Below are 144,179 nucleotides of genomic sequence, written 5' to 3'. Positions count from 1 at the left end.
CAGGAGTGCTCGAATGGGCGCCGTGCAGGGACTCTCTTTACAAGGGGAACTGAGCATGTTTTGCTGAACGTGTTTTGTTTTGCATTAGGCTTATAATTCTAGGGCTAATGTTTGGTTTGGAAGCTCAAAGCCCTGCTCGAGCCCAGCTCTAGAGCAGGCAGTGGTGTAATAGCCATTTAATTCCCCTGCACTGTAATCTGATGGTGGGATGTGCTCCCAGGCTGCTTTTAGGTCTGACTGGGGAATGAAATCAATCACAGAGTGCACGTTACAAGGAAAGCGCTGTTGGTGTCAATTACCTAAACTCTGTGAACGTAACTCTTCTAATTTCCTGTTAAATCAGTAATGTTACCAATCTCAGTCTATTATTTTAATTAGGACTGTGACTGCAGTTGCTAGGAGCCGAGCGAGCGCAGACAAATGCGAATGTGTAATTAGTCCCACAAACGAGTGGCAAGTTGAATGTGTCAACATCATGGATAGTTACAACATGGGGTGCAGCAGGAGGCCAAGTGATTTGGGCCAGATTCTGATCTCACTGGCCTTAGTGCCAGCCCAGGAGGCTCTGCTGAGGTCAGTGCTACCCTGGACCTGAGCTGGGCTGAGGGAATCTGGATCTGGCCCCCTGGTCATCACAGCTTCTTGGATCTTCACCCTGGGTTATTTTTAAAATGTCTGATGTCCCATCTTGTTTGATTAATTTATTTTTTTTTCTTGCTATAACGCCTCCTCAGAGCCAGTTACCCTGTAGTGAACGCTGCAGTCAGGTTAGCTGAACGTGGGTGTTCCCAGCGCCAGTCGGCACCAGATTCCAGCCTTCCCCAGGGACCGGCGCTCCTAGGGTGGATATGGAAATGCTTGGCTCCCTCCTCTCCCTTCCTAGCTGTGAAAGAAACCTCTCAGCTTCTGTCACATCTGACTGCCTCATGCATCCCAAAAACAGCCGCGCATTGACAAGGGAGACAGGCGTACCGACAGCAGAGCAGCGTTAGCTACCAACCTCGCCGAAAAATACAGAATCCCTGCCTAAATATAGAGCTGAACGGGGAGGGAAAACAGTGGGGCATTGCAGATCCATCAAAATTAAGAATGAAAACCTGAAGCTGCTGCTCATTGACGACCCCCGGCTGCTCACAGCGAGCGCCGTGTGCCCAGAGGTCCAGCCTGCTGCTGGTATCCAACGTGGAATGGCACAGGAGAGGGAACACTGCTTTTATTAGCACTTGGCCATCAGTCAGCGGTCCACGCTCCACAAATAAACGAACGGGCTGGGTGCATGTCATCCCAGTTCACGTGTTACAGAAATAACACTGGACTGGAACCAGAGTTAACACAGCTGAGGTTTGGGATGCGGCTGATTGGAGAAAGGGCAGATGGCAGAGCCTGGTTGGGCTATATCTGCTCTTGGAGGCAAACCTGATTTACAGCTCAATCCATCTTCTACACTCTAATTTCCCTGCTTTAGTAGGTCACTCTCCTGCTTCACATGGTACTTCTTTTGGAACAAATTGACTAGGAAAAAGTCAAGGGCTTAGTGTATATTGGATGGACTGATTCAGTCACCTTTCCAGGACAGAAACAGTATAGAAATAGTATGAAAAGAGCAAGTACCTTGAGGGTTTTGTGTGAAGGTTATTCCCAGGGGACCTGCGGACCATGCAGTGATACTGTGGCAACATGACCATTGCACTGCATGTCCTCATCTGGGGCTGGCTGTGGCTTCATGCTCTCACTCATGGGTTGCTTGGGCTGGGTCGGGTTTTTTCTCCTCTCTTGTGACATTTAAACAGAGGCCTGGCACTGTTATTGGATGCATTAAGCTTTGAGCCCAGTTCCTCAGTGATGGAGCCTCTGCCACTGCCCTGCAACAGCCACTGTGACGTTGCAGGAGGTGCCTGACCCGAGCCGTTGTTTGCTTCCCGCTTAGTTTCCTTTAGTCCCGCAGGAAACCGCTTTAACCAAAACCACATTGCATGTGTGTTATATAACAATAACCCGTTGTTACTGTCACCAGTGGGTTTTCAGGCCCTATCCCAACACACGTGTGCCCTTGTAGCAGAAAAGCCCATCTGGCTGAGCTAGGATCATGGGAAGGAGCCGAGGCTCACCAGTCCCGCTGGTCAGGTCCATCCCAGAGAGAGCCCTGGACTGGGTGGCTGTCACTTCAGGCCTCTGAGTTGCTGCAAGTCAGTATACTCATCCAAAGAGCCCAGGGGCTGGTAGAGCTCTCTGTTGCCTCCACACACCTTGAGATGCCTGTTTTGTGCAGAAAATTTGTGGAGAATCACCATCCCCATACCCTTCTGGCCTGAAAGCAGAATGGGCACTGCAGGAGCCACAGCTGGTGGGATGCTGCAGCTCCCCACGTGCTCTGTTGATCCTTCACTCCAGCTTTCTGCAGGAAAGGAGGTGTAAACTACCTGTACTGTCCTTGCTCCAGGCTGGCCGGGCAGCCCTCTGAGGTGAACCCTCTGATTAAAGTCTGTGTGATGTCATGGATGTGCAAAGATACCCTTAGCTGCAAGATGGTGCAACTGGCTTGTAATGTGCATGTTAATAAGGCTATTAAGGTTTACAAATATTCTGCTCTTCCTTACAGTTTATAATTTAATTAATTGCCAATTAATTGTCTTATTTTCCCCCCATGATTGATGTCAGTGAATGGGATTAGGCAGCATCAGATGACAGAGGAAGGAGGAATGAATGCAGCATTCTATGATGGTATGAGAGGAGATGTTTTTATGGACAAATCCTTTCTGACATGGATGAATACCTCAATGAGATATCACAGAGTATCAGCTCAATGCATATTGTAATGGGATCATTAGTGAAGGTACCAGCTGTGTGAGGTTTGTATTCACAAACCACGAGTAAGTAACGGGGAAATATTGGCTCCTTGGAAATGTTTGCCCAGCATAAATCTTTCCTTTTTTGAGAGAGCTGGTGCTCAGTTTACATAAACTGGGAAACAATTCTCTAAGACTTTTGGGACTGAAGTAGCTTCACCCCTTCCTTTGGTGAAGGAACAGAATTTAAACGCAGCCCTATTCAGCAGTATTTTTCCAGGGAGCAAAAGTAACAAGGAGGGTCTTCCATCAGTGTATGTGAGCCAGGCAATGGCTCCATTCCTAAAACAAGAGGCATCGTTATTTCTTAAGCAGGGAAGGTGGGATGGCTGAGCAGATGCTGTATCTTCTTTTCTCCCAGGATTCTGAGTCTCTCACCAGGCTTGTTCACACTCTGCCCACCCCCAAGTGCCTGTTTGATGGACAGGTCTGTGCATCACGGGCATCCAGATGTGCTGGGAATATCATTCCCTCAAGATGCTGTTGTGGCTGTGGACAGGAGCAACTTGTAGCCACGTTGGCCGAGCAGGTCACTGAGCTCAGGTCAGCTCTCAAACCTGAGGTATGAACTCAGAGATGCTGCAGGAGGAACTTCAGAGCTTTTGCCTTCCCTGAGTCATTCTGGGTGACCAAAGGCAGCCAGCTCTGCGTGGGAATGGTTTGCTGTTAGCTCCCAGAGCCTGCAGTGGTGCCAAGCAAGGGGATCTGGGGTAAACAAAAACTCAGTCTTCTGCGACTTTTGACTGGACTTTGATCGCATTTCAATGGAATAACCCTGGAGTGATTCCAGTAGCTTTGGTGTGAGCAGGATCAGACTGTGAAACTGGGCTGCACAGCAAACAGCCTGAGTGTTCCTGCTGGTGTGGTTGAACCCCTGCTTAAATTGTCACGAACTAATGGGCCATTTCTGAGGCTGTGATGGGAACGTGGAGCCAGCCAAACCCCATCTGTCTCTTTTAATTCATTCCTTCCATTTTGAGGACTTAGTCTTTAGAAACAGCTATCGGTGATTACATAAAAGAGATTAGCCAACATTTCTGCATAAATCAAGGCCAGTGCAAGATGTTTCCTAAGTGTGTTGCGAAACCCAGGGCTGGTGGAGGACAAGTTCCTCCTGCAGCAAGTCTCCCCACACCCAGCACGGCCGGTGGTGCAGGGGCTCGGTGGGATCAAGGGCAAAACCTTCCTGCTTCTCAAAATGGCCTTTCAGACAAAAAAAACCTTTCGAAGAAAAGATGTGCGTGGTGGGGCATGGTCTGCCCCACGGCTGTCTGGTGTGGGTTTTTTCACAAAAGCAAATTTTCTATCCAAGATATGTGATGGAAACAATGAAAGAAAGGAAAGGGCTGGAGAACCTCGTTGTAAACCAGATCTCCATGTGTGAATTCAAATCAATCTCGCTGCTGAAGGAAGAGCCAAACCAGAATGTGTTACATTCACTCTTTTAGCACAGTTGCTAAGAAAATATCTTGATGTGAACACTGTTGGATGACTCAACAACTCTTTTTTGTTGTTGTCGTTTCTTTTTTCATTTTGAGGCAATTTCATCATTTTTCCTCTCTTTGTTGCTCTGTTAACATGCAGGGCGAGGTTGTCCCAAGGTCAGGGAGTTGGAATTTCCCTTCCAGTATTGTCTTACTTCTCCTCTCCTTTTTTTCTTGCTTTTTCTGCTGCAGGTCAGAGCAGATCTATAAGGAGGTTGTTGGGGGGAAGGCTCAGCCCTTCTCACCCATTCGATCTGCTCTGGGTAGTGCCAGTTTCCTGATGGGAGAGCACCTGACTCGGCACTGTCCTTCCACCCCATCATCAATATGTCTGCATCCCAGCTTCCCTCATGAGCTTTTAAGCCAGAAATACCAAAAGCAGCCTCAAGTTTTTAATTTCTTCATTTTTGAGGAACTGAACTTGAAGCAGTGCAGCTGAGTTTCAATAGGGCCAAACACCAGTAGCTCCCATTAGCAGCTGAGCACTGATTGCTGCTTAAAATCAGGCATGGAGTGTCTTTAATGGTATTTATTGTTTAGAGAATTGTGCTTTGAACCTGAGCAAGACCTAGGAGAAATCAAAGAAAGGGGGATTCACACTTTTATTTTCAGGTGGGAAACTGAAACAACGTGAAATTTAAGTTCTGCCATTTAAATGTATGTTGGCTCCTCATGATGAAACCAGCTCCTCAAAGGCATTTAGTAATATTTTTTTAAAAAGCATAAAGGTGCTTATTTCCTATTGAAATGTGCAGGAAACATATGCCCAGGAATAAATCTGAAAACGAAGGTGGTTATCTTTCTTCATCCTTTGATCTCTAACATCTTTCAAAATCTGGCCTCCAAGTGATGTGCCCAAGGATGCACGAAATCAAGCACTGAATCTTTATCTCCTGCACTTGTGCGTCTCTGCACTACAATTCACAATGCAAATACATTCCTCCTTGGGTCTAGTCCTGGCTAAGGAAGTCAGAAAGACTAATCCCAGAAATAAGGGTTGTGGACAGGCATTCACAATTGCCCTGCACAGGCACTCTCCTCATTTCCTCCCATCCAGGTTGCAGCTGCGTTTGGCCCGTGATTCTCCCCAGATGTGTGATGAACTGAAAGATCTATCCCAGTACTTGACCTACAGGGAGGACCAGGGAGCCAGTCAATTCTAAACCAACAGCCACAGAGAATCTGAGACCTTTTCATGCTGGAAATACTGCAGTGAGGAAGGAGAGTGCCTGCAGACACCACCCGCCTCTGTAGTGAAGGGAAATCTGAAGTTTCCCCTCTGCTTTTTCGTGCACAACAGCATCTGTACGCCTCATTTCCATCTTCACAGCTCCTGTAATTTACATAATGAACATTTGCAAAGCCTGAGATCTGGGTTCACTTTGTACCACATTTACTGTAGATGACCTTCAACGTGCCATCAGAAAAGTTTCCCAGGCAATTTTCCCAAAGGATATGAATGCGAAACCTAAGATCGTCAGGAAAGGAGAAAAAGGAAATAAAAGTAGATTTCTGAGATATCTGTCATTCAAAGATATATTTTCTCTTCTACAGCAGAACAAAAATATTTGACTTTAAAAAAGAAAGGAGTTTTGGCTTTAACAACTTGCTTCTTTAAAGCAAGTGTTTGTATCAGGTCCCTCAAGAAAGTGACTTTAATTAGGTTTGCCTTCCTAGATCTGCAGAAAGAATTTCCTTGATAAAAATGCATTTGAAAAAATGTTAAGTAGAGGGGAGGAAAAAAACCCAGAGAGGCAATTTTATTTGCATTCCTGCATAAGCAATGGCTGTAAAATGAGTTTATCCACCTTGGTCCCCTAATCAGGTAATTAATCTGAAAAAAAGTCTGGTGACAGATAACTGGCAATCTAGCAGAGATTCAGGATTGAGGAGGAATCCTGACCTCAAGGGATGGGAATAGGACATAAGAATGAGAACAAGCAGCTGAAGCCACTTATGGCTCCTCTGAAAGTGTCAGCTGCAGCTCTGATTGTGCCTCCTGGTAGCGCTCCAGCAACCACAAGGTGATAAAGCAGGAACTGACCCATTTTTGCCTATCCTCAATGAACTGTCCTCTTCAGCCCTCTTTCAGGTGTCAGCAGAGCTCATCTGACAGAGTCCTCAGAAGCTGCATCTCCAATATTATATTGGAATTTATGTTATACTTACGTGGGCAGAAGGAGGCAAACTCCTATAGGTGTTGCTTGGGTTCTGGATAACCACAACTCAGGGATCATCTCTCATCTGAGGGGGTGCCTGTGAGTTTGCTTTTTGTTTGCTGTTTGGGCTATCACGCTGCTTACTGCTCACGGCAGCAGTGGAGGATGCTTTGAAAGAAGAGATGTTTTATAATTGATTCAGGACTCCTGTCTGTACAGAAAATGCATGGAAAGCTGAAATACAGAGACTTATTCTGGAGATGAAGAAAGGTGCTCATGTCAGCTGTCAAAAGACTCTTCAGACAGAATGAATCACAAACCCACCATGCTGGAAATGCTAAAGTAGATAAACGTGACACTGTTCCTGTTGCTGTAGGCCAGGCATGTATGAAGTGTTGCTTTACATAATAAGCTTGAGAAGGCAAGCAAGCTTTTCAGATTCCTTTGTGCTTTGAAAATAGTGCCCTGTGTGCCTCTTAGGGCAGGTAGGTGTGTTTGCACACTGTCAGGTAATTACAGTGTGACTGGTATTAGCTTGTATCTTCCTACCTCTCCTGTTGCCAGTGGTTTATCCATATATCCTGTGTGATTGGTGCTACTGTTATAAGGCCAACATATAGGTGAAAACTGGAATCTGGATGAATCTCCACCAGCTTGTTTCTTTTAGTGTGGTCTGGCTCTTCGACTCCAGTCATGATCTTGGCCTGCAGACAGATAATTGTATAATTCAGTATTTGGAAGACAGGCTGCATGTTGCAAACTTTCCACCTTGGGACCAAAAGGGAAAGGGGGGGCGGGTTGAAGGGAGAAGAGGAATGCTGCTGTCCAAGGGGCCCTGGGAAGGACCTCCTGTCCTCAGTGGCTGCTGTGTCTGGCACAGCAAACAGGACTGTAAGAGGAGCGTGTGCGTGTTGGATGAGGTGTCCAGTATAACATTACCCTGAGCCAAACAGGGGATCTCTGCAGCTCCCCTAACCCATTGTCCTAAAATGACACGAATATACTAAAGTCACAGCTCAAGGCTGCTGGACTTTCCTTTTGGACTGGGGGTGGGGCTTTTGCTTTTAGCCATAAAAAGAGGCCCTGCTTTTTTTAAGCACATGCTGGAGTTGTGAACAAATGGTTAATGTAGCTGCAAGGCAGCCAGAGAAGCTGTTCCCTGGGCTTAGGAATGTTTCCTCCTTTCAGCCTGCCTTTTTTCTTTCTTTCTTATTTTTTTTTTATGGTGCCATATAGTGTTTAATAATTCAATACATACATAATCCAAAATAAACACACTAATTAACCTTTGTTTTGAGAAATTTAATTAGTTAATGCTTAGTCTCTGTTCAGATTCCAAACAGTTTGGAGTGGGAAAGGTGCCATGGGGAAAGCATGGCAAAATATGTTTAATGCCGAGCACCTTCAATTATTTAAACAGTAACGTGGGCTGGACCAATTAAAAAAAAGAAGTTGTTATACAGGCATGTACACGCTGAAATATCTTCATGCAGTGTTCCCAAACTTCAGCCTTGCTGCAGAATATGTGGTAAAATATATCTACACATAAAGCAACTGTATGGAGGAGGGAGTCTGGTGGCTGTGTGGTGATTCAGCTGCTTCCTGAACCCCAGAACCTCCCTGGTTGCTGAGCCCCAGGCTCAGGGTGCAGGAGGGGGGAGGGAGGTACTAAAGCTGTTGTGGTGGTGACTGCCTGCCCTGCCTGGGGGAAGCTGGAGGGCAAATCCTGCCCTGTGTCCCAAATAGATGATGAATTTTTGGAAAGGTCAAATACTGTGCTCTGACTCACCAGTACAAGTCATCTATAGCCCAAATGCCTTCAAAGTATGTTATTGTAGGATAATAATTTTAGCCAAATACTCAAGCTTTAATATTCTTCCCAGCTGAACTGTAAATAAAATTATTTCCTAAGAGCACTTATTTGAGCTTGATTATTAAATACATTGCCAAAATCTGGTCGGTTAATATACTGTCTGCTACTTGAGCTGAAGTATCTGAAAGACAAAGAACGAAGTAAACGAAAAGGAAATCAACATTTTGCTAAATTGCATGTTTTTAAAAATCCTATAATTGAGGCTGCTACTTCATTTCCATTTGTAAAACAGATTGAGTTCCCCTTCCATCTACTAATGGATCTGGTTTATCTCTGATACTAATTGCAGCATTTGCATGGTTTGCACAGGCTGCCGGTGACAGGACTTTGGATAGGGAAAGTCAAACTGCTCCTGCTGAGTTCTGGGCTGTCACTGAGGAGTGATACCTGGCACTGAGCTCTGCTGAACTTCAAGACCTTGTTCTTTCTCCTATGGCTCCAAAGTCTGGGTCAATCAACCAAGATAAACTTGTTAATTCGTTGTCAGGATTATGTGCCTCAGGTCTCACTTGAGAAGCAGTGGGAAGGCTCAGGTGATAATAAAGCAACACCAGACAGTCTGGATGTTTAATTAAACTTGCCCGTGCTCTCTCTGACCTAGTGACTGGGCTGGAAATGTCACCAGAACAAAGGTTGCTCATCAGGTTTGCACATGGGCTTTCCTGCTGCACAGGGAAGTGGGGAGATGTGGGACTTTGCAGCTCATTTCTCATTCTTTCAGGTTATCCTTGGGAAGGAAATTGTGCTCCAAAGGTCTGGGCAAAAAGAAAACAAGTTTGAGTTTCTTTAGATGAATGAGCCTTTTCTCGGAACCTGCTCTATCTAATCTGTTTGCACACACCTGAATTAAGCAATTCTGGGCACTGGGTCTGGTGAAAACATGCTTGGCTCTTAGCAGCTGCTCAGGAGCTCAAGTATACACTTTTTATTGCTGGGGGTGAGGAGGAAAAGCAGATTTTCAGAGGATTATACCCAGAAATGTAAGGTGGAGACCTCTGTTTTCCCCTACCCCATGGTTTCTGCAGCCTGGACACTTTTCCTGGTATCCCTGTACACAGATCCATGATAAAAGCCTCCATGATGTGTTCCAGCCTCTAACATCAACATCCACACCCAGCAGAAGCGACCCGAGGATTCACCCTTCGCTTTCCCCCATTTCATTTCACATTTACAAACAGAGGCTTTTACATTTTTTTTTTTATTTTTTTAAGTCACCCTTGAAAGCCATCAGGTTCCCAGGGAGCTCAGCATGGCAGAGGGAGCCCTGGCTACAGAGTGGCCTTTGTGGAGCAGGTCCGTGGGCTCTGTGCCACCGGCGCCGCGGGGGAGAGGTTGTAATAATGACACCAGTGCCGACCAGATGTCTTGGAGAGGATTTGGTTTCAAGACGCACGGCTGCTAGTCCAGGAGAACGTGTAGGGGGGTTCTGCTCTAATATACATAATTTGTTTAAAAAGTTTGCAGGTGTTAGAATTTTTATTGAAGGCAGGGAGCTGAGAAATCACATCCAGTTGGTGAGGTAATGCTTGCTCTACCCGGGGAGCGCGAGCAATCTGCATTAAATAAAGGGCAGCTGTGTTGCCAGCAGAATTTTATATATATGAAAACTAATATGAGCCATACCAAGCCAGACCTCTGCTCCTGCAAATCCTGAGAGAGAATGAGAAAATCCCCTGATTGCTCCCAGGTTTCCTCCAAAAGCTGGTGGGGACTTGCACCTCCAGTGTTGGAGTCCCTGTCCTGGCTGGCACTGCTCCATGGTCTGCACCCCGACAGCTGTGGGGATGAGCTGGGCGGGATCAGGGGTGCTGCTGTGATGGAGCCATCCCTGCAGCTCATCACAGGCTTTAGAGGAGAGAGAACAGCTGCTTCCTCTGTCATCGCCCAACTAATGCCTGTGACGTGCGGCCCCACAGGGCCCAGGTAGAGCGGGGTCCTCACTTCTGCTCCAGCTGCAGGGCTTTGCTCTCCTAAGCCAGAGAAAAAGAAGGACAGCACACACCAGCAGTGGTTCCCATGGAGCTATTCAAGGGTTTTGGTTTTCTGTTTCCTCTTCTTCTGGGCTCAGTTGTGCTATATGTTGAAGCCCCAGCAGAGGTTTGAGGGTTTGTTTTTTTTTTATAGACAGGTTGTAATGTCAGGATATGAGGTTGAAAGGGCAGGTCTGAGTCAAATCTCAGATGAATTCTGAGCATTTCCTTTCTACGTGGATGAGATCCAAGAATTTATCTCAGTTCAATAAACCCCACTTATTTCTGATGCTCATTCAAACAGACTTTGAATCCCTTGCTCCCATAGACCAGGACTGGTCATTTGGGTTCTGCACAGCTCTTTCCAGAGAGCTCAGGACATGTGGAGTCAGCAGGGGAGATATTTGGGGTGACAGCTGAAGTGGGCTTCTTAATTTTTATGTATATTATAGATATTAGAGATTATATATATATAATGCCTGTCAGGATATAGCCTGTAAGACTCAGGTAGCATCCTTTCAAGTGCTGCCTGCACCCAGTGCCTGGGGAAGAAGGACCTAGCAGACAGGAGTCCTGCTCTAGGGGTGGGGGCACAGGCTTTGTCCTTAGCACAGCACCTCCAGGAATATTGCCCCCACACAGATGTTACATAAACAGGACTAAAATTAGAGCAAATGATACTTCACAGGCGGAACATCATCCCCAGGGGCTCTCAGGGTTTCTACCAGCTGGGACTAAGGCACAGCCGTGGTGTGGGGCTCTGATGCTGGAGCCCCACACATCCCACCACGCTGCCCCCAATCTCCTCTGCATCCCTGGGCCTGGGCTGAGCGAGTCCCACAGGATCTTTTGGCTGCCTGAAGTAAATTTTCTCTTATTTCCCTCCAGGCTCTCTCTTTTCCCCTGCTGCTGAATTTCACTCAGCATAATGATTTCGAGGGCACCATTTTCAATTTCCTCTACGGAGCCAAAATTAATACTGAGTTTATGCCACAGTGTAGCAGCACTTTAAGCATCCACCAACAGTGTGCATATTTCACTATAATGTAATGGCTCCTAAACCCAAATACTGCTTAAACCACCACTGTACTCCACTGCAAATATCAGTGATGCTTTCCTGAACCATGGTGCCAGCAATGATGAGTCTGTTGGTGCTGCTGATGTGCCCGTTAACATCCCCTCAGGATTTTATTACCACCAGGAGCATAAGCATGTGCAGGTGCTGAGGTTGTGGTCAGATGCTGCTGTGGGGTAGGGAGAGGTCCTGATCCTCACCTTTCTCTTTCTCTTTTCAGCCCTGTCTGCATAGAGAAGCCCCTCTCCTCTTCCTTCCATCACTTCTCTCTCATCACAGCTCTAGGCAAGGGTTAGATCCAAGCAAGAAAGTTCGGGTCTATTTTCCTTGGTCCCTAAGCCTTGTGGGCAAATCATTGAGATGAAGGTTTTTAGTTGAGTTATGACTTCATTTTATACCCTTCTGTTCACACCTCACCCCTTACAAGAGGCGTGGCCACAGAGGTTTTTTTTAAGTAATACATATAGGTGGGAGGACAGAGGGAAATTGTCAAAAAAACGGGTTATAAGTGATTGCCAGGCTATGGATCGACCACGTCCACTGCCTTGGGCTGGTGATTTTGACTCTATTTAGAGAAGAGTGGGGGGGGGGTTATAAGAACCCGCGTGTGCAAAAGTACACAAGCCATTAATTATGGCGACCGCCCCGCGATACGATCTCACAAGAGCTAATGGAGCATGAGAAACCTGTGGAAAATGTTAGTGAGGGCTGTCAGGATGTTTGTCTTACGAGCTGCTCTGGATGATCTCATCTCTCCCCAATGTTTCGGAGGGTGAGGGGTGTGCTGGGTCAGCAGGAGCCGCGGGAAGAAGGCCGATGGGGTGGGGGCACGGGGTCTGCACAGGCAGAGAGAGGGACACTTGCTGCGTTCTGCTGCTGGAGATGAAAAATAGCCATGGAAAGGGTATGGCTTGAGGGCGTTTGGAAAGCATCTTTTCTTTCTGCTCCTCTGAAACAGCCTAAATAAAATGTCACTTGGCGTTGCGTAACCGGGCCTGATGCAGGGCCTGGGGAGCAGCTCAGAGGGGGCAGCACTGGAGCCCCTGGTGAGGGGCCGCAGGGGCAGGAGGGATGCAGCCAGGCTGGGGAGTGATGTGTTGCTGTGTGCAGGGCAAGAACCCTTTCTCAGGGGAATTCCTTCTGCTCCCACGCCTTCTCCCCACTGTGGCTCACAGAGACCATGCCCAGAGGACCAAGTGATGACAAAGAGGCCAAAAATGGTGGCGTGGCAATGTCAGAGCCAGAGGTCAGCTCGCTGTCCTGATTTATAAGAGATCTTTCCTGCTGCATCCCAGGGCTGCCTTGGCTTTTCATTCATGCAGGCGATGACGAAGGGCCATGCTTAAGCAGCATGACCGTGCTGGCACGGGCAGCTTTTAGGAGCAGGAAACCGCTCCCTTTATCCTCGCTTGATCTTTCGGAGTGAAATATGTGCAGTGCCCTTGTCAGCAGTAAGAGCCTCCTAAGGAAAGAAAGAAAGGTTAGCAAGCAGAAACAGATGTTTACCTTTAACTTCTCGCTTTGTGTGGACTGGGGAGGCGGGGGGAGGGAGATTTGCAGTGCAGGAGAAAATGCTCTCTGAAAGCCTGAGAAAGTCATGTCGGATCAAATCTGCCTTTCCCTTGATTTTGCTGTGGTTTTTATTTGGCCCAGCATTCTTTCTTTCTTATTATTATTATTTAAACACTCCATTCTCTTAAGGGAAAGATAATTGCTTTTTCTTTCATCTGCCTGAGCCTCTCAATATGATTAAGATATAGAAACCAAATGCCTGGACATGAGGATGATCTAATAGGCACCGACCAGCCCGAGTCACTGTGGCCCAGTTTAAAAACATGGCACTTTTCCAGGATCTATTTGTTTCTCTTAATACGGTGATTTGTTTTTCTATATTGCTCTCTATAATTATCACTGTGTTGTGTATTCACTGGCTCTAAGCTCAGTGTAATATAAATCTGGAATTAGTCTATTGAAGTCAGTGTCAGATACATTTCCTTTAACATCTAAACTAGGTCTTAGAGTCATTTATCCTACTGTAGCTCCAAACTAACTCCACTGAAATAAATACAGCTTCTCCCTCAGCAGTGTTTTCCAAAAAGCCCTCACCACAGTCCCTACCTACACTTTACACCCTTGTGCTAAACCTTAGGCTGGGGGTTAGAAAAAAATTTCCACTAGAGGAGGTGGTTCAGATTAGGTATTAGAAACATTTTTTCACTATAACAGTGGTCATATATTGGAATAAATTGTCCAGGGAGGTGGTGCAGTCACTGTCTCTGGAACTGTTCAAGAGACGTCTGGATGTGGCACTTGGGATATGGTTTAGGGGTGATTAGGGTGGTCTGGGTTAATGGTTGGACTCAACAATCTTAAAAGTCTATTCCAACCTTGATGATTCTGTGATTTTGTGAAGACTGTGCCTTCACATCAAACCTTTCTTTAACCCCCCACTGAAATCTGACTGTGTTTTCCTCGCTGGAGGACAAAGGACAGCTGGGTCGGAGCCAGAGCCTCCCCCTGCACCGCTGGCAATACAGGTTGCTGTTCCTTCATCACTGTAGTTCAGCCTCCCTCCAAAGCATTTTTGGGTAATCATGGGCTCAGGCTGCTGTTAAATGTGGTGCTTGAACCTTTTGTCTTTCCCTGGGCTGCCAGGGCTGGAAACGGCTTTTACAGGTCTAGGTAAAACTTTGGCTGCTTTGTCGCCACAGATAACATGTCCCCAGTTAGGGCTGAATTGGGGTCCAATATTTATCCTTCCCAAGATTTTTTTCAGTAGTCCAGGGGGAGAGTGGTGAGGCCCTGGCATGGGCTGCCCAGAGAAGCTGTGGCTGCCCCATCCCTGGAGGTGTCCAAGGCCACATTGGACGGAGTTTTGAGCAACCTGGTCTAGTGGAAGGTGTCCCTGCCCATGGCAAGGGGGGTTGGATCTAGATGATCTTAAAGGTGCTTTGATGATCTTATAGTTCTTTTACAACCTAAATGATTCTATATACGTGGAAATTATCAGTGAAAACACTCTCAGAGTTGCTGTCCTGCACACAGTGACCACGGGGCTGACCTCCTTGAGTAGGCGGACAACTGGTCCCTGGTATCCCCTAGAAATAGTCAAGTGCTCTTCTATGAATTCTGATAGACATTGCTTTAAAATAAAAAAATGTAGCTTTTCAATCTCTTCCAATTTTAGATTCAGGTAATCTGGAGAAATCCTGATATATCTGAGAGTTTGGGGTTTTTTCCTCTCTCAGATGAAGGCTGGGGACATCAATAGGTGCCCAAAACACGCCTCATGCTTCCCAGTGTTTTCCCTAATTTTTTTTTCTCCAGTCACTGCACAATAAATGCACTTCACAGCCCTGTGCTGCTGCTTGATAACACAGCTGGAGAGAAGCTATTTTCTGATTTTCAGATATTGTGGTTTATCTCTAATGCTGGTTTTCACTGGCAGTTTAAGAAGTTCTTAGAAAACTCCTCAACTTCCCCCTTAGCGCTGAGATGGTAAGAGACAGATAAAACTTGTCGTTTAATAATAACCACCAAAAAATGTAGAGGTTTTTTAGATGTAAACTCAGGGGCTATTATTTGTTTTTTTAGAGATGGCACATGGCTCACCCCTACCCTGAGGAGAAACAGAAATTATTAAACATCCTTTCTACTGGACTTAAACACAAACAAATAAGCAATCCCAAACAACCAAACCACCCAACCAAACAAATAAAAGCAGAACAAAACAAACTGACTCAAAAGCCAAAGAATGTAGTTTTTACTGAAAAATTGAAACTTGAAGATTTGGGGTCAAAACCTTTCAACTCAAGGCTTAAAGTTCTGATTGGGAGATTTTCTTGCTGGGCAGTTTTGTTGGCCAAGACAAAGGTCCTGTGTCACCCAGGGATGCTCTTTCAAATGGGAATTAAGATGTTCCCAATCATGGTGATGAGGTTGGGTTTGGGGGCTCTCCCCATGAGGAAAAAGGAAGAAATTTTTTTAGGAAAAGAATTGCTATTTCCAGCGGACAGCAGGCCTGTCTCTAAAGATTTCTGTTACAAACCTACCTTCTTTCCAGGAAACATTGTTCCTCCTGGCTACAGGCATCACTTCAGAGAACAGAGACCTCCTGGTCCTTCCCTAAGCATCCCTCAAACCAGCAATATGTAACCAGCTCCTGCTCCCTGTTAAAATTCAAACCACAGCCTTCCTCACCACTCCTTTTAAACCTGTCAGGAGTCACAACTGGTGTCATGCAATCCTTGTAACCAGTGCAAAAGCTGCACCCTGGCTTCTAAAAACAGAAGAAGGAAGAGCACGGCTAAGAATGGGCATAAACACACCAAAATGCCCGTGTGCTGCTTTCCCTGCTGCTGGTCTGACAGCGTTTCCACTGCTCCTCCCCTTGGAAAGCAAAATAAACACGGGCAGCAGTGAGTAATAATGTGTAATAAGTAGGGATGAGAAATACATGTATCAGTAGTCAAATGACATGGGCAGTGTGTCACCCCTGTCCCCATACCACGTTTGATGGCAGCTAAGTGTTGTTATGGGTAAGGAGAAGGTGCTGGAAAGTGCTGAGCAGCTGGAGTGCATTCCTGTAGAGCAGCTGGAGGGGATCCCTAAAGGGATTCATAGAATCTGTGGAGGGATTCATAGAATCATTAGGGTTGGAAAAGACTTCTAAGATCATCAAGTCCAACCATCAGCGCATCACCAACACCTTTTTCACCACTAAAACATGTCCTCAAGTGCTATATCCACTTTTTTACTTCCAGGGATGGTTACACCACAGCTTCCCCAGGCAGTCTGTTCCAATGCTTGTCAACTCTTTCTGTGAAGAAATTTTTCCTAATATCTAATCTAAATCACTCTGAATTTTGTCACATATGGGCTCTGGCATTTCAATGCTGGGCTCATCAAATCCCAGTGGACTTGGGATGAGCACTCGTGTGCTTGCCAGCATTGTCTGCCAGGCAGTGTGCTCATGTGCCCCCCCCCAGGAATGGCCAAAGCTGGAAAATCTGGTAGCTCTCAGGCAGATACCTTGTATAAATGGAGATTTCTTCCATATGCAGTCCAAGTATAGGCTACCTGGGCATGTTCCTGGGTGAGCACAGCCAGCAGCAGCTGTGCCTGCACACACAGCCCACCCTGGCCAGCACAAGGCCATGCACTGATACTGCCTTGAGTCCTGAGCACACATGTGAGCCATTCCAATTGCTTTCATCTGGTACGGCCAAAAACGTGGCCACGGGTAAGCAGAGACCTGTTGTTGTTTGTCTAAGGTACAAAGGGGGCTAAGACACTTCTCTCGGGCTGCTTCCATTTCCCTGTGATTAATATATTCAGGTCTGTAGTTGTTTGTTTTTATAAACTCCACAAACAAAAACTTGATGTTTTGGTACCAAGCTCAAATATGGGAACAATTTGGTTCCCAGCGCCAGCATTTCTGATGCAAGAACTGAAAGGCGTCCAGAAATGCCGTGTTTTCACTGAATAGTCTTTGGTCCCAAGATATAGCATTTTTAAAGCATTACAGAAGCAAAAACAATCCCAGTGCCTTGAAAGCTTTTTACACTGACTCTGCTTCATGGAAACACTGACTCAGGGCCAAATGGCTGATTGTGTCGTGTGATGTAAGAAGGAGTTAGAAAGCTTAGCAGGGCATTAGAATAATGCAGTGTGTGTGTGTGTCTGCGTGCAGTGAAGGGGGGACATGGCATTTATTAGAAAGCTTTAAATCTTTTGCAGCTCTGTGTTAGTCACTTGCAAAACAGTCACAGACCCAGTTGAAAGCAATGGGAATGCGATGTCTGACAGGCTCTAAGCTGCTGAGCTGAGTTCCTGGTCGAGATCTTTTCAGTTCATTTAAAGGCTGCAAAATCTTCCTTGCTGGGGTGGGGGAGAAGCAAACACTGCTGCTGTGCAGCCAAGGGAGAAAAGGACTTTGTTATACTTCTGGAAGGGGAATGAAGGATGTAGCAATGTTCAGGGGTGCCAAATTCTGTCTTGGTTTCTGCTGTCACACTGAACTAAGGGTGGAGATTTGGGGATGGTGCAAATCTTCCCAGATGCAGAGGCTGGCAAAGGGAGGGATGCGATGCAAGGGGAGTTCCAGCTCTGCCCCTTCCCTGCTCCATGCTGGTGGGAAAGATTTTATCGTTTGCTTTATCTTGTTGTCCTGCCAGGGAGAGAAGCCATTCATTGCAAACATGAACTCTGAGATGAGTAAAAATCAGAGATGACCCAAGTGCCTGGAGGCATAAAACCAGCTACTGAATTGTTCAGCTTGTTTAATGAAGTGGAGCAGCACAAAGACACAGTTCACATATAGATTTATATATACAACACTGGCACTCAAACAATTTATGGAGCACACTGCAAATTTAAGATTGCGAAGCCTGGCTGCTGTCAGCTGTTAGAAGGAGATTTGGAATGGAAAGTCCTATCAGAAAAGCTGCCCTTGCTGTAGTGCTGTGATGGCAAAACATGAAGGATCTGGGGATATGCCAACTCACAGCTGCTGTGGGAGGTCAGTGGAGCTGCTGCTTAAACCTCAGGTCTGGCTACAGTGAAGTGGCACTTGCTGTTGTCATCTTGCCCTTGAGTAGTGACTCCCTGCAGAGCCACAGGTAAGTCACTGTCCCTGCTGCACCTGCAGCACCAACAGAGCTACAAGGCAGGTCTGCTGCAGTTCACTCCTATTTTCTAAATATTTGCATTCTACACACACGCATATAGCCATGCCACAGCCATCCATGCCATCTCTTCCTTTGCAGCCACCTCAGTTCCCAGCAGCACGGTTGTGAGTGGGCAGTCAGCTGCCCTCGCTGCCCTGGGTGTCTTCACCGTCCTCTCTGCCCTCACTGCCCTCTCTGCCCTCACCCTCCTCCCACTCTGCCCCTGGCACAGCCCCACGGTCTCCCCTGCCCGCTGGGCATCTGTGCTCATCCCCACACCGTATGTGCTGCCAGCCTGTTCCCGGCGTGGAGGGTGAGTAAGGCTGTCTCATCGCACTGCTCCCACCTCCAGTGAGTCATCGGCCAGGAGGAGATGCAAGCGCTGAACTACATTCTATGCCTGTATCTGAAACACCGGGTTTGAATGATGGTGCAGGTCATTAGATCCCTAATTTCCTCTTTAATGGATTTTCTAATGCATTTGATGAATAAAGAGATGCTCAATAGTAAATAGAAATACCATTTGCAATCTTGGACGTGAAATAGGGCCGTAATGTTGCCATTATTTATGTTTACCCAAGCCCTGTGGACCTCAGTGAGGTGGAACAGTGTGAATGCTGAAAGGACCGGGGCTGGAAGTGCATGGCAGTGTCAGGCCGGGCCACTGCCAAAGGAACAACTTGAGTGTGCCGGTGATTTTTGGAACATGAATGATCCCATTGACTCCTGATAGCCTGCGGATACGACCTGGGCTGAATGGGCCTTGTGTTTCCAGGGAAAGATGGCCCAGAAGGACCTGAGAGTGACTCCAAGCAAACGTTTCTAAATGTCACTTTGTATGCGCATTGTCTGTCCCAGACCATGAGCTGGGACATCGGGAGGGGTCCTGGGTGCCAGCCTGGGGCTGTGCTGGCGAGGAGGTGATGTGAGCAGGGTCCTGCCTGCAGCCTGACCAGCTCTGTGGGCTAGACTGAGCTTCTCGAGGGGCTCATGCTCACTGCACGGGGGCTGCCATCCCTCCACAGCCTCCTGCCCGGGTGGGAGCTCTCTGCCCTGCTGGGTACAGCAACTTGAGCCTCTTGTTTCAGAAGTACCACGTTGGTGCACAGTAATGTGATTATACATTCACATCCACTTGTGTAAAGCTGGCAGCATCCTCAGCGAATATTTTCATACCTCCAGTTTCTAAATGGCATCTCTGCTAACAGTCATGTATCATCATTACCAGCAAGGCTTTGGAGGATGCATGAGCAAAGTGTGATATTACTTAAACCTCTCCAAGTACTGTCTGATAATTAATCAGGCGTGGGTTGGTTATGTTTTCACCTTACTCGGTGGAGAATAATGCAATGTAACGAGGCAGGATTTTAGTTAAAATTCTCTGGTGAGCTGATCCCCCCAGGGCAAGACAGCTGTCTCCCTGTGTATATATGAGGACACCATGGACCAGAAGGCTTGTCCAATCTTTTCCTTCCTGCTGAAGCATCAGCATCAGATAGTGCTGGGTCAGTGCCAGAGGTGAGAACCCAGCCTAGAGGAAGCAAGAGTCTCATCCAAAACTGGAGACCACCAGCCCTTGCTGGCCCAGATATCATTTGATTTTTGGGGTCTCATAGTGCAGCTGTTTTTGCTACAGTGTTCTCTCCAGCAGTGCCATTATGTATTAATAAGGGACAGAGCTGGCAGCAGGAAAGGGCAGCAGAAGTACACATTTGTCTTGCTGTCCAGTAAGCCACATAACAAATAGTGATGCCAAGTGTAATCCTGCTTCAGTTAAAACTGTTGCTTTGGTTTGTCATCATTCATTGTTTGCAGTAAAGCTGCTTAATGACAGGATGTGGGAAATGAAAAGTTTTTTATGTCCTCATAGACTTTTTAAAACAAAAATTCCTGAGCGATGAAGGGGAAGAAGGTGCTTGCACAGGAACCCTGGCCAGGGTGAACCTTCCCCAGCCAGGCTCAGGAGATGGAGGTTTTGCTCTCAGCTTCAAAAATAACCTGCTGTGTAAATCCAGGCAGTATCCAAGCAGTCCCTCTGCTTGCTCTGCTTACATTACACATCTGGCGCAGATGCTCCTGCCCGGCGCCTTGCAGAACAGGATCTGCATTTTATGGGAAGAAATGAAAAGATAAATCCCATGGACCTGTGTGGGGCCACTTCTTTGCAAAATGCCTCATGGCCAATTAAGTTAACAAATGTTAGATTTTGAACCTAAATATAGGGGAATGGAGGCAATTATCCACATGGACCATGAGCAAGTGGATGAAATCTGAGGTGGACAAGTGCTTGAAGAGGAGATTTCATTAGGCAAGTGAGGAGAGACACAACCCCAACTCTGCCAAAAAACTGAGGTGCATGGGGTGCCTTTTTCATTTTTAGGTGCATTTAAATAATGATCTTAATTTTCATACAGGCCACAGTGGGGTTCCACCCCTTCTCGTGCTATTCACATCTAGTTGATGGAGCAGAATTACCAGCGTGTGTGTGATTCTTTGCTCCCAGTGGGAACTCTTCTTCGTGGGTGCACTTACATCAGGTAAGCAAATAGCAAACCGGGTGGGTTTGGTGGGAGATGCATTTCTTCGGGGCTTTAGACTTGTTTCTGGCAGGTACAGCCCTCAAAGAACCACCAAAGGCTGGGATGTGGCCAAGGAGTCTGCCTAACTGCTAGCCCATCCCCTGCTTGAGTCTGCCTCTAGAAATATTCTCTCTCCTCTTCTGTATATATTTATTAAGCTCTGTCCTGAACTATGTGAAATCAGTGTGGAATTTGCCTGAGGTTTCTCTCTGCTGGCCCAGGGCTTCTCAGCAGTGTACGCAAAATTAAAGGAGGTGCTGGGGTTGGGATGAAACCACTCCTGCTTATTGGAGAGGGAGAAAGAAAGGAGACAGGGAGCTGTGCTTTCTGCCCTCGGTGCTGCAGGAGGGTTGGGTGGGCTTCCTGCATACTTGGGATTTTCCATGTTTTACAATCTTAGATAAGTGTCACCTTTGTTTTTTAGGATTATTTGAGATATTCTTACAATAATCTATTACCAGCAGATCACTAATATGCTCATCACCACTCTCTAGGTCCAAAAGTTGGTTTTTCTGTGGCTTTTTTTTTTTTTTGTGCATCCCTTGAAAATTTCTATTTCCAACCAGCCTACTGTTATCTCACTTTTGCTATTTTAAGTTCTGTGGCACAAAAAGGCTGACTCACAGAAAGCCGTGTTGTAGGAAATATTGGCTCAGCTGAGGAAATAATTCTCAGTTCATTCTTCCACTGTGAGATTTGGGGTTTTTTTCTGTCCCTTTTTTTTTCTCTGTGTGTGTGTTTTTCGGTCTCATGTTATGGCACACATCTAGCACCGTGAAAGATGGAGAGCTGTTTCTACACTGCTCTACCCAGTCAAATCTCTCTTTCTCTATATACCCTGAAATGTTTTATGTACCTGCTCGGAATGTTACAAAGGATGCTTGCACAGCTCACAAAATTTGGTCTCATTTTGGAAATGTTTTGTGGAAATATGCTGCTTAATCTGCTGCAGCCAGTCACAGTTACTGTCGTGGCGGTGCATGTCGGAGGGGGTGAAGATTACAGCAAGCTTGGGGAAGTTTGATACGTTATCAGAGGTCCTCAAGAATAAAACTGAAAGAAGTGGATGTTCAAAGAAATGTAGAAAATCAACAAAAAAAAAAGGGGGAAATACGGGAGGCCCCGGGGAAGTCATCCTTCTGGCTGGACTTGTGCTGCTCCTTCTGAGTACCTGCAGTCACCCTCTCACTAAGGGATTGTGTGGAATAAATCCTGGGCGTGCTTTAATTGAGTGCTAAGCACATAAGCAATGTGCAGTGAAAGACAAGGCTGGAGATCCAGGATGAAATCCTTGCCCAGCGGGGTGGGGAAACAAAAACAACCCAATAACTGCAAAACCTCTATTGACTTCAAGGGCTTTAATCACCGGAGCAAGTTGTCTAATAACACACTGCAGGGTGTGCTTTGGCACTGCCATCTACTTCGTTCATTTTATGCTTGATATGCCAGAAAACAACGTTTAACATCTTGTATAAATGGATATAGCATATCTGTCTGCAGGAAATCAGCTGATGCAAATAATATAAGAAACAAAACCAGGGTCTTTCGAGTGTACCTACTTATGTTTTTTTCTACACCTTTTTGACACCATCATTAGCAAAACCTAATTAGAAGGTGGTTTTCAACAACTGCTGTCCTCAAGACATAAAGTATACCCCTCAAATAAATAATATTATCATCATCTTTTAAAATACTCCATAAACACTAATTTACCCTCCCAATTTACTTGTGAGATAGATAATTATGTGTTAACAATAATATAATCACCATTAGTAGCTGTGTTAGTCCTCTCTTTTTATAGATGGAAGCTCATGCCCTGATAATAAACAGCTTGCTGAAGGCCACATGAGGAGTCTTTCAGGACTCTGATTATGGAGCAAATCAGTCCTGGCTCTGTCCTCCCCTCACATAAAAAACGAAACAATGTCAGTGTCATGAAAAAGAAAGCAAGATTTAACATGGGCAAGAAAGAGAAATCTTCTTCAGGTTGGCTGGATTCTTGAACTGACAGGAAATATTAAATTAGTATGTGACAGAAATCAAGGTAAATAATAAATATTATACCTTTTGTACTTGTGCCTTTATTTACTCTGCAGTAATTATACCGAGTAATGTAGATTATATTATGAATCACTATGACGCTTACAAGACTGAATTTTTTTGCAACCACATCCTGGCTCTGTGAGATAATCTGTTTGATCTCCTACGAGGGCCAGATATGTCTTGCTTGAAACTTCAGAGGTGTGTGAGAGCAGCTGGTACACACCCTTTTTCGTAACCATGTTAAAATAAAACAGGTTTGGATTTGCTCAGCCACTGTAGGATGTAACATCTGAGTTACAACCCCGCTGTGAAGGGGGCTTTGCCATAACCACAGAGCTAACAGGGACCCCTTCAGTATTTCTGTTTGAGAAGTAACGTTTTCTTTCCATCTTAATGTGGATATTATCATATGCAATTAAAAAAAAAAAGAAAAAAAAAAGAAAAAAATTAAAACAATCATTAGTGATTAAAGCCAAAACATAAATGTGTTCCTATGCCTCCAACAACCCCAGTTCATGCTAAAGCTACAGCGCTGCACCTGTGATAACTAACCTGCTGAGGTCAGTCAGTGCCACTTTCCAGTCAGGTCTGTGTCAGCATCTTTCTGTGTTGTTCGCTCATTTTTCTCCCCTTCTTGTGTGAAATATCCACCAATCCTCCTGGGGCTGGATTCTGGGTAGCAAGGGATGATATTCAGCTTTTATTTCGTTCTCCCTCTTGTGCCAGGACCCACTGTGGCAGCCAGGGGAGGGACAGTGGCATCCTTTGCCCTCAGTATCAGTCCTCTGTGGGTAGAGAGGCCCTGGGACAGCAGCAACAAACCCACTGGTTTTCTTCTCCAAAAAAAAAGAGGACAATGTGCCCAGGTGGGAGCAGCTGCTTCCCTGCAGGAAGCCAACGAGCAGGAGCCCTCACTTGAAGGGGCTCAACCAGCAGGCATCTCTTCTCTGTTTCTTCCACTTTTCCTTTAAAAATCCTTTCCTCTGGCACTGATCCGGAAGCTCTCCATGGTACAACACATTCACACACACATTTGTGTTCCTCTTAAAAAGCCTTCAGGGAATGCTGGGCCTCTAGGTGGGAGGTCAGCAGTAATAACATAGTAAGGCCAGTGGCTCGGTTTGGTAAGTATCCCCACCCCCTCTGTTTTTGGGGGCCTGCTGGTAGCTTTTAAAATCAGAAATGTGAAATTGGCCCTGTGCAGAAGGGCCGAGGCGAGCAGCCCATGCCCTGCTGGAGCTCTGTACACCAGGGAGACGCTGACAGGTTCTTGTGCCTCAACACCAATGTAGGGCAAAACGTGCTCTGAGCAGCATAACTTGTGTCCTGAAACTTCTGAAAGAGCCACTTCATGGCTTTGGATCACACAGTCCATCAACTGCCTATGAATGAGGGACTATTCACCTGGTCATGCTGTGCCTCTGCTCTTGCTGTTTATTCTGGGAAGCAGAAGCCTCTGAGATCGATCTGGTAAGTGTATCAATGAGATGATTGTTTTGAGATTGACTCCTCCCTGCCTTATGGAGTTCTACAACTTTATCTCTGTGTGTATACTTTAAAGCATCTGATAAAAACTAGTGCTACAGGTATGCTAATGACTAATGTTAGACATTTTTTACCATATATGTCCACTCTTCAGTTACTGATGAATTTGTACACTAAGGTATGGGCAGAAAATGCTCCATACTCAGAAAGAAGCCCTCTTCCAGCATGTCATCTTCTGCAGTCATTGTCAGCAGACTCAAAAAGAATAAAACTAGTGCTTTCAAATTGGTGAAACCTCCATTTCCTTTCTCAGCACAATACAAAGACAAATAGTTTATAGGTGTGGGTTGGTTTTGGTTTGGTGTTTGGGTTTTTTTTTTTTAAGTTGATATCTGCCTCATATTAAGGGAAAAAATAGTCTTAGAGTATGAAGGCCACCAGCCCTAATGTTCAGTGCTTCCTGCTTGCAGCCACAGGGAAGTCACGGTGGAATTGTTAGGGTGTGTGTGTACCTGTTCATTAGGATTAAAGTGCTCTTGTGGTTTATGTTAATCCACTTTGGGATGCAAACTGAGGAAAGCATCTTTGCGGGGAACTGGACCATCCATTTCGGGGAGCCTGATTCCAGCACCCAAGTCCCTCCTCCACCCTGTCAAGCCTGGGAGCTCCCCTGTGGGAGCCTGATGGTTCTTCTATTTAAGCCAACAGGGTTTAAGTCCCGCTTGTTTAAATATCAGGTTTAACTGGGGCTTGCCTGCATATCAAAGGCACTATGGTAATTTTTACAAGGGAAAGTGTTGAGGGAAAGTGTTTGCCTAGTGCTGTCCAGGCTCCTCCCCGCTGTCCCTGTTGCTCAACACGGTGCTGAGTCACTGCCCTTTCTCACCCAGTAAGCGCCTGCACTTTCTTGGTGCTGTGTTTGTGTAGGATGGGGTCATGCATGCCCAACCTGGGGAAGTCCTCTGCATAAACAAGAGCTAAAAATGAACAAAGAGCCTTCCTGCCTCGCTGGTATTTATTTACGCACTGCCGTGCGTGGCAAGTTCCATTCTGGCACCTGGATTACGTGTGGACTGGGCTTGAACTTTCCTGGAGTCAGTCATACACTTCCTGCTGATGTACTGGTGCCTCACTGGACCTTCAGTCTCGCCTCGATCTACAGAAGATTTATGGAAGGATATTATATAGATTTAACACAATACCATGGGTTTTATTATTTGCTGGAAAATGTTAATAAACCCCAAGTATTACAGATGCATTTTAATCCCTGAAGTGATTTTTGAGTAGAATGCATGAATTATTAATTGTTGTTATTGTTATTATCGCAGTGCATACCTACCTCACAGGGCATTGTGAGGATTAATTAATTCTTGTAAAGATGTAAAAGGCCATATAGGTGTCAAGGGTTATGACTAAAGTGCTTTGAAAATGGAAACCATTCTGTGAGTGCCAAGTATTATTATTTATGGAGTCCAAGCAATGTGCTTGGTGCTGTGCAAACACTGGGCCAGTTATTGCAAATATTTGCTTATATGTGCTTGGTAGGCTGAGCACTCCCTGTTACAAGTAATTTCAGCTATTTTAAGGATGTGTCTTAAAAATATGGCTGTGAGAAGACTTGCCAGTCTCTGGGATGCCATGGGCCATGAACAGCTGGGCCACTGAAGTGCTTTGGAGGCATGTTTTTATTCAAACACAGGTATGAACCAAGACCTCAGAACCGCTCCAGTTACACATCCAAAAGTCAGAGCTTTCCCACATCTTTCCCATTACTCTGGGAAAGGAAACATAACAACAGTCATTGTTTTAGAGTGCCTCTCCCAGCTAAAGGCAAAGCCGACTGCCCAAGCTCAGCTTGCTCACCAAACAATCTGCTGTAAACCACAACCTGCTCAACTGCCCTGTGTTACCCAACATCCGTTCTTGGAAACCTCTGAGAGTGAAAATCTCCCTCCCAGACGCTCTGGAAGTGGCCTCTGGTAGCTCTGAGCCCAGCTACGTATTTGGTCAACAAGAACTACAAAGTCTAAAGCTCATCGTGAAGAGCAAAAGGCCTTTGTGCAGTCCTGTGGGGTACTTGCCTTCGTGAAGAAAGGGAAACCAGAACAAAACGGATGGGGTACAATTACCAAAGCATCAATCTGCCAGAGTGCACTTTGTAGATCCTGCAGAGCAGAACGTTTCCTCGGGTAATTGCCCAGCCGAGCACGTCAGCAGGTTAAAAACAAGAGCCTGGCACCCTGGAGCCGTGACTGAACATTTGGAGGACGCCAGACCACGGAAACCTCCAGCCAGATGACTTCAGTTCAGCACGTTGTCGCTGCTCGGCAGATGGATGGGAAGTCGGTGTTTGTAGTTCCTGAGGGCCAAACAACGCACACTCCGGGGATTTTCCCTCCCCCGTTTCTCACACAAGCTTTCTGAACGTTACACCTCTCATTCCCGTTTCATGGACTTTTCTCACAGCTCCTCCCATATCCTTCTTTAGGCCCCTGGTGTCCCCCACTCCCCTAGAAGAGCTCCTTTTCCTTTTGCTTTAGGCTACGTGTGTATTCCCATTCCCCTTCATCCACTCACTGTTTTTGCTTATCTTTTTTCAGTAAATCAGAGCATCAAGGAGGTTAAACTCCTTTAGAAGCATGGTCAGATTTGAGATAATAATGCAGAAACTAGAGTGCTAAGATTTTCTTTGCACTTTTTTCCGCCCCATTTAAATTTCCCAGCTTTCAGCAAAGTGGTCAAATTTTGGAATTGGACTGGTTGCTGTCTTCAAAAATTATCACCTCTTACATACCTAAAACAGATAACCTACACACCATTACTGAGAAGAGAAAGTTGCCCACTTGGGCCATCGAAACCATTGCAGAAATAAATATTGGACATCAAGGGATTTGCAATTACAAATATGCTTCCTGACTTCCTAGAGAGATTTTGGTTTTCTCATATAACTCTGGCCTCTTCAAACAAATGGTTTGAAGGCCCAGGGTTTTCTCAGAATTGTATGATTTTGCAATGCAAAAAAATCTGTTTTCTCAGAGTATTTTAATATTTTTCTTCATAAAAGAAGGAAAAATGCATGGGCTTGACCCTGAGGGAAATGAGCACTGTGAGGTGATCCTACACCCAGACACCCACCCATCCAAGGCTTTGTGGAGTGGTTGGGTCCCATCTGTTTTTGAGAGGATGCTCAGGTAGGTAAAATCTGCCTATGGTATGTCCCAGGCATTAGGCTGAAAGAAAAATCCACTCTTAACTCCAGAACTGCTGCCTTATGACCATAATTCTCCAGCAATGCTGAGCAATATCCATTAAAAAAAAAAAAAAAGGAAAAGCAGCACTGAATTCGTGGCCCATCTCTTTATCCTCTTTTGCCAGCAGTGAAATCAAACTCTGCAGAACTGTGGTGATGTGGAGGCCCTGTTTGAGCAGCGCCAGACCTGGGATAGGGCCCATGGCAAGCCTTTGGAATGAGCAGGGATAACACTGGATGTTTCTATCAGATCCGTGCATGGTTTGTGGTCATTGTGACTCTGCACGGTACCAATGACCGGACATGAGAGTGCTGGACCATCGCCCAAGAGTGTGAAATGCTGCTGCAAAACCGTTTTAAGATGGAAAGGGCTGCCTGGTCACGAATATGGTTTTGATTAACAAAGCTCGCTTTCAAAAACTAACAATGCAGATGGCAAACAGCATTTCAATTCTAAAAACGAGCAGAACCCAGGTAGGACACTACACTGCTGCAGTGGAGGATTATTTTCATTAAATGAAATTAGAGGGCAAAGGCGGTAGCGGGGCTGGATCCCGGTGCCAGGTGCCATCGCCAACCGCGACGGGCTGAGAGAGGAGAGAAGGAAAAAACCACCATGTTACATCCTGCATTTACATAAGCGCTGTTGGCAGCGCAGTTTAATGGCTTTCCTAGAAAAGCTCCACGGCCCGGGGCCTGCCATGCCCGGGCGGCCTCCCCTTCCCCTCCCATCCCATTCCCCGCAGCCGCTTCCCCGGGAGCAGCAGCAGCGGCAGCGGCGGCGGCGGCGGCGGCGGCGGGCGGGCGGGCGGGACGCAGGGAAAGGGATCCGGGAGCGGGTCCCCCGCCCCGACCCCCGCGCTGCCAGGGCGGCGGGGTTGTGTGGCCGGGCCGGCCCGCTCCTCCTCGCCTTGGCCTCGCCTCCCGGCTCCACTCCTTCCCTTCCTCCCTTCCTTCCTTCCCTCCCTTCCTCCCCTTTCCCTTCCCTTCCCGTCCCTTCCCCGGCGCCCATTTCGGCGCGGCCGGGCACCCGGAGTGTCTGCGGGCCGCCGGCTGCTCCGCGCCGCTTGGCTCCTTCCCCCAGTAACAGCTCCCACATTCCGCCCCGATCCCTCCTCAATCTCAATCACACACACACACATATTACTTTTTTTTTTTTTCTCCCCTCCTTCCTCGGGACTTAATCTCCAGCCCCCCCTCGCCCTCCCCACCCTCCCCTCCCCCGGCCCCTGGCTCGGATATAATTGAATATCACAGCGCTACGCGCTGGGTATTTTTTTTCCTTCCTTCTCCTGTGTGTGTGTGTGGTGGTTTTGTTGTTTTTGGGTTTGTTTTTTTTTTTCCCCCCTCTCCTGGTATTTTTTTTCTCCTCCTCCTCTCGGTGTGGACACCTTAAAAATACATATATATAGATATTTATATATATATATATTATCGACACCTATACGCGTGTACACACACACACACACACACACACGCAGGGATGTGCGCGTATAATATACACGCGGCGGTATAAAACACACGGGAGGAGGAGAGACAATCCAGGGTGAATTCCTCGTGCCTCCATTCCCTGGGAAAGGGGGGAGCAGCCGCTCGCAAGGTAAGGACCGGGGGGCTCCGAGCCCCGGGGGCGGGTGGGGGCCGGGGATGGGGATGGGGGGGCGGCCGCCCTGTTTGTGCCGGTGGAGGCGGGAGGGGGATGGGACCAGAACGCCCCTGTGACCCCCCGTCTTTGATTAATATGTGCATATATACACGTATATGTGTGTATAATATCTATATATTTACCCCCCTCCCCTCCCCCACTCCGCGCCGCTGGCTTCCCCTCCCCCACCCGCCTTCATTTTTTTTTTTTTTTTTTTTTTTTTTTTTTTAAAGAAAAAAGGGTTTAACGGAGCGGGGGATGGGGTGGATGGGGGGGACACCGGACTCGGCAGCGAACGGCACACGGGAGCCATGGCGAGAGGCCTATTTTTAGCCTGATTTGTGTGGAAGAGCGGCTTCCCCTCCCCCCCTTCCCGCATATTTACTTATGGGGGGGAGGGGAAAGGGGGGAGGGGAGGCCCTGCCCCTCCCCCACTGCTCGGAGTTCTCCCCCATCCCGACCCGGCTATTCCTTGGAAGGGGATACACACCCCTCCCCCAACTCCCCCCCGGGCCATTCCCGGTGTTTCTTCCCCCGCCGCGAGCCAAGTTATTGATCAGTTTTCCTGCGAAGTTCGGGGCGGAACATGCAATAACCCGCGGTCGCAGCGAGCGGGCCCAGTTTGGGGCATAAAATAAGCTTTTTTCCCCACTTCACAGCGTCTTTCTGTTCCCGGGTTTATCCATGTCTGAAACCCTGGTGTAAATTGTGTGTTGCATCAATTAGACGGGCTCACACGTTGATGCAATGTGTACATTTTCTTAGTGGAGGATATAAGCCCTGTAATATGTGGCTTATTATTGTTGTACCTTCGAAAGGGTTAAAATCTGTCGTGTTGTTCCAGGTGAATTTAATCTTTCATCACCGAATTTCCTTTTAAGGCAGCTTGACAGAATAAAAGTCTCCCCTCGCTTGTCTTTATCCCCAGAACAGCAAAACTTTGTGCTTTATGGCAGGGGCTGGTTGCTGCAGATGACACGTGAGTCTGGAGGAAAGTTTGGTTTGTAGGTCGCTGTGTAGGAAAGTGAAGTTTGCTGGTGAAGTTTTTACTACTCTCCAGTGTGCTCAACTTCCTCGTTTTCCTGTCTGTGTAAATCAAATTCCTAACTGATTTATGGGGGGAGGGGATCACAAAACATACTCCTTATTGTTAAGGCATGGGAGGCATGATCAGGAGAACCAGGTCTTTGTTGCGTAAAAAAAAAAAAAAGGAGTATTCTATTCTGGGCTTGTCTGACTTGCTTTGCTGTCCTGTGGTACAAAAATAAATGTCTGAGCATGTTGAATGTATTAACTGAGGTTCTTTGGTGTTGGTGGTCTCTACCCTTTGGGTGTTGGGAGTTGTGCCCCTTTGGCAGAGCGGGCACCGTTTTGCAAAACTGAACTTTAGGGTTTGAGTTGTGCCTGAGCTTTTGGGCAGTTTTGGGCCCTCTTCTTGCTCTGAGCAGCCTGAAAGCTGACGTGTGTGAGGCTCATTCTGGGTTTTGGGCCTTTCTTTGGACACGTGTTAGTGGGGTTTTTGGAATATATTTCAAATGAGGACTGAACCTCCAAACTCTTGTGTATGCCCCTGTATTTAAGCAAGTGGGCATATGGTTGGGCATGTGAAAGGCTTTTTTTCCCCTTATTCATAGAAGAAAGGGGTCCACGCTGGTGATGGTGCTTAGGGCACAGGTGGTGCCCAGTACATGATCATGACAAGCTTTCTGTGGTTTCTTGTAGTGATTTTTTCTTTTTTTCCTCTTTGCTTTTGGCTGAGGTCTAATGGAACAGCAGCATACTGTAGTATTTGCCTAAGATCAACTCAGCTTGTACACTGTTGTTGCCTTAAGTTTTCTTAAGGGAAGGTGAATTTGTCCTCTGGTGCTGTGTCTTGGGAACTTGGTGGCCTGCCTCCTAAACTATTGTTTGGAACACCTGGAAAACACTTGGTTCTCACTCCGTGAGGAAAAGGGTAGGAAATATAATTTATATGTATGAAAAGAGTTGGGGTTTGGCTTTTGAGCTTTATGTTTATTTTTTAAGATTGTTCAAGAGTTTATTTATTTATTTTTGTTTTTTTGAATATGTGCAGCCATACGCGTGAAGAACGCAATAATTACAGGAGATTGTGTTGCTCAAGCTTTTTCCCCCTCTTCAAACAGGTAGTTAAGATTTTTTTTCCTGCGAATTTTTTTTTAATATGAATGCTTCTTTCAGTTTTACTCTATATATGGTAATTATTGATGTTTGTGTAATGCTTTGAAGTTGTAAGGCGGGTATAAGCGCTAAGTACCCAACAGCAATACTTCATAGTCATTTTCCCATCATGAAAGAGTTTGATGCTAAAAAGTGCTACAGCCTTAAGCATAAAGAGGCTCTGGATAGATTAGGGGAAATGGTCAAAATTGCTGATTAATGTTGTTTTCAGATAATAGTTTTTAGTTAGGAAGAACAGATCTGAATGATGTAAAGCAAACTGAGTTATTTTACCTAACTTGATTTTGGTCTGGAATGTAATTGAACGTGGACTTCACATTTCAGTTGGAATGTGTTTGCTGTTATAAGTTTTGTAGTGGCAGTAAAGACCCACATCCTACAAGGATGTAATCGTGCAGAAGTCAGGAAGTCCTGTAAAAAACACAACTTTGTGAACATCAGTGGTCTCGTTCGGCTGAATAAGCTCTGCAGCTGTCTGTGAAGTTGCTCCCAGAAGTTTGGTGTGTTTTGTATTAGTGGTGGGCAGTAGGATGTGAATCTTTCATTATACTGATGCTGTTTTGGTATCACAGAGCTGTTAAGGGTTTTCGAGAAGGCTGAAGTAGTGATATGTGTGACACCTTTCCATTACTAATCCTGTTCTACTGCACATTGGGAGTCCCAAGCAGTAGCCAACCCCCTCCAGTTTTGGCTTGCTTTGCCTGTCTCTTCCATCCCCCCAGTCCCACAGCCACTGGGGATTGTGGTGCCTGTGTGAATTCTGACACCTTACTGGCGAGGACACTGTGCTGGCAAATTGAGAAGAGGCAGACACAAACCTCCTGCCAGCCGTTCCCCTTCTGAACGGGGATAGGGAGGTCATGAAGTGGTCTGGTCCCTGCTTTGGAGAGGAGGGCAAGGGCAGGGTGTGCTGCTGTGTCCATACTGCAGTATGGTGATACTGAAATGTATCGTGCCAAAGTGTGACTCATTCACAGTCTAATTCGTGTTGTTTATATGGAGTGGTGTGATACCGTTCTGTGTGCTGACCATCCTCCCTGTGCGTGCACACAGAGTTTAGGGTGTAATAATGGCTGTATTTAATGCCCTAAACATCAGCTCATGCAAGTAGCTGCAGGTTGGGAGAGAAGTGAAAGTGTGTGTGCGTGCACACTGTAATTATGCATGTTTGGCTCCTACGAAAAGTAACTGCTGTGAGAATATACTCATTGCGTGCTCATTTTTAAATACAAATTTAAGTGTTTGTGTTAGGTGGAGAGGTGTCAGTAGTTTCCCATTAGGAACTATGATTGACAGCTCTTTTCAGTATTTGAGTTTCACTGCGACATTAATGTAGTAGCTTCAAATTAACAGGTGATGAAGAAACCATTTTTATGTTCCTGCTATTGCTTGGGCTAACCCATTCCCAAATATGTGCAGTTTTCTAAGTGCTGCAGTAGGAAATTAGATGGTCTTAATTTCTGTAAAGTAACTTAGTAACAAGAGTGACTTTACTAGAAAAAGGTTCATCCAGTGATCCTGAGCAGAGTAGATGGAGACTGCTTTATTCGTCTCATAATTGGTTTCCTCCGAGATAAAGTATGACAATGAAATGAGGAATAAGAAATATCTTTTGATATGAAATTGTAGGGGAATATATTGGCTTTCTTTTAATTTTGCAAAATTGAATTAGCTAACTGGAGGTAAGAAGTAGTGAAGATGAGGCAGCATAGCTGTCACTTTGGGAGGGTTGATTGCTTGAGTGAAAAGGTTCAGAAGTCTGATCTGGAAGTCACACTGCCAGTTTGTATGAAAACTGTGAACAACTTCTCCTCCTTAGGGTTTCATCTTGTGGTGTCAAATCCAGAAAGGGAAGGCCCTTTTCTTCTGTCTTGTAATGAAAACAAGGCTGAACTTGTTGATACAAAATGCCCTGGAGTCTCAATGGCCTTGTTTGAGCTCACATTGAATTTTCCTTTGGTTCTGAAGGATCTATAGAGTCATAACTCAGCTTACACTCTGAAACCCTGATCTTTAATACTTTACCACGTAGCTTGCTGTGACATCCTTTGGACTTTCCTTTTTACATGGTTAAGGAGCCTTAAAAAAAAAATCATTCCTTGATAAGAAATAGGCGGTCATTCCAAGCTGGAGGTTACTTAACGGCAGGGATAAATGCACACACTGTTAGGTGTGAAGGATTTTGTTGTCTTGGCTAGCCAAGGAGTGAAATGCTGGTGCTGCACCTCACCCTTGCTCGCTTTCTTTCTTGGATGGGCTGATTGCAGGGAAGACTTCTGAGTATATTTCCTTACCTGTAGAAATAGTTATCCAAAGGTTTGGGGAATTGGTGTAGCTCTCTGAAAAACCTACTGAAAGAAGCTCCAAAGCGATGAGGAGGAATGTTATGGAATTGTCTTGGCCAATGTATGTGACCTCATTCAAAGAGTCCCTTTTTGGTCTTTGTATGTACGTGTATGTGGCCTTACTCAGTGCTACGAGGAGATACTGAGGTCCTTCTCAATATGTCAGTTTGAACACCAGAAGCAACATCTCTGGGTGTGCTATCAGACTAACACATCATTTTTTCAGGATGAGTAATGCAAGCAGGTTGGGTGTCAACCTGGTTACGTGGTTCAGTGCCTGCCCGTGGCCCTTCATGGTGCTCTGTGTGCCGTGCTGGGCTCCAGGAGCTGAGCGTTCCAGAGTGCAGTGGGAGTGGGGATCAGTCCCCTGGATTTGTGCTGCAGTTCTGTTTGGTGCAAACATGACTCCTCTGAAGAGTATAAACTGGCATCTGCATCTGTAAAGTAAGATATTAATAGTCTTATTTTCTAAGATGCTGAGTCCCCACAGTTGCATGTGAAGTTGACAGTCTCTGTGTGTGCTTAGCATTTCTAAAAATCAACTCTTGTGTGTGGTTTGCTGGCTTTTGCAAACTCCCGTGAGGGTGTAGTTTCTGTTCCTGGGAGCAGTATTAGTAAAAGGCTATGTTGTGTACTCTGACTTGTGTTTATTGTTGTAATTCTGAAGTCTCCACGTTGCAAAGGAGCAATCTTGTTTACTAGTAATGTCTAGCAGTAAAAAATCAGAATCATCCAGAGAAAAAACAGTTGTGTGGTTTTTCTGTTTTTCTTTTATGATCTGAGGCTCAGTTCAATCTCTGTTCAATGTCAGTGTACTACAGACACACTCTCTACAACCGTGTGCCATATGCAGACACTCTGAGTGTCATTACAGATTGCTGGAGGTGCATTACTGCAAGTTTTAGGTGGTGTGGTGTTAGTAGTATGCCTTCCCTTCCCGCAGTTTTGCCAGCCTGGCAAGGCAGACAAACAGCAGGAGCACCCTGCAGCTAATGCTGGTGCTCCTTTTAACCCGTTGTGGGTTTGGGGAATGATTCAGTCACTTCCCCAGCTGCACGCAGAGCTCCCTCCGAACCCCACTGACGTCAGGCCGATGGTAGATTTTTATGAATTGGGACTGTGAAAGTGCCTGTGGAAACTTTCCTGCTCTGTACACAGCTACGTGCCTGCTGGTGGAGACCAGAGAGCGCACAGAAAAGATCTCTCTGCAACCTATTCCTGGAGCATTTTTCCAAGGTTACAAATTAAGGGTCAAATATTTACTGTTTGTGAAAATGTAGTGCTAAATATTGTGTCCAGTACCAAAACCACAGAAATTGTCAAGGTCTAGTGCCCTAAATAGAACCAGTCCTAAAAGTTGCATCCATTTGACATTAACAATGTTAAAAGTTCAGGCTCTTCACATGGGTGGCCTATCGCCGGCAAACTGAGCAGGGAATTCGCTGCATGGTGAGCACACACGAGGTGGATTTCAGTCCCCTGATGGTTCCCTAAAAGTACCAGGCAAAGAAGAAGCAGTTTGATTTCCTGGAAGAAGTTGCCCAGGCTGACCGAGGAGAGGAATAATAAGTTTCATAGCTCTTTTGTGGTTTTTGGACAGACTGATTCACGCTCGATTGTCAGCAAGACTTCTGAAAATACGTTTTTGCTTTGTAAAAATAGTAATAAAATGATTCAATTATTTTTCATTTATTATTGATGTTGGCGTAACTTAGAGTCCTCTTGGACAAATGAGCATTTTTGCCATTAATTTGAGCACTTGGGAGAGTGTTAAATGTGGCTGAAAATCTTGCCTTAAAAATACCAATTGATCTTAACAGACATGAGTGAGTCTGTTGCCCCTCCCCCCTGCTTCCTGGTCTCTCCAGCTCAAAGAAATCATGAGGACTTTTCCCCTTTTAGGTTATATTTAAATTTGTGGGGAAAGAAATAGTTTTGATATTGCATAGACCTATGGGGGAAACAACAAGAGATCTGGGTCAAAAAAGTAGGACGTGCAAGATTTAGAAGCTGTTGAAGTGTATTTATTTGTCCTATATTAGGTTAAAGGAAGTATTGGTGCTCTCAGTTTGGCAACGTGTCCTTCAGTCTGCGGTGTGCTGTAAAGGGAAGACAACTGTTAAACAGTGAATCACCACTAATTTTTGTATGGATGTCCACATTCTTCTCTAGTGCAGAAATTTTTGCCTGGATATTAACACAAACATGCATTCCTAAATAAATACTCTTGGAGATAAATTTTAATTAGGAAGTGCTTTGTAAAAATACAGATTTTTGCCATGATGATATTTGTGAATCTGTAACATACTTACTTAGGGGTTATGTTTGTTCAGATATAATACTTTTTAGTGTACTTTGAAAGCAACGTTAGCACAGATGTGGATGGAGGAAAATGAGGGACCAGTGTTGCCAAAACCATCTATTAATGTTGACATCAAATAAATTGTGCTAAAAATGGCTAATGCAGTGGATCTGGGGTTTAGAGAAGTAGGGTCCATACTCGTTGAACAACATGCTGGTTCAGACCCGGGACCTGATTTTTCACTTTATTTCAAATGCACAACTAAATTTCACGATCTGGTGTCTTGTTTAGATTGTAAGTATCTAGCACTGGGACGGATGAAAAAAAGTCAGGAATAAGAAACTTCAGTATGTTGAATTGCAATAAAACTTGAACAAAAATACAATGAAACAGCCTAGTAGGCAGTTTTGGTGAGCTTGATCTGATAGCAGGAATGGATATCTAAATGTAGCCCATTAATAGAAACCAACTTTTTTTTTTTTTTAACAGCTTTTGCCATTATAGTAAATGTTTGTCACAATTATTTGAATTGTGAGAAAATTACTTTGCATTACTGTGACTGTCTTCCAGGGCAGATTGTGGAGGGCCTTGGATTACATTAGAAATATCAATGTGTTTATCTTACTGTTGGCAAAGTCCATGTTAGTTGGGTCTTCTGCTGTCTACACTTGCAAGGTTATTTTGATATGGATTAGTTATTCCTAGTTCATCAAGGCCCTTTGTAAGATTGTTCCTTACAGTGCATTTCATGCACAGTAAATACATTAGTAATTAAGTTCTAAGAGTCTGTTCCATTAAAACAAAACACCCCCTTGATCGTTGGGTCATCCTGTTAAGGTGCCTGGGCACCACAGCACTCCCAGGGGTCTTATTATTCCAGTAGAATTTTTGGGCATTGCTTTTGCCTTAGAAATTAACTTAGAAATTGCTCTCTGTGTGGTTCTGGGGGCTGGCTGTGAAAGCACCAGACTCAATATTCCTGTCAGTCTCTTGTTGTCCCAGTGCCTGGGACATAGCTTCGGTCTCATGTTGGAGAGATGGTGGCTGCTTGTATGTACTGGGACACTTTGGACTTTTAGAGACCCTGTGTGTATTGAGAGAACTGGTAAGAAGAATTTAAAAAAATATATATGAAGGCTAAAGGGATGGAAACTTTCAGAGGTAGCCAGGGAAAACACTTTTGATGTGTTTTGACTCGCTTTTTGATGCTATGGATGATTTCACACATGAGGCTCGGAGGGTATGTGAAATGCAGTGACAGACTCCAGCTAAGAGTACGTCCCCTACGTAGGCTGAGGTTCTCTGTTGTGCCAGCAGCAAGGCTTGTGTATGTTGGACATTGCTACAGAGCTCCAGAAAGCTCCACTGATGGTGTTAGAATATGTAAAATCTAATTTGCCTGCCCAGTGTGCCTCCTACTTTCCCAGCCGTGGTTTGTAACTACCTGCTTGCGGAACGGAGTTTTTTCAAGGTGAAAGGAAAGAAATGTGCTGGTTTTAAAAACACACATTCAGAGATCAGGTTAGTCAGATTTCATTTACATTAATGTTCCCGTAAATGCTGTAAATTTGGAACTGCAGTGTACTTCCATGTGCCTCTTGCTGCCTAGTTTTATTTGTTAATCTGGTGCTGTTGGGCCTACTGCTGTTCTATGTGATTAAAATAACCCCCAAACTTCCCCCTTCATAATAAAAGACAAGTGGTGCAAGATTGTACTGCTTTTTTTCTTTCTGACACTTACCCTTCCAAGGGTCAGAGTGGCTGTGCCTGCTCCTCTTCTTGGCTCTGCTTCCTTGTCCATGATGTAGCGTGAATATGGCAAATTAATGTTGTGTACTGGGGTGTTTTGTGTCCATCCTGACAGTTTCTATCACTTAATTTTTACCCCATGCTGAGGCTTTATTTGAGTTTTCTAATCTTTCCCCAGTTGTTTTTTTTCCTGGACTTTCTCTCTCCTCTTTGTCATTTTGGACTTTTCTTTTGTGTTCTCCCCATCTGTTCTTGTCAGTCCTTTAAATTGGTGCCTTTTTGTTTCTGTTCTCTGGGTTTTCTCTGCTTTCTTCCCATTTCTCCTAGCGTTAATTAACTTTATGTGTAGGGCTTGATCCCAGGTAGGTAGCCCTCTTGAACCAGAGGGGTTGGAAGAGTTTGGATGGTGCTGCTGAGGAAGTCTCATTTTGCGGGTTGGCAGCGAGCGGAGGTGAGCGAGGGCTCTGCCTGTGGGCAGATGGGTGGCTGGGACAGGCACACAGGAAACAGAGAGGACAAATTTTGGCAGTGCTTTATTTGATAAAAATAATCTTGGCTTTAGGCATAAAGCATTGATCCAACTCTTGATGAAGTCAGAGGGAGGCTTTGGAGGGAGTTGGTGTGAGCGTTTAGTGCGAACGTGAAAAGCTGAGGAAGCCTGAGCGAAAACCTCAGCGCAAGGTGAGGTTGGCTGGGGGCTTTTCAAAATAAGGGGTTTTGTGCAATAAGCTTTTCACTGACGCTGTGACTTCAAATTAGCAAAAACAAAGTCAGTCATCCCGAAATCAGTGGCGGCCTTATCTTATTGTTTTTGTTGTGGGTAGTGTTGACAAGTCACATGCCCCATTGTTCTGGGTGAACAAACACCGCTTTAAGGCTGCGAGCTGCGACGTGCGCACAGGCGACGTGCGCACAGGCGCCTCCGTCCTGCCCAGCACGGATGACTGTGTACGGATGACTGTGTGCAAGTGTGACTTTGGAGTGGAGAGGTTGTCTTTAGACAACCTTATTTCTTATACGAAATAACCTCTTGCTTGGTATCTAAGCAGCATTTTTATTTGGTGTCTTGTCGTCCCGAACCTAAGAAAATAAGCGCAAGTGTTAAAGAGTTATTAACTCTCTCTTGCCTTGTTGTCCAGAGAAACCTATGGATAGCAGGCTTGTGTTCTGGCTCGGAAGCACGGATGTGCTTGGGACAGAGAGAGCGCAAGATGTTCTTTCTCAAAAGTCAGGAAAAGATTTTTGCTTGGAAGTCTTTCAGGTGTAGGTCCTTTACCTCAAAGCTGTTGACACTCGAGACGATAATAGTGAACCTCATCTCTACTGAGGTCACAGTTTTGTGGATCACCTCTAAATTACTCTTGCCATGTATAAATCCCTGTAATCAGGATATGTGTAGTGTAAGTAAGATGGATGCAATAGAGGCTGGCTGCAGGAGCAGACTTGGCACGTGGAGGCTGTGGATGTAGTCATCCAGCCGTATCTGGGGGAGAATTCCATTGAAATTGCTGTGAGTTTCGCTTAAGGAAGAGCAGAAAGATTATTCTTCCCTGCCTACAGTGATTTCTATTATGTTGTTTTGTTTAGTACATCTTAATAATGCCAGTGTAGTAGCTCATTGTCTGATCCAGTATTTTTGATTTGTAGAATAAGTTGGGTTGTTTTTTTTTCTCTTTTTGTCAGCTCGTAGTCTTGCTTTTTCCTCTTAGGAAACCCGTGCTTGCGGTGTGTTTTATACCTAAACAAGAGCATTCACCAAAATGGTCCTGAATTGTTAGAGTTCCATAGCAGGTATTATCAAGATGCTTTCATATGTAATGTCACGAAAGGTGGTAGAAACTTTCAGGCTGGTAGAAACTGCCGTAGCTTGATAGAGGCAATTATGGAATTACTTTCTGGTTATAAAGTATTTCTCTGCATTTCCAGAGGCCTCTCTAGCTTTGTGGTGGATTCCCAAGGACACACCTCCAGTCCCCACACCCAAAATTTTGCTTTTCTGAGTTGACCTAATATACGTGTATGTAACAGATAACTATGTTTACTTTAGTTTGCATCACTGAAGATTTTCTGTCCTCATAATGATTAGGACAGAAAGCTGGTGTCAGGATTATCTGCTATTTCTGCCACTGTGTGACCTTAGCAAATGGATTAACAAATTTACCCATGCACCAGTGATTTAATTCTTAACAGGAGCATTTTCAGACCTGTTCAGTGCCCTGAGACCTTCTGGTGAAAGGCTGCATGGCAGTGTAAAGTGGCTCTTGTTTCATTTTTCGTCCTCTGCTTCCTTGGAGTTTTCAGTTTAGGCAAGTGCTCCGTTCCTTGTTTTTGTGTGCGTCTTTTAGTTTTGTCTTATGTTAGACAAAACATGGTTCTTTGCACTGGAAATATTTTCCGATAGTGCCAGTACATGTTGAAATCAAGCTACTTGGTTCATGAAGTGGAGCGTATTTGTGTCCTTAATAACGTGGGAATGCCACCTTATATGAAGTTTTAAGACGCCTGTGCTTTTTCTGCACCCTGGCAGCTCTTTGGGGATGAGGAAAGGCTGAATTTTCATGGTGGAACCACTTGAGGAATGGGTTTTGGAGCATAGCTACCCAAGCAGCCACTAAACTCAGCAGTGGGGCTGGGAAGGGAGGTGGTGGGACCCTTAAGCTGACCCTGTTCTTGATGGAGCAGAGATGCAAAAAAGCTTCTGTTGTCTCCTCTGCTGTGCTGATAAAGAGGCTTAGTGCTCCTAAAAACATCATCTCTGTAAGAATGTGTTAAAGCCAACAGCTATTTTGGGAGCGGGATGTGTGTATTAAAATCCAGATAGTTTTGCTGAACCAGTTTGCAGCATGACCTCACAAACTGCTGCGTTTTTACTGTAAAGGTGTTCGTAAACTTTAGCTTAACCAGAGGTGTGAACGGTGAGGGTGGGCCGTGAACTTCTTATCTCAGCTTTGTTATCAGGCAGAATCTTCCCAGGCTGCAGTGGGGTGGCTGATAGCTCAGCCCAGTCTGACACCAGCCAGCAGGATCGCATGACTCAAACCGTCTGGGCTGCTTGGGTTTGTCCGTGTATAAAATAAAAATAAATGGTGACACGGTCTTTTTCACGTGCTCACAATTTCATTTTGGCAAGTCTTTCTTTATAACTTCCTAAATGATTCTTGTTTATAAGTTTATAGTTATATTGCTTAAATGCACAAGCTAGTATAAAAATCTTTTTTTATGCCCTTTACTGGGAGCCAGTGGTGTTTTCCTTGTCTGAGGGCGTTGATTTCAGGTGAGTGTCAGTATTGGTGTCTCCTAAAACACACTTCAGTCTTGGCTGTCACAGCTGTGCTTGTGACACTGATGAGCACATATTCCCTCTTGTTGTTTGGCTGTTTTTCACCTGCTGGAAAATGAAATTTTTGGGAGTGTTTTAATTTTTGACAATCTCTTCAGTTTGGGAATAGTACTTTGGGTTTTCCTATTGTAAATTGTAATTTTGTGTGGTGACTTTTCTTATTTTCACCATATTCTACTCTGAGAAGTATCCTCTGGTTAATTTGAAAAGAAAGTCCTGCCAGCGCTTTAATAAATCCCTTAAACTTTACAAAAATGTATTTACTCTTGCTGGCAGCACGGCTTGAAGTTAAAAGTGGGAATTTACAGTATGTTCACATTTTTGTTTGGAATGACTCCAGAAGAAAAGTGTTTAATTCCTCTTTAGTGTAATATATATCTATATATCAGCAGATATAGCTGTTGGTGTAGTCAAGCCCTAATTGTTTATAAATTATCACTTTTAAGTGTGATCCTTGTGTATATTTAGAAGAGCTGATTGAAGCCCTTTCTTAGTTGAACCATTTTCTTGTGTTCTGAGGCAGTTTATGTGTTCTTTGTAAGAAATGTATTATCACACCATGGAAGTCAATTCAGGTTCTCTGGAAATGATCCAACCTTCAGGAAACAAAAATATTAGTGCGCATGTTGAGGGAAAGGGTTTCCCTTTATTTCAGAATTTGCTTGTCATGTGTAGCAAATAAGCCATTTTCAGATGCATTAAGGCTCTGTGAAACTAATTTTCAGGGCTGACAGTTTTCTAGTCCCGGGTTAAACAAAAAGATTTAAATTTAATGTTTCCAATTTTTTTGTTTTGTTTTAAATAGCAAGGGATATGTACATTTGCTCAGTTATAATTTGAGTGCCGTGCATGTTTCAGGAGAACAGAAAAATGAACTGCTTGAAATTATGATGATGATGGGATAGCATTTTTTAGCCAGTCATTTGTCTCAGTGTCTAAAATGTTTTGTTGCCAGTTTAAATGTTGGAATTTACGGAAGTAGCCTTTGCTTGGAAGCCTTAAATATTTGCAATGTGTTGTTTATTTGGTTTATGAAGTCTTGTGCTGTTTGAACGCTGGTTTTTGTTTTAACTATGAGTTTTGGCAAAGCACATTCTAACCTATGTCAGTCATAAACAAACCAGAGGCCACTAATGTTTTAGTCCTGCGGCTGTATCAAAGTGTATGAGGTTAAAATTAAAGCTGGGTGGGCACGTGCATCTTGGACCTGTGCTCCACTGAGACCTTCAAGATGCTCATGTAAAAATTCTGTGCCTTCTGTCGTTAAAGCAGTGACTATCTCAAGTTTTTATGACTTTAATCTTTTAATTGAGGAGGGGTTTGCAGGTTTCTAGGCCTGGTTTGTGACTGAAGACCAGCACTGCACATACAAACCTGTCTCGAGTTGGGTGCCCGCTCTCCAGAGCGAGTGGAGGTTCAGTGATTTTTGCAGGATTTAGTGTGCTTCCCTGGGGAGGGCAGGGATTTGGCAACAGGCTGCCCTTCAGTAGCTGTGTGCTCTTCGAAGTTACGCAAGCTGGGCCATTTAGCAGTCGGTTTCTGAAGGCTGCAGACAGGCTACAGAAGGGTGGAGATGAGGTGCAGCCAAGAGGAGCCCCACGATCAAGGACTCTTCCCTCAAGGCTGCTCAAAGGCTTGTACTGAGGCACCCGGGGAAGTGGGCGCTGGGTCAGGGTGTCACCCCAAAGGACAGTCCAGATGGCCTCTGTCTGGGGTCAACAGGAGAAGAGGCTGGAGCCTTCCCCCAAACAGAAGGGGTAACTATGCTGTGCTTGAGCACAGCCCTTCTCCAGGAAAGTGCCACCCTCCTGTGCCCAGTTGGGACCTGCCCTTTGTTCCCTCCTCTCCTCTGATTTAGCTACCAAACCGATGGTATTTTTCCTGCACCTGTCCAGGGCACTTCTCTCGGTGTTGCTTCTGAAACAAATGCCGTCTTTGCCCCCTCGTCATTGCAGTCATAGAGCTGCAGTTTAGAAATTATTTTTTTTTTTAATATTTGCACGTATTTCAGTCTATTTTTCTCAGGCTTTTAACATCTTAGTGACTCAAAACCTGAACTGGCTTTGTTTGGAACTGTTTCTTCCTCAGGCAGAAGTCAGACCCAAAGTGTATTTTTCTGAAGTTTCTGAAGCAAAAGCTCTGTGGTAGCATTTCTGAGTTGTTGAGATTAGCTCTGAATTTCCAGATAATGTAATTTTCTTTTTTAAAAGAGCTCCCCTCCCCCCTCCCCGGCAAACCCTAAAGTATTCTTTGTGTGAATATACTATATGATCTCTAATTATATGATCACATACCATTCCACAAATAGTGCAATACAATAGCATAGAATTATTCCTAGGATCTTGTAGAGGTCTATTCACCAGACTACCTTAAACCCTGAGCTTGCAATTTGTTTTGTGTAAATCGACTCCTTCGCCTCCCAGAAGCCCTGTTTACTGTAGCTCTGCCTTAAAGCCCAGGTTCAGAGCTTGTTATGGAATCAGGGTTTGGGATGTCAGCCTTGAAAGTTGCCATTTAGCTGCTCTTACACAGCATATGCATATTAAGTAGGGTAGCAGAATAACAGTGAAATTGCTCACCTAGGTCTGCAGATGAATTACCATAATTAACTGCTTCTTCCCATGAATTGCACCTAACGAGGGCTGTGCTGTTGGCTGAAAATAAATTGCATAATGCATTGCTGTTGACTAAATTATTTACATACCTCAGAGAGGAGATGGTATGAAAAGGCTGCAGAATAAGTGCTGGACCATTATGAAAAAGAAATGGGGGGGAGGGAATCACAGCTAGAACATGGTGTAGCCTGCCTTCTCCCGGGTCACTGAGGAGCTCTGTGTCCTGTTTGCAATACAGTGTGTGCCTCCATGGTTACATATTTATCACATTGCATTGCATAATGTATGTGTGGAGAAAGCAGAGTTAGATCTGTGCACACAGCCTTGGGCCTGCTCTTAAGAAGAATGTGTCTATGTGCTTATAAATTGCTAAAAATGACTTTTCTTCCCCCCTCCCCCGTGTAACTGGTCCCAAAATATACAAAGTCAAAAGCAGAATGTGGCTTAATAAAATCAATTATAAACCAAGCTGAACAATTTTTGAAATGCTTGCTGTTCTATGTTTATTTGTGAAGCGTCTTTTGTGTGCCTGTTGTGAGGTGGTTCAGCATTTGTGGGCTATATTCACGGCCTGTTTTTCTTAGCTTCCTGTTTAGCCAAGAAGTGTTTTAAAAGAGCTGTATTTTCATCTGCTGTCCTATTTTTGTGTTGTGGAATCCTCTGCAGCCCTATTTGTTGATACTTATTAGAAAAGATGGTTTTGCTGTATAGAGATTACTTAGACTAATTTACCAGAGGAGTCAGACAATAAATATATGTGTGAGCTGCTCCGCACACGAGCAGTGGCAACACCAAATAACTGCAATAATAAATGTGAGCTCAAACAGAGGTGGCGATTTGTGTTAAGAATTTTCCAAAGTGAGGCTTGTCAAAGCTTGTGTTTTCCACGGGCTAAAGCTGGTCTGGAATCGTAGATCTTGACTGCTGCTTTTCTGGGGGTTTACTTTCTTCTGGGGACTTTGTTTTGGGCCTAATCTTGTCAGTCGTTGACAAAACTTGAAGATAGTTTTTGTTCCTGCGTGTGGGGGTGTCCATCCCTGTGCCCCCATCACAGAGGTGGTGGTGGTGGTGGTGGTTTGGGATGGACAAGGAAGCTGCAAGTGAGGTCATGGCCCTCACAGAAACTCACTTGTTTACGTGATCACTTCTGGTTATGATCCCAGTGGAAATGTGGTTGCAGAGGGGAAAAGCTTTGTGAAAACAACTAAGCTTGGGAAATTGGATCACATTTGTTTTTTTATAAGTAGGCCAAAACATTTCGTGATAAGGCTGGTATTGAGTAGGCTCCCTTCTCTTGCCAGACTAGCTGGAATAGCTCAGCTGTTGCGATAACAGCAACAAGAAAAATGAGTCAGTTGTTTTCTTTACCTGTTAAAAATTTTTCTTGAAAAGCTTTATTTCCTGTTTGACAACATGTGCTTGAAGTTTGGCAAAGTCGTGACCTTTGTGTCAGCAAGGGATATTTTTGGGTTTGTTTTGGGTTTCTTTTGTTGCCTTTTTTTTTTTTTATGTTGGTGGGGATATTTTGTAGAACATAAATCTGACATTTTGCATTTCTAATATAATAGGCTGTTCAGGCGAGTGAACCACTTACTGTGGAGAGGTTGTATGTAATATTATTAATAAGCCTTAAGTGACAAAATAGTATTATTTGGTATGCAAGCAAAAGGGTGAAGATAGCAGAATAATCTTTGAAACAAAATGCATTAATGTTCATCCAACATTTGTGACATACCTAACAAATTATGACAAAACATTTTTAATGAATGTTTTTCTCCAGAATTTCAGAGTATTTTCACTTCGTTGCACAATGTACTTTGTAGTGATGGGTGACTAACAGTGGTGTAAATACATCCTCTGCAAAAAAGTGCCACAGAGGGAAAAATTTGGGTCTGTATGTGTTGTTTGTTTTTTTTTCTTTTTAAATATTATTTTGTCTGCCTTATTTATGTTTTTAGAGAGGGACCTAAATTTAATTTACAGTAACAAATTGGAGTTTTCCATGTAAAAGTTGTGAGATTGCAGTGTTTGTGGCTGGTACAGTCCTTCACATACATGGCGAACCCTGAAGGCACTGCTGAAGGACAGAGCCTTTCCTGCTGTCCTTCTCCTGTTGGTGTTTGTCACTGAACTTCCGAGCTGTTATTTTGGAGAGAGGGATGATCAGAAAGGACAGCAGAGACCTTGGAAATGCTCTGCCAGAATCTGAAATCTGAACTGGGGTGTTGTGAATGCGTATTTCCTTTTTGAGGACTGGAAGAAGAGTCCAGGGCCTTAAGAGCATAGAGGAGGGGGAGCAGTGGCAGTAATTGTGTTTCTTGCTCTTCTCTTTTGAGCACCGATTACCTGAAGGCATAAGTTCAGTGCGCTGCTTTAGCTTGGTAGGAACCTCACCAGCTTCCTAGTCCTGTCTGTTAGCAATGAACTGTGTGAGGATCACGAGTGTTACAGGATACTGCCACTTGACATGGCACACTGCGTGTTGCCTGTGGGACAGGGATCCATCATTCTGGGCACACCACGGGGCTTAGTTGTGTTTGTGTGTGGTTAGAACTGCAGTGACAAAATGCTGCAGTAGGGAATGGATGCTCAGAGATGAAAGTGGGCATGGTGTTGTAACGTCCAGGAAGAGGAAATGGTCACTTTAGTACCTGTGGCACCGCTGTCTTCAAATTCGTTTGGCTTTTTGGTTTGTTGGGTGAAGTTTTTTTGTGTGTTACAGAAAGGTTGCAGAGGGAATAAATGAAAAAAATTAGTGCAAAGCCTTGGGGCAGTGAGAACCTGTTATGAAGTATGAGTAGAAAGGGCAGGACTTTACCCTTAGGGTATAACTATGGATATGGAACAATTGTAAATTTGCAGGTGAGAAAATATTCTACTTTGCATCAGGCTTTCCAAGTCCCAATTGAGCACGGATAGAATTTGTCTTGGCTAACATCTGTTCCTTTCTGAAGTAATTGGCTTTAGAGGAAGGCATGAAACTTTAATATGATTTCTATTTAGCTCAATCTATCTCTTTCTTTGTATTTTCAAAACATATTTTATTTTATTAGATTCAAAAATACAGGTTACCTATACAAGCTGCTGGCTCCTTACATAAGTAATCATATGATAAATACAATTAGATTGGACTTCAGCAATATTGAAGCCACTTCCACAGGAAGTTGGCTGACTGCCCAGGCATCTGACGTCATTGTAGGAACCACACACTCGGTCTTGGACAAATGTCTTTGGCACAGTCCTGTGAAAGTCACTGGGGTTGGGATCTGGGTGGAAATAAGCTCTGAAGTCTCAGTGTTTTATGCCTGATGCCATCTCCCTCCCATCAGATACTCAGAGGCTGGCAGGAAGGTATCTGTACTGTCCGCAGGCGCGGGGAGGAGGAGCTCCAATCCTCCTCGGCCATTAAACGTTCCTTCATATACAGCGACGAGTTTCCACTCAGCCTTCCAGACTCCTGCGATGTGGTGTAATAATGTGGGATGAGGACTCAGTTGTGGCCAACGTAATCCTTGGTAAACAGAGACGAGGAATGATGTCTCATTAAAAAATGTAGTGTGGCAATAGGAAAATCATGTTTATTACCAGTTCTAGAGTTGTATAAATAGAGATGGGAGACATCTGCTGAGCGTTGCTGCAGAAGAAATACTGAAATCACATTTACTCAAGTTAATAAATCCCAGAGCTAGGAAGGAAAGTGGTAGAGCAAGGGGTAGAAGCAAGGCAAATGAAATGAGCAGTGGCAATGGAATGATGGGAGAGTTTTTGAATATATTTTCGTGAGAAGGTAGCTGTATATAGTTGAATATAACAATATTCAGTGTTGTAGGCTTTTATCTCCTCATACTTGTTGAAAGGGCAGGACAGACTAAACATGACTGTGGAACTCCTTGCATCAGGCCATTAATTACACTTTTATTTAGGTAATGAGTGTGTATTGGACTGGTGGAAGTGAGAACTGCATCAGTAGAGCAAGTGTTGTCCCAGCAGTGGGGAGCTGCCTGTGCTCTAGGGACAGTTATAGGGGGATTCCTAAATCATAGAAGGTTTTTGTCTCCTTTTATTGTTAATGCTTATTGTAGAGTGAGAGTTGGGTTTTCTGGTGGCCTTTTATTTTGACTTTTTTTTTTTTTTAGCAGTGAATGCATCTCAATAAAATTCTGAAAAAGAGAAAAAAACCACTGTTTTTGTGTAATGCAGTTCTAAGCTACTAAGGAACAGAGTTGTAGTCTAGATTTAATTTCAAAAGTAAAAGTAATTTACTGCCTGTTACACATGAGCAAAGAAAATCCCAATATGTTGAAGAATGTTTTGAAACTACTTTCACTGGAAAATGTAGACAGAAATCTCTCAAAATTGGTCACTGGCTACCTAAACAAGGTAATTGTGTCCCCTGTGTGACCAAGTTCTTCCAGGATCACTGGTTTTACCTATTGGAGCAAGAAGAAAATAGAAGATGAGAGTGCCACATAGTGTAGTTCCACAAACAGATGGTGGTATTTCTCTTTTTAATAACAAAGGGGGTCGAAATAAGGAGAAATGTAGAAATTACATCAGGCATTTTTCAGGGTGGTTTGACAGAGCTCTGATCACTGTTTTATTTTGTTTTGGGGTTTTCTTGTTGCTTGTTTTTTGGTTAGGTGGACCTAACATTTTCTTTGGCGGTTTCACATGTCTTGTCCTCAGTCTATACTGCTCAATGTTTATCTGCCACATTTGTCTCTGGAAATTTGCAAGTGATTCTGTTGACTAGCGCTTCTCTTTCATCTCTTGAATTTATATTCAGGATTTTTTGTTTGTTTAGCAAAAAACCATAAAATAATGCTGTGCTGTTTTCCACTCCCCTTTATTGCCTGAGCAAAATTGGTTCTGATGGTAGCAATGTTACCTCAACAGCTGTCCCTTCCCCCTCTTGTGTTGGCTTTCCTCAATAAAAACACATTGTTCATCCATTTCCAGTTAACAACCGGCTCCCTGAACCCATTCAGCTTTATCCAAGTGTGACACCAACCCACATTCTCTGTGGAGCATCCACCAATTTATACATTCTGACCCTATTGTTAGTATGATGATTTTCTCTAAGGTTATTTTTAGAAATTTTTATAATAAAAATCAATTGGGAACAGCTCAGGAGGAGCAGGGCAATACTTTTTTTGATCCCTGAATCATTCTAGTTTGAACCTTTTTTTTTTTCCAAAGATACATTTTTTTGCAATGTGTATTTTGAGGTAGAAAAATTGTAACATTTTGAATGTTGTCCAGACAGACCCAAAAACTCAGTGACTTTCTAACTGCAGGCTGGATGGATATGCTTTCATGTTCTGTGGACACCCGTGTGTGTAAATGAAATAGTTGCATTTTGTTTAATTTGAATGGTGGAAATTATTGTAGTATTTAGTGAACCAGTAGGATTATTGTAGTAGGGTGGCATAGGAAGACTGAGGGACTTCATTATTTATGGGGCAATTTTTATTTTGTGGTTCATTATATTGACTCAAAAATTAATTCATTGTGAGATTCCTATAAAATTGCGCTCAATGAAATGTTTTTTTTTTTTTTACCTTTTATAGGCAAACCCCAACTCCTATGATAGGCATGAAAATAATTGAAATAAATTATATGCAAATAATTATTTAAATGCAATTGAAATGCCTGGACCCCCATCAGTCTCTCTAAGTGAAGTCCTTGTAATGGTGTTTTTCAGCTGCATTTGCCTGTGTCCTGCTCTCAAGTTGTTCCATGTGAAGTTTAATGGGAACTTGGGTCAACTCTTTGCATTAGAAACGTGACCTGGATTGTCTTTCTGGTAATGCCATGGTGAGGATTTTAGGAACACCTAGACAATACTGTTCTCGTTGCTGCCTGGATTTAAGGCCTCAGAGGGTTTAAGTCTGTAATTCTGCTGGGGTCAGAAAGGTGATGGACTCCTTGTCCGTGTCAGGCTGCCTCTCCACTCCCTGTGCTCAGTGAGGAGGACGCCAAAATCAGTGTTGAGGTGGGGTTTGAGTTACACACTGAACTCTCACTGGGGTTTTGATACACAGAGAAGTAAGGAAAGCTCTTTAGGATCCTTGTTGAGGCGAGATATTAAGCTATAACAGGATCTGTGCCTTTCTCGGGGGTCTCCAGGTCCAGTTTCCTTGCAACGCTATGTTTTCAGAAGCTCAAAATAATGCCTTGTTCTCTACTGATATTAATCATCTTGCATGCATTGAAATGTGGATCTGACGGTGACCCAGAACAATTCAAAATCAGACTTCACGTCTTACGAAAATAAGTGGCTCCCAGAGGAGAAAGGACTTCTGTTTTCACTTATCGCTTGTGATGCTGAACTGTACTTCATAGCTTGAGACGTCCCATCTTGCACTGACTTCCTTCGTGTCCCAGTTCATGCTGACAATGAGATTGGCTTTGATCCCAGCCTTTACTGGGAGAAAATCTTGTAATGGTTTAGGTGGCCTGGGGACAGATCTGATAAGAGACGATTTCTGATGTTTCATCAGTGGGTCAGGCAGGAATTGACAGAAATACAACTGGTGTACATTTGAAGCATGGAGAGGGAAGGTATCATGGAAGGGAAGACAGCTCATGGGAAGAATTGAATTGGCTTTGGGAACAGCCCTGGAGCGGGAAACTATTGAAGTAAAGGCTGTGAAGATTGATCTTTTGGGGGTTATAGCTGGAGGGTATGTGAAACATTTTGCTTTCATTAAAATAAATTGTATTTGAGTGTTTTCTTACTGATACCTTATCTCTGCACCACAATTGAAGGAAGTTACTTTTTGTCCTCTTGGATTGCAGTGGGTGTGTCTGTTTTTAGCCAGTTTTGGGGGTTTTTAGTTGGAAGGAATGGTCTAGGATGGTTACTTAAGTAACAGGTTTCAAATTGGGAATGGAAAGTTAGATTTTTAGCGCTGTGTGCGTTCACAGTGAACTCATCTGAGAACAACATTTAATGATTTCATTGAAAACTGTCGAGAGCTACAGGAATATTTGCTTAAATTAATTCACCTCATTAATTTCTAGATGACACTGGGTAGCATGGGTGTACTGGCTACCCTGTAGTTCCACCTTGAGGCATGGACAAGTGGATTTTTGAAGTGCGATCTTCTCTGTCAGAGTCTGTGTGTAAGACTGGTTGCCCATTTGTCAGAATTTTAGACAGTTCGTGAGACCAAGTTGCTCTTGTAGAGGGGCCTGTTTCTGAAATATGTTCTGGAGACAGTAAGTTGTGGTGGCAATTTTTGTTTGTATTTTGAGGGCTTTCTTGTTGTCCTCATCCTTGTTGAGCTGGACAAAATGGTTACACTTTAAGGCAAAAAATGTAATCGTTTTTGATAGCAAATGCATTGCATTATTCAACAGCAGCCTCCAACAGTTAAATGTAGTATTGACAGTTGCAGTACCACCCTTCAATATATTGAAGATTAAAATACGCGTGTGTGTTTGTGGGAGAGCATTTCTGGTGCTTTGTATTTGATATATCGTTGCCTATTTGTCATTATCTGTCTAGTTTCAGACCTACCCACATCACACCTGTGATTCTGCAGAGAACATGTGGTCAGAGTTATACTTCTGTGCAAAGGCAAGCGGTTTTTGGTGCTCTTCCCTTAAAAAGTGTGAAACAAGCTGCATGGAAGTTGGAGCAGATTCAGAGCCTGCAGTTTGATCTTGTGTTATCCTGGTTACCTGCTATGGCAGTTTGGCCTCCCCTTCATTAGAGCGTTCCTCTATTTTATTCTTTCATTTAGGAAATTTGGGGTTTGATGACGCTAGTGAAAGCAAAATTTCAGGAGACCATGCTGACTGGCTGCAGTTATTTGAGGAAAACTCAGAATGAAATTTACCTTCTTTTCTCAGCAAACAAGAACACAAGAATTAATACAGATAAAGACCAGATTCCTCCTCCTTTATTGTCATCTTGTTAATTGTAACTTTCAGTTATGGCCTGGGGGGGAGAGGGTGTGTCAGTTTACCCAATGAATTAAGAGGAGTAGCGGGTAGAGAATGTGGTAATGAGGAGAGACAATGAATCTTTGAGTAGTTCAGTCCAGCACATTAAGTGATGTGTTTGTATGGAGGGGATTGAATTAGTTTTCCTTGCTTGTGACTTTTTTTTTTTTTTTGGAGTGTCTTGTGCAGCACTTTGTGGTTGGATTTGGGGCAGGATGTGTTCGTGATCAGTGATGACTTTCCGTTGCACTTTATTGGGCTGTGTGTTCCTGGAAATTATGATCTTTGAGTGGCACTGGGGGATTCTGGCATTTTTTTGTTGTCCCAAGTGACATCTGTAGACAGCTGTATGGTTTCAGAGGGCAAGGCAGGTATTTAAGAACCCCAAATCTCTACATGACACTTGAGGCTTCCAACAACAGTTGCCCTTAGTACATGGACAAATGGAAAATGGCAATCCTATCTGGATTCTCTGTCCTGTTTTCAGTCTGATATGGAGACTTAGAAAAGTTACCTAAACTACCTAAAAACCCAAACAAGACTAGCCTTAGGTCAGAGCTCCCATGTTCACGCTAATAGGTGTGTTATTTCATATTTGTGCTTTTTGACTGTCTTGTTTCCAGGAAATCAGCAAGGGCATGATGTGACGGACACACTGCCTTTGGAGGAGCCGTAGTGTCTGATCAAAGCTGGCGTGTGCCAGATCACAGCTGCTCCTTCTGGCCTTTTTTTTGTGCAAATTCAACTTGGTAACATAGTTTTGTACCAGTTTCTCTCTTGTGTGGCGATTTGTTTTGGTGTTCCACGTTCTGCTGAAAGAGCCCTTGACCTGTTTCGACTGGAGTCCTTGGTGTGGTTGCAGAGAGAGGGGGGAAAAGATTCACATTTGTGGCAAAAAAAGCCCCAAACCCTTGCAGTACAAGGAACAGTATTTGCCATTGTAAAAATTTCAGATTACTGCAGTGCAAAATATGAGGAGAAACGGTCTCTGGTAACCAGTTCTGCAATAAGACTTATTTCTCCAGTATCTTTCTCTAGCCTTTCAGTCTTCAGACATGGAAGGAAAAAGCATGTTGAAGTTTGTCCTTGCAGTACCACCACGGTAGTCCAATCTACTGCTGTGGGTTTGTGTTGTTCATGAGGGTGCTGGGTGAGGTGTGTTTTATGGCCACAACCATGGGTGTTGTACACTAGGTACAGCTCCTCTGTGTTCTTACCATGCTGGTACTCCATGGTCCCAGGCTCTAAAACTCCAGGCTCCTGAGAATTTATCTGGTGTCCTCTGAAACTTCCAACAGCTGAAACAACTTCCATCAAACTTGAGGATAAGTGAGAGGGAGTTTGCTTAATAAAGAAATAAATTCCACAATGTCTTCTGGATGTGAACTTCTCACATAGGAGTGTGCAGTTAAGGTAATTTTAAAGAAATGAAAGTTATTTTATTTGAGTGGCAGACTCTTACATCTCCATATGATTTCCTCATTGGATCCCCTGTTGGCAATTCACAATCTGTCCTTCAGGCTTGCACGTACTGGGCGAGTGTTCACTGCATTTTCTCCTCCTAACTACTGCAGGTGCTTATTTGCTCCTCTCTGGCCTGTGGCACTTACAGGTTTGCCTCTGGAGTGAGGAAATGAGGAGTCATTAAACTAGAGGAAACTCGAAAATAGCTTGCTTCAGGCACCTTATTTCGAGGTTGTTTAGTGTTATACTTTTTTTGAATAGCAGAACAAAGCCACAACAGTTCAAATGTTTTAAAAGCCTTTTCTTCACTGCTGTGACTTGTTTATTCCTTTTTGTAATTTTTTTTTGCTCCCCTCATGTTATATTATGCAATTTTTGGGCTGCTACCTTACCACAGCTACTGCTTTAGTGAAGATGAAAATAGTAACCTGAGTAATACCTTATGCCAGGGATGGCACTGACACGTTCACAGGGAGCAGTTTGTTACCAGTGGTGTCTGCAGGGCTGTTCTTGCTGCTGATGGCATGGCTGGGAAGCAAACTCTGTCCGGTTAAGGAGCAGGGAGAGCCAAACACCCTGTGCCTGGTGAGCAGCTCTTGGCATCATGGGAGCTTGAGGTGATTCCCACATGGTGATGTTTGGTGATGTTGGAGGTGAGGAGCAATTGATTGTGAGGGGGAATCTGACTGCTTGGGGCTTGAAGGCTTGGCCTGGGAGGGAGAAAAAACGTGTCGCCACCTTAGGGGGGAAAAAAAAGCCAGGAGGTATCGGGCATTTGGGGTGGCAAAATCTGAGAACAAAGGAAATGGCAGCAAAGGCTTGGGAGAAAAAATGGCTGGAAAGTGTCAAGGCAGTAGACAGAGGTGGCAGAGGGTGAGTAGCTGGCAGAGGAGAAGCTTGTTTCAAAATGACTGGGACCATTTGGTTTGTGTTAACACGTTCGACTTCACAGTTTGGGAGGAGTGCAAATAAACTAGGTCATCTCATGCAAGCCTTGTTAAAAGAAACGTGAAAAAATGTCTAAGTGTAGTAAAAGAAACTATGGGAGACATCAAAGATAAAATTGTTTGAATGGTTTTATAATTTTTAGAATGATTATTTTTATTGGATGTGTAATATTAACTTAGTGAGGCAGCATAGATTTTATTTTCCCTACTGCTATAGTTAATGATTATCTTGCTTCTTTTGGAGGCTGAAAAATAACAGTGGTCGAGTGTGGCTGGGGCTTTGGAAATATCTGTAACTCAATAGGCAGTGGTTCTGTAAACAGATGCAAAACGTCTTGGAGAAGGACATAAAATTATTTAACCATCAAGCAGTGAAACTATAGAACCTTTCAGTGTGTTCACCCAAGTTCTTACAGGTTCTCCCTCAAAGGAAATAAAACCACTGCTAGAGAATCTCATTAACTTATGTCTCAGTCAGCTTCAAATATGTACCAAAATGCATTTCCTGACTGAAAAATATGAATTTATTAGGACACTACTGCTGTGCTGTGGGTATCATGGGGAAGTTAACTCATCTAGTGAATTAATGGAGGCATGTGTGTGTTGAACTTCCTTACACAGCCATTCCCTTTTGCTGCCTACGGCAGGAACTGATCACTTTTTTCCTGCTGTTGCAGAATAAGGAATTGGACCAGAGGCAGATTAGGCTCTAACAACAGTTCTGTTAGAGCTGCTACCCGACTGCAGGGGAACCAGATCTGTGGCTTCCCTGCAGGTTTGTGGTTTGTCACAGCCACCTCGTCATCCTCAGTAAAGTTCAGCCCTTGAGAGGAAATCTAATTCATTTTTCACAGTAGTGATATCAGGTGTGGAGGCTGAATAACCAGAGCAGCCGGGAAAGGATTTGGTAATCCTCAGTATCCCTTGCTGTCCTTTCCCTTCTGGTGCCATGGGTGATAGGGAACATCTCTCTTCTCCTGGCAGCAGAGATTAGTAGTGCTGACAACTTTCTTTGTACACTGGACTCAGCATCGAATGTCCTTGAGGTAGAACAATTCCAGAAGCCTGTCCTGCTAATGAGAAAACAAACTGATTTCTTTTTAAGTCTTTGCTGGAAACTTAGTGAAGTGTCTGCTCAGGTTCACGAGTTGGGTCATCCCCACAGTCAGAATCAGCAGTGGAAAAGTTTCATTAAACAGTCGAGTAGTCTCCAGTTTGTGTGTCAGGAACTCATTAACAGCTGAGGGAGGTGTTGGGAGAGGTTTGTAAATTGGGGAGCACTGTGGTGAAGGTAATCAGGGAGCGATCATTGTCACTCTAACGCAAAGGCTAAAGGCATCAAATGAAACTAAAAAGTGATATCCACAATAAACAACAGTTAGGTATTTTTTTCCTAGAATATTCCTACAGAATTCTTTGGCTCAGAACACGGTAATGCTAAAAGTTTATGTGAATTCAGAAAGCCATTGTATATTCATGGAATAAAAAAATCACCTGGAGCTATTGAGCACAGTTTTTGAGCTAACATGGAAAAGGAGACTTCTGAAAAGGGTTTGAAAGGAGACTTGTGCATTTGGGAGCAGCTCTCATAATGAGCACTGTGTGAGAAAGCATGCTGATGCTCATCAGAAAATACATCAAGTGCATCATTAGCCATTTGGAGGGAGCTGAAGTTGGCTCTTTGGTACCAAATCAGTGATAAGCAAAGTGCAAAGGCCCTTCTTGTCTACTTAGAGAAGCCTGGTAAGTGTGATGTGTTCGAAGGTGAAGCTGGGTAGGGAGTACAAAGAAATGTGGCAAGACAAAAGCCAATCATCTCTTCAGAAGGATTTTAAGTGGATATGAGTGGGGCAAGCTTGCTTTTTCCAGGACCAGCACAAGGTCAGACGGGAGGTAATGAAAAACTTCAGTTGGATGGATGGATGGAATAGGCCATGTTTTACAAGTGCTAGGCAGAAAAAATTGCAAAATTTAGATATAACCTAATTAAATCTATAGTCTATAGAAAGATAGAGGCATATAGACTGTAAAAAAATATGGTTTTTATTGAGCAGCACTTTGCATCTTGTATATGTATGTACTTGAGTGTTTTGAAGATGTACAGTCACAGTCTCTAAGCCTACAGAAACACTTAAAAAATAAGAATACCTTTGTTTTTTATTGCTGTTTACTCAAAGTATAAGGAGCCCTGGAATGTACACTGAGACTTGCAGAGTAAAATGGTCTTGCTTTTCTTTGTGATTATTTAAGGAGTAGATGCACTGATTGCAGAGGCTTAGTTAAAGGATTCTTTGAAGAGCAGTGGAAATGGAATGATGGTGTATGTCAACATTCCAGCTAATATTCAAACTGTATGCTTTAATTAATCCTTTTTTCTTCCAAAGTGATCATTACATGAGATTGTGGTTACTCTAATGCAAAGACTAAAGGCACCACATGAAAATAGAAAGTGATGTCCAAAATAAACAGGTTTTTTTTTCCTAGAATATTCCTGGAATCTGCCAAGTATTGCTCAGATATGTCATATGGCCTTTTTTTTTAACCTTAATTTGTGAATGTTTATGACATTTTTTTTTGTTTTCTTACTGTGGGCAGAAGTTTTTACTAAGAAGATATTTAGCTAAAGAGAGGAACTTTGCAGGTATTTCAAAATTCTATGAGCACTATAAACATCATCCTGCCAAATTAAATCTACTTTAACCCTCAGAATGTGGTTAAAGAAATTCCTTTTAACAACTATGAACTTGATTCTTTTTATCTCCATAAATGTTCAATTAGAAGCCTTGTGCTCATAAAATTAAAATATGCCACTTAGTTCAGCCTCCTTGAGTGGTTGAATGTTACATCTCTGAATATTAGCGAAGTGGGATGGGTTGGAGACAGTGCTGCTGTACAAGCTTGGGGAGACAGTCATGTTAAAGTTTCTTGCCTCTTTTTCTTCTCCCCCATATGCTCACAGTTTAACCTCCAGCTTTCCTCTCTGTGCAGCTGCTGTTCTTTTTCCTGGAAAAAGATAACTTCCAGGGAACATTAGTTACAGTGTGGGTGCACGTGCTTAGCAACCCCGGTGTCTAGGGGAAATGAAACTGGGCTCTGTATGCCCCTAGCATGGTTTGTTTCAAAAATGTGCTTCTGTATAAAATATTTAAAAGTGTTTGTGCGAATATACATACATATCAAATATAGTGTTTATATGAACATGCCTCTTGGATAGATTTGCTTTGGTTTAGGTTAGAAATAGCAATTATGCGCTCACAAATTGCCTATTACATATGCCCAGTATACAGTTTTTTCCAGTAAATTTGTAACAGTTTGCTCAGTTCCAAGCCCTTGTGAGCATGCGCTGCCTCTCCAACTCGTTCTGGCTTTTGCGTGCGGAAACAAATTAATTTGGCTTTGCGTGTTAAGTGCTGTATTAATGAAAACTCAAATAGTCACATATATTTATGGGACTTTGCAGTTGCCTGACTTTTAAGATGCTTGATAATGAATTAGAATTAAATACAAACTCAAGGAGCTCCTTTGGCAAATAAGCAAAGATGCTCATTGCACTCATCATGCGGCGCTTTTTCATGCACATAGTATTTACTTTAGCAGCATGCACTGTAGAATGTGCCCCTTAAAGTGCCAATTGTGGCTTAATTATAGACACAGGAATCACAATTTTAAGTTGTTTTGCTGAAGGCTCTGCACTGGCTCTCTCTGAAGACTAAGTGCACATTTTGGGAACAAAAAAATCCACAACCAGCAGTACCTGCTGGATATGGAGGCGGGCTACTTTATTTTGTAAAAGAACAGCCAAAACCATGTTATTAAAGTTTCAAAGTCGTCAAATATTCCAAAGGCAGTGAATAGACAGAATTAACCATTATAGGACCAAGACATTTAGCAAATACACACCACCACTGACTGGTGCTCAACCCGCAGGCTCTTGTGAACAGAACGGTTCTCTGGCCATGGGTCCCAGCCTGGGGTTATGCAAGGGCTCTTCCCTCCCTGGAGCAACACTCTGTGCTTGTCCTTGTGGAATTGCAGTGGGTTCCTGGTCCCTCTGGATGGCAGCTCTGCCTCCAAGGAGCTGCCTGCAAGGGGCTGCTGGTTGCCCCTAAGCTGGGTGTTACCTACATGCTTGATGAGAGTGTTCCCTAAGTCACTGATAGAGACACTGGATAGGTCAGGTCCCAGGAGAGATGGTTGCAGTATCCCGTATGTTACTGGCCTCAAGTTCACAGAATCAGAGTGAACAAAATCACGGAGTTAAAGAATGGATTGGGTTGGAAGGGACCTCAAAGATCACTTCATTCCAGGGACACCTTTCACTAGACCAGGTTGCTCAGAGCCCTGTCCAACCTGGCCTTGAACGCTTCCAGGGATGAAGCAGCCACAGCTTCTCTGAGCAACCTGCTCTGATGTCTGACCACCCTCACAGTAAAGAATTTTTTCCTCATATCTAATCTAAACTGGCTTTCTGTCAGTTTAAAGCTGTTTGTCCTGTACAAAATTCCTCTCTAGCTTTCTTGTAAGCTCCCTTTAGGTACTGGAAGGTGCTTTAAGGTCTCCGTGAAGCCTTTTCTTCTTCAGGCTGAAAAACCCCAGCTCTCTCAGCCTGTCTTCGTAGCTGAGGTGTCCAGCCCTCTGAGCATCTTTGTGGCCTCCTCTCAGTAGCTGAAGAACCCATTAACCGCTGCCTGTGGAGCCCAAGCATCCAACCATGTTTCCACCCATCTGGTGGTGTTTCATCCAGCTGGCAGCGTCCCAGGTTGGATATGTGGATATGGCGTCAGGCAGTGTCAAACCTTGCTAAGGTTGGGGTAATAGCCTCTGCTGCTCTCCCTTTTTGTTTAAAGGTAGCAGAAAATCTGCCTTTCTGCAACCATTGAGGACCCCTCAGTCTCCACGTGCTTTCCGACGTGACAGTGGCCTTGCCGTGACCTTGGCTCTCTGCACCCTTGGACATGGCCCATCTGGTCCCGTGGGTCAGGTTGTATCAAATAATCCCTGATATGAGCCTCAGCCTTATCTCCCATCTGCTGTCACTAAATCATCCACCTCCTTCAGCAATGGGCCTGCTTTTCCCCTGTTTAGCCTTTTACTATTATTTGCAGCGTTAAACGTCAGACTGTTTTCTAAGCGTTTTAACGAAATGTTGATTTGGAAAGTTATGATTTATCAGTGAAATGCAATGCAGTGTGTGTGCTACACCCCAATTATGTGTGCATTAAGTGTTCCCATAAGAAGTCTAAACTGAATTTTGCAAATTTTTATTTAATTATAGACTTACATTTCAGGATGTATTAGGCCACCCACTGCATGTGAGGGCGTTCTAGATTGCTCCCAAAGAGCTACTGGTTGCTTCAGGAAAACTTAGTTCTTGTCATCAACCTGATGAAGTTTACAGGAAATTTTCCTACAAAAATGACAGCAACAGCTCTACTCTGACTTCTCTGTCTTACCTGATAATTTAATTTTAAAAACATGAAGTCTAGTATTTGAAATAACTTCTTGTTAGTGACAATATAAATATTTTTCATTTTTATTCAATGTTTAAAGCAGGTGCTGTGACTGTTTGTTTGTGTATGAGTGTGTGCACTTGTACACTGCGTAGAAAAATACTCAGCATTTATGTCTGCTGCATTCATTTAGTGTTCTCAAAAAACTCCTCGTATGTCTAGCCAAAACAGCATTTTACTGTAAACCTAATGCAGTGTGCTCATTTGTATGGGTTGCTGCAACTGGAATTTTTCAAATGCATAATGTGGTGGTCATGATAATGTGTTTACAGAGTGTAAAATTTGAGCTTGAATTATGATTGCTAAAATAATTGATCATCAGGATTTGTGCTTTGCATAAGAAGAGTTCAAGACAGCTGAATATTAAATAAACAGCATGTTGGATGAACAGCATTTGTCTTTACTCACAACTCATCAAAGAAACAAAAACTAAGAGGAGAGCATGTATTCTTATTGCCAATTACTGTCCAAGGAGGATAATGATACAATCTTTATGACCTGCTAGAACTGTATGCTTAAAATAAATTTCCCATTACATTCCTCTCAGTGTTAAAATACAGTCTTTCTACCAGCAGATAAGTTGTGCTAAAAATAAAACCAGAAAGGTCTCTCATACGTGGTTTCTGGTTATTAAATAATGTGCAGTCTCTACATTCCCTTCCCAGCAGGCTCTTCTGGTTTCTCCAAAGGCTTTGGGAGCTCCTGCAGGAACTCAAGGAGCTGGTAGATGCAGGGGGTAAATGAACAAAACTGAAGCCCTCTCCTTAGAACTTCTCACCTGTTTTGGATCATATTGCAAATGAGTAGAAATGTGTAGAATTTCTGTTTGCTTTAAAGCAATGTTTACACTGTATCTCTGACATCTACAGTAGAGCACTCAGACATCAAATGTGATCTTCCTTTTGTGGGAATTTTATGTTCTGTGAGTAAAATTGTTAGAGAAATGGTTAGGATTTAGAGGTACAGATTTAATTTATAGGAGTCAATAGTGCATTCAGTATGTTTGATCAACCTGTAATCTGGGAATGTAATCTTTTAGAGAAGCAGCCGAAGGGCTCTGTAGCGTGGGTGGGCCAGGGAGACGGATGGAATAAACAGCTCTGGTCGGAGTGGAAAAGCACAGAGAGCCTCATGCCTTGTTTTGATGTGGTGCGTTTTCTGCTCCGAATAAAGAAATAATGCTGTCTCGGGGCCGGAGCCATCGACAGTGCAGTCGGTGGAAATCTTTTAGAAATGATGCATTAGTCTCACAGAGATGTTTACACCCCCGTGCCTTTGTTTTCCTGGAACACTGTGGTCTGGAAGTGTGGGAGCGATGCAGCTGCTGCAGAGCCAACAGGTTGCAAGGCTTTGGATGTGGCAGCAAAGACAGGGAATGTGTCTATCATGGCATAGGCAGGAGGAATACAGGACATACACACCCTCCACCTCCCCCTCCTTTTTTTTTTATTCCCTTTGGCAGTTCTACCATCTCTAGTACATCTCTGTTTGTATGCTAAAATGATCAAATCGGTAATGATCACTTTCTTGGGGTTTTTCTTGTTTCTTTTCCGTAAGGAGTCCTTCAGGGCTTCTAAAGATCTCATTTCTGTTCTTGTGATAGCAGGTGCCTTTGATAATCTGTTTTTCTCTAGTCTTGATTATTCTTTTTCTGTGTTGTTTGTTTCTTCCTTTTGGCAATTACATCCTCAATTTTGGATTATTTTAGATTTCTATTACTAAAATCAAAACATAGTCAGTAACCATCTTTCTGCATTTGCTGATTTATTTTTTTGGGCTGTGAGCCCCCTGCCCCTTTGGCATCCTAGTTGTCTGCATATGGTAATTTATATTGTCTCTTAGCTGCAAGATATTTTTTGTTCAGCAGATTATTCGTGTTTGTTTGCAGTCGATCATTTTTGTTTAATACCATTTTCTATTCCATGGCACAGCAGTGTCCTAGGAGAAAAGGATTTTCTCCCAGTGCTCTAATGAGTTGTTTTCTTAGCTCTCCCAAATGGTGTCCCATTCTTAGAAACAGTCCAGTAAGTGTCCTTGTGGTGTGGATGTACATCAGGGTTTGGCAGATTCATTCTGCCTTGTTTGGAAATTTCTCAGGCACTGAACTGAATAAAACTAAATCCGACAGCAAGTTGATGGAGCCAGAGTGGCAATTAGATGCTAGTCCCAGCCTGCTGGATCCTTCTGTGCACACTCTGCTCAGGGACTCCAGTGGCTGGGCTCAGATGCTTTACAGAAGGAATGACTCGGCAGAACACGAATCCCCAGTGTCTCCAGGAATGATCTGAAATGAGATTTCTGGTGCTATGATCTAAAGATTTTTTTTTTTTTTACAATTTCTCTAAGTGAAATCCGTCCAAAACTAGCAAAAAGGGTTGTATTTGCTGACCAAAGGGTGCTCCCCTCCTCCTTTGGCATCTCCAAGCAGTGATACTCAAATGTAAAGGGAATTTTCAGAAAGCTCTTTAAAAATTAATAAGACTAGGGGGTGAAAAAGCCCAGAGATAAAGCTATAGAAATCACATTCCTTTAATAAAAGTTTTTCTTGAAATGAGAATAACCTGAATACCGGCTAGAAACCAATTTTTGTCATATATTCTTTTTACCACATTCTCTCTTTGAAGATATGGGAGGTTTAGAAATTCTTGATTTATAACCTGTTTTGCTTGCTATATGAAGATCTGTTTGATTTATGTCAGTGTTTGCTACTATACAATTTAACATATTTTTAAAAAAAATAAATTTATTGATTTCTGCACCTTAGATTCTTATTTGTTGTATTGATCTTTCAGGGCCTTGAATGCTTTTGAAGTGTGTAAGACAGTGAAATATAAATTCAGAAGGGGTTTTCTGAGGTTTCTTTTTTTATAATGTGTATATTTTATATTATTATTGATTCCTCATTTGCCACTGTACAAATGGGAACAACTTTATTATTCTCCTGATGTTGTTGTAGTTAAAATCAGCCCTCTTGTTCCAGTCACTGGTGTTTCTTACTGATGTTCCAGAAGGGATAGAGAGGAGGAACTGCAAAAAAAACTTAGTTGTCCATGAGCTGAGATTTTCTAATCTCCAAAGTGAACTTCTGGGGAACCCTTGCCTGCAGAAGAAAGAGCAAGTGTGGCACTGCTGTGTGTGAATTACGGAAGTGAAGTGCAAAAAGCTTAGTTTTGATTACATAGTGAATACAAAAATAATGGCAGGCACAGTAAGATATGTGACTTTCTGTGGCAACTGCCCTCTTATTCTCTCCCTGTTTCTCAGGGTAGTTACTTGAAGATTGCTATATTCTGGATACACTTTTGTAGTTTATTTAAGTGTTTGCTGGTTTACAATTAAGTGATAAAGGTAAACTTAAAAACCCCTCACAAACAAACAAACAGAAAACCACCAAAGCAACCCAGAACAGAGTAGTTAAATTTTCTTATTTGTTTGTTTGGTGCTTGCTGTTTTACCTCTGAAGGAGCACCAACAATCTCAGGATGTATGTCCTGCTAGGGTTTTCCTTGGATCTGTTGCCTGCCTTTGCTGCCCTATTCAAAATCTTTTTCTTTTGAAAGTATTGAACTGCTCTTTGAATATCAAGGCTGATTTTAGATGTTTCTTTAAGGAGGTCTTTCAAGCTTTAATTTACACCTTTGACTACTTAATACCAGAAGAAATGTCTGCAAGGCCCAGGGTGGATCAAAGTGAAGGCGATTTAATCAACAGGCAGAAGCCCTCGTTTGAAGTAATTGATTGTAATTTTGTTTTGGATTTAGAGAAATCAAACTTTGTCGAGAAAATAACTGTGCTGCAATCTATTAAAATGTTTGATTTGCTACTAGGATTGAGTTGTTGTAGTAAAAATGGTATTTATTTTGCTAATTAGGCTGATTTACTGCTTTGCTCCGCTTTTGTTAAAGTGCATAACCTTCATTTATACAGATTATTTAAATTTTTATGACTTTTTATGAAGTTGCAAGTTGATGAATAGCATGTTCCTTATTTATTGTGTCAAGCTGCATTTAGATGAATGCATGTATCTATTGCACAAAATCTTCACTTGCTTTTCCTCTTGCAGTGTACTGGATAAAGAGGGGCTATTTATGTAGATTATGCATTTAAAACTAGGAAAAACTACTATTTTAAAAGAAGTGAAACAAACTGATTTTGTTCTTCAGCATTTTGGAATTAGTAGGGGTTTGTCGTCTTACAGATGGCAGATAAATTTCTTATCCTTGAATGTCCAGACTACATACAAGGCAGTGAAGTTAGTTGAATGCAAACTAGTTGGGGTATTAAAATTAATTTATATGCCACTGTGAAAGCTGACCACTTAATGGTTTTAAAACATGCTCTTTGTGAACACTGTCTGATTTCCAGCAGTTCCATCGGTGGTTTAGCTTTCTTCAAAATTTAATGTACTGCTTGAATATTTCATTTATCTGAAACTATTCTAGTGGTTTAAGTCAGATTTTGGTATAGTTTGCCAAGATTTTAAATTTAATTACAAGTTAAAATTTAAGCTCAGTCTCGACACAAGGTATATCCATAGAAAACACCCTGGCCCTGAGGTGCTGCTCCTGCTGCTGGGACTCAGCTGTGCCCGGCTTGGGGGTCAAGGCAGTGCCATCCCAGGCAGTGCAGAGCACATGGAGCAGTGTTTTCCTGAGTGCACTGGCTCTGTGTGTGGGTTTAGTTGGTTTGAAACACCAGGTTCAACTTCTTACTTGTCAGAGATGCAAGAGAGATGTTTGTGAATTAGTTTTGCTGCTTGGCTCTGGCCACCCGTTACTCTGTGGAAAGTGGAAGTAGCCGGGTGTGATTTCCTGTAACTTGGTGTTGCATCCCTGAGTTTTGAAGGCTTTCCTATGCTTCAAGGATCTCCTGTGTGGCTCAGTGCAGCCTTTCCTTTACAGAAATGTGTACCAGAGCACCCACACCACCTCCATCTGACTCAGCTGTTGAGGGGCATCAGTGAGACCCCTGGATTTCTCTTTTTCATATCTCACTGATATCAACCAATGTCTTTTTATCTCAACCTTAAAATTATATTATTCAAGACAAACTGTGTAATTGTAAAAGCTTTGGTTTTATTGAGGAAATAATAATGCACATACCAAAGATGCTGCAGTGGGTTCTGTTGCCAGAACACTGACAAATTTCAGTTAAAGAGTAACAAAAGACTTTTTTTTATTATTTTTTTTTAATAGAAATTTTTTGCAAAGGTTAAAAAAAAACAAAATAAACACTTTTAAAAAGAACAAACAAATGCTTCTGTGGTATTCCCTCTTCTTTTCTGCTGCCCTCATGCCATGACTGCCTGGTGAGGCAGTGGCACTGGACTGGAGATGCAGCCTGTGCTGGAACTGGAGATCCTGCTGCCAGTTCTCTTCAGGCACTGTCATTTAGTTTTGGTTTATTCTAATTGGTTAAAAGAATAAGCAGTGTGGTTTAAAATTTACTATGTGGTATCTGTAGGGGTTTGTATTTCAATCTTTGATAATTGTAATCATATTTAATATTGATATCATGGAAGTGTCTGTGTTCCTTACCAGAATTTTTAAGTTTTCCATGCCTCAGGTCTGGCTTTTTGGGTCCTTCTGGCCATGAGTAACTCAGCTACTCATCTTGGGCAGTGCCCATAGCTTTTCTTTGCAAGAGGGTGTTGGAGATGCTCCTGTATGTGTCCAGGCTGTGAACAATCACAAGTCCATCTGAATCCTGATAATTTCACTCAGATTATAGGGTAATAGCAAGGCCAGCGGTCTATTGGGAGGCTGAGGAAATGTCTGTCCTTTAAACTTGATTTTATATCATCGTTAATTCATAGTTACCAGTGAGAAATGATTAATCTAAAAGAGAAAAATAACCCCCCAGGAGGGTTTGGGTGGAGTGCCTCAGATAGGACTGCTGAAATGACCTCACCAGGTCAAGTCTTCTGGTGACTAAGGATGAGCAGACTATTTGGATCCTCAGTACTATCTTTTTGGTTTGTTAATCAAAAGAAATGCAAATGTTGGCTTTAATGTTTTTGCAAGTACACCTCTCTCTCTAAAATGTGCCACGTGAGAGGTTTTTACGTGGAGAGTTCCACGTGAAATCACATTGCCCCCTTGGCAGTGTCCTTACGTACTAGCAAAAGTGAAAAGCTGTTTCATTGCACCACATTGCTGGAATCCAGGGCTATATCCTTACCTTACCCTTTATGGCTCTCCCAGCATGTGCTGGGACAGTGGAATTTCACGCAGTGATGGGAGGCTTCATAGATCCCTGTCACTCATGTGTTACTAACACTTCACACTATTGTTACTTCTCTGGCATGAAACATTTGCACTTCCCTGTGGCTGAATACCTTCACCCACACTCATCTTTGCCCTGTGAGCCCATGGGTGGTCTCTGGCTGGTCCATGGAGCCAGTATCTTCAAAATTTGGTAAGAGTGCTTGGCAAGTGTCGTTTTGAGGACTGGCAATTGTCCAAGTCACTTAAGAATTTTGTAGTAAAGTCGTTACACGCTGAAGTAATAAAAATTAACTTCATGTGTAGACTAAAATAAATGAACGTAGCTTCAAATCCATTTTTATGGCTTTATAGAAGGATATTATTAGGAACAACAAGATAAAACTAGTAAAATTTTCTGAATCGTTGCATTAACAAATTATTTAGGTAAAAATGCCCCAAGGAAATTATCTTAACTTGATAAAAGAACAAATAGTGCTAATTGCTCTTAAACTTAGAGTGTTTAGTCTGCAAATGTTGCTAGCAAAACTGAATCCTTTTTGTTTTTGTGGGAGAGGGCCAGTCAGTGTGTCTGTGGTGAGCACACCCAACCTGCTACAACAGTCCAGAAGGGTCAAATGAGACTTCTCTAAAAGGATGTCTAAAGCAGTGAAGTAGCAATATTCCTAGGAAAATATGGCAAGTGGATTTATTTCGGGGTAAAGCTGGCGTGAAAAAAAAAAAAGTTAAATGGGTTAGAAGTGCTGGTGAGACATTTTTGTAATTCCAAGATTTTGCTTGTTCCTAAGGCAGTGATAAGAACGATAAGGCACAAGAAAAAGTCTGATAAATGATTGCAGCTGTAGAGTGTCATACAACAAAATATATATATATATATTGAACCTTGTTTTTATCTGATCTGGTAAACAGTCTCTTCTGAAGCACAGCAGCTTGTAAACTTGGGTTGTTATTACTTGTGGCTGATGGAAGATGCATCGTTATTGAGCTGCCAAGTTCTGTGCATTTTTTACACTGTGGTGTATAGGTTCTGTGTATCTGTTAGTGCTAAATACATCGTATTGTTCCATTTTAACATTTTTAAACATTCTGCCGCTGACTTGGAAAAGTGTGGTAAAAAAGCATTGTCAAAAAAACAGGGAAGAAAAGTCCTTGACTAGGTGTGACTAAGATAATACCTACAATGTTCTGTTTGGAGATGAACCAGACCCTGATATTTGATGTCTCTGACACTGAGGGGAAATACTTTTGCCAGATGGAGTATTTTTGACAAATGTGTTTGATACTCCTCACCCCAGCATTCACCAGTTGTTTCCTTGGTTAACCAGTGTGTGTTAGCATGACCACAAAAGAAAACAGCAAAAATCTACAGGCCTTCATTTTGTTCTCCATTGGTGAAAATAGCTAAATATCTGTAGGTTCAAACTGAAAACAGAGGTGTAGCCTTTTTTAATTTTATTTTTAAAATTCATAAACATTCATCACTTTTATTTGTAGAAGTGAAAGCTGGGCTAGTTTTGTGGATGCTTATTGAAGCTGTATCAGAGCAGCAGAAACCATTCATGGAGCAAGTAATTTCAGTGATGCTAGCTATCTGACATATCTTAAAATTAAGCTGTGGCTAAATTTTCTATCTTTCACAAGTTGAAAAATTAAGGAAGTTTTCCTTCTCCAAGACCAAGACCAGAGGACTTGAGTTTGTTACTTTATCCAATCAGTCTAGTAGATCACATTGATAAATGTGAGTTGACTTAAAAAAAAAAGAAAAGCCCCAAACTCACCGGTTTCATGAACCCTGACAGCAGTTACAAAGAATTCTGCAGGCGGCTGCAGAGGCAGGATTCTGTAAATGAAATTCCCAAATGGTGAAATCCTATCCCCAGCCTATTCTAGTTTGAACGAGATTTGCAGGATGCACAGCTCAGCCAGTTTCACATTCCTGGTGTGAAACAATCAAGATAAGAATCAAAAAGTAAAGAAAGGGAAAAGCCCTGTTAGATCAAACGCTATACACTAATCTTTCTCCTTAGGCAGAATTACTCCTTCCAGAGTCCTTACTACTCTTGCTTAAAATAACAGAGGCCCATGGCACAGGCTGTTTCTCATGATCAGTCTTCAGCTGCATGATTTTGTTTTGGGCAAGTTTTTCCTGGTTATTTAAAATGTGTTTCCAGCTACCCAATCTTCACTGGATAAACCTAAATCTTTTCTTGCCCTTGACATTTGCTCCTGTGAAATCGCCATGTCTCTTCTGCTCAGAGATGTTACATACCTGTACCTGAGACTGATCCCTTAACTAACATCAGCGGTATTTTTTCCACCTTTTTAACTGTTTGCAAAGGGGTGTAATAGGTTATCTAATCACACTTCCACTTATTTGTAGGGTAAACACCTTCTGTGTGTTGCTCTGTACGTGTAATACATTAATTCAAAGGGGGTATAAGTTGAGCTATACAGCTGCAATGACCACAGGAAATTCAATAGAAAATATTTCCAGTGAAACAAAAACACTGACTTGGCTCATTTTGGCAACAAATTGCGTTTGCTTAGAGTTTTTTGCCCTCTTTTTTAGTAGGGAGAAACCTCTTCAGTAGGAAGACACAACACAATTGAAGTGTTAATTAATGTAGTGAACAGTATTTTTTAGAAAAAGCTTTTTTTTTTTTAATTTCAGAATGAACCACCTAGGTCTGTTGGGGGGTACATAGTTTATTAGCTCCACTCTGTACATGTAGCTAAGCCCTCTTTACTGCTTAGGACAGACTTGAATAAGGGCACTGTTAGGTTTTTACCAATTGATCATAGCCTAGTGACGATCTTTGTGAGACCTCTCTACTGTGGTTTCATTTCCTGATGCTCATCAGATCTTTTGAATATGCTGTCACTGATGAAACAAATATGTTTTCCTTGGTTATGCTTAAGTCCTGCTGTTAACCATCCCCCCCAGCCCCTCCCCCCAAACCAAAAAAAAACCCCACAAAAAACCACAAGCAAAGAACAAGCAGGATTATTATATTAGTTTAATGCTACTGTTGATTAATGACTTTAGTCCATTTATTTAATAAATGTTTTTCTCCTTGACCATAGTGCTAAAGTAAATATTTTGCTATGTTTCTGTGTACTGTAAGCTCCTTATTCTTTGGACCAGGTTTCAGTGTGTCCTACTCCATGTACAAGTCTAATATTGATGCAACTATTTTGCTATTCAGTCAGTGTGACAGATAAACAGCTCTAGTATGTAAATGGTTTGAAAAGACAACAGAATAATAGATACATATTTTATACAGTTAATGTCTCTTGTTTCTGGTGTGACTCATACCTTGCACCTCATTCCATGTTTGCTGTGAGCTTTTTGTGCTGGGATGCCCACTGCCATCCAAGGCACCAGGCATCCCTTGGAAACAGATGTATTTTGATGATGGAGCTGTAAGGCAGTGCTGTTCCTGCATTTCTTCCCTTGCAGGACTGTGTTCCCTCTTCCTCTCTTGAGCCAGTTCTGTCCTCTTCTGACCCTGCAGTGGGATGCTTCAGGAGATGAGTGGCAGAGAGCTACTATTTTTTTTTTTTTTAGAGGAAAGGAAATGTTGAGGGCACCCAACTGGCAGAGGGTAGATGGGGGGTACCGAGGTCTCCCCTTGCAATAGCAATTAGGTCTTGTCTAGGAGTGACTTGAGCATAAAACTAAACCAAAGCCTTCAGGTGAGCCACACCTCTGAGCTCTTATGGACACTAGCCAGCTGATTTGGGAACAAGTGTGCTGACCCTCTGCTTTCCATGTTTTCAACCCCTGCTGCAGGGATGTCCTACCTGCTTGTGAGGCAGGAAAGCTTTTCATGGTAATGAGAGGCACAGGCTTTTTTCCTACACCCTCATCTGCAATTTGTTACAGCTCGGTAGCTGCTGTGTAAGATTAAGTTGTCCTTTTAGCAGAGATGGCTGGGTGTGCATGAACAAGGGCAGCCCTCATGGGTAGGTTTTAACTCCTTGTGAGTCAGAGCCCTCACATAAGGATGCAAATTACCCTGTTGGAGAAATGAGAAGAGCAGAGGCAGGAGGTTTGTAGGAATGATGATGTTGTCCTATTGGTGATAGTGGAGATTTGGAAAAAAGGGAAAATATCCTTGTGTTGCTTGGTCTTGGACAACTTGTCTGCTGCTTAGTCATGGGGTTTTACCTATACAGAAGTAAGATAATCTGATGGTTATTTCTGTGAAACGATCACCAAGGCACAGTGTTTCTATAGAAAGGTGTTGCTACTGCATAAGTACATTGTGCTTCAGATGTCACTTGGTTTTCAGAAGTTCCTGGGGAAATGAGAGGGGACTGTAAGCAGAAGTGCAGCAGCTTTTGATAGCCAGTATTTTTGGGGAAAAAAAAAAAAAAAGAAATTATTTCTCGATGCGTTCTATGTATCGTTTCAGGGCAATCAGTGTTACCTTTTTTGACAGAGTGAGAGGCTTATGTTTTTCTCTGGCTTTGCACAAAGTAATAATAGTAATAATAATTTTAGGAAGAATCTGGAACACATTATAAACACCTTATTTTAGTGGAGCTGCATTGCAGGAACATCTGGAGTACATGAGCCCAAGCTCCACCACAGGCTTTACTTCTGACCCCTGGTATGACTAAAAGTTTTCAGAAAAATGTTTTCATACCTGTGGATTTTTAAGTGCTTTTGAGTATTAAAAGTAACTCATAATTTTGAGGGCGATTTTAAAAGAATTCTTGGATCCTAACTCTTCAGCCTGTGCTATTGCTTTCACATGCCCAATATCACAAGTAAGGTGGATTTTTTTTTTTTTTTTAGAACATTTTTGGAATACGTTTTGTTTTTTAAACCCGATACTTTGCTGCGAGGACAAATATCCTGCGAGGCACTCCTGCAGCGGGCAGACAGAAGGTAACTAGCCTTCCTACCGTGTTCCCAGAGAGGGAGAGAGCCACAACTTCAACACCACTGGGTGTACTCGATGTTCAGGGTCAGTGGCCACAGCGGGACGACTTGAGCCTGTTGACGTCAAACCCGTCTGCAAACACCCGAGTCTTGCAGCAGAACCCAAGTCCTGCTGCATTGTTTCAATGTCCTCAGCAGTCCTTAGCTTGGCTTGACAAAAATGTAGATGGAGCTTTTACACTGAAAGAATTGACTTCTGGGTGCCCAAAAAAGTAAGGGTGGTAGCTCTACTGATACTGAGGGAAACACAGCCAGGGCTTGAATGATGGTTACATTAATTTGGGTTGAAAATAACATGATATTGTCACATCCTCTTCTTATTTTGGGAGATTTCTTTATTTAAACATTTTGAGCCCAGTTCCAAATGTGATGTCTCCGTAAAACATGTATTCCACCTCCCCTAATAATTTAAGCTCTTGTGCTTTTGTCCCATTGTAATGATTCTTGATGCTTGCCATAATCTACCTATGTTCCTCTGCAAGGCCATCATGAATCCCAAAGCAGAGGAATATATTGCTCTGAAAACACAGTATCTGTTTAAAGGCACAGACGGGGCAGGCACTGTTAGAAGCAGCAGGGAAAGGGAAGAAGGTGATTTTCCCAGGGAAGCAGTTTGAGCTTTATTCCATATCCCCGCATTGGAGACCAACCTAAAAGTCCCGGCAACCTTGGAACTATCAGTTCCCTACAAACATATTTCTGTGTTGACAAAAGGAGGTGCTGCCTCTGTTCAGCTGTGAAGGCTCATCTGAGTTAACAGGCTCTGCGTGGGGAAGGGAAGGGTTGTCACCCAGCAGCACGGCTGAGTTGATTTAGCAACCTGGAGCAGGCTGGATTAGTGTTGTGGGAAACATGGCTCTTCTGACTGACCTCGAGGGAAGGGAATGGGGAAAAAAAAATCTGATTTTTTTCTTTTTTTTTTTAAAGTGGTATATTTTGTCTCTGTCTTGGTTCAATTTTTAGGTGTGTATTTGAAATCTGTAATAAACGTAGAGAAAGAGTGGCCCCTAAATGCTACACATTAGATTTCTTTTTTTCTTTTAAGAGAGAGAAAAATTTTTTTCTCTTTCCAATTTGAGGTGAGTCTGCTGAGAGCACGCAGGTTGACAGGCTGTTTTCTCTGATTAATCTTGCAGTGATGAATTTAAATTTAAAACTCAGTTCTAGAATAAAATCACAAAAAAAATGATTTGTCAGTATGCTGCTGTTATTATCAATATGTCACTAGTCAATCATCATGTCCGCTATTTTCAGAAAGAAAACCCCACAAATTGGAAACTACCTGGAATTTTCACGGGTGGTCTGCCATCCTGCAGGTAGCAGTCTGTGAAGGTGGGGTTTTGTGACTGCTCCAGAGGCCAGAATCCCTTCTTGTAACACTCAGTGCTTTGAGTAATAACTGTTTATACCCTTTCCTGGTCTAGACTGGGTTTAACTTCATTCTCTAGGATCCTTTAACTTACAGTTTATGTGAATTGGATTACTTACTAATGAATTTCATTTAAATGCCTTGCAAGCGAAATGGTGCTGCAGCACAGCTCGCCCTCCTCCATCCCGGTGGTACCAGCTGATTGGTATTGACAAGATTACTGGGCTGCGTTATGGGTTTTTAATGGAGCTGGCTAAGTTAGTTTCCTATCCAGCAGTTCCGCTTCTTTCCCTTTCAGTGGGCTGTGAGCTGTTTTCTGTGGTTGCCTCAATTTTTTGACTGTTACAGAAACTGGTGTTTGAACTTGTGTATAGCTGCTACATTATTCCTTTCCTCTGCTCTGATTTGTCCTGTGTTTCTCACTGCACAGTGAATCCTGTTTCTATGCACTTCTGAAGAGTGATTCCTATGTACGGATGATCTTTTCTCCAGAACAGTGCTGTCTACTTACCCAGTTCTTATTCTTTATCCCCTCAGATACCTTGCTTTGTTTTGATTGTTGGCTTACATACGTCCTCAGACAGACAGGTGGTTGTTCTTTGAAAGAATACTTCTGACGTGTGGAAAGCTGGGCAACTTTAATGTGATATGAATGTACAAGTTAAACATTTCACCTTTGAAACATTCAGAAAGTCAGCTTACGTCGGGTTTTTCTATATTTCTGATTTAATAAAGGTAAAAGACGGAAAAAAGATCTGGAAATAAAAGTTTCTCAATTGACAGAGAAAAGCTGTTTCAGACAGCGTTTAGGAATATGGGTGGATATGTCTCTGGGCAGGTCTTGGATACTTTCAGTGCTCACTGATGAGGCTTCTTGTAAAATACCCTTTGTGATGCCCCTCTCCATCGGAGCACACTCCCGGTGCTGTGCCACTCCCTGCTCCCAGAGTGAACTATTGGAGCAGTCTGTGGGCGTTATTTTGTCACTAGGATCCCTATTGCTACCTCCTACTTGCAAGTAATGACAGTTTTTCACAATGTCTTGTGTGTGGTGCTGATTCCTCCCCCCCACAATTATATGTATTTGTTTCTCCTGAATTTTCCAACTTGGTATTTGTCTCGGTTCAGCTTCACTGTTAGATCTGAAAAGCAGATGTTATTGTAGACATGCTAAATTGCTTAAAAAAATTGCCATACCTTGCTGTGGAACTGTGATTAAAAGAAGTAGCTTTGGTTTTCTCTTGTTTATGTTCCAGGCATGGCAGTGGTATAATCACCGCTAGTGTTGTGTGTGCCTGTTAACCAAATGAAAGGAAGGATTCAATGGAGTGATTAGTTTTCAATTTAGGCTTTTAAAATTATTGTCTGATGCTTTTTACAGCCTAGTTACTGAGGGGAATATCCAGGATTTAGTTATTTTTAATTCTATTTTCATTGGGGCGCTTTTTCCAGATACTGAATCCAGATAAAAGCTGGATACTTGAGGATAGTTTAGAAGAAAAGATACCGTGTCCTTAGAAGGCTTTTGTAATTCACAAAGCACAACATCTAGTGACTAAATTTGTTGTTAGGGCTCAAATAGCACCAAAATCTCAGAAAGTAGTATAAACAGTGTGATCCTAAGAGGATTAGAAGAGAAACACAAGTGCACAAGTTCACAGGGGGAACAGGAACAATTCAAAGCTCGCGCAAAAATTGCGGGTTTAGCCGTGGCACAAACCCCATGTAATGGCTGGAGAGGAGAAAGTAGCTTGAATGGTGGCCTTTCTGGAAGAAAATGGATAAACATTTTTGCAATAGCTTGTAGAGAAATCCTTGCTTTGAACTGATTATGTTCGGAAGCAGGTAAGGAATAACATCAGTGTACATCTGAGCTACGTGTTTATAACCGTGTTTGTCACTGTGTGGTTCCAGGGTTGTTTTTATCTGTGGTTTCCTTTGTACCACACGATTATTACTTGGTTGATAGCAGCAGACCAGCCTGTGCTATCAGCATGGATTGTTATTTGCCTCTTTGGTGTGCTAGTTTTTGGCCCTGCAGGTGGGAACTGCCTGTCTCGAGCAACCTGTTTGCCTCAACCTCTGTGTGCAAGCTCTGGCCTCGAGTTTATGGCCTCAGGATGCCCTTTAGGAGGAGATGATGTGTGGTGTTGTACTGAGTGTTTGGGCACAGTGTCACAGAGGGACGTGGGCATTAAGTGTGCCATGCCATTCTGTGCAGAAAGAGCTGGGGTGGGCAAGGCTGGTGAGTGCTGGCTGTGAGCAGGTCACTGCACACATGGCAAAATCTTCTTTCTTTTTAAGTTGAGGGGAGCAGTCTTCAGGCCACGTTGAGTGTGTTAGTCATCAGGCAGCAATGAACTGTTCCTAGCCTCTCCAAGATGGAAGGATCCGAACTCACAAGCTACTGTGCATTCCCCAGGTGTGCTTTATCAACTTCAAGGGCATCTGGTGGATTATTTTTAAGTGTCACATAGTGTAGCAGTTACTGCGCTTGGGCACCTGTTTAAATCACCATAACAGGTCAGAATATAAAGGCAAGAGATAGTCTAAAATCAATAAATTATAACTGTCACCTGCACTGTTTCAAGGTGCATGCCAAAATCCAATAGGATAAATTTGGAAAGAAAAAAAGCTGCTGATGAGGCATTTGTACTCAGCACTCGATTCTGGAGAAGGACATCGCAGAGTTTTCTAGATGTTTACGTGTCATTTCAAGCGCCCTTATTTAAAACTGGAGCTTACAACCAATTAACATTGAGTGAGGAATGAAGTGAAGTCAGTGAGCCCTTTCTTTTCTCATTCTCTGCTCTCTTGAGTCTTTGCTTCCAGCTTCTTTCCGTGTCACTGCCCTGTTAGATATAAAGCGAAGGACAAGAAGCCTCTTCCACAGATCAGGCGGAAAGGTTTCCCTCTCTGGCTCTGATGATAAGTACTGCACTCAAGACTGCACAAGGGCAAAGAGGTGTTGGAAGGAGACAGTTTGGGCAGCATGTACCAAAGAAGGCCTTTTTTCATTGACGAAAATGGTTTATGTTTGTGCAATCATCCTTTCTTTTATTTACATTTACCATGTCCCTTCCCAAATGAAATAACCCAAACCAAGCATCTCACTCGGAACAGGGCAGCAGGGCCCTCCTCTGCCTTTCTCTGCACACAGCTTTTATAATGATTGAGACTGTTTTTCAAAATAATATTGGTTGATTAGTTGGCATTCTGTTCAGTTTTTAAGGAAAATTCTTTTTATAAGCAAGTAATGTTTTAATGGGGTCTGCGGAGCGAGGTGTTAAAGCTTTCTCTTCTCTGCTGGTCTGCAGCTCTGGCTGTGGAAAAAGCAGACTTTCTGAGTGGCCTTGCATAGGATACTGTGCCACTTGAGGAATAGAGTTTTCCTCAGCCTATTTACATAATTTCTGCCGCCCCAGTACAACTAAGCAAGGAAATAAGAGCATGTTTGCAAATTCTTTCAATTCCCAGCATTCCTCAGCATCCTCTGCAGTGCCTCTTGCTTGCACTGTGAAGGTGACGTTTCTGCCTGCTGTGTGGGATCTTCTAAGAATAAAGTAAGCCCAAATGCTGCAGGTAGTTTTTTTTTTTTGACTGGGTCCAAGAATGGCTTTATAATAATTTATTTCCTTCTTGTTGAGCTTGAAAATTGTACCTGAGAACCTCGTGTTGATCATGAGCCCCAAATCCCATAGTTATTCTTGAGTCACAGTAAAAGTTTTTTAGCACAGGTTACAGACGCTTTGTAAAGAGTTTAATCTAAAAATAGTCTGATAATACTTTATTAGTCACCCATGTCCATCTGTCACCCTTCCTGCTCTTTGAGTGGGCGATTAGATTATGTCCTAAAGAAAAGTCGTCTGGCAAGTATTTGTGTGAAGGGCAGTCGCTCAGGAATATTAGTGTGAATAGAAATCATTTGTCATTGCTGAATATAAAAATGGATGTTGCAGTGGATGGACATCAGAATCTGTTTGCTTATACTGAACTATTTCATTCTTAGATGCATAAAATTATTATTGACATGCAGTGAGAATTACTGAAATGTAGGAGAGCGTGGATTTGTTTGGATTATATTTTTGTTGGGGTTATGAACGTGGGCAAGATTTCTCTTGAATATTGCACTAGGAAGATTTCTATTATGTACATGTTGTCAAATATTGGCAGCAATTATTATGAGTTGTTTTTTTTAATTACTGAGGTCACTGCTGGAGTTGGTAACTGTCTGGGCACATGGGTACACCTCTGTACATAAACAGAGTTATTTAGCGCAAGATGTGTTTGAAAAGCAGATTTATTTTTCTTTTACTGCTTCACAGTGGATGTAACCATTTTGGAAGTCAAACCACTGGAACTTCGATTTTTGTTTGGGGCTTTTTGGAGTGTTTAGGTGTTGGTAGCTGAGGTTTATTTCCAGAAGAAATTTGGCATGGGCAGAAGATATTGTCAGTTGCCTAGTTGCCTTCCCGAAGCTTTTTTCCAGAGAGTTAAGGCAAAATCCAGACAGCAGGTTTTTTTCTACCCGGGTTGTTTTGTTTGTGTGTGCTCCTGCTGAATGGGTGCGACCGTCTAGAGGTCTAATGGTGCAAGTGTTCATTCACCGGGCTTGTTTGTTCAAAGGTCTGTGTTTCAGGCTCCCCGCAGGAGCCGATGTGTGATGTGGGGAGCGACAGGATATGCAAAACCCCAGCTCTGTGTGCTGTGCTCTGCTCTGCTCCAGGCTGTGCAAACTCAGTGGTAACCACTCAGCAACCTGAACAGAGCAGGCTGCAAGGCCCATATTTGATAACGTTTTATTGTGTGTTAAGACCACCATTTTGAAAATAATAAATATTAATGTGTCCTCTTTCCTCTCCTTATTTCCTTGTCAGCATCACCCTTCTGTGGCAAGAGGCGCCTGAAAGGAAAACTTCTGCATATCAATGCACTGCCAATGGTAAGTACCTTTTTAACTGACTAAAGGTGGTGTGGTTCCTTCCTGCTCACGTGCCATTAGCAGACTTGTATTGCAAATAGTATTTTTTAGAATAATTACTTTTTAGCACACAAGTGCTAATTGTAATTTTTTTGAAGAACCTCTAGACCTTTATGCTGTTTGACAGAAACGTTACAGTTGCACCTGGTTTTTATCCTGTGGAAAGTAGGGCAGCGTGTTGATTCTGAAGCGAGAAGTGTGACTTGACAATAACGTGGCTCATCCTGTTGGTAGCTGATGTTGCTTCCTCTTTTGGCCAAAAGCCTGTTTGGGGCGAGCTGAGCTAAGTGTTCTGTTGCCCCCACTTGGGTGCTCTCTGCAGTTTGTTTCAATGTTAAACAGCTTCTCCTATTCAAAAAAAACCCCAACTCTACAGTGTAAGGTGTAATTTGCTTCAGGCCATTTGCAGTGCAAGACCAGTGAAGTTAAAATCTTAGCTTCTGTAGGAAGGGGATTGGTTGGTGCAATCTTCTTTTTCCATCTCTGGGATGTTAGTCAGTGTTACAGACTATTGGAAGTTCATATTTTCAGATTGTCTTTGTGGTTTGCTGATGCTTCCTGGTAGTTGTGCATATGGAAAGCAGAGGTGAGGTCTGAAGGGAAGGACTGGAACTTACTGCTTCAGCTTTGATCAAATAATCTTTTTTCAACAGTCTTGGGTTCTTGTGTTGTCACAGTTGAGGTGTACAAGAATGGTAACTGCAGCCTAAAGAAATAAATGGATAAAATGCCAGCCTGAGTTTTATATTTGAAGCATCTCTAGATCATTATGCTCAGTACAGAAGTCAAAGGGATGATATTTCGAACCACTTGCTTTGAAACCTGAATTTTGGGTCTGAGAGCTGTTTCCTTTGGTTTGTGTGTGGGCATAGGTCTAAGGAATATGTAAATAGCCACTGTCTTTGCCCTGTGAGGAAAATGACACTACAGAAGAGTTTGCTTGGCTGTAACTTCTTTACTTTGAAATGCAGTAAGCAATTCTTTTCACTCCCAGAGATGACATGGAGTGAAATGTAATATATTTGGCACTAAGTAAAGCAAATACCCACCTGAAATCACCAGATTTGCACCAAATGTGTATGTCATTTAATAGTCTGATTTTTAGGTTCAGAGTTGATAATGTATAGAGTTTGTATTGATTTGGGATGAATTTCAGCTGGTGGAAACATTTGTTGAGTGAGAAAGCATCGTGTTTACATGGTCACTTAACCTGGTATTTCAGCTTCTCAAACCTGAAATGAGCAGTGTTCTCAGCCTTTTCTAGTATTGCTAAACCTTCACTGTTGTTGACCTTTTTCCAGCAAAAAGCTACTCTGATTTCTTTTTATTTTGTAGTAGCTGAGTGTTATTTTAGTTATGATTTAAGATACCGATCTGTATTACTGCTTCTCTTAAAAACATGACTCATTTCATATTAACCTACTCCTTATACTTCATAAAATTTTAAAATACTGAGAGACTGTACTTGAAATGTTGCTGCATTTTGTCCTAATTTTCCCCCTACAAATTATATTAGAAATTCAGAATTGCTCAGTCCCCAGGGCATGGTAGTTGTTACAGTGATCATAAAATATGCCCAACTGTTACTTCTAGTGAAGTGCTCTTTTCTTTAAGGGTTGTTTTTGTGCTATAAGTTATTGTGTTTTATTATTCGAGAGATTTCTAAACAGTTACTCACCTCTAATTAACTTTGAAATAGTTTGAATTTACATCCAAGAGACAAGCTAGACACATTCTTCATCACTCCAAAAGTAATCATAACTTTATCAGTATAGGAAAAAAGGCTTTTATAGGTTCTTATTATGATATTTTTTTCTCTGATGTGTGTAAACGAAGTGTGGGCCAGAGGTTGCTGAAAAAAGCAGTTTGTGTACATCTCCCAAACACGACTTGGTTTAGCTTGGCTGCCCATGTTCAACACATGTATTTGAATAAGAAATTAATTTCTGATTCCCTTGAGAAATGATAGTAGCATTTTGGATCATTTTTTAATTCTGATTGTCAGTTCCATTTCTCAATAGTAAAAAAAATTAGTAAAACAATTTACACATCCTCTTTTTTTTTCTTAGATTTTCTATTTTAGAGGTAATTAAAAGAAGCTTATTTTTTGCATGATATATGATACATAACCGATAACTAAATAGGGTAAAATTCCAGTTACTCCTGAAAAATACATTGTAGTAGTTGGCAATTTTTTTAAAAATAAAATATTTATATTGTGATATAGCCTCCTAAAAGAGGATATGACTATGTCCAGTGGGTGTAAGTTCTCTTTCCCATTCTTCCAGTCTGCTTTAATGTTCCTCACCCTCTCAAAAGAAAGATGCAAAGGCTTAACGAAAATGCCTGTTAAGTGCAGGAAAATAAGTGTATAATGCTACTTTTTCGAAGATTTCAAAGGTTCATTTAGAGACTGATAACTGGGTACTTAATCCACAGTCACAAGGATTAATGGATGTGTTGGAAATGAATATTTAAAGCCTTGGTCTAAGCAAAAGATGATGTCAGGATTTCAGCAAAGGCTTTAGCAAATAAATTTTCTTATGTGATGGATCAGGTAGCTTGCCCGAGAGAGGTTTTCCATCATACCTTGCAAGGCTTCTCTTGTGAGTTTTGGAATCAAAATAGTTTGTCTTTCTGTCTTCTACAAGTTACTGAAGCAGATCTCTGTGTGTGCATAAATTTGTGTGGCAATAGGAGTGTGCTTATCTGTGCATGTATCTATGCAGGCACGTATATGTATATCTAATATATATAAAGGACTGTGCAAAACCCAGAAACTTAGAGAAAGGTGGGAGGTGCAGTTTGAGGCTCTTACATGGCAGGTTGCTGTGATGAGTTTAATTTTGCATCCAAAAATGGCTGTGAAGGAATCAAACAAGCAAGGCAACATGGTGGCCTTCTGAGAGGCATCCTGGAAAACACCGTGCCTGGGTTCTTAGCTCCATCTTTTTACTACACGGGTGGTTTGTCAAACATCAGCACCCTCATCGATTGAAAAAGTCTCATGCAGAAAAGAATAGGAGATGTTATTGTTTATTACAAGCTGCCACAGGCCAAGTCTGAGGATAAGCAGTGAGCCTGTGTTACTTATTCTCCAGGAAACCGGTGTCATCAAAAGCTAATGCGTGTCCACATAATCTTGGGGGCAATACTGACTAGGTGATTTGAATCCATTCTTTTTAATGCTGTCTGCTTTTAGGTGAAGCCATCACAGTGTGTTTTGAAGGTGTGACAGACCTGTTTGTTACATGAGCTGTTCCTGTCTGTAAGAGATGTTATAGAACAACTCTGCGGGCGCTAAATCTCTTGGGCCAGGAAATTCCATGGGTGCAACATTTCAATGTAGTTATCTACCCAGTGTGTTTAGCCCAGAAACAGCAGGAGTGCTTGGAGGAGATGGGGAGGATAAGTCACTCCAAAGAAAAATGCGTTCAGTGAAGGGATTGGAAGATGTCTCCAAAAATTCCCCCAAGACTGCAGCAAGATTTTTTGCTTTGAACCCCTCTGTGGTGCCTTTAGGTTGTCCTGTGACCCTACCACTCCTTAGAAGAGAGCTGAAGTAATAAATGAGTATTAGCCTGTGGTTCTCCAGCAGCTAAACCCATCTAAATGCTGATCTATCTGCCATTAACCTTCTGCCAGTCCATTATGTTAAAATGGTTTCATGTAGAGGAAGACAAATGAGGGAGAGGGCAGGAGCCTGCACCCACAACTGGAGGGATTTGGTGTGGAAGTTTTGCCTCTGCTGACAGCTGCCAAGGACAGCTTGAGGTCTGTGCCACCAACTCCAAGGTTTTTGCACTGGAATTGCAAAATTGGCTTTGTTTCAAGAGGAGCTGAGTGGCATCTCTCCAGTATAAGTATATACAACGGAGTATCTGGAGATGGGCAGAACTTCGTAAGGTGGTAGAGCTGAAGGTCAGTTGTGATTATACTGAGCAGAGGGACCCCTGCTTTCAAGTGTTTATGAAACTTGACAGTGCTGAAGATGTTGGCCTCAAGAGCGTTGAATAATGGCTTAAAAATAAATAACCCTGTAAGACTAAGGCCCTTATTCTATGAAATACAAATGCACATGCATACATGTAACTTTGAATGTAGGAGTAGTTGTTTTGAGATATAAATAAGGAGCGCTCGCATGCATAAAGCTAATCAGGCTTGAAAGCACTTTGAACAGTAGGGCCTGAAAGTGGCCATGAAATTTATTGTTGAGGCTGTTGGTTGTACAGTTTATGGAGTGCAGCTTTAAAAGGGGAAAAAAAATATATTTCTAGCACTTTCTAAAATAGTCTAAAATAAGTGACTACACATGAAATTTTAGACTGTTCTGCTCCTTCTGAAATCAGTGGATGCTATTACCAATGAAGGAATGTGAAGTGCAATGTATTTTGTCTGATAATTTGTTATGGCTGAGAAATTATATTTCAGAATGTTTATACATCAGTTCTATTTATTTGACCAGCATGAATTAGTTCATCTAGTGGTTTATGTGTGGAAGAGGAAATGCTAATAATGTGATACAAAAGAAAAATTGTGTCGTGTGGTAGGGTGCATACTGTGATAAGCATTAAAAATTGTATGTATATTGTATTCTGAACCATTTTTGAAAGGGTTTTTGAAATGTCTGTTTCTTTACAGAAAGCAAGTTAAACACATTAGCAAGATCCCTTTCTGATTCAGAAGGAAAACACCTCTTTTCCCCTTTTTCTGCCATTAAAGTTCATCATGAAATGAGTCAACTAAACCTGAAATGAACGTCCTTAAAAAATTAAGAAGTGGTGGCTCCATTTTGAAGTAACATTTGTCAGAGAACTTTCTCTGCTGGTTCTCTAAGCATTTTACAGTTCAGAAGTAAGCTTTGACTAAGAATTCTCGGCAGAATCATAAATATATAATTATCGAAGCAGCCGGGATTATTTAGCCCCTGGCAGGTGCCCAGTGCCGTGCAAGAGCAGAGGGAACTGGGCCAGTATCTCAAGCTCTATGGGAACATCCTCTAAAATAGGATAAGGGCCATTGGCTGTTCCTTGTCTACTGCCATTCATACATTTTAAATCTTAAATGTACCTGAAAAGAGGCCTCTTCTGCTGCAGTGGCTTGTCTTCTCTTACAGCTGGTTTGCTCTGTTTTTTTCCTTGTTGTGTTCCTCCTGCTTCACCTCTCCTGCCTTGGGTTTTTTCTGTCTTTACTGCTTTATACTGGTTTTGTTCAATAGATAATGGCAGCAATAGTAGTGCAGTTAGCATTAGATTATATCTTACTTGATCAGTGTGCCATCTGCTTTAGAGGAGAGGGAGATTTTATGTTTCTGCTCTGGGTTCACTGCCATATGCCCGTGGTGAAGTCGTGTAACCTGAAATGACCCTTTTCCTGCTCTATTATATTGAAAGAATTAGAAATACAGCATAAAATCTTCTCGACATTGACTAAGTTTGTTGTGTAGTTAAAAAATTGGACTGCATATCATAGGTGTGCATGAAGTAGGATGTTGTAGAGAAAACCCAAGGACAGGCTCTTTTGTGTCCCAGCACATTAGTGTTACCATCTGGAGAAGAGCAAGGCTTGTTTCACAGAAGACTGTGTTATTGTGTCACTTGTACCATCAGGCCTTGATCCTGGTTTCCTTCTTGTCAACAGAAAGTTGTTGTAAGTTCAAGTTAACAAAGGTAAAAGCTGCCCTTAGTCTCAGCAGTGCTGATGCTGGGAGATAATGGATGTTGCTGCAGAACAACAGGAAGTCTGCAGGCTGTGGGGAATGACAGTAGTGATACTGATTTTTATTTACTTAGGAGAAGCTGAGACCTTTGGTGACTTGGTCAATAAAGACCAGGGACCTTGTGTTTTCAGGGCCATCAACAGGGATGGCAGGTCCAGAAGCTGTACTTGGATGCCAAGTCTCCAGTTCACCAAATTAACAGAAACAGAAATTGTAATCAGTGGGTTATTGCACCCATATTTGTAAATAAAGGTCATGTGTGGTGTTGTTATTGTAATTTAGTGAACAAATATAAGAAACTATTCAAGACAAGGGATCTGAATAATCGGAGGGGGTGATACTGAGCATATGTATGTAGGATCAGCATCCATGAGTTTAATACTCACACAAATGGAGGGTATTGGTGTCAAATGTGAGCCACGCTTGGAATCTTTGTCCTCATTAACGGTATTCATGAAATCTTCCCCTTTCACTTAATTTCTTTTGGCTGTAGATGGACCATATTTTATTAAGGTCTACATGTGTTTTAATGATGTTTTATGATCTGTTCAGGCGTTTGACAGCTGTTTTTAGAAAAAGATAAGCCTAGTAGTATAGGTCAAGTTAAAGTCCATCATAACAATATGAGAAGGAGAGGATTTCAGTAAAGTAATAAACTCGCAAATGAGCTCTTACAAAATCAGCCATTTCACTCTTGTAACTTGTTTTTTCTATTAGCTTAGTTGACATGTTTTGTGAAAACAGCCATGCACTTCTGGTAAAGAGCATACAGTAAGTCAGATAATATATATATATGATGGACTGTGAAGAAATGATTTTAAGTGTATGCTTATTAATGAACTCGGTGGTTAAAATAAACAGGGGGCAGATCAACAATCAGAGCAGATTCTTTTTTCATGAATAAAAGAAACAAATTTAAAAGTATCAGGTACATAACACACAAATTAAGGGAAAAAATAGATGGTCAAAGGTTAAAGAGGGAATGAAAACACAAGTTTTATGGTCACAAGATCAAATGAGGCATTAGTTAATTTTCCTTTTTTTGGTGCAGTTCAGCGGGAGTTCAAGTAATTCAACCGAGTGATTGAACTGGAACAGAAAAGAGTGCCAGAAAAACTGGTTGCTAATAACATAAACAGAAAAAATAATCAAATGAACTTAAGACTTCATGTCAGCATTTCACATTAAAATGCATTTGAAAAGGCTAGAATTCCATCCTAGTTCATGGAGCCTGATTTACATAGAAAACAAATTTGTAACAGCTATTCTTGCAACAGCTGATAAATTATTCTACTAATGAGCCGTCAGAATGGATTTAACCAACAAGTGGCTGAGGCTCAGAAGGTGTTTTCTGAAGACTGACCATCTGGGAAATGGGAAGTAACTTGAGGAGTAGGTGAGGATATTTGAGCCCTTACCTTTGAACTGTGAGGAGGTCACTTAATTACGTAAATTGCAAATGGAAACCACATTAGGGATGCTGGGGTTTTGCTCTAAATAAAAGATAAAATACAATGTATTATTTCCTACCATTGACACCCCTGAGGTGATGTTCTGCTCTTTAGCCAAGATCATTTCATTCTTTTTATGATAAGCAAGTAACTAGTATGTTTTTGAGTTCATGACTGTGAATGCAGCTTAGAAGAGATTGTTGGCATACCTTTCCACTGGACTAATTCCTAGCTTCTTTTATATTTAACTTCTTAGAAAAACAAAATCCTTTTGTGCTGAACCGTTCAATTTTGGTTATCACGAAGATATTCCCTGTGCTGTTGCAGTTCATGAGATTCCTGGTTGAAAGTCCACCCCAGTGGATGGGCAGACTCTGGCCTGTCCTCATTCTTGGCTCGAGCTGGGAGCTGTGGTGAATGGGCTGTTGTGGAGCAAAGTTGCTTTCACTGACCCATCCAGTTTTGTTTTACCATTCTCTTTGCTGAAGCTGTCTGAAACTCAGACAGCTGAGAAAGTTTCTCAGCACATCAGCTTCCTTGTAGCCTACAGGAACAAGCATTCCCTGGTTTTTTGGTGGTTCTTTTGAGGTTGGGGATTTTTTATTATTTTTTTTTTTATTCATACATGCTGTGATTGTCTCCATGGTGGTCCGTGTGTTTCAACTGAATTTCCTTTTCATCATAGCACAAAGTAAATAAAATCCCAGTTTTTGTCTTGCAGTATGCTCGTGTAGAGGCAGTTGCAGGGATTGCCCCAGTGATATTGGCTTGGACTCGGACTGCCCCTGTTAAAGCTTCTCATTTCCATCAGGCTGCTTTTCAGTCATCCACAGTCAGATGTGGGTTGTAGCATATTTGGAAGAAGATCAAGTGTTACATGGCATAGCATAACTGTCATCCTCTGAAATGTCTTAGTCCTGGGGTCCCTGTGTCTGTAGTTCTTGGGAGCTCTGGTGTTGGGTCATGAGGGAACATGGGACAAAAACTGTCACCTGGGAGAAAACAGTATAATTAATGTGAACATTTTACTTCAGCAAATTCAGAAGCACATAAGTCTTGGACTCATTTTTTGTCTGATTTGGAAAGCAGTTTAATCTGTTATGTAAATCCTTAAATTTATGCTTCGAAAAGGAGTGTTACATGCGTAAATTCTAAAGCATTCCAAAGAGAACTTGTGGCATCTATACATAGCAAACCTATGGAAAAAAATACTCATTTTTGGGGTTCCTAAGGTTCTGTTGTTACCCCAAGATAGATGTGGGACTTTTTGCATAATGGATGAGTGGAGAAACATAGGGAAAGGCAAAGCTTGAGCAGAGTTTTACTAGAAGCGCCAAGTTACAGCTGTGGTGGGTGACATCAACTTAAAAAGATGTCAACTATGCAGGACTCATAAGTTAGGAACCTCTCTGCTTGCTTTTGAAGAAAAGGCATTGCAACTTAAGCCAAGTCAATTGTTCCACATATTTTTGTGACTTGTAACTCATCCGGTGGAAAATCCACAGTGGTTTATAGGCACAGTGCTCTGAGTAGGGAAAGGAGCTTGGGGATTCCAGGAGGAGATCTAGGTCACAGAGTAACACACTTGCTTCCTTATTTTCTTGCCCTGGCAGTGTGTCATTTGTGTTCTAAACAGTGTTATATCTACAGGAATCTTCCACCAGAAAATTAATGTGTGTCAGAGAAGTCATATATTTAAAAACAAAATAAATCTAGCCTTGCCTCGCACATCTCTTCTGGCTACAGTCATGAAAATTGCCTAGGGGTCAACTGAAAGGGCCTGTTTGGGAAGTGAGTGAAGTCACAGCCCTTCCTTGGGTGGTTTGTGGGAGCTGAGTGTGAGTTAGGACCATTTGGAGGATAATGCTGTGGCTCGTTCACACAAGCAGCTTGCTGCACACTGTGTCAGAGTTGAGGCAGCACAGTGTGATCTTACCATGGGCATGGTTTTAGAGGGCTTGAAGAGCAGTTTCGTGGCCATCTCAACTTTGAATACAGTGTGCTGTAGAGCCCCTCTGCCAGCATACGTTGAAATCCTGCGATAAGGGTGCTATAATTAGGAAGCTCAGTTGGAGAACGGGGTGAAGGAAACACTTGCGTTCCTTAAATACAGTGGATTTGTCAAAAGGAAAAGTGTACTGTGATTCACTGTGTATTCCAGAGAAGAATTTTGTGATACGTGTCTTGAGTTAAATGAAAAGAGCAGGAATATACTGAAAGGGGGAGGAGGACAATTCTGTTTTGAGAGGTGAATGCCAAAAAATCCTCCAAAACTGAAGCATTTTGAGGAAGGATTTTTGCTTCTTTTTGTCTTTCTGTCATTGCATCTTAGTACAGGAGACTGTAGGGTCTGTAAAGTGCGGACTTCACTGTAGGAGATGCATCTGTTTATCACTTCTAACCAACTCTAAGTGAGGTGTATGGATTCTTTTAGTAACACCTAGAAAAAATATTTTGTTTTGGGAATCTTAAATCTACTAAATATTTGCTGAGTGAAGAAAGAATCCTAGCCAGGCAGAAGTGCATGTGTAACGCTTTACCTCACACCAGGATAATGGCTGCAAATTTCTGGAGCTTCAGCTGTTTAATAAGGCATTCCTTAACTCAGCCCAGCAGCCAGAGCCAAGAGCAGAAAAAGTGACTGTTCCTGTGATGCTTTTTCCTTTCCTCTCTCAGCCTCTTCCCACAAGACACTTCCCTGCCTGCTCAGCTCTAGTCTTTCTTGGTGCCCATGTTTATGCTGTTTTTGCTGGGGCTGAGCAAGACCTGGCTGTTGTTTTGTTTTAATATATATTCCCTTAGACCAGGGAATATATATATATATATATATATAATTTTTTTTTTTACTGTTTGCTATATGGTTAGAAAATGAGAGAAATCACATTCTCTCACTGTATAGATTGTTTATTCTAAATACAGAATGGACTTGTTACCTAGCTCTTTATCTAGTTTTTTTCCATGTGAACTGAGGACTAGCATTTAATCCTCATTCAGTACTACAAATATTTCATTCCACTGGCCAGAGAAGGAAGTTACTGAATTTAGATAAAGATGGCAATATTCAACATTGTATTTATTTATCCTAAGTCAGAAACAATTGGCACTCTCACAAATGTCTAGAAAAGCTATGTTACATCTCAACACTTTCATTATCTTTGAAGACTCTTCAGTGTATTTTGTCTCCCACAGAAGAGGAATCTCTTTTCTATTTTTTTTTTGTAGTTGTTCTAGGAGGACAGACAGCAGTGATACTGACTCTCTGGAGAACCTTGGTCCATAAGAGAGAGCAGCAGATGGTCTAAGGGAATATATATTAAAATAAAATAAAAGTCCTGGAAAGGAAACTTTGTTGTTGACTTTTGATGTTGTTTATTGACCTTGTCTAGTTAAATTATGATCTCTTCAGCACAGGAATGAAGTCCTGTGTGTTTATGCAACATTAACACAATGGGGCCCCCACCTTAAAAAAGGGTCTTTTGGATGCTGCTGTTATTCAAACAAATGATAATAATTATGTTCATTATGTCTGGTTTTAGTTGTAGTGAAGGTTCCTTGAGCAAAAAGAGATGTGCCTGAAATAGAACAGCAACATTTTTAAGTGAAATGAGTAAAGGCCCCATGATCCATTGCATATGTTGGTTTTTAATTGTCTGTTTTTTAGATGTTTTTGTACCGCTCCATTTTATCTGTGTGTATAAAACCACATCAGAGTTTTTACAAGAGTTTGTATCAGTGCATGTTGTGATTTATACTCAATAGTAAAGATGATGACTACCAGAGGTTTCTTGGTTTTATATAATCTTGGCTTTGCAGCCTTGTAATTCACTTGCTGTCTGTTTTGCAGTGCAAAGCAGTGATATAAATTCTGCCCATAGACTTATTTGACTTTTCCTTCTCTACAAGTCACAGAAGCAGAGCTGTGGGGGTGGCAATCCCCCCACCTTCTCCTGTACCTGCTTGGTTTCCTCCCAGGCACTGATTTCTGGTAGCCTTGGGGTTTTTTTCCCTCAGGTTTCAGTGTTACAGATGGAATTGAGGGACAGGGTAAACAGAGATAAATTTGGTTACATACGGCTGTACTGTGAAAAATGCAGGTCGATTGCGTCTAGAAATTGGGTCAGGTTTTAATTGCATTGTCAAGGGTAGTTAATGCTTAAATAGTTTGCTTCTCAATATAAAAGGGAACAAAAATGGATCTACTATTGACTTTTTCTAACATTTCTTAAATTACAGTATTTATGTGTAAATCTAATGTGCAACAGGTCTAGAAAGCCCTACAATTCTTTTAACTACTTGCAAGTGCTCTCAGTTTTCTTTGTGACAAAATGAGCTATTTTTGTTTTTCAATAATACATTTTGTGGCATATCTACAATGAGCCTCTTCTCATCCGAATGTTGCTATTCTGAACAGACAGACCTGTTTGCTTCACCTGAGGCAGAAAACAACATTTTTGGTGTATTTTGAGTAACACTTCTAGCAGATTTGGGAGCCAAAGTTAAAGTCCATGATTGCTTGACAGTGCTGCCTCATCCCTCTGCCTCTGCCTACCTTCCAAGGCCTGGGTCACACGTTTGCCCTCGGTGTATCCACAGAGGTTGTGTAAGTGAATAACTCTGTCTGCCTTTCTTGCTGTGCTGCACGGGGTCATCGGGTTTTGCTCTTCTTCTAAACTGCAATTCAGGTGAAGAATATGATGGCAAAGGATTTATTGTTTCTATGGTTATATAACAGGATATTCAGTTACAATAATTTCAGTTAATTAGGTTAAATTCAGCGGAAAGGCAGCTTCTCTGGCATCTTTGAGGGGGAATCCTCTTACCAGGAGATCCACATAGACTGCCCACGAAGTCTGTGGTTTGTCTGGTTCCCTCTGCAGTGGCAGGGTACATGTGGGATATGGAATAATAGTCTGAAAACACAGTACTTACAAAAGGTGTTCATCTGTCAGCAACAGGGGTTAAGTGTTCACTATATCCTTGGGGTTTTTTCCATGAAGAAGTTTTTGGTGTGGATTTTTTTGAGTGATCTGTATGAGGCAGGACTTCTTAGAAAACCACTTGTCTTCATCTCCGTAACATACCCAAGCCTCTAAATTCTGTCCCTGTTTCCATTAAGATTAATTAAACAATAAAAAATAATGTCAAATGTCCTTCCCTCTCTAAAGCCAGCTGTGCCTGGGGTAAGAGTAACTAAAAAAAAAAAAAATTAAAATAAAAATAATATTTTCTTTCTGCTGGTAGTGTTTGCATATTTTAAGGTAAGTGTTGGAGCGATCAGATTTGCAATAGGAGAAAAATCAGAAAATATGAACTAGGTCTTGACTTGGTGCTGGTTTTCTATAAAGCAGCTGGTTTGAGGTTGATTGTGGTGGTACAGCTACAGAGGGAAAATCGCTTATTGATAGCTGGGCTCCAGTTTTTATTTCCAGCTGTAAGACATGTGGATTCCTGAAACCATTGCTTCAATGAAATTTGCTGATAGTGAAGACTTCCACTTAGCTGGTCAAGGCCACCCTAATCCTGAAAATTTTTATATGATCTTCTAAAGGTTTAAATGCTTTCAGTATACATAAAGGAAAAGCCCATCAAGGGATGGATGGAACCAGGTTCATCTTTTTTTTATTACCTCCTTTTCATCTCCTTGCAGCTTTTCTGCTTACAAGTGTGACAGTTATTAGAAAAAATAAATTGTACAATGGATATAAAAATATCCCATGTGATGAAAGTGGCTTTGGATCCCAGATATCTTTGTGTTTTGTTTCTTCTTGCAGGTCTTATTTCCTCTTCTCAATTTTGACTCCTTTAGTTTTTAATGTTTATAGTGTTCTAGTGAATTTTAAGATAAAAGGAAAATTTAGGAAATGGAAAAACATAGACAATCCTGTTCCCAGAAAGCAAATTATGTTCTTAATAATTTAGGGTTCTCTTCACTCCCCTTGGATTTAAAGGTGAATTGGCAACATGCAAAATTAGTTACAGCTACAATTGATTTCTTTGTGCAAGTACTTTGGTATGCATAAATACATGAGAAATTAAACAGCTGGCATAGGGCCCCTGGTTTTGTGTAAATCTTTAAGCTAGGAGGATGATTTTTTTTATTTTTTACAAGATTGAAAGAGCTAGCTGTAGAAGTAAGTAAAAGGCATTATTAGGAGGAATGTGCTCCTGCAAGCTGATGGAAAGTGAAGTGCTTTTATGCCGAGTGATTACTGTGTTTCTCTTCAAGTCTATCTTTCAAACATTTCTGGACATTCTAGATTAATCTGCTATAAAACTGTAAAAATAGATTATTATCCACTGAAACATGAGCACAGGTCACCTTGTTGAGGAGATGGTGTTCCTTAGGCTTAAGTTTATTTGGAGAACTGTTTCTATGTAATTCTGTCTCCATTTCTGTTTCCTCTCCATGGCAGACATACCTGAAACAATTGAGTCCTGCTTTTCTCTCAGCAGAAGGCTTGAGGCAATTTAGTGTGCATTGGCAGAGTTTCTCCTGCCAGTTCTCCATCTTCAGTGAACCTCTGCAGGATGCTCTTTTTTATTTCTTTTCTGCAGATAGCGTCAGGCATCTGGAGCGAGAAGGGGAGGAGAACTGTTTTCAGGGCAAATCACAAAACACAAGAAAACGGTGGTCATAATCTTAAAAAATGTAATTCACCTTTTCTGAAGCCTATGCTCTAGTTTTGCCAGAGAAGTCCTCAGTTGCATCATTCACAAAAGCTTCAGAGAAGGGGTGTTCCTTGTTGATTTTCCATGATATAAGAGAAACAACAGGAGAGGCCTTAGCAGGACCTAGCGTGTCAGCAGGTAGCCACATATGGAATGTGTCTTTCTCTTGGTTAGCTGGGAGTCACTGCTGGGCTTGGTCTGGACCCAGTGTGGTTTTATGCAGTGTCTTATGCAGGTGCAGACACTTCCCCCCACTGATTGATAAGATATATTGTTAGAGAGATGGTTTCTGCTTTGTTGGTGACTATTCCATTTAAATAACAGTCTAAAGATGGAGTAGTACATTGTATTGCATCTCACAGTGCACTGCTTGTAGTACCAGCAATCAAAACTAGTCTGTGGATGGGAGGTAATAAAATCAGGTCCAAAAAAATCTCACTACCATTTCCTGGACACTCGCTTCTCCCAGCATCACCGTGTCCAGCGCCCGATCCTTTTTCTTTGCGTAGACTTCTAGATGGAAAAGTGTTTGCACCAGTTTGTGTGATGTAATAAAGACTATTAAAATATAACATGGCTTTTGGTATAGTTGCTGATGGTGAAGGTTAGGTGTTAATTTGGGAAGGCATACAATGGGGGTATTGTAATTGAGCAGTGGCTGACATGTCGCTCAAAATTCAAAGTAGGTTGTACTATAAATACAGTCTCTTGTTTTGCAATTGACATTTTGCTAGTGGGTGGCTAATTTGAAGGGAAATAGACCAGTGATCTAATATTAATAACTAATTAATAGTTATGTGGGTATTTTAAGTCTATTTTTCTGCTTATTTATAGGCATATATTATTCATCTATGCTGTGTATCCTTCTTTGTATGTTTAATTCTGAAACTTTTGCTTCGATAATATTCAGGCTTATGTGCCTTTGCAATCAAAAGCTTGAAAGGAAAGTTGGTGTATTCTTCAAAACCACTTTTTGAGGATGACAATTTCAAAGTAATGATGCCTCTTGAAGCAAGGCCTAACGGGAAAGCCAGCGATGCATTGCCTACATCTCACCTTCATCTATGAGTCCTAAATCAGCATCAGTACTCTGTGTTTTCCTGTGTATAAAGTAGAACATAGGGGCAGTTTTTAGGCCTCCATTGAAAGTGTGTAGTTGATGGACAAACTGAAGAAGAATAAAATAAGGAGGGGCATCTCACAAGAAGCCTTATCCTGTGGCATCAGAGTAAAACATGCATTCAAGTGCACATCGCTTCTCACAGCATGTGTTACTATACCAAGGAGATGTCATGTTTTTCTTTGCTCTGATGGGACAAACTTCTGTGCAGGTTTGTATCTCTTCTACCTATTTCCTTTGCCTCCTGCCTTTTCTCTCACACTTGCAATCATCTGTAAATTAATAAGTGTGCGATACTTGTCCTTTTAATGAATTCTTAATTGAATTGATAATAAAACAGGAAGACTATGTGAGAGATGCTTTATACTTTGTATATGCTTGATATTTTTAGATCCGTTTTGTCACATATCCAAACATTTTTAAATGCATTCCATCAAACTCTGTAGAACAGTGCTGTGATACCCCAGGCTGTAACTGCTGCAGAATTCGTGTGTGTTGCCTTTGTATCTTGTCCCTCTTGTGTAACTTTGCTGTGAGCACTCAACTCACAGGGAACAAAAAATGTTTCCCCACTATCTGTAGAGTTTACATTACTCATTTAGCTGCTGTCCTAGGAGGTTTAAGTTCTGTCCTAGAAAGCACTTGCTATTGTTAGATTAAAACCCAGCTTCTGTTACTTGTGGAATGCACTTGTTAGTGGAAGTACCATGGTCCCTTGGACCACGTGCTGCATCTTCTGCATAAAGGTCTTCTCAGCATTTGTTACAAGTGTGAGGACAAGCCCATATTAGTACCAAATGTCTGACAACAAGCAGATGTGGTGTTTTGCCTTTTAATACCCTGCACTTCGGGGGATGGGGGTTTGCATGCAACTATTTGCGTGTTGGAAGGCACAGTTATTGATGATAGAGGAAGCACAGTGTGGGACTTGGAGCTTTCACAGCCAAATTGACAACTGCCAGCACCCTTCCAAAGGTGTTGAGCTTTTTTGTTTGGTCTCCACAAAGCTGTGTCTCTGCATGTTTTTCAGTGTAGCTCATGGAGTCATCGTCGTGAAACAAACAATTCCAGATAGACAGACTCCTTGAAGGAAAGCTTCTTGCTCCCCATTTTCTTGCAGATATCCAAAGATTTCAATTTCAAAGCAGGTTGGTTTATTTGTGAGGCTTTTTTTGGGTTCTTTTTCCTGGCTCTTACGTACTGTGTTGTACTCAGGACATCTCTGGGCAGAGAACCAACTCAAGACAACTTGTGTCACTGGTGCAGTGAGCTTCAGCTGGAGAAGCTGGTGTTTTGGGCATCACTTGGGACCCACACCATTTCAAGAAGTGCTTGAGGTTCAGTTGTCCATTGATAAAGTGCACCTGATAGTGTTTGTCCAGTTCACGGTGGTCTGAGGAAGAGCTGACACCACTGACACACTCGCCAGCACTGGTGGTGAGTTGTGTATGAAGGCAGGTAATGAGGCCCATGTTTAAACTTTGCAGGACACATGAAGTGTGATATCTGTAATTTCTCTTGTTTCATGGTTAGTTTGAGCCATGTTGGAAGTGACTATCAGGGGGTTGTTTTGAAGTTTTTGTCCCTGTGTATTTTTCTGTTTCTTTTTGCATGACAGTTCATGTTTTTGTTTTCAGTTCCCTGTGACTCAGGGAATCTTTTGTCTATGCATGTGCTTATTGTAAGTAGCCTCATGTGTAACATAGTCCCATTGCTTCTCTTGTAATAATGAGAACCCACTGCAAGATTCATTCTTAATCTTCCAAGGTGTTTACACAAATTTTAAGATTCTCTAGTAATAAAAAAAAATCCCTTAATACATTGAAAATTTACAGAAATTTGCTTGTATTTCAAGCATTGACATTGTGGTGTTGAGTGTGATTGGACTCTGATCTCAGAGGTCTTTTCCAACCTAAGTGATTCTGTGATTCTGCAGCAACTTCAGTGCTTTCTCCTCTGCTAAGAAGTGTTTCTGCATCTAGGCAATCCTGCTTGTCCTTCTAGTATTTACTTGCTAATCTTTCATATCAAAAATAATAAACCATATTTGTCAAAGTACTAATACAGCAGGTCACAACACTTTAAATATCTTAAAAATTACCTGTATGTCAATACATGGGAAGTGTCTGTGAAACACTGGAAATATGAAGCAATGATTCCCGTACCAAGTTCTTGTGTCTTGAGCTGCTGCTGATCTACCAATAAATTCAAGGAACTTCACCTGCCCTGTGAAGGATTGAGAGCAAGGGCAATAGCCAGTTTATGTGTTGGAGGTTCATGAGTTACTTTCACACCTACATGAGTTTTGAAATATAGAACTTTTTTAATGGCTGGGATCCCTGTTTGTTTCCAGTGTCTAGACGTGGAATATATTCTTCCAGTTGAATGGATTTTTGACCTTCTATATTCAAGTTTGTCGTATGTTCCATAAGTATCTCTGTATGTGCTGCTCTGGTATTTATAGGTCTTGAGACAGTGTTTTCCTACTCAAACACGTAACTTTCTGAGTAGCACCACAAATTAGTGTCCTTTTGCAAACATATTTTATTTTCTCTCTCATATTATTAAAGGCCCATTGAGTCTGAAAATTAAGTAATGTAACTTTCCACATATTATGCTTTTTCAGCATAATTGGAAGATGGTTTGGATTACTGTCTCTAGGCCTGTGCAGCCAAGAACCCAATTATAGGCATGGTTAGAACGCGCTAGCGTGCGTTAGTCTGATTATAACAAGATTCCAATAATGTAAAATTGCTGCACGACAAATTAGTTTGTATAGATTTTGACAGTTGTTGCCTTTAACAAACTAAATTATTAAGCAATACACAGCTGCAAGGCTTCTAAAATTGAAGAAAAATAGACTCTTATTTCCTTGTCAAAGTCTTTTCTGTGGAGCAGGACCGCGGGCGTGAATAAGTCTGGTTTGAGTTGTTCAGTTGACTTTGTGAATCCATCTGTCCCAAGATGATTTTGTCTCTGTAAGCAGATGATAGACAGATTACAAGAGCTACGTTAAAGACTTTTTCTTTTTGCTGTTAGTCCTGACAAGTGCACTCAGTCTTGGGCTGCCACTTAGTAAACTAAGTTTTGGGAGGTTTTATTGTAATTTACGAATAAATGGTGACTAGATTAATGCTGCCTGTTTATTTTCGCTACAAACCTGAGCCAAGAATTTACCTTGACTCTCCTGGGAGAGTGCAAGAGCTGTTGGTGTGGTAACTCCATATACTGATTGAATTGCATCTCTGAAATCCAAGAACCTGTTGTTCCCTCTAGTAAGGTGTTACTACAACGCTATAAAATAAAGCAAAATCTACTACATTACAGCAATCAGGTTATTCAATCAGTAGCTTTATTACACTTTCCTGTCCTGAGCTATGTTCCAACTGCGGGTTTTGAGAACCACCGTGGCTGTCCAGTGACATTTGTATCTACGTTGGCAAATCTCTCTTTTAGTGATGTGGACTTTAATTAGATATGACATAATTATGATACAAACCTGCTTTCTGTCCGCTTTAGGACCAAGCCCTACTATTTTTACATACATTTCCAAGCAAATTAAAGCCCAGTTTTGGGGGTGTGCTCCATCCCAAAGTGCTGCTTGATATCTGTTCAAGGGAACTGGGACTCCAGCAAAACACAGTCACTGCCCAGCAGTTTGGCTCTTTCCTCCTCACAGTTCAAGAGCAGCAAGGGCAGACCTGATTTCTGAGTGTCCTTGGCTGCTGTCGCTTGTGGTGTTTTAGCTCTTGCACTTTTCTCCTGGGAGAACACGATGGCACTGACTTAATGGGGGTAAATGGAAAGATGAAGGCTGCTTGTTTTCTGCACGTGGAGAAGGGTGAACCTCTGGTCATGAATTCAGAGGCAGGCCTGAACTATGTAGCAGCCTTCTGCTCTGGGAATGGTGACAGTGATGCTGGCTGATGGCATAAAATAAGCTGCTAGAGGTTGTATGGAATGGTGTGTGGGGGGGTGGGATAAGAAAAATATATTAATTTACCAAAATCTAAAATGGCAAAATAGAGGGTTTTCAGGAATGAGAAAATGACAAGCCAGCTTTACAATGCTTTTGAGTGGCTTACACTTTGAAGGCTGCTTTTTAAGGAAAAAGAGATGCAAGCTCCAGAGATGATTTTTAATGAATCTGTGAAGTAGTGCCTGTAGCATTTGCATCACAAGTCATGAAACAGCACTAGAGGAGGCAACCTTTAGCAAATAAAATGCTTCTGCCTTCCGGTTTGGTAAAAATGATTCCTGTGTTTGATTTTTTTTTTTTCCACTAAGCATATACTTACAAAACTTAAATACTTTGAGCCAAGTAGTGTGAATTATGATCAGGACAAAGAATTGGAATATCTGTCTCTAAAATAGAAAAAATGAGAATTTCAGCATCTTGTTTCCAAAATAGTCACACATACTTCTTGCTTCCTTGAAGTGCCCTTGGCAGTCAGTCAACCATAAGACTTTTTGAGCTCCATTGATGTACTCTGAAAATATCCTCTGCACTTAAATCGTTAAGAGGATGAATTATGGAAATGACAGGGGATAAGGAAGAGAAGAATAGATGCACATTCACTTGGGGCATTGCCTTAAGGCTGGTGTCATTTGTTGGCTGGATGGTCTTTGAAATAGAGGCATTAGAGGGAATGAGTTGTAGCAAGCAGATCAGATATCTCATCTATAGTCATCATACAGAAAGGAAACAACATCAAATACTGTTAACAGGTGGTCTGGTGGGGAAGACTGCAGTAAACAATACTTCCTAAAAGTAGATAATTTCTCTCTCTGTGATGGGCCATGTTCAATTTATAAAATGCCCATCAGTACTGTTTATGACCACATAATTTACTTTTTTTCTTGTTTTCCCTAACTAAACATGGTTTAAAATCAAAACAAGCAAAAATGCTAGACAGTCATTAAAACAAAGCTATTTGTTTGTTTGTTGAAAACCAATTTTGGGAGTATTTTTGTGGATTTTTTGGGTGTTTAGTTTAAAAATTGGGACTTAAGGAGTCCCCATCTAATAGCAATAAGGATTTCAGTGACAAGAGGTGGAAGAGAAGAACATCTAATAGAAGTTGCTGCCCAAAGCTTGGGAGGGTTGCAAACAAAGCTATCATTGGAAGAAATTAAGTCAGTCTAGTGTGGATAGCTATATCCTTTAATTTAGAGAAGTACTGGACACATTTTCCCTGTGTTTCTTTCTGTCAGCAAAATGAAAAAGGTTGTGGAAAAAACCCCACCCATGAAATGGGTGAATGGTCTCCGTGCTGATCGAGGAGCACGCTCTAGTGGCAGCTTAATCCAGCATGGCCTTCTCAGGTTCCCATCCTCCACCTTCACTCATATTAATCAGCCACTTCAGGAAAGAGAGTGACATTTTCACAGGATCCTTTAAATTTTACCATTCGTGTTGCTGTCCTTTGCCAAAACAAGTGCAGTGTGTTTACATGCGGCATCATCACGTGTATTGATGGTAGTGAGATGAAACTCCTGCTCTGTAATTAATTTTGCAGTGGGGAAGTAATGTCTATTTTTGCATATGATTTTTAAATGCATAGATATTTTAAGCTGCAGTGGGAAAGATTTCATGCTCACGATGCACAAATTCTTATGGAGTGTGAGCAGTTTAGTAACAGATACAGTTGTTAAGCCTGCCTGTTAGCATCAGAGAAAATGTTTGGTTCTCAAAATCATGCACATTTTTGCAGTGTTTTCTGTTCTTGTCCTCCCCCTGCGGCTGGTAAATCTCTTAGGCCTTTCCCTCCTGCTCATCTCTTTTTTTTTTTTTTTTAAACTATGATGAGACTGTAGTTTTGCAGTCTGATTCTCATCAGATTCCCTAAAACACATGTAGATAATCATCTTGGAAGAAAAATAAAAGACTGAGCATGTAACTATGAAGCAATTCACATCTGAAGAGTGAGGATATAGTAAGGGAAATTATGCCCTGTGATTATAGGTGAGCACTGTGGAATGTGCTTCATTTCATCACATCACTTGGTAGGAATATAATTAAATTCATAGTTTTTATCCTACATCCTTCACTGTATGTGAAGCTTTTTTTGCTACAAATTCTGCTCATGTCACTAACATAGATTAAAAAAAAAAAAGAACATGTTCTCTTTATGTAGTGTGCTTCTGCCACACATGCAATGGCTTTTACTCATATATTAACTTGAAACAGGTTAAAAAGGTTTTCAGGATAAATATAATTTAGGGGATTCTCTGATAGTCACATTATGTTCTGCAAGTGCCTGCAGAAGTAGCTGACTGTTGGAACCATCTGAAAAATTACTTTTGTCGCTTAGTTGTTCTTAAAAGCCCCGATAATTTGGGCCATGCATTTAATTCTTGCTGTGCACCTCAGCCCTCTCCATCCCATGGCAAATGAGTTAACTGTGAGCAGCTTTGCTGCTGGAGGTTAATGCAATGGTGAATTTCTGGTCTTCTGTGTTGTGTTTTTTGTGTGCTCTCTGGGGAATTGTGGAGAGGAAAGGAATTTCTCTTAAAGCAGCTTCTGTTGAGGGTGTGGTGGTACCCTTCCCTCCTTTAGGGCCTCTGGTTTCTTTCTCCTGTTTGGCATCATTTTGGGGGGAATTTTGGTTATTTACTTGAAACAGAGTTTCTTCCAAATGAATGAAAAGTACTTAATGTAAACATAAAGTGTACAAAGTTCAAACCATGGAAGTGTTGAAACTTACTGCTTCGTCTTGTTTGTTCAGCCAGGAGGATCAGCATCCCCTTTTAATGACCTTTTGCACTTAGAGTTAAAATTTTATAAGTGTTTTAAACTTTGCTTCTGATTATTTTTTCCAAATTAAATTTTGACAGTACAGTTGGTATATACGGTTAGGTTCATGGAAATGATCAAAGCAGTACATGATAGCCTAGCAGAGGATTAAAATTACATTAATATGGGGTCAGGACCTTTTCAGTTATCTTGTGAACTACTGTCAGTAAGTGTTACAGAGAGAACCAGGATACTTTTCCAGTCCAGGGTGGTGGTACTGGAATGTTTTTCTTGGAAATGTAGTGATGAATAAACTGACTTTATTCTGAGTGCACTGGTGATCTCACAGTGATGCTTTGTAGCATTTATTTCTGACTCCTCTGCAACGGTGTATTTATGTCTTCTTGTTCTGTAAAGTAGAACTGTTGATATGTAGATGTGAATTAAATATTAATTAAATGCTGCCATCCCTATACATGGAATACTGTAGTGCCATCAGTGCATGTGGCATTCTCCCGTCTCTCACCCAGAGCTCTTCCCATGGTTTTGGTGACAAATGTCCATTTGGCTGTTGGAGGTTTTGCTGGAGGGAGGGAGGGAGAAGAAGTTTACTTGAATCTCTTGGGAATTTAAACATGGAAAATGATTGCAGACCTAAATACCCTGTGATTCCTCAATCAAAAAAGGAAAACAACATTTTTAAGTCTTATTCAGCTTAGCAACAGACTAAATAGCTGAGGGTTTCTTAGAGGTCAGTGGTTACTTTTAGGATGATGGAAAGTCTGAAATGCTACATCCTGTTTAAGGCATGTGTTGCCTTCCTTGGGTTTAATCCTTGTTTTAAGGAGGTGTTTGGGAAGTTTCAGTATTATTTGTAATGTATTTCATGAGCCTTTGTAGCTCGAGTTTAGTATTTAGAAAATTGCTTGTTGCTTTTCAGTTCCTCTTCCATTTGAGGCAGGGTTTTATCTTTTTTACTATTGAGTTTGTCCTGCTTCAAACAGCATTATTTTTGATATATGGATTCTTTTCTTGTGGTACCCAGACAGTGTTCCTGTGCTTCTACCTTCAAACCTTTTCTTGTTAATCCCTTAGTTTACATAAGATCACTCTAATGATTTAATCTGTAATGAGTATTGGTGGTGTTACACAAATATAGGATCAGTAATTATTCTGATCACAGGTGCATAAAGTACTTCTAGGAAGTGTTTTAAATTTTGAAGTTGCCTGTAGAAATTAACTTCATGAGGGTATTTTAAGGATTATTTCATATAATGTGCTCTTTTTACTTTTTTGGTGTTAAATTCAGCTCAAAAATGTTGACTTTTGAAAACAAATATTTTTTGTTTGTTTGTTTGATCTTGGCCTTATGTTTCCTAATTTTTATCTTGCTATTGAATCATTTTAGTTGTATGTATTGGCTAACACTGCAATAAGCTTCTGCATCAATACTTACCCATTTGTAAACTTTAATCTGGATTCTTATAAAGTTCCCCTTTGTCAGTGTGGGCAGACAAAAAGAACAGAAGTTCCTTTGAAGCTAATGCTCTGTTCTGAGGTGGGGTTTTGCTTTCAACTAACACAGTGACAAGAGGATAGAGTTGAAACTGTGCCTGTAATTTGTTTTTTAAATAAATTCCATGTAAATAATCAAAAGACGGTCTTTAATTTTTGTTTGTTTATTTTCTTAACTAAGCATATATTGTTATCAGTAGGAAACTGAATGTTGTTTTAATTCTTTCAGTAAAAAGACTGGTAGAAAAATAGCTTTTATCCTTTTTTCATCCTTTAAAATAAACATTGATAGAAACTATCATAATATGGTTTGTGTTACAGGTGGTGTAATACCAAGGGCTGTACTGCTGCCACATCACAATTTTGTGGGGTTTCAGAGAGTAGTTCTGGTAAGGACACTCAATGATTTATCTATTTATTTGTCATACAAGTGGACTGATAGTTTGGTACAATTTAGTATTACGTTCATTTACAGTATTTGTTAGGTATTGGTTTCTGCAGTTCACTAAATCCTTACATTTAAGTGTTCTTTTATTCAATGGTCTTTATTAACAGCTCCTTTTGGAGCTGTTAGTGTCTCATGTGTAAATCCATATTCATTTTGTTGAGAATTATTATGATATAACACATCAATTCACAGCATGGAAATATTAATAAATAGAGCTTTTGTCAAAACACACCATAAAAACTGTTTTGTCTCCTGGAAATGGGGAGTCACTATTGCTTTGGTGTGTATCAGTTTTTAAAAAACGGTGGAAAGTTACTGTATTTTGGTTATAGTATGCTTTTTTCAAGTGCTGAAGTCTTGTCACCCTAAAGGAAAATACAAGTATGTAGTTCAGAGGGCAAATATTCAGACCATGTGGTATTACTTGTCTCTTCTTAAGTGTACTGCACAGTCACAATTTTGCAATCATTTTCTTTAAATGCATGTAACTACACTCCCTCTTTAATTTTTTATTTTGGATGCTTTCTTTAAACATATTTTCTTCTCTCTTCTCCATGGCTGAGGTTACAAGGAAGCTGAGATTACCTTTACTTCTTCTTAGAAAGGGAAAATTCATTCTGCACCAGTCCACCAGCAGCCATGCTCAAGTATTGTGCAAGAGCACAACTGAGCATTTGTTCTTTCAGCAGGAGATAACTGATACCACATTTGTATCTGTAGAATTTTTAATATCTACTGTAATTTAACAAATGTCTTGTGGGTGTAGCAGATGTCTTCTCTCCCCCCCTCTTCTCTCGCCTCCCCCCCCATTTTTTTGGTTTTAATTCACGTTCCCTTAAAGTTTTTGGCAAGCTCTCCTTGTGTGCTGTCTTAGGTCTATAGAGGGCATTCAAAGACAGAGGGAATTTGTTTTTAAAAAACCTGATCTTGCAAGTAGACCCCATAAGGTAGAGAAAAGGGTATTGCTGATGTTCTCTGTGGCCTTGCAGGGTAATGTTGTATTGGCTCTGCTCCAGCACATCACTTAAGCAATTGCAGTCAGTGGGACCAGAATACATTTAAATATTCTTCTGGATTGATCTATATCTATGTATACTTTCTAAAAATGAGGTGGGGTACCATGAGAACTTCTCAATGGGATTCCATGGTCAAGCTAAGAAACAAGCTCCAGGCCTTTCTGTGTTGGAGATATTGGGGAGGGGGTGGGCCTTGCTTGAGAAATCTCTAGAGGCTGGTGAATTAAGGAAGCAAAAGGGTACTGGAAGTTGTGAGTGAGTAGGTGTAAAAACTGAAGCCATTTCCCCTTCTGTTGTTGCATTAGATTGGTTTATCTAAAATAGTTGGGCATGGTACTGTTCACACTGTATGATTTCCAGCCCTGTAAGTGCATAATGCCTTGAGCATGCACTATTCATGCATGTAGGCTTACATTAGAGTTTGTTAGTCTTGGAGTGAAAGAAAATGGGCTTTCAGATTTATATGGGAGAAATGGCATTAGGAAGTTTTGAGTAGCATCACTCAAGAATGTTAAATGGCAATTCTGCAAAGTAAAAACATCACAGCTTTATAAATATTTTAAGAAAAGAAAGATGATGGGAGCTCCTTGGAGTCTGAGAAATACTGAAAATTTTTCAAAATGTTGTGAGCAATTTGTGCAGTACTTATTAAAGTATAATGTCATCTGGAGAAGTCATGGACTTCTTCCTCTCTATCATCTCTTTATTTTCAAATAATGCTCCCGTTACTGGAAATGGGTGAGCAAAATTTTTCATGCATAGAATCTGTTATTCCAGTGTTTGAGGTAAGGTAAAGACAACCAAAGACAGTGAGTTTCTTTTTCTGAAAGGCTGTCCTATCTAATTTGTTTAACTCTGAGCTAGCAGAAGTAGTTACTGTGATTGCTTAATTCTGCAAAAGACAGAGTAGAGGTCACTTGTGGGACAAGCTGAAGATCATTTCAGTGCAGCTGCCTGTGCAATAGTGGCCTGCAGTTACAAGACGTGGTGTATTTCCATTTCTGCTGATGTTTTAGCTTGACTAAGCAAAACTGTTCTCTCTACACAAAGCTATGATTGTGTTTTCCAACCGCATCAGTAGAGGACTCAGTTTAATTCAAAATAGCACCTTCTAATGGAGAGAGGTCCTTATTGGACACATGATATATCGTCACGTTTTGAATAGTTTACTGCAGAGGGGAGTAATTAAAAAATTAGTGAGAACAGATGTCTAATGTTGGCCTAAGCAGTCAGAAAGAAGAGGAAATGTCCTGGGTTTGAACTTTTTATCTTAATTGGATCCCTTGTGACTTTCAACCCATTTGATAAGAGTTTCTTCAGTAGACTCTCCTGCTTCTACTGTTCAAAGCCAACAGCTTTAAATTTTAATGTTTTTATGTGTGGGTATAGGCACTCACACAAGTCTTTGCATACAGTTTGGAAGGACGATTCCTTCACTAAACAAAAACTTTATATACCACAGGCTGTTTTGGTATAGCTTTTTTATCTCCCATGTGCTGTACAGAAAAGCAAAACACTGTTCTTTTAAGCTGCATTTTAGTATATTTTTTGAATCCTTTTACATGTTCTTCTACAGGTGTGTTCAGGCTCCTTTTATTAGTCAGACCCTCTGTAAAGTGCCAAATTAGCAAGAGGAACATTTGGTACACTGCTTTAATCTTACAGATCAACAGTGCAATTGCTTTTAGAGATACAGGTGACTTTGCAATGTGTAGGAGCCGTCTGGGGCTGAGTTATGGCAGGCATGTTCATGGAATCTCTGGGAATTTTTCCTTTGCAGCAGTATAAATATGCCTCTAGACTTAAGCACTGATGAAGTACTAGAACTTGGCATTCATTCAAAGTTGTCCTTGGTCTAGGATAATTTGAGTTAGGTAAAATATTCCATTTTCTACAGGCAAGGAAAGAAGCTTGTTTTTATTTTTCAGGGCATACTGTAAAAGAAAAAACTGCTCTTGATGATTCAGATATTGGAATAGTTCCCAGGGGAAAAAAAAAAAAAAGAAAGGGTATACTTCAGGGTATGGAAAATGTAGTTGAGGATGATGACAGTATTGCATGTCTTTTCCATGTATTCTAGGCATATCACCTCAGCATATATGCTATTCTTAACATTCTGCCAAAAGACCCTTGATACAGCTTCATTTAGAGAAAAAAATAAGCAGATGTTGAAGGCAGAAGGGGGACCAGCTTAATGTCTAGACAACCTTTGGAGGCATGAGTGAGTTATTCATCAAATACATATGCTTGAAGGGAAAAACTAAAACTGTTTCTCATTGAACTTTGGGCATAGCTGATATAGATGGAGACATTCTCTGCCAAAATACATAGCACTAATGCCTAGACAGTATAGTTTTTGCTCATGACAACTTCCACAGTCAGATTTGGGGTGTGGTACAGAGTAGGATGTAGAGATGCAGAGCTTGAATGCCTGTACCGAAGGTGGTTACTGTAGGAGAAACTTAAAATTCTATAAATAAGGGAAAGAGATGCTTGCAGGCTTGGAAAACAATCTGTCCCTTTTTGCAGAGTTACTGGGACAGGGTGTTTTTCTTGGAGCTACCCATGTCCTGGTGAGGGTCTCGTGGCTGCAGCTCAACGTGTTGTGCAGTTGAGTGTCCAGTCTCACGGGGGTTCTGGGCTGAGCAAGTCACGGCACTGCCTCTCTCTTGTTCTTTCTTTGTCACCTCTCTGTCTCTTGTCACTGTACTGCCTCTCTCATTTTTTGTTTGTCACCTTACTGTCTCCTGTCACGGCACTGCCTCTCCCTCGATCTTTGGTTATCACCTCGCTGCCTCCCAGACTACATGTGACAGCCCTGAGAGACCAACGGTGATGGAATGGTGGCCCAGGAATGCCCACTGTTTTATTTCATAACAGTAAAGCAGTACTCTGCCCTCCTGACCTGCCTCAGGAGCCCTTATAACCCACCTCTGGGCTGCCTCAGGCACACACTCCTCCTTCCCGGCTGCCTCGGCCAGTGCCGCAGCTCTTGGGTTGCTTGGGTTGCTGTTGCTTTATTTCTCTGTTACTTCATGGTAGGTCACATCTGTACTGCAGGTTAGTACGTAGTGCAGTGCAAGAGAAATGGGAATTTTACATTGGTCTCACATTTCTGTTACTTTTGGTTGTAAATAGAAAACAGGATAAGTAGGATGATGGTGCTGTGTCACACCAAGTGAATCACTGCGTGCTGTCTGAAGCTGCACTCAGTCCTGCTCAGGAGTGGCCGTGCCCAGTGTCCAGAGCAGGGCTCAGATCATGGGTATTAAACTTCCACTGTAACATTTGATTTAAGTTTCACAGATAAGAGCAGCTTTGCCTCTTTGAATACCAAAAGTAGTGTTCGTCAGACAGTGTTTGTTTCTTAATTTATTTCATATTTTTTTTAAGAGATGTGTCTTGGTGTTAGGAAGCCAGAAGAGGCAAGTACTTCACATCCCGTTCTTCGTTAGAAATAATTCTGATAAGACTTCTAAGTGATCTAAGTGCTTCTGGAAAATTTAGCTACCTAATTTCAAAGTTCACCAGGAATTAAATCTGAGGTGCCAAAGTAAATACAGTTAGTTTCTGATCCACTTCAGTGGTCCTTTTTCTAAAATAAATCTGTAAGCATTAAATTAATTTTCATTAGTACTCTTTTTTTTTTGAGGAATCTCTGATTTAGTATTTTTTTTTCCTGCTAATTGATCTTTAATTAAAAAAATAAAGCCTAGGTGAAGATGGTTTCATATTGCCATTTTGCACTTGTTTACACTGGTAACTGATTTCTGTCACTTGTCCTCAGACACTGCAATGCTGTAGTTCTAAAATGGCTTTTTAAAGACCCAGAGCTGTGGTTTGCACTTTTTAATACCGGTGTTGCATTTGGTTTCATTTAGGAGTAAGATAAAGTGGTGTTGTAGGTGGCATTGATGGAGTGGTATGAGGAAAGGAGGCTTTTTTTTTTTTTTTTGCGGATTTGCAGCCTAGTAGGGCAGGGATAGTGGAGGAGAGTGAGAGTAGACATACCTAAAGTAGATTCACATGTTGTTCTGTTTTTACATGCATGTTATCTATAACTTTTGGGTTTTTTGAAAAGTGGGGATTTTTTTCTTTTTTTTTTTTCTTTTTTGAGATCCTCAACTCATAATGGTTATTTACCTGCAGAGTCCCACAGGCTCGTTTCAGGCTGCTTTAGTGAACAGGGCTGGACGTGAAAATGCTTGGGTAAAGAAAAGAGTTGGGTTTTTAGTCTGAGGGTAAACTTTCTTAAGCTTTCTTTAAAACTCTCCATTCATGCATAATGCTGCAGTCAGTCATGAATTACACGTCTTTAAATCTTTCAAGGTGAACATCTTGGGGCTAGAAAGAACCTGTCAGTTTACATTTAATTTATTCCATGCTTTAGGACGTGTTTCATGTCTGTAGAGAACTTTGAACACTAAATAAGATGAATGTTAGCACATATTTTCAATACCAAATTCTGCAGTCCAACTCTAGTTAGATTCTCAACATATTTAATATCTGGATTAATGGAGAAAAACTTGTCTAAAGCACCGTGTATTTTTACTGTTAATGCTCATAAATACCAGTCTACCTGTTTGCCATCAATCCATAGCTCATGAATAGTACTGGCCTTTTTCCAAGTAGCCAGAAGTATTCAAGGGTTTTTATTTAAAAAAACCACAACAAACCCCTGCATTGTTAATATAATCAATTCATTGTTTTCCCTGTCCAAAGGGCACTCTTTGCTTTTTCTTCATCCCAAATTTAAAAATAAATAAATAAATAAGCCTGGTCTCCTCTTCGGTAAGTAGCCGGTTCTGACATAGTTGCTCTTGATTAATGGCCACTAAAGCTGGAAATTTTATCTTCTCTTGTTAACAGTTTATATTTTCCTGACTTGAAATTTTAATAAATTGTAACTGAAGGATCTTCTCTGTGTCCTGTGAGGTTGTTAGGTTGGGGGGTTTTTTTCCACTTTTTTTCACCCCATTGTGGTGTTGTCTCGGAGGGGTTTTGCATTTCATCCTTCATCTTTCAGAAACACAGGGCTCAGAATTGTTACTATTCAACAAGACATCTGCCTCAGGAAAAGAATTGGCAGCTTTCATGCACTCACAAAGGAATTTCAGAAAAATTATTTGTTGTTCCCAAACTAGATGCTACCAGAGTACATAATTCCAAAACTTCTTTTCTCATGGGAAAGGCATAAAAGACCAGGCTTAACAATGGGGAAATAAGCCGAGTTTATTTGCGTTTAGAATAGATCAAAGCCTCTTCACCTGTTCTGTTACTGTCTCTTTTTTTTCATATTTTTATATCCCCAGCACTGCAGAAGTTATGTGCTGTGCCTGATGATCCCTGGTCTTTTCTAAAATACTGTAGGAGTTGGGGAAGATGCTCACACACACAGCATCTTTCTCTGGGTCTTCCACTGCAGGAGATGCTTCTCTTGCTCCATTTATGTGGTCAGTATTATTTATAGAGTAGTTCTGTCAAATTCTATGCTGAAAATAACACCTGCACTTGAAAATAGCTTTGTAGGTGCTGAAAAAGCTGTGGCAAGAGTGTTCAGGCTCATACATGAAGGGCAGGGCAAATGAATGAGTGAATCCTTTGTTGGAAAACGTCATGTTCGTGTAGGTGTCTGTGCCCAGAACAATGTAAATGTGTTTAGTTTTTAGTTTTCCTTTGATTGTTCACTAGGAAACACGAACCAGTCCCCAAAGACCTGCAGAAATTTAGGATAATTACCTGAGTAATGATACCAACCTTAATAAAACCTTAAAATCTAGTGTTTCACAAAAAAGCCTATTGCAAATCCATGAGGCAATGGTGGCCACTGTTTCAAAACTTGGACTCAGTTCATTGGTGTACATCTGGATGCTCTCAGAACACCTAGACAAGGCTGCTTGGGTCCCTGCAGGCTCAGCCTCGCAAGTACCCAGTGACACCACAGAGCAAGATTTGGGAGTATTTTTGTTTTTCTTTTGGTTATGCAAGGATTCTAGATGTGCAGTATGCAAGGAGGTGCCCCATGTTGTGCTAAATTATAGATGTTGACCTGGTGCAGAGGGGTCCCAGGAGAAGATGCTGGTTGCCTCTGGCAGGCGTGCTCTGGTCCCAGTTTCTGCACCGATCCAGGTGCTGCTAATTCTGACAGGTTCTGTGCTTAGTTACTGTGTGCAGGTGTAACTCCAACTAAATTAGTTGTTGTTATGGCAGCATTAAAAACACTTCCTTATGAAGGGAAATCGCTGTGGTAAGTACACTGACCTGAGTCAAACAAAGGCCTTTCTCCTGCAGGCACTTCAGGACATGACTCAGGGCACAAGGACAAATAAAATGAGCAGGGTTTAGTTGGACTAGAAAACACTGTTGTTGAAGATGAATTGAATTTTTTTTTCAACCAGCAGAATTTATTTGTGAGAAATGTTAGCAGCTCATAGTTTGTAATGGAAAAACAGTGAAAGAAGAATGTAGAAAAAGAAATGACTGAAGGAGGTACAGATACAGCCATCACTCTCTTGATGGAGGGATGGATTCAGGAGTGTAGAGTATGTGTAGGCAGTGCACGGTGAGGAGGTGAAAACCGGGGCAAATGCGTGACCACAGGCTCGAGATCGTATGTCAGATCAGGAGATGAAAGCTGGAAGATGGATCACCAGCTTGGGAGAGATAGCAAGTGCAGTGGATGGAAACTGCACAAGGGTCACAGTACAGGAAAAGGGAATAGGAGTCCATGCAGCTGTATGAAAAAATCCCTAGTGAAGAAAGGGCTGCTGTTGTAGGAGTGCCTTTCCACAGATGCCTCTGAGAACTACATCTGCTCTTTTAGTGCCATCAAGTAGCAATGTAAATATTTTAATATTTAATATATTAATATTTTTGTAACAAATAGAATTCATTCCGGGCTACATGGTCACTAATCACTACTTCACCCTAAGATTTACAGAACACACAAAAAAACCAAAACCACAGACAGTTGAAAACTGACTAATTACAAAAGTCTGCTGAATTTCAGTAGTTTTCCATGGACAAATAGGTAGCATTAGTTGGAGCTCAGAATGAATCTTATTTTGTAAGCCATCAGCATCCAGGGCAGCAGTGCAGTGAAAAACTGTGTCACTGTTAGTGCACCAATATCCATCAGCTCAAGCAATTGATGTAGATGTAATCACTGTCTCTAATAGAAATAAAGTCGGGGTAATGGAACACTGTCACAGGATCAATGTCTCCTGTTTTGAAAATAAACCCTCTCAGCTTTGCTTTTGCATTTATGTACCAGCAGGCGACCACATCATTCAATTCAATTGACACAGTCCCTTATAGCCCTGAATGATCTATTGTGGGAACATCAGGAACAGCGTATTGGAAAAAATGGAATGTTCCTGATCAGACTTATCAGGCCGCATTATTCGGTGGGTTTTCCAGCAGTGAAAATGAGAATAAATCAGCTGAGAGCAGAAACGTAGCATGGTATGGAGATCTTGAACCGCGTTTAACTGTTTAATTTCTACAGGTTCTTGGTCAAAAAGCTTGAACCGCAGTACTTGAGTTTATTTTCAGTGGTGCATGTTCACAGATAGAAGAACATTTTTGAATGTTGCCCTTCCCCACCTTAGTCTCAGCAGAAGCTCTTGACAGGGGTTGTTTTAACTCACTTAAGGGCTCTTCTCAATCCGTTATTTTCTCAGAACGTTTTACACAGTTTGATCCAAGCAAGGATTAATGGGTGTGCTCCCACATTCATCCATAATTAAATTTTTTGCAAAGGCTTTAATGAAGCGCAGGAGATTAGTAGTTGTATAGTTGCATGCTTAAAACTGGGTACATGCCGAAGAGGCATATATGGGATTTTAAACAATGTTGCAGATAAGGCTTCTTCCAGTTTCCACCTTTCTTGCGCTTGATTCCAGCAGCTGTTCTGTGTCTAGATCCAGAGAGTATTAGCAGGCTGCTATTTTAGTGCTTAGTGCTTTAAGCCATTGAGCAATTTCACAAAGCCTTCTTGAGTCAGAGTCTAAAAGTTTGATTGCAGAAGTCTTTATTTATTGAAATTCGGTATTGCTGAAGGACTGTAACTCTGTCTAAAGGGACATTCTTTTAATGGCCTAAGAATGGAAGCTCCTCAGCTTCCTTGACGTTACCTCTGCTCCCAAGATGGCCCCTCCAATAAGAAAATTTTCCCTTTTGAGGGACAGATGGACAGGTGTCTCTTCTGGAGTATTGCCAGGCATTTGTCTGGTGGTTCCCTCTCCGTTACAGGGTTAGATATATTTAGCATACAGAGCCTGGAAGTTGGACTTTGCAGGTCAGCCTGAAGGAATCCATACTGGACAAACCTACACTGCTGCTTCTCCTGGTGACTTTGCTAATTCTGGTCATCAACCAGGAACTATCACTTTCTGATCAGTTTTAGAAATGCCACATTTCCAGTTTTTCCTGCCATAAGCATCTGTTGAGCCTGTGTACAGGTAAGACACTCTAACCCTGAAGGTCATCCCATCAAAATGCCTTCGATCTGGTTTAGATGTTTGATCAAGGAGAATTGCATAATGTTATATTTCCTGGGGTGTTCTGAAAAATTTTTAAGTATTGAAAGAGGATGGTGGTTTTATTTTTGAACTACTACATCTGGTGAGTTTTCATTTAAGCCTGGTTTGTCTGCATCAGTGGGCTTGAACTCTGTGATTAAAAGCCTTCTCCAAACATGATGTGTGGGCTTGGGATCTTGTGGAGAGTCAGGGAGGGATGGCTTTCATGAAGTAATCAGACTTGAGGCAGGACTAACTGCTGGTGGTTTTACTGCATATTTGGTACATATTTGGAGCAGCTGAGTTTGGCTTTTAAGTTTTAAAGCAGTAACATATTTGCATCTGCAGAAGGGTGTATCAGAACTATCCATTTAAACAGGGTTGTAATTGTCATAGAGGAGAGTTGTGCCTGGTAAGAGATGTCATAGAATCACAGAATGGTTGGGGTTGGAAGGGGACCTCTGGAGCTCGTTTAGTGCATCTACATCTATTTTCCTTGTTACCCAGAAAGTTGAAAAGTCTTTAAAATACTAATATATAATACCTCTTTGCTATTCTGTTACAGGAAATGAGGAGAGTCTTCCTCAAACACATAATTTCTTCTGGTGTTACTCTGTAATAATGTAAAAAAAAAAAAAAGGTTTAAGAATTTAAAGGTGTCGAATAAAGTGTCAGTACCAGAAATATCCCTGTTTCCTTAGTCAACCTAGGGATTTACAAAATATGGCTGCCAAGAATCACTGCAAGATGCCCTAAAGCTGTCCAGGAAGATGTATTTTTAACTCTAGAAAGTATAGAAATGTGCAGCCTTGTAGCCATAGCCCTGGAAATATGATACTGAATATATTGTCGCTCATGTCTCTGCTGTAACATCCGGAATCCCGGCCTCCTGGGTCACACAACATATGACTTTGGGGAGGAGATTTGGAGTTCAGTAATTAAATACTACTTTGCTCTAGGCAAAACCAACAAATGGGCTTTATCTGCAGCATATTTTGTAACAGTACTCAGGGCTGGGATCGGTGTTTCTGGGGACTGAATACTCAGATAAGTAGACAGTAACTTATTTTAGCCAAGGTTTTGGGTGGGGTTTTTTTTTGTTTTGTTTTGTTGTGGGTTTTGGGTTTTGTGCTCCTCTTCCCCTTCAGGGTTGTAATTCTTTCTCTTCAGAAAATTTCAGACTGGCTTTGTCATCTTGTATGCTTCATACTTTAAAATTGGCATGAAAAGAGAGAGACTGTTGCCATAAATTAGGTCACTAAAGCTGAAGTACAGAATACAAATATTTATCGCCTGAGCTAAGGAAGACAATTCAGATGAGAAAAGGAAAAGTTATTTTTTAGTATTTGGAAATTAAGCTGTATTCTTGGTTAAAAGCAAAGCAGTAGAGTTAAAAGCTGAATATGAGAAGCATCACTTGGTTTAAATTGCTAGAAGGAAAACCAACAAAGTCTGATCATGTGAGAAATCAGTAAGAAGGTTCATGAGATAGAATTACAGATTTTTTTTTTAATACAGTTTCACATTTGACGTATATTATTGAATCTTAAATAAAAAGACACATTTAAATAGTGGCAATTTTGGGACACGGGTAAAAATGCAGAAAATGAGAATTTTTTGAAATACTGCAAAAAACCCGTTATACGTCTAACTTCAAAAAAGTTTATCTTTAAATTCAGAAGGTTAGAAAGAATTCCCACCTGCAGATTATCAGGTAGGAGAACGTGAGGGATCACTTGTGTTGTGCCTGATACTGTTTTGACCCCCCATCGCTCAAGTGACAATGTGAAAGAATAAATAGGAGTGTTTAAAGCAAGTAGTTGATACAATTAAAGAAAACTCAGCCTTTTTTCTTTTTAAAGTGTGAGAAAACATTCATTTTTATCAAAATTGATGTCTAATAAATTCTAACAGAAGGACATGGGTCATACACTGCATGCTTGAACCACTAATTTATTTTATGAGTTCTCCTTTATAAAGTGTTTCTAAAGGGCTCTACAGAACTCTTCTCTGGATGTAGTCTTATGAAGACTTGGGGCATTGGTGCCTCACTGCCCTAATCAACCAGATGCAGTTGGAGAAGTGGTGGAGTTCAGTGTATCAGCACTTTCCTGGGCTACAGGGATTGTCTGTCTCCTGAGTCACCGTGGCAGTGATCACGGTTTGCCTGCCACAGTATTTGTGGCAAAGCATAACAAGGAGGAATTGTGTCTCACCTGCAGTACTGAAGTATTATTTTTATGATAACTGATAAAAATGTAAAGTGGAGTGGTAATAAAACCTTCCAAAGGCCTTGTAGGCATATTCAGGCTTTTTGGGTGGAATTAAAAAAACTTCACGTTCCCAGGTGAAGTCACGTAATTTGCCTTTTTTTTAATGGTCATTAAAACAAGGAAGATTCTTAAGCAACAGTTAATAAAATGGTGTCACTGTCTATGTGCACACATGCTAGCAAAATATTTGTCTGGATTTCTTGCAAAACAGGAAAAATAAAAGCTCTAGTGGCAATATTTCTGTTCTAGGGGATTTATTGTTTCTGTAGCCAGACTTCTGTTTTCCATGGATAAATGTAGCAGTCTGCCTATATCTGAACTTTAAGCATTTTTCAGAGCTACCCAGAGCATGAGCTGCTCCCTTTAACTTATCATATCTGGTATCAAACTAATGATTGGTATGTTTTGGGGAATTATTATTCACAGCAACCTGCCAGGTTTTCCTGTTATCCTACCTAATGAAGATGTGTTAGAGCCCACCTACAACTGCAGAAGTATCATGTTCTTAGGCTGTTGTTTGATGATACAATAACTCTAATTGTGGTGTAAATCTAGTGTACGTTATCAAATGGTGATTAAGAGATACACAGCACTAATCTGATTTATAAACTTTCTCTGCCAGTTCAGGTTTGTCTGAAAAGAAACCCCAGAACAACAAAAAAACCCTGTTAGGCCAGGAGCCATATCGGGCAGCATCTGTTCTCCAGCATTTGGCATGAACCTGGAAGAGAAGTACAAAGCTATAATAAACATGCAGAGTGGAATAATGATTTGTCAGAAATACAATCAGATTTTCACTGTTGGGCACCCATTAGCCTGCAGATCTGGTGTTGGTGAGAATAGAATTTCATCTCCTTATTAGCAGATTCTACTTGTAAATTTTACCCGAAGTGTGAAGTGTGTGAATTGTTCTCAAGGGATGGAGGTGCTGGGCTGAGACCTGCCCTGTCTGATGTGGGGTAGGCAGTTACTGACTGAAACACAGGCACAGTTTTGCTGTTAGGGAGCAAAGTCAGAGCTGATGTGCTGTCTCTGAGAAAAGAAACCTCATTTCCTTTTTAAAAAAGTAGCTTCCAAAAGAGTTTTGAAGTGATTCCTGACGTAGAACAAGCAGATCAGTTTGTGTAAAGTGCAGGCATGTGTCTGATCTGTTCCTGACGTGTGGTTTTAAGTAAATCTTAAGGCCAGCATCTCTATAGACTGATACATGTAATGCCTGATAAATTTGAGAGTTTAGGGGCTTTGTGTAGTAACATTAAAAGTTACCTGGGATATCTGGATACTATGCAGATTCTAGCTAAACAGCAGTGTTATCAACCACAGGCAGCACATCCTCCGGGAAGGGCATCCTACAGAAAACCAGTGTCTTTGGCTTGGTGTTTTCAGATGATCGAGGGAGAACAGGATGACGAGTCACTTACACTGTAATCCAGTCTCCTTGGCATTGTGTCACTGCTGAGCATTGCAGGGATGTGTGGGTTGTGAGCCTGAGAAGGCGTGTGCTGAAGAGGACTTGATTTTGAGTAGTGAATATCAACCTTGGTGTGGTCTCAGGGACTGGAAGCCCATGAGAAATTTGGGCATGGTTTATAAGCCCCCTTTTTTGACATGTTATGGGGTATTTTATTTATTTAATCCTAATTTTACCAGTAAGGAGTCTCATTCCCATGCACTGTGCCTACTCCAAGGTACAAAACAAAAGTAGAGGCAAGTGGGAGAGATTCCCTTTAAAAGCAGACTTGGATCTAAAACAGCAGTGTGGGTGCATCATGCTTTGCCATGTAATTCCACAGAATGTTTTGAGGAAGACTTGGAATTTTTTTAAGGGCTGGAAAAAAAGGGCCTCAAGAATCTTGTTACATTTTCGGAGTGGGTTTGGGACATACAGCTGCAAATATTTTAAGATATTTTTAATCGTCCCTTTGCAAATTAGGCAAAAAATATGACTGGTTGGAGTTATGTGTAACTTCTACTTATTTTTGTATCATTTTTCTGTGTCTTTTTGGTGACTTGATTCCTGTATCTAAAATAAAGAGCAATATTAATATTTATTAAGTGCCCAAAATAAGTAGTTGATTGCACATGGAAATAGTGGATTTGTAGGAAATAAGCCAGCATTAACGAGTTGGATTTATTAGTATCTGTGGTACATGTGTACAGGCGTGGGTGGATACATAGAGATAAATATATTTCTTTCTCCTGTAATTTTCTTGGTTTCAGCCTTTCTTCCTCTATTTGTGTTTCCGTTTACATGACGCCGCTTCTAAGAAATCTCCTCTGTCACCTCCCAAACAAGCCCTGTGGCCATGTTGGGGCACCAGGGAAAACAGAGTTCACGTGGTTCGTAGGTTGGCGGGTTTATTTTCTTTGCCATTACTATTTTTCTTCGGCACCCTTAGCAAGTTGTAACTTCTTGAAGTGAGGGAGTGGCCGTGTGTGATGAGCACTGAGAGCAGCATGACCGGTGTGTCCCTCTCCATCCCCACCTCTGCTCCTTCTCGCCATCATCCCCTCACTGCTGCTGTCTCAGGTCATTCCCACTGGGTGCTTCCCAGGAAGCTGTGAGTGAGAAGGAGGGGAGGAAGCACATTTCCTTGGGGTGGAAACAACAGCAGTTCGACGGTTGGCAGCATAAGCCTGTCAACCAGAATCCATCCCTGTATCAATTCAGAACTTGTCAAAGGAAAATAATTATTGTATCATATCTGTACTTCTGCTGTATTTCCTCTCTAATGGGACATTTTGCCTTGGGAGGGGAAGGAAGATGGATTTAGTGTTCCTCGTTCTTCTCACAGTTCCTTGTATCCCTTGTCTGTGGACACTTGTCCCTGGGCACTGCCGGAGCCCCTGGGCCTGGGCTGGGGGAGACACAGCAGCGAGCTTTCAGAAAGTGTAAATAGGCACAGAAGAAATGGATAAAAAGCTGTATCTTGGTAAAACACTGGAACCTTCTGCACCCTTTTCAGTTTCACGTCCTCATCAGGCAGGCGGTGTATTTATTGAAGGCATTCCTGTGTTTTTCCTGGTTGTCAGGGTCCCGCAGCCAGTGCTGCACTGCCACCTCCTGATATCTGGGTGCCAGCTCCTGCCTTGCCAGAGAGTCTTGTGGAAAACACTTGGAACCAGCCCTGAAAAAATGAGGCTCGTTTGATTTGGGCAGGGTGAAGAACACTTTTGACAGACAAGAAAAACGTTAGGGTTTTTTTTTGTCTTTAGGTGAATTTATGTGGGATTTCCACGGTTCTGCTTTGAGTGGGGAGCCCTCTATTTATTAATAATTCAGGACTTCTCTGTGTGGCAAACAGTGCTTTCATCTGATTCCTGCCTTTTGATCTGTCTTTTTTGGTGATGCAGCAAGGTCTTAAAAATCAGTGACAGATCCATGAAACAAATACTGCCATTTGTGCATGTGTGTGTGTAATGTAAAAAGGTTTCTTTATGAGTCTCTTAAAAGTTAATTACCTTTTTTCTCTGAAGGAAAATATTGTTCCTCTTCCTACATAATTTCTCTGTAACAAACAATCTTAAAAAAGATAATTTGTGCTACGTATGGCAACAAAACATAGCTGAATAAATTGGTGTTTGGTCCTGCACACGGTGAAATTGGTTGCTAATACATGAAATGGCTAAAAATGCCATTCATTTCACATACTGCTCAGTAAATAAGCCTTCAAATTATTTTGGAATTTGGCAGGTGTGTCTTGTACCCCAGTCATGGCTGGTGGCTGTGTAGAGGTGGGGTAGGGTTGGTATCAATGTTCCTTCCTTTACCAGTCCTGTTGCACCCACTAGAAGTTATTGTACTGGAGCAATTATGGTGGCGAGTGGCTGGGTAAAAAACCTAAGAAGGTTTGCTGATGAAAAGTGCTGGATGGATAGTAGGAGCAGGAGATGGACATTATTTCATAATGTGTTCTGGAAGCTGATGTTTTTACTTGTTTACTTGGAAAGGTCAGGGTTTTCAAACATTCACAAGTCATGAGAATGTTCTTAAAAATGAGACTAGGAGTTCGAAAAAAAATACTGTGTTCTGTCTCTTCTTGTTTTAAAGACTCTTCGTTGCTTCAGGTTTTCAGAGGTTTTCATCAAAAGTATATATATAGTCAGATACATTATTTGTCTTGCTAAATGTTTACCATTTATAAAATCGGGGGAAAATAGTATATATGTATATCCATCAATATTTTTAAAGTATTGAATGAAAGCCTAGAGAAATGTTGCTACAAAAGATCTGTTTAAAGCCTGTCTCTAATGTCAAGTATTGCTTTTGCAAAGCTGAGGTTTATGGCTGAGATGTTTTCTAATTTTTAGTGGAAATAACTGGGCTTTCTTTGAACAGACACCATGTTGTAGCCCATATTGCACCTTTTTACTAGAGAAGGAATACCTGAAAATAAGAGTGGATTAGAAAGTAAAAGTGGGAACTTGCTTGGATACCAATGTGAAACCAAGTTCTTGGTCTTTGTTAGCCAGGGAGAGAAAAATCCACGTTTTAAAAGTGTTCCATAGCAATAATGTTGAATAGATGAAACTCACTTGATTATTTTTTAAAACCTTTGAAATGAGGCCTTTTTAATACTGGTATTAAAGAGCATAGTTCCCCAGTCCATACCAATTTGTATTGTTTGAAAATCTGGCCCCTCCATATTTAATTTACTGACCTTTATGTTGTGGTGAGACAAATGCCTTTTTAATGACTCCAGTAGACTTATTTGCATCATAAAATAAAACTATTGTCTATGCTGCCAGGGAAGTACTTAGTTTATAAATATAGCTTTTGTTGGGAAATACCTATTAGGTACTAAAAATATTTAATTGACCTACTTTTCTTTTTATTTACAGGGTTGTGTCCTTTGTTGTGACCTCATGGTTTAACTGGGAATAAAGATGAGTATAAGCAGTGATGAGGTTAACTTCCTGGTATATAGATACTTGCAAGAGTCAGGTGAGTTTTTACAATTCTGTTTATTAAACAATGCATAATTTATTTGGTCTTCATCGGCAACCGGCTTTAGCAAACACAGGCTCATTTAATTATTTTGCCAGTAGGCATGTTCTTTTGTCTGAACTGTTTCTTGGTATTTCTTCTCAACAAGAGAACGAATCCCTGCCAAGTTACCTTCTGTAACTTAATCAGATTTAGTAATTTGGAGTCTTCAGATGGCAGTCAACCAGCCAAGGACTCACTCGATTGCTAGAAATGGATTTTCCTGGAGATCACTTCTCTGCAGGGTGACCGTGGCACTTTACACTATTTTCTTCGGAGCTACTTGAAGAAGAAAATAGGATGATCAGCAAAATACTGTTTTTTCCCGCGTTCTTGGAGCAATGGTGCTCCTGCAAGCTGGTCTTGTGTCGCTGAATTCCTTGCCTGAGTGTGACTGTGGGAGGGCAGATGTTGCTGTGCTTCGAAGGAAGAAGTGGCAACTGTGACTGTATGGCTTGTATCACTTGAATCTAAATGGAGATGAACAGATTTTTTTACAGTCTTGGGTTCCCAAAAGCCTCCCTCCCTGCAGGATGCTTTCTTGGAGGATCTTGTCCTTTGGCATCAGGCTGGCCAAAACCTCCTGCTTCTGGGGAGTAAAAGGCAGTTGAATATTGTCAGACTTAAAAAGAAACCTTTTTGCTATCATATTCATCCAAACTGACTGTGTCTGTAAAACACAAGCAAGAACGCAGCAGTGTCTCCTTATTTTTAAAGCCTCCCAAACCCAGTCAGATCACCAGTTTGTGTTGCGTGTTTGGGTTTCTAGATGCGGCCATATGGCTGCAGGGAGTTTTGTGGTGGTGGTTATTCTTGAAGCTGTGTAAGAGACAACATCATCTTTGCTCACAGCTGTGACATTGACTGCTTAATGCAGCCTACATTTAGAACGGGTAGATTTGACTGGAAGTCAGGGCATGCCCTAGTAAATGAACAAGGGATGACTGTCAGCTGCCAGGAGGGAATATGATCTGAGCAATTCATAAAAGAAGTCTGCATATTAAAGCAAGAATAAACTCCAGTTTTAAGATAAGGGTGTAAGAGATCAACTTTAATGTGTGTGTGTGTGTATATATATATATATATATTTTTAAAACTACATAATATATATTTTACCTCGCTCTTTCAACATTTACTGATTCTTAGTTTTGTTTAGTGATTGCTGATGAGTGGCTTCAGGCTTCTTGAAAATGCATTTGGCTCATACAACATAGGTTCACTTCTCATGGACTTCCCAATTTGAGACAGAGAAGCACCAGAAGCAATGGTGGATGGCAGAGTTTTTCAGTATCTACCTGTCAAAAGAAAGCAGAAACTCACCGTTCCGTCTGAATTTACTGAAAACTATTACACGTTCTCATTCCAGTTGCAGATTGCTTTTGTCACAGAAGCCAAACTTACAAAATTGCTTCATCTTCATTTGAAAGTTTTCAGGCAGCTTCTTACTTACCTGACAGGGTAAAAGGAAAAAAAAAAAATAAAGTGGTTTAAGAAAAAAATCTATGACAGAAAAGTTAATTTGCTGAAACAACTATTTTTCTCTAGGTTAAATTCAGTTTTTCAGGGTGATCAAATAAGTAGCAAGCAGCTGCCAGTGCTGCACCATAACATGTTTGCTACTTCTTAATCAGTGCACAGTGCTGATGTAGCTCTAGGTGCCAAAGCATACACAATTATGACAGCACTGTACCGTGAGCTGAATTCTGTTCTATGTACAGATCCATTTCGCTTTCATGGGTATCAAATCACTGAGTAAAAATAGCAAGTGAGTCTTGGTATGTTGGGGAGATAGATATATATATATATTTTATTAAATACTGTATATTATGCAATACACACGTGTAGTTTATGAATATATAAATATGTTTAAATGCTGTTGTGAACTGTATATTTTATGTTTTATTATTGACTCATGCACAGATATTCTGCCAATGGTACAGTAGTTGTGTTCATATTTAAACGTCGCTTTTATCTTTTTGTGTGTTTAAATTAGAGACATATGAGGGAAATGAGGTGTTTTGCTGAGGGGTTTTTGTAGCTCATAAACATGCTGTAACTTGGTATAAGTTGCTCAGGTTTGTAAACAGAAGATCCTGCCATGGTACAGCAAATAGCGTTGTCTGCCTGTAAATCAATTCTGATGTTTTTGCCTTGTCTTTAGGGTTTTCCCATTCAGCATTTACCTTTGGTATAGAGAGCCATATCAGCCAGTCTAATATAAATGGTGCTCTGGTGCCACCAGCTGCTTTGATTTCCATCATCCAGAAAGGTCTACAATATGTAGAGGCAGAAGTCAGTATTAATGAGGTAAGGAGGCTTTGCCTGCTGGAGCGTTGTGTCCTTGCTTGCAGTAAGTTTGAATGTTAGTATTTTTTCTTAACTTTCTTGTATCCTATTTATTTACTTTTGCTTCAGATTCCTTACTGCTGGTGTTCACCATGACTCCAGTGGTGGAACCAGAATGGAGTGACATAACTGGGTAGGGGTTCTGCCCAGTGCAGCCACACAACACCAGGCATGGTGTTCTGGCTCACTGCTTAAAGGTCCGTTGTCTGTAGAGTTTTTACCCTAATATAATGTTGTAGTACATCCAGACAAGTGAGATAAGATAATAATTGAGACAAGTAATCTCTTAATTTTTTATTTTCCTAGGCTGGCAGTAGGGAGGTGGGAGAGCACTATGCAGCTCTCATTTGGGTGATGTGTCGTTATAATGAAGTAATGAGAGCCCAAAGGCAAGGTTTCCAAGTAGAGAGAGGGTTTGAATTTGTGGCAGGAAGGATGAAGGTAAATGCCACTTTGCCTTTTGCCTCTGCTGGCTAATTCATCTTGAACAGGATCTATTAAATTTGATGTTTAAATGGTTATTCCAGCAGTACAGAAAGCTATATATCTTCCTGCCTGATGCTGCAGACACTCACCCTCAATTTCCATTCTCATTTATGCCTGGAAGGTTAGCAGCCTTTCTATGTGTCAGTTAGATCACAGAAGGAAACTATTTTTTTCCTCTACTAATTCTGCTCTCTTTCCAGTCTCCCTTATGCCTGCTGTTTATATGTAGTTTTCATAGTTCCAAGCAAATCCTTTCCCTTAGGAAGCTTCAGAAAAATAAAGCAAGTGATAGGAATAGAAGAAAGAGACCCTGTATTTATTGCAAGGAATCCTTCTAGCTCCTAAAAATAGATCCTTACAAAGGCCTAGCATATGCATAAGTGTATTTTTAACTAGGTCTTGTCCATTTCAGGATAAAATTCTTCCTTGCTGTTTGAAAGCATGCCAGCACTGTTTAAAAAAAGGAAGAAAACTAGTCAACTCTCCAGATAATATGTTTATGGAAAGTATTAGTCTAATAAGATAGAATAACTTCACAAGTCAGTGACCCGAGTTGCAATGTTTGCAGCTCGCTCTTCAAACAAACCATTAGATTTTGCTGCAGCCACTCATGTTTGAAATCATATTCATAGATAGCTTACAGAATTTTTTGCTTTAGCAGACGAATTAGCAAACTCAAAGCAAATAACTTTTGATTCCACAGGCTCTCCCAGAGGGCTGCAGTGGCTTTTTTTGCATATTTATAGTGGCCACTTACCTTTAGATCAAAATTCCAATCCTGACCACGACAATGATGAGATACCACTGCCAGCACCATTTGTTACATGTATCGTATTAAATTGAAACTTTTGCTTTAGTTTTTCTCGGAATTTTTGCCCATAATGTTAATTTGTACTTGGTGTTGTCTTTTTTGTTTGTTTGTTTTCTCCCTCTGCTATAATTTAGGATGGTACCTTGTTTGATGGTAGGCCGATAGAGTCTCTCTCACTGATAGATGCAGTGATGCCTGATGTGGTACAGACAAGACAACAGGCCTACAGAGATAAACTTGCACAACAACAGGCAGCAGCTGCTGCAGCTGCAGCTGCCACCAACCAACAGGGATCAGCAAAAAATGGAGAGAATACTGCAAATGGGGAAGAGAATGGAGCACATACTATAGCAAGTAAGTTGAGACAGAAATGACCTTAAGCTGTGATAGCATTTTCTTGTCGTTTCTCAAACTATGAGCCAGTAGACAGTGAGGTAAAAGTAAAGAGGTAACCTCTCAGCTTGCAGAGAATACTTTCAGATGGTGTCTCACCTTTGACTGTCCCCAGTTTGATATTTGGAATCGCAGGAGATGCAAACTTCTGAATTCATTAATTCACCATGTTCCCTAGACCCAGTCTCACTTCTATTACTGCTCCTTTCCCATCATCTGAAGGTTTTTCACAGGACCCTCTGAAAGCTCTTGCAGAAAATAATCAGAGACAACTCTTAAAATGTTGCACCTCCTCTGGTTTGGCCCCTGTACAGGGAAAGAGGACTCTGCCAATCCATAGCCAGTTAAAACTGAGCATTGAAGCTCCACAAACTCCTTCCAGTAGGTTCTGTTAATCCATGGATTGGGAGCTCTACCTGGCTCCCCCTAGGACAGGCCTACCTGAGGTCATGGTTGCTGGGACAAGTTGTGTGTCACTTGTCTCTTTTGTCAGTATCAGTTTTCATGATTTGCTATTCAGAATTATTCAATGCAACTGCTTTCAAGGTTGGTTTATTCATCAATTCCATTCTAGCTGTGATTAGTGAAATAAATGAGTTCTCTTTGTCGTCCCTGATCAAAGGAACATACATACCTTACAGTCAGGCTCAGTATGGAAAAGTTTGGGTCAGGCGTTAAAAAATCATTCTGAAAATATTGTTCTGGAAGTCTGAATTTCACATTTAAGAGTGGGAGTTACAGCTCTTGCTGTAAAAACACCTCAAGAAATGACATTTTTGAGAGAATATTAATATCAGGCCACATACAAGTTCTGGATTTTACTAAGAGGTTTTTTTTTTTAGTATATATGATAAAAAGCTGGAAATATAATCTTTGGCTGAAACAAATAAGCTCTCTACTTTGATGCTCTCATTTAAAAATCTCAAAAGAACATCTATCTACTCGTTAACTGTGAACTGGATAGAGAAAGGGTAACCCTCGGATCACAGCACTGTTAACTGTGATCTACCAGCAGCCCCTGCTGGCTGGTACAGCACTTCATACTGGCATCGATTCTCTGACTGAAGCAATGCTTTATATGGTGTCTTTCTGAAAACTATGCATGTTCTAACAGCCTTTTCTGTTTTCTCACACGTACGAACAGTGACAGAAACCCTTAATGCTAAATTAAGCAATAGATGTGGAATGATTTGTTTAACCGCGGTGAATAAGTACGGAACAGGTGACCTGTGCAGCATTTCTCATATTCTGCATTTACACCCAGCGTGAATTTATTTTTAATAATAGAAAATGATTGATGGTAGATGCCAAGAGAACTATTGAATTACCCCCAGTGTGTTTTACAGAACAATATGGATACAACCTCAGTTCCACATAGGAAGTTCTGTGTTGCCACAATTCCATGGTAATTGCTGAGAGGTTCTGTTATCAATTTACTGTATCACCAAATGTGATTATATTAATTAAAGCCATTTTGTAAATGAAGTGTCTGAGATGTAGATTTAAAACCTGTTTGATTGCAGTTGTTGAAAAGAGAGATTTTTGAAAATGAATGTGTAAGAAGCATATTTGAAAGCACAAGTTAGACTAGTAACATATTTTAACTGCAGCACTGGGCCTGAGAAACCGAGTACTTGTAACAGCATTTGTTTTTTAACATAGCAAAAAAATAACTTTCAGCCTCAGTTTTGAAGCCTCAAAATTAAATCCATGTGGATGTGAAGGTTTAGAAGGGCAAAGAGCTTTCCCACATTTTTGAAACTCCCTATCTGTTTATAGCACTTCATAAATTGGAACTGGAAAAATAAGGGAACGTGACAGCTTTGTCGGATTTTTGCATCACATAAATTGTGGATTGTTGTCCTTATCCCAGAAGAATCTGACCCGTACAGTAGTATTGTCCCAAAATATTAAAATCCACCTCTCTCTACTGTTTCCCACAATGCAGATAATCACACAGACATGATGGAAGTAGACGGAGATGTTGAAATCCCTCCCAACAAGGCAGTGGTGCTGCGTGGCCATGAATCTGAAGTATTCATCTGTGCCTGGAATCCCGTTAGTGACCTTTTGGCCTCAGGGTATGTGCACTTAGCAGGAATGTGTGGAATATCCGGCTCACTGCTGAGTGCTGATGGCAACGAGTTAAAATAACACCTACCCCAACGCCCTCTGCGCCAAGTTTGCTGTCTAGAAAAGAGTACTTCCAACTGTATTTTTTTTTAAAATAATAACAATAATAATGTGATATAATTATATATGATACTATATAATAATGTTTTGTAGATCTGGAGATTCGACAGCACGGATATGGAACCTCAGTGAGAACAGCACGAGCGGCTCGACGCAGCTGGTACTTCGGCACTGCATCCGGGAAGGAGGGCAGGATGTACCCAGCAACAAAGATGTGACATCGCTGGACTGGAACGTAAGTACAAAAGGCAGTGCTCAAAACACCCAGGGAAAATTGTACTTACAGTTTTGCGTAGTCAAATTTTAAGTGGCAGCAACGGTGCATCCTCTGGTGGCACCTGAAATATTGCTGTTTTGAGTGGCGTTGTAATTTCTTCTATTGCACTTATGGAACTTCTTTTTAATAAGTTGTAGTCAGTGGAATAAATACCACAAATCTTATGCAGATGTATTCTACCTGAAATTTGTGCTCTTTAGCTTTGAGTTATACGGTAAAAAAAAAAAAATAAATGACCTTTCTGCTGACAGAGTGAAGGTACACTTCTAGCAACTGGGTCTTACGATGGCTTTGCCAGGATATGGACTAAAGATGGTAAGTAAAATACTTTTAATTTCCAATATATTTTCCTGTATTGTGGCTCACAGCATAGTTTTTTATTTTTTTAATGTATTCATATCAATATAAATTTTCAGGTAATCTTGCCAGCACCTTAGGGCAACATAAAGGTCCTATATTTGCGTTAAAATGGAACAAGAAAGGAAACTTCATTTTAAGTGCAGGAGTGGACAAGGTGAGATAATCTTTGGTAAAATTAAAATTCTTTCCTTCACCATTATAATCTAATTGTAAGCAAAATAACAAAGCTATGAAAAGTAAGTAAATTGAACTGAAGGCATGGATGTAAATATGTACTTAGAAAGAACTTGTTATTCTAGCTGTGTTTCTTCGGGTTTCATGGTAGTTTATTGAGATATTTTAATTTCTTAGATTTCAGTGTCCATGGATCTCTTTGCAATTAGTTTAGCCTAAGTTGGAAAGTAAGTGCGTTGAAGGCAGAAACATTAAACCTTTTAAAACCAAATCATCTAAAATTTAGTGAAGCACTTTATGCAAAGCCTCAGGGGAAAAAAAATCACTGAGTTGGATATCAGTCAAGCCTGAGAATGGTTGAAAAGTTTAGAGCTGGAATATAAGGAAAGTCAATATATGTAACTGGGGAAGTGCCAGTAGTGTAATGCCATGGAGCTCATTGTTTAACTGTGTTTTATTTCACATCTCTAAACAAACTTAGACTCACAAGGTCTTTAAATTCAGAACTGTTGTTAGTGTGAGAGATTCTATGAATATTAGGAAGGACACATAGTGATGAAGAATAGTCTTAAGATGAATTCAAAGAATCAAATAGAGTGTTCAAAAGTGTAAGAAGAGTTGAGTAGCTGATTCAAGGTGCAGAAGTCAGCACAGGCTTTCTCTTAGCGAGAGTAGCAAACTGCAAGCTCAGTACAACCACTTAAAACTGTCAGTGTCACTGTAAAGCTGTAAATTCTCTCCTTTATTTGTTATTTTTTTCCTGCACACATTTAACCTGGTTTGCTTTAGTGCCCAGCTTTATAAATGCTTATGCTGGCACAAAGGAAGGAAAATGGAATGTTTCAAAGCATGGAAAGGATGTGTTTCCTCTTTTGGCAGCTGTGATGGTTATGCCAGTTTTTAAATCTTTGTAGAGGTACAGCTTTAATTTGCAGAAAAATATTCTGGAGGAAAATAGAAGCCTCATTTCAGTCAATAAAACTTCCTAGACAAAGCAACTGAGTTTATGCTTCGAAAAATATTCTGCATTGGCAGAAAGATTGTTCCAACCTTAATGCTTCTTTTTCATAAATTATTTATGTGGTCAGTTCATGCTTCCATTGAATGTGTGTCAAAATTTTCACTGATCGTTGAGGTAGATCAGGGATATTGGCAAATAATATAGTGGTCATAAGACACAAATTTTGTCCTGTAAGATTTCTTTAACCAAAATATTGGCAGAGAATAGCTCAGAACAAAATTGTACCCTTAAATCTTTCAGAATGTGACCAGTTGTTGATAAGATCTCCTTAGGGACAAGTGAGTAGTTGATATTACAATCTGAATATTCAAGTATTTGAAATAAAAGTAGATGTATGGAATGTATTACAAGAATATAAATAGGACTAAGGAGGTAAATCTATTTAATTTTTGTTTATTAAAAATAAAAAAAGCCCACAACTCCCTTCTGCCCTCCAGACCTCAAAATGTTGTGATTAAACACCTTTCTAATATTACAACATATTAAGGTTTTCTACAGCTGTCTGTACGTCTACTACCATTTCCTTTAGTAGTGGTTAAAACACTGAAAATGTATAATCAGGATCAGTTTTGGGTGGTGGGGAGCAGTGTAGGTACTCTGGTACTTGTGAATGGTGGTAATTGTTGGGAAATTACCAATTGGTACAAGTTTGTTTATTGTTTATTTATCTGTTTAATACAGACCACAATTATTTGGGATGCCCACACTGGTGAAGCCAAGCAGCAGTTTCCTTTTCATTCTGGTAAGTCTTGATTTTGGTCATTCAGGATTGTCATCTGAAAAGATGAAAAAAGTGTTATTTATTAAAGTAAGTTAAAAGATCCAGTGCTTGTGGTGCTTGTTCACACCATTTTAAAATCTAACAGGCAGTCTTTGGTTACTGACTCGCATATTCGTAATGACAATGTGAACAAAGGTAGATTTGTTCTGATTTTATAACTCACAGTTTTACTGCATTTCTGTGAAAGTCATAAGAGATAAATAATCCAAATATTCCCGACTTTCTGTAGTACAGTGGCAGACAAATCAAGTGGGTGGGCCACGAGGGACTTGTGTTTATTACCTAAGGACTGCATTTGTCATCTTCCTGCTACGGTAATCCCAGCCCCGCATCCCATTGTTCCTTGCTTCCTGCTATGCTGTCCCCAATTTGTTTGGCCACAAACCAGCTGAAAGGCTGTTCAGTGGCCAGCTGGGATGAGAGTGCAGCCTCACAGGAGGTCAGACAAATTGCTCTGTGGGCTGCATGCTGAGCAAGCCTGCCAGAATCAGCTGGGAAATAGAAGGGAGAGGATGACGGACATGTCATTGAAGGGCCTTTAAGAAATGTGTCTTGTTTCCACTCTTCATTCTGTTCACACTACATTTCCAGTGGCATGACAACAATAAAAAAACTTCATTATTTACTCCAAGCAGTTCTGAGTGCTATCTGCCATAAATATCTGGCTTGATCAAATGGAATATGTTGCCCATGATTAAGCTTCAAGTTACCACACCTTATAATACTGGAATTAAGAAAGGAAGTAAATCATTACCTTTCCCTGGCTGTCATCTATCAGCACGGGCAGGGGCTGTTAATGGAGATGAGCTCATGTGTGACAACGTGTGAAGTTGTGGGAACCTGTTCTTTGTGCTGACTCCTGAGATTTATTTACACATGGCTTAACTGCAGCCTGGTGTCCTGCTGCCTTGTCTTCTGTATAACTTCGATTTCAGATATGTTCTTTATTTTAATGACTTATATTAAATTTTGTTTCATTTTGTGTAACTCATTTTGAGTGCATTTCTTACTGTTCATAGTGTTTGATTATCTTCAGAGCTGCTGTAAAATTAATCATTGCTTCCTGTTCGCATTTGTTCTAAGGTGGTGTATGCTGAATTTGCACATGAAATTCCTGCAGAATACAGGAATGGCTTTAAATGTCTTTCTTTTTCTTTTAGCACCAGCATTAGATGTTGACTGGCAGAGTAACAACACATTTGCCTCTTGCAGTACAGACATGTGTATTCACGTTTGTAAACTAGGACAAGATAGGCCCATCAAAACCTTCCAGGGTCACACAGTAAGTACTGGAAGATTGGGGATTGCTCTGATATTTTTATTAATGAGAGACTGGGGGCCCAGTAAACTTGCCAGTACACAGCACTTGTACAGGCAATAGGTGCACATACAGGTAGTCGTGGTTAAGGGCGTATGGTAACTGTAGTCTTTGTGATTATTAGAGCAATTCTGACTCCCACGTGCAGCTTCTTTTGCCAGTGCCAGAATGCAAAAGTGAGCTTTAGAAGAAGAAACATGGTAACTTTAAAACTTTGCTATGTGGTGTACAAGCATGCATGGGAAAATGTGGTGAACAGGTAGAAAAAAGCTGTTGTTGTTGTTGAAGGCAAAGCTGTGAATGAAAATTAAATGTTAAAATCCTGACAATTATGCACATACTCATAACTGCTGTCCAACTTTGTCTTTTGTAAGCTGTCATTTGTAATGGAAGTGAAGACTCCAACTTACTCTTATTGTTCAATTTTAGAATGAAGTAAATGCAATCAAATGGGATCCAACTGGTAATCTCCTGGCATCCTGCTCTGATGACATGACTCTAAAGGTAATGGGAGTTCTGATTCTGGCCCTTGTCTTTGAAGGACTCTGGAATGCACAGCATTCATGTGGACGATCCAGAAGTATCACTGTGCTTCCCAATGCATTGTCCAATATTTGCTCTTTCTTAATGTAACAAGGTTAGGCAATCCTAGAAATCCATGTTAATCAAAGCCAAGCTTTGGTCCAGAGAACTTGTTACAGGCTGCCACCCTGAGACTCTGAGCATGATTTATTAGGTGCTTTTAGCTGTTTACAGAATCAGGTCATTAATCATTAGGCTGTCACGCTTGATGGTTGCTTTTGGTTAAAAGAAAAAGCTGGAATGCATGTCATGTAGCACATACAAGAATGGGTGACTTGCTCCTTTCCTGGTTTTGCCCTGTTTTCTCCTTCTTTCTAGTCAAAATCTTTGGCATATTGTTTCTTCAGAGGCTGTGTGCACTCCTTGGTTTTTCCAATTCATCAGGAGTCATTCTATAATTCATAGCAACCTGCTTTCCTGTAGAACTGGGGCAAACCTTTGAGTGCAGAGGACACTGTAACTTACACGTATGAGTTCAGGGCACCCTAGAGATCCCTTCAAAAATGCCTCCAGGTTACATGCACTTGAATAAATGAGGCCTGACAGGCCTGTGCTGCTTCCATGGCACAGATGCTTCCCATTACTCCCATACTGCTTTACATTCAGTGGGTGCTTTAGTCCTGTGTTTAGTAGGGTTTCAGGACACACTTTTTGCACTGACAGCGCTGTCCTGCTACAGCCCTTGGGACAGTTAATTTTGTCCAGCTCATGTTGTTTAATCAGGGACAGGGAATAGCTGAATGAGTAGCCACATATCCCTCCTGCTGGCACACCATCAGCCTCTGGCAATGGAAATCACCTTATCTAAATATAAACATTTAAGCATTAAGCCTCCTGTCTAAAGCTAGATGTCTAGACATCTTCAGTCAGCAGTGTCCAGCACTGCTGAAGAGCAATTCATCCTTTCCTAAGTTGTGTCTTAAGTCAAGTGTGATGAGTTAAACCCCCGAGAGCATCAGTTGTTCTCCATTGGCAATGGATGGAGTCAAAGTAGCCAGTTTAAGCTAGGTATTTAATACTTAAACAGCTGAAACTCCAGTGTGATGAATTCCAATCTAGAGCTCAGTCACTGTTTTGAATTCAGCCCAGGCTGGAATGAGTGTTATTGTTTTGTTCAGGATTAGTTCAAAGACCAAGTGCTTGAGGATAAGTCTACACATCACTAATCACTTATGGATCACTTACTTTTGAATGGCAGAAGGAATAAATGTCAGGTTTTGAAGCACATGTAAGGTGCCTAGTGATTTATCTACTTAGTTTTGTCTCTTGTGATGACAACTCGATGTTCCATAGGGCAGCTGATATGGACTCTTTTCATCTATACTAGTTTTGGGAAGAGAAGCTAGATTTTGATCTCATCAATTTAAACTGGAAATACAATTTCAATTCTGTCTGCACATTGAAAATCAATTTCCTCTTCAGTGAAGCAGCAGTTCTGAGAAGCATCATTTATTTAAGCATGCACCTCAATTGCATCTTAAATACAGTTGGGCCTGAGCATGCTTCTTTAACTTTTTCTAACAAATGATGAGCTAAAAGCACTACTGAAACACGTATCATTAAAAAAAGCATTCAGATGGCTAACTGCCATATCAAGTTTCAGATTTAGGAAAAGGTATAAAAGCCCTGCAAAATCCCCTCTGTAGTGGCAGTGTAAACTCTTTATAGAATAAAGTTACTTTGTTTGTTGAATATGATCATAAAGGAGTTGGAGTCCTAATGACCTGTGTGGAATACTGAACACACACCTGGCAATGTAAATCCTAATAAACCAGGAAAATGCCATAATAGTTTTTGCAGTATGTGTCTATGGGTTTGTAAGAAAGCAGAAAATTTCTCTACTATCCCTTTATTTTGCTGAGTCTGTGTAACCAGAAGTTCATTTAAAAATAGGACTGTGATGTTTTGTTAACTCAGACATGAACATATTCATATTGCTCTTCTCATTTCAGCATCTGTTCTCATCCCTGCACTTTTCAAGGGTTTGCAGTTAACTCAGGCAGACTGGTTTCTATAGACAGCACCTTTATTACTCATTAAGCTCACTGGGGGACTTAAAACCCAAAGAAGGTCCTGGAATAATACTTGGCATAATCACTCTAGGAACCCAGCAGTCATAGCAAATGTTTTGAGTGGCTTAAAAGGTAGCAATCAGCCTGCAAATGATAAAGAAGAAAGATGTAAAATGTGTTTTAGTATAATATTGTGCTAAATATCTTTGTGTTTTCTTCCCTTTTTATCATAGATCTGGAGTATGAAACAAGACAGTTGTGTCCATGATTTACAAGCACACAACAAAGAAATTTATACTATCAAATGGAGTCCTACAGGACCAGGAACAAATAATCCAAATGCCAATCTTATGTTAGCAAGGTACTATTTAATCGTGGTTTAAAATGCTAGTTAAACGTTATTTTTACTTGACTCTCTATAAATGTAGGTTCACTGAATGTTTTGAAGCATGTTGGATACTTTGTCATATTCTGTTTGTATTAGTAACAAAAATATGTTGAATTGAGATACAATTCATCTCTTGTCTTTTTCCTTGACAGTGCATCCTTTGACTCTACTGTTAGGTTATGGGATGTAGACAGAGGAATTTGTATTCATACTCTGACAAAACATCAAGAACCTGTGTACAGTGTAGCTTTCAGTCCTGATGGCAGGTATCTGGCCAGTGGCTCCTTTGATAAATGTGTACACATCTGGAATACACAGGTATTTTAATACTCTTCTGTCTGTTGGGAACTTTGTTTTGGTCTTTTCCATCAGCACCTTTCCAACCTTTGTTGCTCTATCATGTTTGTTCTAACGTTACTTCTGTTCATGGATATACATTTAACCTCTCACCTGAGTGCTTGCCTATGGTGAAGTAATAATTATCCTAATATTGTCTTTACTTAGCAGAAAAACCCCTACAAACAAACCAAAAAGACCCAACCAAAAAATGACCAACAAAAAAACACTCAGCGAAATGTCTCCAATAACACGTTGCATCCAAATACTGTCTTTAACTCTGAACTTTCAACTCCTGATAAAACAGGTTTCTTGTGAAAAATGACTGGATGTAGACTAACACTAATCTGATTAGCTGTTTCACTGAATTTCACTGAGAAACAAGAGAATGTAAAGCGAGAGAAGATGATGACGACAAAACGTTTCTACATAACTTTGTAAAATAGGACACTATTATTTGTTTGGTATTTCTGGCAAAAATAAACAGGTTTATTATGATTGAAAGTTTAAGGACCTTGTTGTCAGACATGATGCAATCTCTGGCTACTTGGAATTAGGTATTAATTTTCAAAAGGCTCATTTTAGTAATTGGAAGTAGTTGTGACCATCCCCAGTTTTCCCTGTCAAACACAAGAGCTCAGGATGCAATAATTGCATCACATTCTTTAACACAGTGCTGAGACTGTCCAGAAGTCTCACCTGGACCATTTTCTTCTGAGAATTTCAGCTTTTAAAAGCAGTGGGGAATTTTTACATGTAAAATTGTACTTGTTCACTTCAATTTTGTTGTATTAATTACCTGTTTTGTCCCTTTTTAGACAGGTGCCCTAGTTCACAGTTATCGGGGAACAGGAGGGATTTTTGAGGTTTGCTGGAATGCAGCAGGAGACAAAGTTGGAGCAAGTGCTTCAGATGGTTCAGTAAGTGCTGCTTGACTTGGCCTGACATTCTAATAACAAACATCTTCTGAAAATCTTTTGACTAACAACAGAAACAAAATTTCCTTCTCTAGCTGAAGGTTGAATACAGCTAGCTCACGTGTAGGTTTTCACCTGTAAGAGTACTGTAAGAAAAATGTCTTTATTCCAGTTCAATGCATCACTGTTCTAAGCCCTCCAAAAACTTCAGAAGGTGGAGATGCCACCAATTTATATTTTCTATTCCTACTGGGCTTACTATGGAAGTACATCCACTCTGGAAACAAGTTCATTTTCACCTCTTTGCCCTTTTCAAGTGAAAATGTTCAGTGTAGGTGATATTATTATAATGCATGATGGAAAAGACATACCCTCTGCCTTGCATTCAGCAGCAAAACAAAGTATAAATTTCTGAATGCTTGTAATTAAAATGTTCCTAAAAATGTTAGGAGCTGTATGTAAATAATGTTCTGCTTACTGTGCTTAATAAAAAGGAGGGAATAAAATCATACGTTTAACTAATCATGAATGCCCCCACCATCATCTCCCAGTGGGGTATTGGAGCATCACCTCCTGGCTGCTCTGACACTGCCCTGCAGAGCACTGCAGTGAAATGTGAATGTGGAGGTCTTTATAATGAGCACAATACAGGGGTTTTTTGCTTCCCTCTCTCTCACCATGGTTTTCAAAGCATGGAGAAGAGAGCCTAAGGAAAAGCAAAATTAAAAGAAAATAAGGGTGATAAAAGAATTGTGTTTTGAAGTGCTGTAGCTTCCTTTACCAAAGTCAGCAAAAGCAATCCTGGCAGTTTAGTAGTCCAGAGTCTCAGGTAGTGTCTTAACAGAGGTGGCAAAGCATTCTCCCTCCTGCATGCTCTGTGCTGTTAAGTAAGGTTATCTTGTTAAGAGTTCAGAACAGATAATAGAAGTTTTGGCTTTTAAGAAACCAAAATTCTAGAGAATTATTTTTGATTGGTCTTTCATATCATTTTAGTCTTGTAAGTGTGTAGGCAATATCATAAAAGGACAAAAGCTCAAGGCATATCCTGAGTAGAAATTAATTATCATTCCCCCTAGATGACCCTTTTTTATACATGCTGTGTAACCTTTCCAGTCCTCCAGTTAATTTGGCCCAAGAGGCTGATTGTATTTGCAATAGATTTGTATTCACTTACTTTCTGTTTTTTTAAAAATTTTGGGCTTACTTTGTTTTATATTGTTTACTATTGAAAGCCCTTCTCATCCACTCTGTACTTACAGCTGGTAGTACCTTGTATATGTTTATATTTTACTAATAGATTTCTATATCTGACACACACATAAGCACTACTTAGGGAAGATTTTTAGAAGACTAAAACTAGAATTTGTATACTGTCACTGTTTTTTTCAGAATTATTCTGATCAATTCTACTATTTGCCCAGCCCACAGATTTTTGAGTTCATTTTACTGAATCTGTATTTTTATAATCTAGATTACAAGAGAATTTAGTGACAGGATGAGGGGGAATGGCTTCAAACTGAAAGAGGACAGGTTTAGGTTAGATATTAGGAAAAAAGTCTTTACTGTGATGGTGGTGAGGCCCTGGCACAGGTTGCCCAGAGAAGTTGTGGCTGCCCCATTCCTGAAAGTGTTCAAGGCCAGGTTGGATGGGGCTTTCAGCAGTCTGGTCTAGTGGAAGGTGTCCCAGCCCATGGCAAGGGGATTGGAACAAGGTGATCTTTGAGGTCTCTTCCAACCCAGGCATTTTATGAGTTTATGATTCAAGTAAGTTCTCAGCCTCAGAGTATTAAATAACAGACAAACATCTTACATAAGACATTGTTACTGTTCTGATAGTAATTCCCTAGGCAGCAGTGCCCTCAGCACCTGGGGCTGGCTGGACATTCATGAGCAAAGAGACCTCACCTGGTCGTTTTTCTCCCTAATCTGTTTTTAACAGATACAAGGTTAAACTCACACAGCCTGTGTCCTAGGTTTTGCTCGGATACTTTATGCAGAATTGTAAAAACATGTAATATTGTGCAGTTTCTGTACCTTTTATCTCTTTCTCTTGCAGGTTTGTGTATTAGACCTACGGAAATAGCGCTACTAGTTGGAAGCCATGGACCGACTATGAATGTGTACATAGCCAAAATGACTGTCCCTGACCCATGTACTGCTATAGTCCCAATCGAACCATGGCCAGTCCACTACAGCCAAATGTAAAAGAATATACTGTATATATTAAAAAAAAAAAAAAAAAGGAAAAAAAAAAGAGGAAAAAAAAAAAATTACACCCTGAAGAGGATGACAGAGTTTTGTCACAGCTTGTGAATCCTGTTCACCAAGTGCTGGAATCTGCTGTGCCCCAAAATAACATTTAAAGGTTTTGGATATGAAAAACAGAAGAGAGAGCGAGAGAGAGAGAGAAATATACCATATACAAGAGCAGACCCATATACATACCAAATTCAGAAGATACTAATGGCAGCCTTCATTACCCCTTCCCCCATTAAATCCATTCTCACACGGATTGTGGGGTATTTTTGTTTTCCTTCTCAGTAGTTGAACAGTTTTGTGTGTACAGAGAAAATGGACTTACAGAAATCTGCAGCAGTAGGTTTTTTTCTTTGCTTTTAAACGTTGGGTTTTCTGTTTTGTTTTGGTTAAGTTTATGGATGCATGAAGTAAGGGATTGAATTAGTTTCTTTTTTATGTTTTTTTCACCTTGGAAAAAAAAAGTGCGTTTCTTTGAAACGTGTTTTGATGCATTCTTTGAAGAGGTAGTTTGAACCTGATAATGTTTGGTACATTTTGTGGCTCCCAGAGCGCAATTTTGTGAACAGAGGGAGGGTGGAAAAGGGATTATGAAGAGAGAAGAAAAAAAACCCATCCTTCTTCAAGGCGTGGTATTTCACGTCCTGCTCATCTACGAAGTATGACAGTAATGGGTATAAGGTTATGTTTGATTTTTCTGGTGACATGGCTGAAATGCAGTAGTTTCTTATTTGGGACATAATTCTGCCAATCTTAAGACCAGAAGGGCATAAAAACGCAGGAAAAAAATACAGGGATGCAAAAAAAAGAAAAAAAAAAAGTAAAAAAAGAAGACAAAAAAAGAGGAAAAAAAGTGCATCTTCTGTTGCTTTAAGACCATAGCTAAAATATGGTTAAATTGTGCACTATTGTGAAAAGGAGCAAAGTATAGCTGGGGGATTTTGTTTAAGAGGTTAAGATCTTTCTGGACAAGGGTTCATGCCACAGCTTCTTTAAGAGTTGCCCATCATTATTTGTAGGAGCTTAGATGTATAACTGTAACCAAACTCCAGTATTAAAAGTATTTCATGTAATTTTTCTTTATTAAAAATAAAATCTTTGGCATATATTTGATAACACTGCCATTAAGAGGCAAAATGTTTACTACCTTAGATTTAAAAAAAATCTGAAACAGAGGACTTGCTTCAAGTTTATTTTAATAGCAGTGATTCAGCTTATTTAAAAGATGAATACTTGCACTAATTGCCCTGCTGCTCCAGTCCTGCAGTTCATTGTATCTTGTGACTACATTTTTTCCAAATGTAGGGTAGATGTAAGCTGCTATTTTTTTAATAATCACTACTATATAGTGTCTTTTACTCTGTTTACAATATCAAGTATTTTTCTTACAATGACAGATGTATATGGCAAACCTTTTTCTGCTCATGTGATTAAAAGTATATTGATAGTGATTTTATTTGTAAATGATAGCATGAGGTTGTGTTTACGCGTATGTGTAGTCAAAAAGGTTGCATCATGTCTTGCATAAGATTCCAAGAGTGTAAATTTATAAAAAGAGAGGTTGTCAAATTTATGTCACAGACATTTTACTTAAGGAATGGTTTATATTACAGAGCTTTGCAAAGTTATCAGTTTTATAACACTATTTCAATCACAATTAATTTTGTGGCTTATGATTGTTAGTCTCTAACCTATTTTTTTATTCATTTCGGGGTTTTTCCCCCTCTCCAAGTTAGGTATAAATTCATTTAATTGAGATAATGCAGCTTTGACATTTTAACCATTGTTCTTTAGGCATCGATTTCTGCTATTTCCATGAAATAAACACGACTTGAAGCAAGTCTGAGTTTGGCTAAGGTAGGGTAGCAATTTGCCAGTGGTAAAGACAAGTCAACAGTACATTCTTTATATATACCCCAGGATTATGCTACTGTCATACACAGCGTTTAAAACCAACACAAAGTCATATCCATAAAGACAGTTATCTGCGGTGGTTCGGTGCCAGCTATTTTTAGGGTTTTGGAGCATATTGCAAATGTTTAGAGCAATTACCCTGTGAGTTACAATATGTAGGAAACCTAATATATTGAGTGTCTGGCACTTGAAATATTGCTTTTATTGCTGGAGGTCCATGACTGTGGCTGACCTCTGTCATTTAATGAAAAAAAAATAAAAATAAAAAAAAATTCTGTGCAATAATTTTAAACTGTGCTCCCAGGAATAGACACAAATGTTTTGAGTATGTTTAAGCTGCATTTTTCGTTTAGCAATGCATTTGTCAATTGCACTGAATTTAAATCTGAAAGTCAGAAGTGATTCTTGATAGTACTTTTGTATTTTAATATGGACAGTTTATTCATTTTCATAAAACTTACTGGGACAATTCTTTCAGCCAATCTAAACAATTGTGGTGGAATTCTGTGACATAGCTGCAAAATCACACAGCCATGTTTTAGGGTATTGCCATTTTCCTCTTTCTCAATCATCAACTGTTTTGGTTGTAATTCTAGTTGCTTAAGCATAGTGTCACACACTCAGAAATAGATAAAAACCAGAGCTCCAGTGTCACCAGGCCAGGGTTGCCAGGGGCTCAAGGCACAGCCCAGCAGGAACATCAGATCCGTTGGCTGGAGCGCTCTGGATGTGCGGGCTGAGCCCCCAGCCTGGTGTGGGTCAGCAGTGTCCCACTGCCTGGAGTGAGGCCAGTTTCCAGTAGGGAAGGATTCGTAGCTGTTGTTGTTGTCCTGCCATGCCACAGTGCTGCTCCTGCTCCTGCCGCCTCTCGCCTCGCGCTCCATACGCCGGTCACCGCACGTGTGCAAGGTGTGCTGGGTTCTGTGATCACATGAACCAAAAAAGGCAACAAAAAAAGAGAGAACTACGACATGAATTACTATCTTTTATAGCACAAAGGCCTCGTATTCAATAGTGAGGTGGACCATCCAAATTGTTCCTTTAAATTGAGGATGCCAAGTGGCAGCAAGACCCTGACTTTGTGCAGCATGTACACACATGCTTAGTCTTACAGATGGAGTCAGTATTCCTATTTTTTCCAGTTCAACACAATAATGGGAAAGTATCCAAACAGAGGATAAAAGGAAGGGGAAAAACTGGGCTAAGAATTAATGATGGGATAAGAAATGAACTGCTGTCGAGTTCACTGTCTTTCTTCGCGTCAATCTGAGAATCCCATTTCTCATTTCTGCATGATCAGATCCAGGTTTCTGTAGAGTTCCTCTTTTCCTATTTTTACTTTAACTTTTTCTGCATTTTTAAATTGATGTAAAGATTCCCAACCAGTGGACTTCTTAGTGTAGTTAAGAGAATATCTAGGTCCTCATAAAAGCTTTTTTAGACTCTTTGTAATGTTGATAAACTGAGTTTATTCTGGGACTACCATTGTGCAGGGTTATTTACCGTGTCTACTAGATGATTGGAAATCTTATATGAAACACTAAAAGTGCCTCTTTTTCTGGGTTGGGTGGAGGGGAGGTAGTAGTTACCAGAGTCAGAATGACATGGCATTTCGAAGCATGTTTCTTGATTTTGTGACACTTTAATGCATCTTGAGAGAAAGGCCAAAGATTTCTACCAATTTTAATTGATTTTCATTTTTAAAAAGCACTCCTTTTTCCTTACACTGCTTACCTCATGCTAGGGTGTTTGATGAGACTTTGTACCTTTGAAATGTTCTTTGTGTTTAGGAAGAATAGTGGGTGGCATAGGGCGGTCGTGCCAGTTTGCCTTCGGAGCAGCCTCAGCAGCTGATGTGTTTGGTTCCACTGAAGGAAAGGGGTTTCATTGCGATTGCAAACTGGGGGTTCCAGCCTGTAAATAAAAGGTTGTCTGTTTTTGTCCGTTTAGCAAAGAGGAGCCTTGGGACTCGGTTTTTCCAATCTTTGCCTAACCAGAAATCCCATTGTCTTTCACTTCATGAGAAAAACCTTGGCCAGAGCGAGCGTTGGAGGCGTTGGGGCCGTGTTGAACCGCCCAGCGTTGCGTGTAGGTAAAACGAGCCACATCGCCCTCGACCCGAGGGTCCCCTCGGCTGCCGTGGGGTTTTGCCAGAGCTGGATTTAAGCCCAGTGTTCCTTTTTGGCTGAAAAGCCTGATAGCTTCTCCCTTCAAAAAGCCCTCTAGAGCTGTTCCCCGGGGGGATCTCTCCAGATGTCTTGAAGAAAGCAGAAGCAACATTGTGGCATGTTAGAAGTAAATATGGCTTCGGGAGACAGCAGTAAATCTCCATCAAGATCCCTGACATTTTCCGTAGGGAGAAAGCCATGGAGCAGTCCTCACTTCTCCCTCTAGAGAAAGCTCTGAAATACCACGATCTGTGAAAGTGTGACTGTCTTCACTGTCAGTCTGGTGGGAGGCAGATGAACCAGGAAAATCTGCCGTTTCGAGCGGATCGCAGATTTAGTGTTAATAGTGCTTCAGATCAGTAGTTTTGAGTACATAATTCGCTTTCTCTGCCTTTAAGTTTGAAGCTTGACAATAACTTGAGGCATGTTTTTGTTTTTGTTTTTGTTTTTTTTTAAATAATCATTCATTTTTACTTCATAATGTTTTTTGACATTTGTGGATAAATACAAGAAAACAGTCTGCATGTTGTTGCTAGTCCAGTGTACTTTGCAATCTTGTCCTCAACAGACTGCAGTGTGCAGAACAGTAATTCTAGAATACAGAAGTAATTTTCTCTCTCTCCTGACATTGACATTGTAGTTGTAATGGTTTCATTTGGAGTACAAATCCTTTGGGTCTAATTCTGTGAGCCTACCTATAGCACTGGATTAAAATGTCTGCATCATTTCTTCAGTTATCCAGTTAAATTACAACTGTTGTAAAAGTGTAAACCAGCCCATGACAGTTTTTTGTACTTGTTTAAAGGACTTTTATTGTTCAGTTTTCATGATTATTGTCTAAAGAAGACTGATATAGATGTTCTATACTGTCCTGGACCATGTTAATTACACTTTATGATGTATTTTGGTTCTACATCACAATGATTTGTCCCCAAGGCCCTTATATCCCTTCTAGGCACATTTTCTGTTGCAGTTTCCCTTTGCATTGTATTGCTTTGACAACTGTAATTTGAATCAGAATTGAAAGAGGTCCAGAATAAAATATATTTTGATATTACCTTGGCTGAATGTTATATACCAGTAATTTTAAATACTTCGGATGGAAGATGATTAGGCTGGGGAAGTGAAAGACTGAAACACTGTTTTTAATATTTAGTTTGGCACATTTTCACGTAAGACAAGATGTAAACAACAGCAAGAGGCAGTGCATTGTGTGGCTGCATGATCTTTGGGGACACACAGTAGATCCTCTGATGGTGACCCATCCTCTGCTACCACTTCCATCTGTTCGATTTAGAGGAACTGGTTTCTCTCATGTGTGTTTTATGTGCTTCATCTTCTCTTTGTCCCTGCACTTGTGGAAGAGAAACTGAGTCCAGGGGTGCTTGCATCTGCACCCCAGCTGTGTGGAAGACTTCGGAGGAGCAGCTCCTGTATGGTAAAGGAATCTCATGTTGGAGAGATCTGTTGGTTCGGAGCAATTCAGTTCGGTTGTGCAGAGGGACATTGTTTGTGTTACCGTATTTCAGATACATGAAGCCATTTAGATTTGCACATTTAGAAATAACATAGATCCATCTATACATATTGATGGTTTAATTCCTTTAGAATTGTGGGTCCGGTCATGGTCCAAGTGAGGGAATTCAGTTTATTTTCAATGTCTCTAGAACTTTATGTTGAAATTTCTGCTTTTCACGTACATTACTGATTTGCTCTATGTTCAAGAAGTAATAGTTTTCTCAGTAACGTTATCAAAATCAATTGATATTAATCTTTTGAAACTTGCTGTCGTAAAGTGTCTGTAACGGATTGAAAATAGAGGAGGGGCTCTGTTTTGCAAGAGTAAAACCAGTCTTGGATTCCCTTCACCTGGAGTCTGAGAGCACTGCAGGATTCCTCTGTCATCTCATGGATTTTGAGAGAGAAATACTGAAGCAATTTCATGTTTCCAAGACAGTCTGTACTGACTAATGTCACGAGACAGAGGGTTTGTGTGTGTTGAGATTTCATTAGTGCAAATCCTCCCTGTGAGAGCAGCCACCCCGAGATGCAGGAACCAGGGGGTGGTGGTGTGTTACATATATGTTGTGTTTGGGTCGTGGTGGTGCCCAGATCCATCCTGTGAAGAGGAGACAGTATTTCAGGTAGATGCCTTATGCCATTGCTTCCCTTTGGAGTTTATTTACCCTCATGCTGTAACAGTCTGGTTCTTCTGTAGGAACTTGTGATCTCGGGTATTCATAAAGTCCACGTTCCCTGCCTTGTAGGGAAATGATTTAATGGAAGTCTAAGCAATATCTTTGGTTTGCTGATGTCAGCACAGGGCAGCTGTAATGGAATAATAATTTAGGAGGAATTTATCGATGATTCTATAGAGAATGATGATGCCCCAGTTAGTACAGTTTGTCCTTAAGGAAAGCTGACCCAGGAGTTCTGCAGTGCAGAGGCTTTTCTGTTTCTCTGACTAGGTGAAAATTGGTGCCATAAAGGATTGTTTGAAGGATTAATGAAGACACAGGTTTTCTTAATAGATGTAATATGAAAATGTTCAGCTTCTAGATTAATTCTTCAGATATCAAGGCAAGATCTTGGGCTCAAAAAGATGTCGAGAAATCTCAAGAGAAGTTGATTACTTTCAGCAGACTATTTTCTTGTTTCCACAGAGATTTTCTGACTTTTTCTAGATGCTGAGAACCCTGTTTTTAACCTTGAGAATGCTATATTTTGAGCTTTCTGAGTTATATGTTCTTGGACATTTCAAGACTTCACTGGACTGGTGACAGCTTAGACTGAGTGTCCTGCCTTCCCAATTAGAGAATCAAAGGCCCCTGCTCACAGTAACACTGAGGAGGAATTCCCAATTACTGCTTCAGTGGAAGCAGACCTAGGGCAGCACTTCTGAATGGAAATGTTGGTGGATGAAGGATTTTTTTTTTTCTGACATATCAAAAAATCCATCTGTTAAATATCATGTTTCCCATTCCACTATGTTGAAGTGCTCATACAACAAACTTAAGGCATCATTTGCTCTTTGTGTGTTGTCTCAGCCTTGATGGAAACCATGAAACCTGCAGGCTCCGTTTAATTTCCTCCTTTGCCCTTGCTTCAAACATCTGCTGACAAGAACATCTGAAGGTGTAGGGTCTGCCTTTGAGGAATGCCAGGCAGAGGGACATAGGTGGGATGTAAGTCATCTGAACACAGCTGTTGGCTCTCCAAAGCTGTATTGGGTCTCTACAATGCCTTTCTTGCTCACACAGTTGTGCTGCTGCATTGTTAGCAGGTACAGAAGCCATTGGAGCACAATGCTGGCTGTTATGTTTGAGCTGCACTGGGGCTCTATGCTTTATAAATTTGGAATAAAACCATTTTTTATGATACAATGACCTTGCATTCCTAATACTTGGGAGCCAGAGTAAATTTTGATATATATCTCGTAATTTCTTGTAAGTGAATAATTTTTAAGGTAGCAAATTCCCACCTCAGGAAAACAGTGAAGAATTGCAATTACTGATCTATGGTTTACTTCTTGAATAGTTATTTGAAAGTTTTGCAGTTCTTTCCCTTTCTATTGCCTCATCCCATTTATCTTCAGTTTGCTTGAGCACTGCAGCAAAGTCAGGTGCTGATTAGGTGGATGGGGACAAACTGTTTTCTAGCAGTGAGTAATTTGAAGCCAGGAGCCAATTCCCAAGACAGAGAAGTAGGAGTTTGTGTGGTTTGTTGCAATTGTGTTGTTTACCCTCTCATGTTCAAATCAGTAAAACTTGATGCGTGTGCTGAATTAAATATTCTATTATTTTATTCTATTTATTTCAATTCAGTTCCTGCAGCTAATTCCATAAGAATTCATTCAATGTAGTTTTCATAGAGAACAAATTATAACTTTGCCCTGTGTGTTGTTCAAGCAGGGAAATCTCCAGTACCCCTTGGACATGTGAGCTGTATATAGGTGTAATTTGTTGCTGTTGTCTGGACAGTGGGTAACTTCCAAGCTTGGGCTTTAGGTATATGATTTCTTATCTTGAGCATTCAAGTGTGAAATACTTATTGAGCCATTTATTTATTTATCTCCTGGCTTATTACTGTTTGCTTGGCTGGGTGGATAAATCAACTCAGTGTTTCCATCAGATGCTCTTCTCATTGCAGGTAAGTTGTGCCTCTGAATTGGACAAGAAATGAAATAATAAGAAATCTGTGCCCGTAGTGCTCTGTTAGTTTGAAATTTGCACATTGTGTAACTTTGTGTTTTTTGTAGCTTGATCACTTTTTACACACATGGATATAGGAATTCCAAGAGTTTTGTCTCTCCAGCTCTCCAGCCATTTTATTCCACTTTCTCTCAGAGGACTTGTAAATAAGCAGGATCACATGGAATACTTTTTCCTTTGGAGGTTCTGTTGGAAATTAATGGGGGTCATCAAGTATTCAGGAAGGTGAGGGGACGTGTTTGCAGTTGTAGATGTGGAAGAGCCCTCGGCAGTCAAGCAGGTGCTCGTGCCTGTTGCTGACAAACAGCTGCCAATACTGCAATGCCCTTAATAGTAAAGCAGTTTCCTCTCTCATTTGAGTCTTCTTTGCTGCAATTAAATACTTAGGTTTTTGAGCACCCGGAATTTGGGGGAAAGAAAAAGCTGTTTATTGTTCACAGCAGCTTTTTATATATTTGAAATCTTCTGTTGTGTCTTTTCTTCTTTAAGCTGAACCGTCCTCAGTGAGTCTTTAATCAATTCATCAACACCAGCTGCTCTCCCTGACAAACAGTCTAATGAATACTGAAATAAGAATCTTGTTTATAAGAAATATGGTCTCTGAAACGAGGCAGGAAGGAACTGAAAGCAAAATAAGGCTTTTGGTTTTGAAGTTCTGCTGTAATAAGTATGAACAGTGGCTCAAAAATTTGTAGGTTTGCATTGCTGATGTCCCAGCAAGGGTGGGACCCCCTTGTTCCTGGAAGTTTTACATAAACAGCTTTTTTATCATCTGCAACCTTTGTTTGTGTTGTTCCACCTTCCTGGTTTTCAGGTACTGACAGGGTTTTGTCCAAAGCTGCCAGACAGGCCTGTGGCAAAACTAGGAATTAAAATGAAAATTTCCCCCAAAATAGGATGGAGGACCAGGCTGAGGGTTGTATCTCCCCATGGCTTCCACCTGGGACTGTGCTCGCAGACGAGCACTGTTACAGAAATGTTCCAGAAACAGTGAGAATGGAGAAGGGCCCCTGGGAAGTAGGACCTGCAGATAACAGAAAAGTGAATTCATAAAATGCTTCAGTGATATGTTAATATACTTGGTAAGAGTACCAAAGAAGAGAGAAAAAAATCTTTGCTGCTTTATATTAAACATGTTTTCAGGCAGTAAATGTTTTTTAATATGATAAAAATATATTTCAGTCAAGGCTGCTTCTGTCTCATGGAGACCTACATATTCCTGGTTTCTGACCACACAGCTATTTTGTCTTATGAAGAGCTTCTTTTAAACAGACAAAGTCACAAGGATTCAGTAATAACCAAATCTATTGTGAATACAAAGCTTTAAACACATACCACATTTTAGAACTGGAAAACCCCAAACATCTGCAAACTGACTAGAGGTCACTTCTCAACTGCGGCTGCTGCTTCTGTGGGGAGTAAGAAGAAAATGCATCTTCTTTTTCAGCCTTATTTGAGAGAGTTTTAAGGATCCAACAGTCCCAGTGGTGGTAGAGAGGGTAGGTGTGTGCTGTATTCTCAGCTGCTTCCGTATCCCCAAGGAGAAGTGGATGCTAGAAGAAGAAGTTTTATTAGCATGGGATCATATATCATGCTATATGTTCATTAATATTAAGAAATTATCACTGCTGCTGAGCAGGAAGAATGTGTTATTTTCCTATTAGATTTATTTATCTTCACAACTTTGCTACTCCAGCTGGGATGGCAGCAGCAGTGCTATACTTAGTTCATGGTCAGCTGCCAGATTTTATTT

At 41.2% G+C, this 144,179-nt stretch overlaps 1 protein-coding gene and 1 long non-coding RNA gene across 7 annotated transcripts; one reads left to right on the top strand and one right to left on the bottom strand.

Annotated features, from left to right (window-relative positions):
* Nucleotides 1-746: 746 nt before the first annotated feature.
* Nucleotides 747-2,474, bottom strand: LOC108495170. Its single transcript, XR_001874017.1, has 3 exons — nucleotides 2,421-2,474; nucleotides 1,612-2,256; nucleotides 747-883 (listed from the first exon to the last, which is right to left on the bottom strand). It is a non-coding gene; the product is annotated as an uncharacterized LOC108495170 (long non-coding RNA).
* A 26,347-nt stretch (nucleotides 2,475-28,821) lies between these two features.
* On the top strand, nucleotides 28,822-139,272 carry TBL1XR1 (transducin beta like 1 X-linked receptor 1). Of its 6 annotated transcripts, XM_017810724.1 has the most exons (18): nucleotides 28,822-29,032; nucleotides 31,152-31,221; nucleotides 76,923-76,987; nucleotides 100,558-100,625; nucleotides 117,338-117,440; nucleotides 119,644-119,789; nucleotides 121,260-121,479; nucleotides 123,452-123,599; nucleotides 123,805-123,946; nucleotides 124,240-124,303; nucleotides 124,405-124,502; nucleotides 126,225-126,285; nucleotides 127,485-127,606; nucleotides 128,072-128,146; nucleotides 130,470-130,597; nucleotides 130,777-130,942; nucleotides 131,779-131,880; nucleotides 133,934-139,272. In XM_017810724.1, exons 5-18 carry the CDS (start codon nucleotides 117,383-117,385, stop codon nucleotides 133,958-133,960), a joined length of 1,557 nt encoding a protein of 518 aa, XP_017666213.1. In that variant the 5' UTR covers nucleotides 28,822-29,032; nucleotides 31,152-31,221; nucleotides 76,923-76,987; nucleotides 100,558-100,625; nucleotides 117,338-117,382; the 3' UTR covers nucleotides 133,961-139,272. The 6 variants fall into 6 exon arrangements, with proteins under 6 accessions (XP_017666213.1, XP_017666216.1, XP_017666212.1 ...); XM_017810727.1 differs by lacking the exon at nucleotides 31,152-31,221 and having other exon boundaries at nucleotides 123,467-123,599; XM_017810723.1 differs by lacking the exon at nucleotides 31,152-31,221.
* Nucleotides 139,273-144,179: the final 4,907 nt, after the last annotated feature.

Source organism: Lepidothrix coronata, unplaced genomic scaffold (genome assembly GCF_001604755.1).
Source record: "Lepidothrix coronata isolate B3197 unplaced genomic scaffold, Lepidothrix_coronata-1.0 Scaffold29, whole genome shotgun sequence".
NCBI classification, from domain to species: domain Eukaryota; kingdom Metazoa; phylum Chordata; class Aves; order Passeriformes; family Pipridae; genus Lepidothrix; species Lepidothrix coronata.
Note: the sequence above shows the minus strand (reverse complement) of the source record. Positions and strands in the feature narration are given on the sequence as shown.

Coding starts and splice junctions, on each gene's coding strand:
- TBL1XR1 (XM_017810726.1), top strand. CDS start 117,383: ATGAGTATAAGCAGTGATGAGGTTAACTTCCTGGTATATAGATACTTG. Junction 124,304..124,404: donor CAGGATATGGACTAAAGATG/GTAAGTAAAATA, acceptor ATAAATTTTCAG/GTAATCTTGCCAGCACCTTA. Junction 124,503..126,224: donor TAAGTGCAGGAGTGGACAAG/GTGAGATAATCT, acceptor TGTTTAATACAG/ACCACAATTATTTGGGATGC.